Source organism: Myotis yumanensis, unplaced genomic scaffold (genome assembly GCF_028538775.1).
Source record: "Myotis yumanensis isolate MYYU_CA2020_CCGP unplaced genomic scaffold, mMyoYum1.0.hap1 SCAF_14, whole genome shotgun sequence".
Taxonomy (NCBI): domain Eukaryota; kingdom Metazoa; phylum Chordata; class Mammalia; order Chiroptera; family Vespertilionidae; genus Myotis; species Myotis yumanensis.
Genome location: NW_027223765.1, coordinates 5,422,403 through 5,544,298, shown reverse-complemented (window position 1 = coordinate 5,544,298; position 121,896 = coordinate 5,422,403). Strand labels below are relative to the sequence as shown.

Sequence of the window (121,896 nt, the reverse complement as noted above, 5' to 3'; positions counted from 1 at the left end):
CGGAATCAAACCTGGGAGCTTTCAGTCCACAGGCCGACGCTCTATCCACTGAGCCAAACCTGTTTCGGCAGTTATTGTATTCTTTATTTCTAACAGGTTCTTTTTATATTTTCTACCTCCATTTTTATGTTTCCTGCCCTGTTGAAGTTCTCACTAAGTTTACCTATTCTTCCCCTAAGTTCATTGCAACCTTATGACCAGTCTTTTGAACTCTATCTCTAGCAGATTGCTTGCCATGACTATAGCAGATGAGCTGTTGTGTGTGGGCTGACCCCATGGAGTGGGATTCACTATTGCAGGGCTCTGGTGCCTGCTGAGTTCACCCTTTTGCTGTGTTGTTTGTGGAGCTAATCAGGTGGTACTCTGGTGTGGTCTGAAGCTGGTCACTAGGTGTGTTGGGTCTGGGCCTTTTGGGAGGTCTCCAGTGCATGCCCAGGGCACCTACTGCCTGTACCCAGTCCAAAGCCACCTGGTAAGACCTACAAACTGATCTGTGGCTGGTAGTTGCCTGTGCTGGGCTTGGAGATGCCTAGGAGAGGCTCAGCTGCGAACCAAGGCCAGCTGCCACTAAGCAAAGGGTTGGGGGCTGCTTAGCAAGATGCACAGGGCATACTGAAAGGTTTGTGTACCTTTCAGAGATTTTAGGGAAGGCCACAGTGTGGGCTGAAGCCTGAGAGAGGTTAGGGCCTGTGCACAAGTTGGGTGGGACAGGTTCTCAGGGAATCAACAGAGTTGGATGAGTTTGCTGGAGACACAGATTTGGTACCTGCATATCCTGGAGACTCTGTGGGAGGGGATGGCTCAACAAAGTTATAAATTGGCAGAGAGCGCTTCCCCTCCAGTCCTCGCCTTAAAGACAGACAGTTCAGTTCCTCCCTGCATGTCCCTGGTGCCTTCGGGGCTGCTGCCCAGCGCTGGAGCTCAGATTGAATGAATTCCTCAGGAAGTAAGTCCATGGGAGGGCCCTTTAAGAGGATGCCTGGGGCCCCAGCAGCCCTCCGTCTCACATGGATGGATTCCCTGCTGGTTTTACAGCCAGATGTGGGGACTTCTCTTCCCAGCACTGGTGGTCCAGGCTGGGGAGCCCGGTGTGGAGCTGGGACTGCTCACTCCTCAGGGGCGACCTCTGCAGCCCAGATACCCCTCCTGATTCTTAATTGACACTCCTGGGTGTGGAACCAGTTCATCTCATCTCCACCCTCCTACCAGTGTCATGGGGCTTCTTCTTTATATCCGTAGTTAGAAGAGTTCTCTTTTCAGCTACTCTTCAGGTGACTCTCAAGGGTGGTTATTCTATAATTTAGTTGTAATGTTGATGTGGTCATGGGAGGAGGTGAGCACAGTGTAGACAGCAAAGAAGACAAGTCCCCCTCCTGCATGACCAGCTTCTCTTGCTGCTGTGCACTGGGCTATCTCTGCTTTTTAAAAACTCCTCACCAAGGATATGTTTATTAAAAGAAATTACCTGTATTTTTAAAAATGTATTTTTATTGATTTCAGAGAAGAAGGGAGAGGGAGAGAGAGATAGAAACATCAATGATGAGAATCCTTGATCGACTGCCTCCCCCCACGGCCCACACTAGGGATCGTGCCCGAAACCCCGGGCATATGCCCTGACTGGGAATTGAACCGTGACCTCCTGGTTCTTAGGTTGAAGTTCAACCACTGAGCCACACTGGCTGGACATGTTTATTAATTTTAGAGAGAGAGGTGTTTGATGAGCCCTGGCTGCAAATTCAGCTTGAGAGGGGGAGAAAGGGGTAAGGGGAGAAAGAAACATTGATGTGAGAAAGAGAGATCAATGGGTTGCCTCCCAACACGGCCCAACCAGGGATCGAATCCTCAACCTAGGTATGTGCCCCGGCCTGATAACGAATCTGCAACCTTTTGATGTACGGAACGTTGCTCCATCCAAGCTACCTGGCCAGGGCTCTGCTTTCTTACAGTAAAATTCCAACTAGTGTGTTGGGGTCCAGCCCCAGCAGGTCCAGGGTTTCCCAAAGGTGTGGATGGAGTTGGTGAAGAAGGAATGACATGGAGGCTCTGTTCAGTGGATCAGCATAGCAAGGTTCTTTTTTTATTGTCCTGTTACATCTGTATTTATACTATTTGATCCTATAAGCATGTCTCTATAATTAAATCATGGTATGTTTTGGGTAACATTCTACAGTTCCTTGTTTCTTATCTGTCCTTTGCCAAAATTCCTGTCTCTATCTAGTTCTATTGATTTTAATGTTGTCTAGGTTAATCTCTGTGTTCCATTACAAGGGCTATTTCAAGGTTACTGCTCTACTGATAGGCTACAATGAAGTGACTGAAGGAGATTATCCTACCCAGTAAAGGTTATGTCCTCCCACCCTCCCTGCTTGCCTTCCCTGGGACTGCCCTGTGTCGGTGGATCTCCAGGGGTATAGGCTTTGGTGCTTTCCCTGGTGGGCAGACCCCTGGGGATGTGGGCCCAACAAGTCCCAAATTTATTGCCAACAGTCTTAGTCTAAGTTCTTCATAAGTAGTACATGGTATTTCTGTAACACTAGGGGGATTTACTGATTTATTCTCTTCCTTAGTCCTGTTAATCCCTAACCTGGGGACACAACCTTTCTCGGGGAGGTGGTCCTGTTTAAAACACATAGCGCTAAGAAGGGGAGCAAACATATGTCATAAACGCCAGGTCCCTTGAAACATAAGCTATGCAGATGTTTCTTCCCTGCAACGACTGTGTCAAGCAGCAAGGATGGACCAGCTTCTGGCAAATTCCCCCATTTTTATTTTTTAAATGACAGCGCGTGTAAATCAGCGGCCACCTCTCGGATTGGGTTGTTTAAGACTCAGAAGAAGACTTGTTTGTGATTTTGCTAACAGGTCAGTCCAAGTCTTAACCCTATATCGGCTCCCCACACTAGTGAGTATAGAAAGAATGATGGAAATAGATAATCACCATTTGGCAAACACCACAGTACTTACTGTCAGAAAGTGTCATTGACAGATGCTGCCCTTGGAACTGACAGAGAGCAGCTGGCACTGCCCCTGGGTGGAGCTCACTTCCTCTGCATGAAAGAATTTGCACATGTGCTGCCCAGCTGTCTGCCACTTGGGCTCCTAGGCAGTTATCTCTGCAGCAGGGCAGAGAAGGGGAGTCGTGAAGGAAAATCTCGGGGTGTACGGTTGGCCAGTGCTGCTACTGGGCTGGTCAGGATTGGGGTGGATCTGTGGAGGGCAGGATGACTGACTGGAGAGCAGTGGGGTGACCTGGGCCTACCTGTCAGGCTCAGCCCTTCCTGGAACTCCCTGCCCCTAATACTAACCCTGAAACCTTGACTGACTTCCCCTGACTGGATCCTGCCCAGTTATAGGAAAAAGGCCCAGCCCTTGCTGGGAAGATGCCTCAGTGAGTTCTAGGAAATGTGGTTGCAAAGGCTCTGAGCTCCCCACAACAACCTGCCCTGTATATCGAGGAGTAGGTGTGTTTGATGAGCCCTGGCTGGGAATTCAGGTCCACAGGAAACAGATGGGTTGACATTTCCAAAGAGGATGAGACCAGTTGGACAGAAAAATAAATAATGACATTCATGGAATAAAATTGATACCCATGAGTCCATACTGATAGAAATGAATAAAGAAATAAATAGGGAGAAAGGTCACCCTTTTCTTAGAGTAAAATTATCCTATATAATAAAAGGATAATATGCAAATTGACCCTAACAGCAGAATGACTGGGAATGACTGGTCACTATAACACACACTGACCACCAGGGGGCAGATGCTCAATGCAGGCGATGCCCCCTGGTGGTCAGTACGTTCCCACAGCGGGAGCTCTGCTCAGCCACAAGCCAGGCTGACAGCTGCCAACACAGTGGTGGTGGTGGGAGACTCTCCCGCCTCCTCAGTAGCGCTAAGGATGTCCGACTGCAGCTTAGGCCTGCTCCCCATTGGCAAGTGAACATCCCCCGAGGGCTCCCAGGCTGCCAGAGGGATGTCTGACTGCCAGCTTAGGCCTGATCTCCCGGGGAGCAGGCCTAAGCCAGCAGGTGGATATCCCCCGAGGGGTCCCAGACTGCAAGAGGGCACAGACCGGGCTGAGGGACACCCCCCAAGTGCACAAATTTTTGGTCACTGGGCCTCTAGTAATTAATAATTGTAGGAAGAATGAAGGAAATAGAGAATCACCATTTGGCAAATACTGCAGTACTAATTGTCAGAAAGTGTCATCGACAGATGCTAAAGTTAGTGGGCGAAAGTATGTTAAGGAGCAGGATATTTGTGTAGTTTCCAATTACCTCCCCACAAGATGCTTAGTAATTACAAATGAATAAATAGTAATTTCACTGTGGAAAATCCTGGCGTGCACCACTTTGCCAAGTGGTCAAAGTTAACCTCATCACTCCTGAGACATTGAAATTGTGTACCTCCATATGACCCCCTGAGAAGGACACAATGTCACTTCCATGGTGGGCCTGCCTGAGTGCATGTCCTCCATCTAATTATGAAGAGGCATCAGACCAAAATTCAGGGTCACTCTACAGCTCTCTTCAAAACTGTCTGGGTGATGAGAGATGAAGCAAGACTGAGGAACTGTCATGGAATGGAGAGATTAAGAAGATGTAGCCACCAAATGCAGTGTGAGATTCTGCTTTAGATCCTGGACCAAAGAAAGAACATAAGTAGGACAGTTAAAAATTTCAAGCCCCAGTTAAATATTTTACCCTTTGTTCTCTCTGCATGATCTACAATAATAATCTGCTTCATGTTGATATTTACTGCTGTGTTGCTAACAATTATCTGAAAGAGAAGTTGGGGTGCTTCACTGGATTGGAAAAGTTTAGCTAAATCAGAAAGCAGGTCTAATTAAGCAAGTTTATCTATACATATAAAGCTCTCACTGGTGCCAATCACAGGCGTGTTTTGAGCTGTCATTGTCAATTGTGAATTTGGTTGACACTTCTATTATAAAGAAAGGGCAAAAAGCAATATTAAAATATTTCTTCTAATTAATTTCCTTTCCATGTGCATGAATTCATGCACCGGGCCACTAGTTTTGAAATAAAAAAGTTAAAAAGGGGGGTAAGGATATGAGGAAAGAGCCCAGGTTCTAGAACTTGGCCGTTCCCCATGGTGGAACCAAGACTCTGTGACTTTTGTTGGGCAGCTCCCTGGACCTTATTCTTCCTATTGGTATCTGGCGTTTGGACTAGAGACTGAGAGGCCCACCCATTTGGAAGGTCCCTCCTCGCCATCCCAGGTTTGGCCTCCACTCTATGTGGCCTGTGGGTCTTCTAGGTCCTTGTGCAACCTCTCTGGGAACAGGCACTTTCATCATGCCAGTCTGAGGAAGGCAGAGAAAGGGAGTCAAGAAGGAAAAACTCAGTGTGTGAGGGTGGCTGGTGTGCAGCAGGGCCGGTCAGGATTGGGGTGGATCTGTGAAGGGCAGGATGACTGACTGGAGAGCAGTGGGGTGCCCTGGGCCTACCTGGCCAGGCTCATTCCTGGAACTCCCTGCTTTTGGAATGCCCTAATCCTAACTCTAACTCTAACCCTAACCCTAACCCTAACCCTAACCCTGGAGCCTTGACTGACTTCCTCTGACTGGAACCTGCCACTCAAATTCAAACTCTGGTGGGGAGTCTCATGAGCAAGATGGACCAGAGTGTCAGCTTCCCTAAAGACAAAGATGCCAGCAAGGGAGAGACGGGGAAGGTGCTGCCATATTTGAATCTTCTTCCCATATGATACAGGACACCAAGCCATGGTTTGTTTGTTTTTTTAATATATTTTATTGATTTTTCTACAGAGAGGAAGGGAGAGGGATAGAGAGTTAGAAACATCGATCAGCTGCCTCCTGCACACTCCCTTACTGGGGATGTGCCCGCAACCAAGGTACATGCCCTTGACTGGAATTGAACCTGGGACCTTTGAGTCCGCAGGCTGACACTCTATCCACTGAGCCAAACCGGTTAGGCCCCAAGCCATGGTTTTTATTCAGGAATCGCTTATCGAGCTGCTAGTTCTATCCAGTCCTATCTGAAGGACAGATAGGATCTGGGCAGGATGTAACTCTGCAGAAACGGCGAGCCCAGTGGATAAAACAGCAATCCCGGAGGGGGAAGGATGCCAGCTATGACAGTTCTACACAATATCCAGTCAGTGTCCACGGTTTCTCAAGCATAGTGACGCTTGCCATGTGGCTGAGGGAAGAGCTATACCTTGTAGGGCATCCTGGCCTGGGAGAAAGGATAGTTCTGGAGGAAGGCCTGACAGGACCCTCTGCATCCGTTCTTTTGTGACAATGCACCACAAACAAGCCTCCTGTGGTGGCAGGAGGCACTCCCAGGAATACAAACTGTGTGTGTGTGTGTGTGTGTGTGTGTGTGTGTGTGTACGTGCCCACACACACGAGGAGGGTAAGGACAAACACATGAGGTCACACTGGTCAGGCCCACACAGCACCCGGGCCTCTAGGATCAGACATCCTGTTAGACATCATCTAGTAGCCAGCTGCACAGTTGCAGCTGAGACCAAAGCCCTGAAGATCAGCATACAGGGAGAAAGCACCACTCACTCCAGCCTCTTTGTCCCCCAAACCCACTGCTAAGCAGGCACTGGGATGAGCCTTGAGTTGAGCAGATAGGTCACTCGGGGCCTGTATAATCCAGAGATCCCTCTTTCACAGGCCATGGCTCCTCCATCCCTTGTCCCCAGTTTGGAAACTGCTGGGGATCTTCCAAAAAGGTGTGGTTGAAGTCAGTCACATTTTTTCCCAAAATAATTAGACTGTTTTTGCAGCGGGGGGGGGGGGGGGGGGGGGGGGGTGCGGGGGCGGGCAGCAAGGGTGGATACTCCTTCCTGGGGGAGGGTGGTGGCCCGTCATCTCAGCTTGACTTGTTTTCAGTGAGAACAGTTCGTGGCTGTGTGGTGAGGTGGGGCTCAGGATGTGTAAAGGAGGATGTATAAAGGATGTTGCCCAGAGAGGGGAAGAGCTTGGGAAGAGGAACACTCCCTCTGCGCTTCCCTGAGGAAGGACCCGGTGCTGCTGCTCTCCTCCTGTGCACTGGGTGTACATCCCCAGGCAGGTGGGTCTGGCTCTGGTATGCTATGGCCCCTTTCAGAGCGGGGTGGGCCCTGCCCAGGCATTAGAGAGAGACTGGATCCAGTGGCCTGGTGCTTGGGGGACTGTGTGGGGAGAGGGAGGTGCTGATGGGTCACTGTGGAGCTTTCTCTTTAGGGCAGCTGTTGGGGCAATTGCCCCCACAGCTGGGGAGTGTAGTCTGCTGGCCCCTTCCTTGGTTGACTCCAGTTCTGAGAATCTGCTTTGTGGATTCTGAAAATCCCTGATAGTTGGCTAGGGGACTTCAGGCACTTCCCTTCCTCTCTGGGCCTCAGTTTCCCCAGCTGTACTATGAGGGGGGCAGATGAGATGGTCTTTAAGGGTCCCTCCCTCCCAGGGCGGAGGTTCCCCAGCTCTGTTTTCTTTTACACACGTCCACACTCGCTCCTTGTGCTCCCCATCCTTTCATGACCTTCCCCTCCAAGTTCTCAGCCCCTCCTTCGGCCCCAAACAGTCCCAGGATTCCCCCATATCCATCCCGTACAGAGCCAAGTGTCATTTTAGGGCCTGGAAGGAAACCAATAGTTATGGGCCATGCACTCATTTAATTATTATAAAAATTCACCAAAGGAGGCATTTTATAGGTGAGAAAACTAAGGCTCAGAGAGGCTAAGTAATTTTCCCAGGGTTACTCAACCATTAAGACGTGGACCAGTCTGTCCTTCCCTGCTGTCCCATGCTGAGTGTACCACCCTCCCTGGGGGTGTTGGTTGTGTTTCATTTTGAACCAGCATAATGCTGAAATACACATCCAAGGAGCTCTAGTGGTAGAATTTCAGGCAATAGTGACAGCAAAAAAAAAAAAAAAAAATAAGAAAGAAAGAAAAGAAAAAAAAGCAAGAACAGTTGGGGAAAGATAAGAAAATGTTTCTTTTACTGCAGCAGCTCCCTGAACAGTCGGGCTCTGAAACTGCTTAGGTTTCATTAACTGAAATAAGCTTTGGGAGGAGGGGTTGCCTGTGATTTATCAACATCACAAACATTTCCTGATAGGAACCAGGAAAACAGGGAGCAATGTGGGGTCCCAGGGAGCACGGGGAACAGGCGGGGCTCACATCTCGCAGGGAGCGGGAGACGCCATGTCAATCAGGAGGAGTTGGGGCAGGGCCACCCTGCTGGAGACCGGACAAGGCCACTGTCTTCCAGACTCTGTGATTCTACAAAGCTGGGGAGATTGGTGCAGCAGAAAACCGATGAGATATACCGGGACGTTCCCAAGGTTATTCCGGAATGGGGGGAGAGGGAGTGTAAGATTATGGGGCATATTTTTTCTTGTATTTGCATATTTTATAATGAGCCTATATTACTATTGTAATCAGGAAAGATACATGGTAAAAAGGAAAGAGAGAAAGAGAGTGTGGGGTCAGTGGTTCAGGACTCGGTCAGTGGTCAGGGTTAGAGTCAGCTCTGCTAGCTTGCGGCGTAGCTCCCCCCAGCCCCGGCTTCTTGTGAAACCAGGGAGTTGACACTGTGCAGCCTCTTCACAAAGGAGCCAAGAAGACTTTCAAAGATTGGAATATAAGAGCCTCAGGAAGTACTGAGCCCCAGGTAAATGCCAGGACTGGGTACTGCTGTTTTCATTGTGTTTTTTACATCGTATTGAATCCAAATGCAGCAATTCCCATGGTGGACCATGCAGAGGGCAGCCAGCCTCCTGAGAGTCTGACGAGAGAGTTCAGCTCCCAGGGTGCGTGGTCAGGACTCCGACTCTGGAGCCGATGGCAGGGACTTGCTAGCTAGTCTTGACGTCCACTTGCTGTGTGTCTTGGGCAAATTACTCCCCGTCTCTGAGCCTCGTTTCTTCATTTGCAAAATAGGAATAATAATAACCATGCTTGTCCCATAAGGTTGTTGGGAGCAGTAAGTGCATTACTATAGAGAGAGCCTGGCTGAGGGGACCACAGCTGGCCTGCTGTCTTCTTTGCGAGGTAATGTAACTTGAGTGTTTAAGAGCATGGACTCTGCCTTTCAGTTCCTGGCTCTACTGCTCACTTGCTCTGTGACTTTGGGCCAGTTCCCTACCCTCTCTGTGCCTGTGTCCTCAGCTGTAACACTGAGCTAATAATAGTACTTAACTTCCATAAGGTAAGTAAGAGGCTAGGTGAGTCAATATCCAGCGTCCCACCCAGGATTCCATGGTGTTAGCTGTTATAATAATTGTATCAGACTTAATCCTCATGAACCCCCCAGCCGTGTTTATTTTATGGGTGAGAAAACGGGCTCCTGGAAGTCAAGGGCTCCAGGGTGGAAGTCTGACTTTGTCTCAGGGCTGGCAGGGTTAACGGAGTTGGGGGACGGGGGGAGGGGTGGGGAGACCCAGCTCTGCCCCCAGGCGGCCATTCATGAGCTCTCTCCCTGCGGGTCATTCCCGGGCTCTGGACTCCTTCCTTCATATCTTCCTCCTGCGGCTGTCGCATCCTCTTTCCTGTTTTTCTATTCCCACACCATCAGCCTGAGCGATAGCAGCCTGGTCTCCGATCACTTCTCCATCTCTAGTCCCCCATCCTTCACCCCTATTTTTGAATGAGCATCCCAGACTCCGGGCCTGGTTTCAAATCCCAGCTCTGCTACTTACTAGCTGTTCGGCCTCGGGGGAGTTCCTTAGCCTCTCTGCAACTCAGGTTCCTCCCATGTAAAGTAGAGGTGATAATAGTACCTGCCTCAAAGTGGTTTTGCCATGGTGAAATGAAGTGGTGCATGTTGTCAGGTTCTGAGAACACAGCCTGGCCCACAGGAAGTGCCGTGAAAGTGGTGGGTATTACCGTTGTTGTTTGTTGTTGTTGCTGTGGACACAGTAGAATTTAATAGCTGCTGTTGCCGAAACCGGTTTGGCTCAGTGGATAGAGCGTCGGCCTGCGGACTGAAGGGTCCTGGGGTTCGATTCCGGTCAAGGGCATGTACCTGGGTTGCGGGCACATCCCCAGTAGGAGATGTGCAGGAGGCAGCTGATTGATGTTTCTCTCCCATCGATGTTTCTAACTCTCTATCTCTCTCCCTTCCTCTCTGTAAAAACTCAATAAAATATATTTTTTAAAAAAAATAGCTGCTGTTTTCCCAATCTCAGAAGGAGATCCCAGTTCCCCCAGAGGCAGGTGTCCTGCCACGTGCCTCAACACCAGAGCCCTTTCCGCAGCCAGAACCGGGGGTCAGGGTGTGAGTTACTTCTCAACTCCTGACTCACCTTGGTTAGCCGCAGCTGGGCGGGGCATGCAGGGTGGCAATGCCAGCGTTACGGGCAGGGGGGTGCCCATGCCAAGCTTAGCCAGGCGGTGTCTAGTTGGACCTCCATTCTACCCCAGTCATTCTGAAGCAGCGAGGGGAGCCTCAGGGGTGTTGGGGTGGCCACCAGGCACATTCCGTGACACTGGTCCAGGCAGGCGGCTGAACATGACTCAAGTGGAAATAGTGGGGCCTGTGGGCGGGTCACGCTGCATGGTCACGGGCTCCCAAGCTGCGAGGGCAGAGTTGGCTCAGGCCGAGAGAACAGCTTTCAGAAGGTTTTTGGCTCAGCTGTGTCCAGGGTGTGAGTGGGGGAGGCAGAGAGCCAGGTAAGGGAAAATGAGGCAAGAGAAGGGTGGGAGTCAGGTGACGGTGCTCATTAATGCCAGCCCCTGGGCAAATGCCAGTCTGTCACAGGAGGCAGGAGGCGAGGGAATCCTGGGCAGGGGGGAGTGGGGAGGAGGGGCTGGTGGGGACAGGGGGGGCAGGGAGCGGGGGGAGGAGGCTGGGGCAGGGGTTGTACCGGGTCAGTGGCCCCCACAGGCTTCTGGGAAGGGAGGGTTTAAGTTACATTTGAAAGGATAAGAGTTTTAAATTGTAAGGAAGCCAGCAAAAATGACTGTCCACTGAAGTGATCTCCAGTGTTTTTCTTGGTTTTATATTTTGAAAGCTGGCATGGCCTCTTGGGGTCACGTCCAATGCTGTTTATTTGTTCACTGGTCTCATGCAGTGTGGCCAGCACGCTCAGCGTGGGTGTCTGTGACGGAGAGGAGACCTACACGTGACCCCCGTCCTCAAGAGCTCTTGACTCAGGCGGTGGGCAGCTGTGGCACAGATGTGGAAGGTGGAAGAGGGAAGGTGGTGGGAGACACAGGCAGGGAGGCAGACAGCGAGACAGTCAGGGTTCGGCCAGGCTCCACGGGGTCCTGAGAAGGGTTGTGCCAGTAAAGGTTTAACGATCAGCTCCCTTATGGTGGTGGGGTAGGGGGCACACGCAGGAGAGGGGGGAGCTCCCATCTGTAGCACTTGCCATGGTGTAGACCAGGGGTCCTCAAACTTTTTAAACAGGGGGCCAGTTCACTGTCCCTCAGACCGTTGGAGGGCCGGACTATAGTTTAAAAAAAAAACTATGAACAAATTCCTATGCACACTGCACATATCTTATTTTGAAGTAAAAAAACATAACGGGAACAAATACAATATTTGTATTTGCATGTGGCCCGCGGGCCGTAGTTTGAGGACCCCTGGTGTAGACATTCCCACCAGGACCAATTTCCAGCTACCAGCTTCACTGAGTGCAGATTGGTTAACTCCGTGACTGTGTGTGGAATGCCTCCCGGATGCCACAGAGCTGGCTCCGGGTCGCGACTGACTTTGAATCTTCTCTGCCACTCATTGCTGAGGCCAGAAGTCCCACGGCCAGAGGCTCATCCTTCAAATCCAAGTTTGGTCCGTGTGGATAGGGGAGCTGGGGAGAAAGAGCCACCAGATCTACTTGTGTCCTTCGGGTCATCCAGTCCTGGCTTCATCATCTACTGATGCAAAGCCGTGGACAACTGGGCTTCACCTCTCAAGTTTCCTCATCTGGAAAATGGGGGGCATAATAGTACCGCTTCCCAGAACTATGGTGAGGATACCCTGAGGAGCTGCATAGAAGGAACTCAGCTAGCATGGCTGCCTTCTTGTCCAGGTGGATGGAGCACTGTCCTCTCGCTCATTGCCTCACCTGAGACTCCTCTGAGAGGCCTGAGGTCCTCAGGAGACCTGCTCTCCAGCCAGGAATTCTTGCTATGTCAGAGCTGGAGCCAGCCCAGCAGCAACCTCAGGAAGTCACCAAGAGGATGACATCATTGCCCCAGAGATAAGCTATGGTTTGCCTCTGTGCCCTTGGCTTCACTGCAGGGGAAGCTCAGCTGACCTTGTCCCTGCTATCCTCTTTTTTTTTTTTTTTAAATATATTTCATTGATTTTTTACAGAGAGGAAGGGAGAGGCAGAGAGGCGGAAACATCGATAAGAAACATCAATCAGTCACCTCCTGCACACCCCTACTGGGGATGTGCCCGCAACCGAGGCACATGCCCTTGACTGGAATCGAACCTGGGACCTTTCAGTCCGCAGGCCGACGCTCTATGCACTGAGCCAAACCAGTCAGGGCGCTATCCTCTTTTTGAAAGGCTCCCTCTCTCGCCTGTGTAGAGTTCTCTGGATTCCCCTCAAGTCCCACTACAGAGCTTCATTCGGGATTGCCTTCCTACCCGCTAATTCATACGAGGATGTGAATAACTGACGCCCCCCATTCGTTCCTCTTAAGGTGCTGCTGGATAAACGGAATGAATTCAGGCAATAAGGAAATGTGAAAGCAAAAGGGGGAGAACCAGAACGGGGCTAGAGGGACAGTTAGGGGTGGGGTAACAGGGACCCGAAGGGCAGCCAGGAGCCTGGGGTTCATGGCTCAGTCCAGCCACTAGCTGCTCATTGTATGCTTTGCACAAGTCGCTCCCTTCCTTTGAGCCTCAGTTTCCCCACCTGTAAGTTGAAGGAGGTGGACAGGGTGCACTCTTACTCCCTCAGTCTGAGATTCTGAGGGCACCAAAGGTCTTAGGAAGTATATCACCTACTGCCACTGCACCAAAACCCACAAAATCAGTGGCTTGAAACAACACAAAATTATCATTCCCATGTTCTGGAGGTCAGAAGTCTAAAATGGGGCAACAGCCCTAACTGGTTTGGCTCAGTGGATAGAGCGTTGGCCTGTGGACTGAATGAAGGGTTCCAGGTTCAATTCCGGTCAAGGGCATGTACCTTGGTTGCGGGCATATCCCCAGTAGAGGGTGTGTAGGAGGCAGCTGATTGATGTCTCTCTCACGGATGTTTCTAACTCTCTATCCCTCTCCCTTCCTCTCTGTAAAAAAATCAATAAAATATATTAAAAATAAAATAAAATGGGGCAACAAAGAGAAAGAAAAAAGAAAAAATAATAATAAAATGGTCAACAGGGCCGTGTTCCTCGGAGGCCCCGGGGACAATCCATGCACTGCCTCTTCCAGCTTCCAGGGAACGCCTGCCTTCATTCTAACTGCATCCCTCTCGTTTCCCTCTGTTTCCCTTGTCACCTCTTCTCTGACTCAGCGCTCCTGCCTCCTGATGCGGACCCTGTGATTACCCTGGATAACCTAGGACCCTCTCCCCATCTCAAGGTCCTTAACTTAATCACTTCTGGGAAACCCCTTTTGCTGTAGAAGGTAACATAGTCACAGGTTGCCGGGGTCAGGAGGTGGGTATCGTTGGGAGGCCGTTACCTGCTGACCATAGGGAGGCTGTGTTTTGCAAGGCGGCTCAGTGAAGCCTTGGGGACAGGAATGGTGGAGTCTACAGGGGCCAGACCAGCCAATAAAGGGCAATGTTCTAGGCAACCAAGCCCTCCTGAGCCCAGACCCCACCTCTCTCAGGTGGCTCCTTTTGGTAAGCTGGGCAGGTCAGGTGATCAGGACCAGAACAGTGGGACCAGGGATGCAGCTCAGCCAGGGCCTTCCTCCAAGGTTGTGAGAAGGTTGCTTTGCTTCTGGGTTAAATGGTGCTACAGTTCCTTCTTGGAGTGCCTTACAGGACTGCCGCAGTGGGTGTGAAGGTGCCTGGCCATTTCCCATGAGCACCTGGGGCAGGTGGTTGCTGCTGTTGATGAAAGTGGTGGGAGGGGCTGGCTGGTGGCCTCAGGGATCAAAAGGACCTGGAAAGACTCCCAGAGTGAGCCATGAGGAGGCCGAGAGGAAAGGGAACAGAGTGTTCCAAGTGGTGTGGACCAACCGAGGGCCTGCTCACCCTGACATCTGGCTTTGATCAAAGCCATCGTCAGATTTGGTTGTTTGTTAGAGCAAAAGTCAAGGATCCAGAGAAACCATGACGGGCTCAAGTCCAGTGGTGATAGAGCAGAACTGCTGGTGTTTAGTTAGTGACAACTCCTGACTAATGAATTCCAATGAGGCCTCAGTGCAGAAGAGCACCTCCTCCTCCCAATCGCACAGCTCACAGACTCCCAATGCCAGCCAGTGCTGGGGGGGTGCTTGCTGCTGCTGCCCAGGAAAGGGAGGGAAACATCTGTTTCAAGATTTTTCCTGGAAAAATACAATAGACAAAACTTATATTAGAAAGGACTGGGGGAAATGTTTACAACATCTGTATAAAAAGCTAAAATTCTTACAACATAAAACCTTTTATAAATGAGAACCCCACCCATTAAAAGAATAACTCATTCACCGAAGAAGTAAAGCTGGCATTGAACATATGAAACATTCAATCTCCTTTGAATCAAAGAATAAACACTAATATGCAGAGAAACAGGTAGGCGTGGCTGGTGTTCCTCTCTTTGTGGCCCGTGATCATGGGCAGCCTCCAGGCCCCACTCTGGTGGCTGTGCAGGGTTGCCTGTTTGGGCCACACCCCCCTCCTTAACTCCTTCCTCTCTCCCTCCCAAACCCTCTCCCCACGGTGAACAACCTAGCCGCATTGGACATGATGTTTCTGTTCTGGAACACACAACAAGATGGAACCTAGTCTTACTTCCTGACAGACTCGCATCACTGCTTCCTGTGAGTCTCTCTTTTAATAACACCATTAAACTTGGGGAACCACCGTCCCAGAGAGAACTTGACCATGCCTCTGGCTTCCTCTGCCCAGGCAGCTGCCAGTCATTCTCTGACTTTCCCTTTCATCTCTTTGAACTCATATGTATATAGTGCATTTGTATTAATTTTATTAAGAGACTATCACACATATATTTGTATGGGACGTGGAGGTAGAGGACATATTCCAAGGGTAGCAGAGTGGTGGTGAGGGGGTGAGGAAGGAATCTGGATAGCTCCCACGTTTCAGTCTTAGGGGGCTCAGTGGTTGGTGGTGCCATTCAGTTAGGTAGACACAGGAGAGAAGAAGCTGGTGGGAAGGTGATGGACTCAGTTCTGGGCGAAGCAATGATTTAAACTGATATTTGCTGAGCGCCTACTATGTTCTTGGCACTCTTCGTAGGGCTTGAAGTGCTTCACACGAATTATCATATTTAAGCCTCAAAAGAACCCTATGAGTAGGCACTATTCATTATCATGATCATTTTAAAGACGAGGAGATTGAGGGATGGAAAAGTTTAGTAGTTTCTATCAACATGATGGATCACTCCTTTCTGCTACCAACCTGAAAACACTGGATAAAATATATTGAAATATTAAATATAAAAGAAAATATTGATATAAAGCTATACTTATAAATAAAATGCTGTAAATAAAAGCAAAGGGACACTCTCAGGCAATGGAAGTAAAGAAGGCTCAAAGCCAGAGTGGGCACATTAGACTTTTATAGATAAAACAAGCCCACTGAAGAGAAGCTCTCATTCAAAAAATATATATAAGCCCCACGAAGAAGAATAATGATAAGCCACACACGAGGAAGAGTATGGAGACAGAATCAGTAGATGAATTGGTAACCCCTAAATAAGAAAGAAAAATCAGAAAGACAGTACCAGTCTTTTTAAAGGACAAGGGAGAAAATAAAGAAGAGAACCATAAGAAGTGAATACCTACGCAAGGTGACATCACTATTCAGTGTAGACTCGGGCTCCCACACTTAGGCTCGTACTTGTTTGGCTGCAGGCACTGATGTAGACGTGAAGGGTCCATTGGACATCCCGGAGCAGTAGAAACTGGGTTTGAAGCGAGGGAGGGATTGCCTAGCTTCATCTTATTTCTCCCGCACTCCTCTCTGGTCTGCAGCGCTCCAGGACGGGATGTATCCTCTCGACATGGCCACCTCCCCTCAGCCACTCACCACCAAGGTCGCCAGTTCCGAGAACAGCAGCGCCTTCTATGACTACGAGTACTACTTGGACCAAGCGGCCTTCATGCCCTGCATGAAGGACGAGGTGCTGGCCTTTGGCAAAGTCTTCTTGCCGGTCTTCTACAGCCTGGTCTTTGTGCTGGGCCTGAGCGGGAACCTCCTGCTCCTAGTGGTCTTGCTCCGGTACGTGCCTCGCAGGAGGATGACTGAGGTCTACCTGCTGAACCTGGCCACCTCCAACCTCCTGTTTGTGGTGACCCTGCCCTTCTGGATCACCACTGTGGCCTGGCATTGGGTCTTTGGGAATTTCTTGTGCAAGATGGTGAGCACTCTCTATACCATCAACCTCTACAGTGGCATCTTCTTCATTAGCCTCATGAGCCTGGACAAGTACCTGCAGATCGTCCACGCTCAGCCCCACCACAGGCTGAGGCCCCGGGCCAGGCGCTGGCTCCTGGCTGTCATCGTGTGGGCGGTGGCTCTGGCTGTCTCCATCCCTGACATGGTCTTTGTGCGGATCCATGAAAACCACCAGGGTGTGTGGAACTGCCATGCGGATTTCGGGGGGCATGGGACCGTCTGGAAGCTCATACTCCGCTTCCAGCAGAACATCCTGGGGTTTATCCTCCCACTCTTCGCCATGATCTTCTTCTACTCCCGCATCGGCTCTGCCCTGGTCAGGCTGAGGCCACCGGGCCAGGGCCGGGCTCTAAAGGTAGCCGTCTCCCTCGTGGTGGCCTTCTTCGTGCTCTGGTTCCCGTACAACCTCATCTTGTTTCTGCACTCGCTCATGGACCTGAAAGTCTTTGGGGACTGCGAGACCAGCAATTACCTGGATTATGCGCTGCAGGTCACAGAGAGCATCGCCTTCCTTCACTGCTGCTCCACACCCATCCTCTACGCCTTCTCCATCCGCTGCTTCTGCCAGTACCTAAAGGCTTTCTTGGCCGAGTTGTTTGGACGGCGCCAGGGACCATGCCCTGCCCAGGCCCCACTGTCCAGCTGTTGTGAGAGTAGCAGCCTCACTGTCCAAGAAGAAATGACCAGCATGAATGACCTTGAGGAGGGGCAGGCTGAGGACTCCCCCAACAAGGGGGCTGTCGGGGGAAATAAAGCCTCAGCGGCCATGCCACAGTCCGGTGAGAGCGGAGGTGACCCAGCTCAGCTGGGCATCCACCCAGCGTCTTCTCTCCAAGGGCCCCCGTGACCACGTTGCTCAGCCCAGAGCTCAGTTCTCAACCCTCAGCAGCACCCGCTCACTCCTTCCAGGACATCATACTCCCTGATCTGCTGCAGCGGTTGCCCAACTGACCTGTGTCCTATTGCCACCGTCTCCTATCATCTCATCTGCACCCGCAGCCAGAGTGATTGCAACACCTTCGGCCTTCACTGCCATCTCCCTCCCAGAAGCCTGCGGCCTCCCACCCACCAGGCCGCTCCTGGCCCTCTTGTTCAGCTGGGGAAATCCTGGTGTTGTTTTGTTTAATGCTGCAACCTTGGTGGTGGCTCCGGAGCCTGGCAGTCCGGAGGCTCTGGAGATGCAGCACCTGGGGACCTGCTGAGGGGGAAAGGCAGGCGCTGCTCAGTCCAGGAGCAGGGCTGCCCCCTCCACCCTGGGAAGTGTGGCGAGGGCATTCACAGCAGTTACTACCTAGGAAAACATCGCTTTTCTTCCCAGGGAGCCTGGAATTCCAAGAGTGGCACGTCATTCCCAACTGGCTTTGTTATAAGCTTTCCTCACAGAATACACACAGTGGGCTTTTCTCTGAGGGAGAGAAAACCTGGTGCAGAAATGAGAGCTGCTGGGTCAGGACAGGTCTCAGTCTTCTGAGCCTCTGCAAGGAAAGTGGGGGAGGGGGGGGCCTTGGAGAGGGTGTCTCCAGCAGTCCCCATGGGGGGGGGGGCGGGGGCGGGCAGCCAGCAGTGGGCATTGGCCTGTAAGTGCACTCTCTAATTCTGGGAACTCACGGCTTCCTGGGAGCCCTGTTGTTACATGGACATCCTTTGCTGTGGGATGGGAGTCTTGTATTTACTTCATACCTGACCATCGAGGCTTCCCTCGGTTCCAGCCTACCCTCAGACAGGTCACAGGATCCATGAAGTTCATTCTCAATTGAGAATCTTGGCCCTGACTCAGTGGACTGGAGCCCTCAGCCCTTCCCCGGCCTGTCCACAGGCCAGGCTCCTGGCCCGTGGTTCTTTGGGTCGGGGGACGGGGGACGTGGGGGGGGGGGTGGGGGAGGGGAGATGGGATGCAGCACCCAGGTCTGGGCAGGGACAAGGAGGTATGTGAAGGCCCTGCCACTTTGCTCCATTCCACACCTGCTCCGGCACCAGGCCTGGCTATGTGGGCAGATTGTTGGGGAGCTCCCTCCCCATGGTCAGCCCCCAGCCTCCCAGCCCCGTCCTCCCTCTCCTGTGCTCCCTACTAACTCTGTATACTGCTGGCCCCTCATGGAACAGGATGGAACCAGTCAAAGCTCTGTCAGGCTCCAGGTAGGTCAGCATTTGGGGGCAGCTAGACCCAGAGAAAGCCAGCCCTGACCCAGACTCACATAGCTGGTGGGGACAGACTCCTGTTAATCTAGTATCTGGGCAAAACTCAGGGCAGAACAGGCCACCTCAACAGGAAGGAAGATGCCAGTCAGGGGGGAGGGGGAGGAGTAGCAGAGAGAAGCCCCACTGGGCAGTCCTTGCAGGGGGTCCATGCTGCTGGGGCCTCCCTCCTCCAGGACCCTACACCAGTTCCCACAATCACAGCCCCAGCCAGGCCGTGCCATCAGCCAGCTGCAGCTCTGGCAGTATCCCCTCCCCGTCTCCCAGCCCTGGTAAGCATGGCAACAGGAACTGTCTCTAGTTCATATGCCAGAAAGCTGAGTGAGGGCACAGAGGGAAGGAAGTGATTTGAGGAAGTGAAATAAATTAGCCGAGACTGGAAGTCAGGTGTCTATAATTTAATCCACAGCTGGGGAATTGGGTGTCAGAGATGAGGAACATGATACCAAGCCCCATGGGCTCCAGTGTGGGGAGCAGACAAGAGGAGGAATCCCGGACAGACAGCAAGGACACATAACAGATGTGCTGTGATGCAAACAGTACTCGGGGAGCCCCAGTAGCTGGAGGCTTGAGGATGGGATGGGGCCAGACCTAAGAAGACTTCCAGGAGTAGCCGGCACTGGGGTTGCCAGGACAAGCAAGCAGCTGTGCTTTCTAGACCTAGAGAGTTCCACCAGGGAAAGCTGGCGAAGTTGAATTGCACTGGATGGACAATTTGGGGACCAACTGGGGCAAAACTTAAATATCAGGTCTGTGAAGGGAAAGGAGAACCAGAAAATAAAATAGTGACAATTAGAGATGCTTTTAGAAAAAGGTCTCTGGCAGCAGAGTGAGCAGAGGGCCCGGCAGGCCGGGCGTGGAGAGAAATGCTTGAATCACTCCTACACGGAGGCAGCATTTCTCTACCGGCTGTGCCCTGTCTGGTGGCCATTACCCACACGTGCTGTGGAGCACTTGGAATGGGGCCGGCTTGAACTGAGACGCGCTGGAAGGGTAAAAAGTGCACACCAGATTTTTGAACATACAATATACAGATGATGTTTTATAGCATTGTACCCCTGAAGCCTATATATTTTATTAACCAATGTCACCCCAATAAATTCATTTTTTTAAAAAGTACATACCAGATATGGAAGACAATACCAAAAAAGAAATCTAAAAATATTCTTTATATTGATTACATGTTGAAATGCTAATATTTTGGATATATGGGGGTAAGTTCAATATGTTATAAAAACAAATTTTACTTGCCTTTATTTTTTATTTATTTAAATTCTTTATTGTTTAAAGTATTACATGCGTCTCCTTTTCCCCCCATTGACCTCTTCCCGGCCGCTCCCACACCCAGCACATGCCCTCACCCCCCTACTGTCTGTGTCCATTGGTTATGCTCAGATGCATACATACAAGTCCATTGGTTGATCTCTCACCCCCTCACCCCCTGCTTCTTTTCTTTTTAAAATATATATGTCAACTAGGAAATTAAAAATTACACATGTGGCTTGCCTTGTATTGGTATCGGACAACACGGTTCTAGAATGCGAATTCCAGAAGACATGGAATAGTATTGAGGGGGAAAATTAAGGGGAGGGGGTGGGGGTCATATTGGCAAGATGGTGAGCTCCTCGTGGGGACCAGCTTCTATCCCGCAGGACTGGTGGAGGCCTGTGTTATCTCCCAATCCCTTCCTCTGGACTTCCTGTGACAGGGGGGCCTGCAGAACCCACGGTGAGGGGGCTTTAGAGAGAGAGTGGTAAGCCTGTGAGGTGACTAGAAGGAGACAAGAGAGCAAGGAGGACCACCAGGACAGAGGTAGGGGTGCCACAGAGCCGCAGGGAGCAGTAGTCGGTGGGGGTCTTGGCTGCAGAGGGGCGAGAGGAGACGAAGACCCCCAGGGAACCCCTCTGGCCAGGCTTACGGCCCCCTTGGCAGAGCTCACTCAGGGGACCGCAGGCGGTACCGGAAGCGCACGTCATGGCTGGGCTGCGTGGTGCCGAAGCCCCAGCGCTGGGGGTCCACGGGCGGCACAGGCGCGTCGGGGTCCACCAGCTCCAGGTCGAAGTGTGTGATCATGAGCAGGACAAAGAGCTTCATCTCGCTCAGGGCCAAGAACCTGCCGGGACACATGGAGACGCCCGAGCCCCAGGGCATGGTGTAGTGGTGGATCTTCTTGCCCGCCTTGTAGAAGTCCACCTTGCGGCTGCCGTCGGGGTTGAGGAAGCGGTCGTACTTGAAGGCGGTGGGCTCGGGGTGGATGTCAGGGTCCATGTGCACCGAGAGGTAAGGGAAGAGGGCCACGATGTCTCCGCTGCGGAGCCGGTACTCCTCCCCGCTGGCCATCTTCAGGACGTGGTCATCGTGCACCACCCTGAGCAGGGTGGGCGCTGCCCCCAGCCGCAGGGTCTCCTCCATCACGCTGTCCAGCACTGGGGTGCGTTGCAGGGCACTGACGTCGAAGGTGAAAGACTGCCCGGCCTCCCCCAGGACCTGGGCAGCCTCCTTTCTCAAAGCCTGCATGGCTTCCGGGTGCTTCAGGAGGAACAAGAGGGCCCAGAAAGAGGTGGGCCCCGTGTTCCCCTGGGAGGCCCACAGCATCATGAAGTTGAACTTGTCCTGCATGGCCGGGGCTACCCCCTGCTCCCTCAGGAACTGCAGCATGTAGGCTATCCAGTTGCTGACGCCATCCTTCTCCAGGTTTTCTTTCACAGAGAGGGTCTTGTGGAAGAGGCGCTGGAGCCGGCCCACTTCCAGCCACTCCCGGGGCCCCAGCAAGGAGTAAACAAACCTGGGGAACAGGCGATCGAACTTACGGAACTGCGTGAACAACTCCTCCGCCTGGAGCAGGTCCTGCTCCGTGTCCTTCGTGTAGCCAAACAAGCTCAGGTAGCCGGCCTTGAACAAGATGTTGTAGCAGAAGTGAAAGAGGCCATCCTCACGCCAGCTGCTGGCATCCGGGCTCGGGCCCGCGGGGCCCAGGATCACCAAGGACAGGCTGTCCCGCATGGTCTTGTTGAGATCCTCCAAGCCGTTGCCCATGAGGTGCTTGGTGCTGGCTGAGTGGATCATCCGGTGGTCGCCCGGTACGGACTGGTATCCAAACACCTTTAGCACCAGCTTTTCCGCATACTCCACGAAGTCTAGTTTTCTCTTCACATCCTTGAGGATGGGGCCGAAGGAGAGGGGGTCCATGACAAAGGTGAAGTACTGGCCCCCTAGCTGCACGGTGAACACATCCCCGTGCTTGGCCCGCATCTGCTTCAGGAATTCAGGCATATTCTTCCGGAAAGCCATGGCGTGGCCCAGCCAGGGCACAGGGCCCTTGTCCAGTGGGGGCTCCTGGGGCCTGCGCTGCCGGAGAAGCCCCAGCAGGCACAGGTACCCGACGATGACCACCAACAGGGCTCCCAGCACCGGACCCCAGGGCACCATGGCTGTGCTCTTGCAGGTTAAACTCTGGACAGACTGTCCAGAGAGCTTCTGGGAGACCTTGACAAGCTGGGGGTGAAAAGGTCTGCCCACACGGACCTTGCCCTACCAGCTGCAAGTTATAATAAATAACCCTGGTGAGACAGTATGTGGAAGTGAAATTAGCACTTGCTAGGGCCTGGTCATGTGGGGGGAGGAGGAGGAGGGACCAGGAGGAAGCCTGTAACTTAGGGTCAGCCCCTTACCAGCTCCAACATCTTCTCTACAAAGCCTTCCTTGCCTCTGCTCTCACCTCCATGATCTACTGACCACTCACCCCTTTATTTACTCATGTGCAATAATTCATTCATTTGCTATCTCATTCATCAGAAACGTACCAAGCAATAACTAAGTTTCACATCCACCCCTTCCTTATTTGTCTTCAGTCTCTGAGCCTCTGGCTGGGGGCCTGGCCCTGGCCCAACTGGTTTGCATACCTGTCTAGCAAGGATACACTGGAAATCTTGAGAAATTATGAAATGTCAGAGATGATAGGGGCCTCTGGGAGGTGTCAGTTCAGGTCCCTGCCAGCAGGCCCCAGAAGGTAAAGGCTGTGCCATTCATCTGGTGGTCGCCTGGTATAGACTGGTGTCCATACCAGTCAAAGAGCCCAGTCCATTGTTGCGAAAGGTAAAGTTCAGATTCAATCCAACCACTTCTGATCACCCCTGAATGACTCTAATTTCCTAATGACCTGCAAACAGGGACTCTGTCTCCTCAGATAACCACAGGATTTCCACATGCCCTCAGGAGCTGGAAACATCCCCACTCTTCCTCCATGAAGTCCTCTTTGACTGCCTAAGGCACAGCAGGAACTCAGCACCATTAACTCTCTCCAGCCTTAGAATCCAGTTGGCAAATTGTGGGCCAACTCCAATTAGCTGAACTTAGTCCCACAGTTTTTAATGGGTGGCAGTACCACCCTACATTCATTCTCACCTTCATTCATTCATTCACTCACACCCACTCATCCATTCATTCCCCCCTTCCTTGGAACAGCCCCATCTATCCTTTCAACAGATATTTACTGGTCATTTACTGCCAGAAATGTTGCCACAACCTGAATGAGACAGACATAGTCCCTCCCCTCATGGAGTTTATGTTCTAAGGCAGTGATGGCGAACCTTTTGAGCTTGGCGTGTCATCATTTTGAAAAACCCTAACTTTGGTGCTGTGTCACATATAGAAATTTTTTGATATTTGCAACCATAGTAAAACAAAGACTTATATTTTTGATATTTATTTTATATATTTAAATGCCATTTAACTGGCCGAAACTGGTTTGGCTCAGTGGATAGAGCGTCTGCCTGCGGACTGAAAGGTCCCAGGTTCGATTCCGGTCAAGGGCATGTACCTGGGTTGCGGGCACATCCCCGGTAGGAGATGTGCAGGAGGCAGCTGATCGATGTTTCTCTCTCATCGATGTTTCTAACTCTCTATCTCTCTCCCTTCCTCTCTGTAAAATCAATAAAATATATTTAAAAAAAATAAAAATAAAAATAAATGCCATTTAACAAAGAAAAATCAACCAAAAAAATGAGTTCGCGTGTCAGAGGTGTCATAGGTTCGCCATCACTGGTCTAAGGGAAAATATATTCAGTCATTGCCCACAGAAGTATATCGTTACAATTGTGTTACGTGCTGCACCAGAGAAGAGCCGAGTGGGAAGGGGAGTGGGGAGTCGGGAAGGCTAATCAGGTGGCAATTAAATGAAGGCCTGGAGGATGCCAAGGCCAGGTGTGTTGGGTGGTGGTGGTGCTAGAGATGGAGATAAAGGTGTGTGGGGTGTGCTGCTCAAAGCATATGGCAGGGTTGTCCTAAGGTACAGGGTGCACACCCACTCTGGGCCAGTGTGGCTGCAGAGCTGAGGGGAAGAGCCTCCAGCAGGGCGTGGCTCCCCAGGCTGTTTGGATTTGTGCTTTGACCCACTGCATTGAACCCTTTCTCCCCAGCCACGGGGTGTCTGGATCTGTGGTAGGCAGTTAGACAGACATGAGCAGAGCAAGGACCATGGGCCAAGAAGGTCACCAGGTGCCTAGCAACAGACAGTGGTAGGTTGGGACCTCATCCCCAGGGTGACCTCCCTTTCCCTAGCATATCACTGGCTGGTCTTGTGGTTCGGACCTCCCTGGCCTTTCCTCTCTACAGATAACATCTAGGCCTCAGTTGTATTTCAGCTCCAGGCTCAGAAAAGCAGCAAAACCAGACACCAAGACTGACCTCAGGACCAGCCTCCTTGAATAATGACCCCCTGCCCTGGTGCCGGCCAATCAATCAGTGGAGACCACAGCCCTGAAAGGACAGGCCTGGAACGCTGCTGAATTATCTATTGAGATCTTGCCCTGGGACCTCCCCTAAAATCTCCACCCCTAAAACCCTTAGGAGGGAGGATCCAATCCCTCCCACCTAGGAGCATGCCAGCACCGCCCACCCCCTCTTCCCTCCAGGCCTGTCACCGTTACCTCCCTCACTTCTAAGCTCCAAGAGCCCTTCCTTTGCCTCTATAACTTGTTTCATACGCCCATTTCTTCTACCAATTACTTCTTCTAACTCTGTGATCTTATAAATAAATGTTCTCTTATAGTTCGAGTCTTGGCTCTGAACTCAAGTACTGAGATTGCAGAACCCGGGTTCCAGTCTGGCCCCACAGGTGCCCTTCCCGCTGCCGCCAACAGATCCAGACTTCGGGGCGGCCAGAGGGACCAGCAGGGACTCCTGGCTCTTCCGCCGGCGGAGGCCTCCCAGCTCCTCTGAATGGACCGGGGCCAGCGATCTAGACGGAGCAGGGCGACCCCGAGACGGGTCTCCGCCTCCCTCCCACTCTCAGCGGCAGCGCCGCAGATCGCAGGGGCGGCGTGACCGCGGCGGGCGGGACGGCCTGAAAGGACCAACGACACGCAGCGGCGGCCTCCGGGCGTGCTAGAGCGGCTGCGGCACGGGAGAGGGGTGGGGCCACGGCCGGAAAAGCGGTGACGCACTTCCGGCTCTGGAGCCTGCGCTCTGGTTTAGGGGTCCCTCGTGGAGCGTTTGCGCCAAGGCGCTGTGTGCCTATCAGTTCGTCTGCAGAGCGGTCAGTAAGGCAGTGGGGCTGGTGATGTCAAAATTTCTGTTCGGGTCCGAGTTCGTTGTCTTGCAAACTTGAAGAATGAGTTCCCGGACAAAGACGGTAAGCGGTCATTGAGACATAGACAGACTCCCTGCCATAGGGAGCAGCAGGGAGCGGGCCCAACCGCGTGGCCAGTTAAGTTTCCTAGTCTAGGGGTAGACATATGCTCTGCTGGCTTCTGCTTGGTTCGTTCGAAGAATTCTGCCGTAGTACCTCTTAAAGCTCACGTCTCCCCGCACCCTTCTTCCCCGCCCCGTTGGGTTGTCCGTTCTGTCGGGACCGGGCGCGGTCAGCAAGCTGCACTCCGCCCAGGTCTGCAGTGTTCCACCCTCCACACCCGCCTGGGATCCCGTCCCTGCCTGCCTAGCCCTCTTCTATCTCTTCTCTGGGTTTGGAGAAGGATTAGCAGAGAGGGGCCTCCTTCCCTCCCATCACCGCTGATTCTAACTTGCACGTTGAGCGAAGCCATCACTTGGCCCGGATTCGCGGGGGTTCTCAGAAGCCCCCCGAGAGCATTGTTTAGGTGTCCTTCCGCCTTTATCCATACTTGGCCCAGGATGTTGAACAACTGGGCACCGACCAGAAGGTTCCATTTATCTGTTGGGGTTACTATATTGGGGTTCTCTGTGCGGTCTCTAGTCCGTTTGCACCGCCAACCTCCCAGTCTTTTTGCCCTTTGTTCCTCTTCTAGACGGTACTGACTGCTCCCCCCAATGCCTACCACTTCCTGCCCACAGCCTCACCCCAGACATGCTGTGTGATGCTCGGTAATGCAACAGCAGTCCCGTTGGATTGGAGGCGCAGGGGAGAAATGATTTCACTCTGCCTTTAGATTGGGTAATAGTTTCACTTAAGTTAGGGATGGGCTTACTTATGGTTCCTTTGCCTTCCTAGCATTCAAGATTCCTTCTTTTTTCCAAGAATTGAAGGGAACTCCTTTATGGCCGCTGGGCTCTTGACAACCTGGCCCACGCATATATCGGTGTTAACCTAAAAATAAAAAGCCGAAGTGCCAGGCAGCCTGTCTTTACTTAAGATCAAAGAATTGCTATTCAGGAAGCACTGATTCCGGCAGAAACCCAAAGAGTGTTCTGATTATGGGGGAAGGGAAGGGGAATAATTATGTGCATAGAAGAGACTGAATATACATATGGATAATGGCCAGACCATATAGAAAAATAGAACTCTGACCTGCAACCTCAAGCAATCAGCCCGGGACGGTAATGCATTATCTGCACTAACCAGTCCAAGTCAGACTGCTATCTGTGTCAACGAGTCCAGGAAGCCATAATAACCCTTGTATCCCCAAACAGCCAGAGTTTGATTAATATGCCCCCCTGGCCAATTACATACAATGTTTTGCTCCTAGCCAACCCTCATGGCAACAAATCTCCTCTCAGAGCACACCCGAAGCCTCCTTTTTTCCCACTATAAAGCTTTCCCACTTCTCTGCGTACTTTGAGTTTCTGCCAAATGCAAGTGACTATGGCCAGCTCCCTTGCTGTTATAAACTCTGAATAAATATCGTTTGCTTGTTCCCGTTTGGGTGGTCTTCATTTATTTCCACAACTCCGTTTGAGTTTAACTTCCTCACATGCTGTGTGATGCTCGGTAAGCCATTTCCTCTCTTTGGACCCTCTTTTCTTCAACTGAACATTTGAAGAAATGTTCAACATTTATTTTATTCAACAAATACTCCTTGGCACTTTAAGATTCTGGGCCCTAAGAGGTGCTGGACACTGGGTGGAGGTTAGAGGCACAAAGATGAACATATCCAGGAAGTCATCTGTTCTCTAGGAATGTAAAACAGTAAAGGAAGGCAGATCTAAGGCACATAGTCAAGTGAAGTCTATAGTAGCTTATGTCAGCATCCACCCTACAAGGGTGCAGAGAAATGGAGACGTGTGGTCCGTGGGGAGAGGGCCTGGAAAGGGTTCCCAGAGGAAGCCTGCGGTGCCCCTGGCAGTGGATGTTTCAGGGAGATCTTTGGAGGGAAGAAAGAAGGACCACAGAGATAAGGTGCCCTCCATCTTCCTGGAGAAGCCAGAGTGGCACGAATCTTGCAGCCTTCACCTCTCCCTTGCGGAGCCCTGGCCCGTGCAGAGCGTGGGCTGCTGGGTGTGGGGCTAGCATGGCTGGCAGGACCCCTGGACACGGGACCACTATGCCAGGCCCTCGCCTGTCTGGAGCGTCCCTTCCCCACACCGGGTGGGCCCAGGGCACACTCACTTCCCCGTGGGCGGCCCAGGTCATGGCCAGGCCACTCGAGCTGCTGCTGGGACAGCGGGTGCTGGCCCTGGATGCACCTGGTGCGTGCGGCACTGGCACCACAAAGCTGACTCAGTTGTGCCCTGGCTCTAGGCCCAGATAAAGGGCAGAAAGGGGGTAGTGAGGCCCCCGGGAAATTGGGGTACATCCCAGAATGGAGGACCTGGAGGAAGAGGCTGGGAGCAGAGTGGCTTTGACACTTAGAGTGACACCATCAGGAGAAGCACACTGCGTGTGGCTAGCTGCACACACGAGCCGGGTGCTGGGCAGAGCTGTTCACAGCGCTGTGCGCAGTGACAGTTGCCCAGAATTTCCATGACGCCTGTTGTACAGAACTGGTTATATTTAAGCCAGGTCTTGAGATGAACATGAGTTTGCAGGCTTAGGAGGGAGGGCCTGGATCTTCAGGCAGGGGGAGCTGCAGGTGCCAGGGCTCAGATCTGGGCAAAGAAAGGGTTTGAGTTCATAACAGGATGGTGACAAGATAAAAGATAATTAAGGGGGGTGGCTCGGGATGATCCTTGGCAGGTAAATTGGGCCCCTGAATGGGGTTGTTTACGGTGCCGCGGATTTGGACTTCTTTAGGTAGGCGTAGGTGAGCCAGCCTTTGAGCCTGGGAGTGCAGGGTAAGTCGCTATGGGGACTTTATTGGGCAAGAATTGGCAGGAAATGGACCAGACTGGTGCCCCCATAGAATGAAGATTTCCATCCTGATTGAGGCAATGGTTGGGAATTAGAAGTCTTTTTTTTAAAATATATTTTATTGATTTTTTTATAGAGAGGAAGGGAGAGGGATAGAGAGTTAGAAACATTGATGAGAAACATCGATCCGCTGCCTCCTGCACACCCCCCACTGGGGATGTGCCCGCAACCGAGGTACATGCCCTTGACCGGAATCAAACCTGGGACCTTTCAGTCCGCAGGCCGAGGCTCTATCCACTGAGCCAAACCGGTTTTGGCAGGAATTAGAAGTCTTGATGGCGCTAAGAGCTCTTTGTTTCTTAAGAGGGTGAGAGAGAAAGGAAAGAAAAGGTGCAGGAGCTCTGGCTCCCAGAGATACTGGAAAAAGGGGACATTGAGACTGGGGCCTGGGCAAGAAAAAGCAGGGTGGGGTGTGTTAGTATTTTGGGGTGGGGGAGCGCAGAGAGTAAAGTCAGAGTTTTGAGTCTGTCCTGTTGAGTACAGTTTCCAGAGCAGCTTGGGTGTTCTGGGAGCCCTTAGCTGCCTCTTCGGCTGGTGGCAGTGACATGGAGGGAGAGAAGAGAAAGGGTCCTACATAGGGCAGGGGTGGTGGTGGGGGGTGAAGACAAGGCAGTGTGGCACAGCAGGTAAGAGCCAGAGAGTCAGGCGGGCGGGTGGTGTGTCTCAGTCTGTATCCTTGGGGGAAGGTGATCTCTGGTCCTCAGTTTCCTTTTCCATAAAACGGATCGAACACCCTCATAGGTCATGAGACCTACACAAAGTGATATATGTGAAGTGTTCGGCGCAGGCTCACTGAATGGTGGTTGTTTTTGTTCTCGCCATTGGTGACCTCTGAAGGAGGACTCACGGGAGAGGATCACACCTAGAGCACAGACAGTTGTTTCTGGCATAAGGGATGGGAAGAGGAAACCTGCACAGACTCATGAAGAAGATGAGAGGAGGTTTGCGGAAGTAAAGATGAAGAGACATGAGACTACTGACGGCCGATCGCTTTCATCTTTGTAAGTGGCGGGGCGGCAAGATCTGCTGACAGTTCCTTTAGACATTCAGAATCCAGAAACTCAACCAGCATCCCCTCCAGTGCCTCTTCGTGCCTGGTGTACCCCTTACTCCAAGCCTCGGTCCTGGGATAGGGCATTTAAACACGTGTTGTTTCAGGGCTCAGTGACCTTCGAAGACGTGGCTGTCTACTTCTCTGAGAACGAATGGACTTGCCTGACCTGCCCTCAGAGGGCCCTGTACAGGGATGTGATGCTGGAGAATTACGGGGCCGTGGCTTCCCTGGGTAAGGGTCTTTCCCCTAGGACTCCCTCTCTGTCCTTCAGAGTTTCCTGGTTCCTTCTTCCTCAGAGGCTCAGGAATCTTCCAGAGCCCTCGGCCGGCCGAGCAGCACCTTCAGGCTCATGGATTCTTAATGACCCAACCTCAGTGGATCCTGGGCAGTAGGAAGTCCTGTTAGCATTTCGGGCCTCACATAGGACCTCCTTGCCCCAGGGTCAGAGCTGCCCGCCTCCCAACCCCTGTGCTGTGGGTACAGTGGGAAGGGAGCAGATTCCTGCTGCCCCACAAAGCCCTCATTCCCCTAAATTTGGGAGACGCAGCCTAATACCACATGGCCATGCAGCTGTCTGAACCTGAGAGCTCTAAGAGGGAGAGAACCAGAAAGCTCCATTCCTCCGTGAGGGAAATCGCCTGTTTGCTCACTCAAACTGTTATGAGCATCTCCTGCTCTACGTGCTGACCTTTGGAAGCCGCTGGCCCCTCTTCCCTGGGTCTCATCCCCTTTCCCTGGATGTCCTTTTCTTGTTCTCCCTGGTGATTTCCCTTCTTTCCCCTTCTTCCCCTGGAGACGCAGGCCAGAGGGAGGACCCTGGGATTACTCTTTGTGGCCCCACTCACCTGTCTGTCCCATTTCTTTCCCCTCAAGCAGCGTTTCTATTTCCCAAACCGGCTCTGATTTCCCGGCTGGAGCGAGGGGAAGCCCCCTGGTGCTCGGCTCCTCAGGGAGCTCTGGACGGAGAGGGCTGGAAGGGCGTGTCCTCAGGTGAGTGGAGACACACGCGTCAGTCATCTGACCGGTCCCCTTGTCTCGATCTTTACCTTGTAAGAGTTGTGTGTTCTCTTAGCCTCGTGTTGTGAACAGCAGGGGGATTCCTTTTTGTTCTCTGTGTCCCCATCTTGTTTTATTCATCCTGGCTCCTCTGGGTGCCGTCTTCATTCACACATTTTTTCTCTTCCCCATCTTTGATGTTCTTACATGGCCGCCACTTACTTTTACTCCCTGACTTTTCTGTTCACTCTCTGATCAAGGTGGCTTGTAATCTCCAGCAGAAGATTCTGGCTGCCCTTTGGGGCATCACGGCCATCTTTGTCACGATAAATCAAGACGTTTCAGTAACCCTGAACCAAACTGTTTCTATTCCTCAGGGATTTCTAGTGGGGAAAGCCATGGCATTCCTTTAGGCCCAACACAGGGCTTTCCTGCTCCTAACTTCTCAGTGAGAACTCTGTCCCCTTATTGCCTCGTTGGCTCCATTCTATCTTCTCCCCACAGGGGCATTTTTGTGGGCACAGTGGGACTCAAACTCTACCCTCAGTTTCTCCGTTCTCACAGTTCCTTGCTGCATCTATCAGTCTTTCCATGCTTAGAAACTCCTGATTACAAGTAACAACCCAGTTCAAATTGGCTTAAACAGTAAAGAGGAATTTATTATTTCATGTAACTGGGAAGTGCATAGATAGAGTAGGCTGCAAGTAATTTGATCAGAATTTCAGTCTCTGCTCGTTTCCATCTCCTTGTATGTTGGCCTTGTCTACAGTCTGGCTCCTCTCAGGATTGTAAAGGTGATTGGTAGTTGTGAAGCAGGCCTTCTGCAGACTTGAACCATTGCTAATCAGAGTCTGAGTATTGTTCCAATGCACCAGCTTAAGACTCATGCCAGCTCTAAATCAATGACTGTGTCCAGGGAAGTACTGTGCACCAATGGACTTGGCTTGGACTGTGGACCCTGAATTGATCTCTCATGTAGTTAGTCAGGTGGGACAACCTGCTTAGCTTAGACCAGAGAGAGGCCTACACTAGGAGCTGGAGCTGGGATCACTTCCACCCAAAGGGCATGGCTACTCCGTAATGGGGGAGAGAGAGAATGATGTAGGGAGATAACTACAGGGTCCTCTATATTCCCAGGATCTCGATGCTTACTTCCGCTGCCACCCAAGGGAATTTAGGCAGAAAGCCAACAGCTAAGTTATTCCTTAAGCCATTCCCTAGCTCCCTGAACTGCAGCAGATCTCCCTGGAGCTCATGCTCCTACTCACACTCCACTTTTGTCTCAGAGAAGAGGACAGACTGCTCAGGGAACACACAGTCCCTGGCTTTAGCAGTAAAAGGTTGTCATTTGGAAGGTGTAGAGGTGATTTGTTTCTTTGGAGGCTTCAGATGGGCATTCCAAAGGGACAGATCTTAGCTAAGCCCAAAGAATTGTGTATTAGAGTGGACTTTTGTGTAGAGGTGTCTATCTTTAGAGTAAAAAGTGACTCTGGAAATAGCTGAGTGAGGCTGAGAGGCCAGTTCTTGTGGATGCTATAGAACAGCGGTTCTCAACCTGTGGGTCGTGACCCCTTTGGGGGTCAAACAACCCTTTCACAGGAGTCACCTATATACATCCTGCATATCAGATATTTACATTACGATTCATAACAGTAGCAAAATTACAGTTATGAAGTAGCAACGAAAATAATGTTATGGTTGGGGGTCACCACAACATGGGGAACTGTATTAAAGGGTAGCGACATTAGGAAGGTTGAGAACCACTGCTATAGAGAGACCCATTGTCGATTCTTTGTGGAAAAGATGGCAATAGAAAGATGGATAGGAAGGAAGGAAACTCAGAGATCATGGTTTCCTGACATAGCCTCTGGTATAGCTCCTTGCAAGTCCATCCTATCCTGATTTTTTCTTAAGTGAAAGACAGAAGAAACCTTAGCCTTTCCTATTTCTTCTTGACATTTTAAAGTGAGTGATATGTTTTCATATTTTGGGGAACTGATGGAATAACAATTTCCCGTACCTCTATTTTCTATCCTTTATATATATTATTTTAGACAGAGAAGGGAGAGAGAGAGAGAGGAAGAAAGAAAGAGAGAGAGAGAGAGAGAGAGAGAGAGAGAGAGAAAGAAAGAAAGAAAGAAAAAAAGATCAATTTGTTGTTCCACTTATTTATGCATTCATTGGTTGATTCTTGAATTTGCCCTGACTGGGGATTGAGCCAGCAACTTTGGCATATCAGAATGATGCTCTAACCAACTGGCTATCCAGCCAGGGCTTATTATTTATATTCTTATGCCCCTTAAATTTCAAGTCATATGTGTTGCCAGTCTTTCCACCCACCTTCATTCTCTTCTTACACGTTTCATCTCTGCTTCTTTCCTAATGGGCTCCACTCCTCCCACGGAGCCAGCCTTCTATATATATATCTTAGCAGGCTATCCATTACTTTTCCTTTTTTTGTTATATACTACCCTTCCCTGCACCAAAAGGTTCAGCTGGGGCATAGTGTTTCCCTACCGCAGTGGGGCCTGGCACAGAGTCAGAAGGCTCACACTGTACACAGTGCTCCCTCCTGCCATGGTGTCCCTTCCTGCTTGGATATCCCATCTTGAGCAGGAGGAAGAGCCATTGAACCTGAACCCCCTTACTGGTGAGAAGGAAATGAGCACTTTTCTCCTAGTCACATATTTTCCTTTGTATTTCCCATTGTAAAATGTTAAAAGTCCATTTTACTATTTATGTTCTAAAAAAAAGATCCTCTAAAAATCTCCAAATCAATCAAGAGAAAAACTCCAAGTTTCCAACTTCAATTGAACAGGCACAATTAATTAAATTGGGTGCATTTTGGGTCATAGACTCAAACTGAATAGATGGCCTATAGTCAACCAACATTTTAAAAGTAAACACTTATATTTTACTCATTGTGTTAGTTGCCAAGGATTAAAAAACAAGTAATATTTGGTGCCTATTCCAGAAGGGCTCACAATCTAATAATAGGACATTATATGGAAATGTATAATTATAGCAAAATATGATACTGTGAAAGAGGTGTGAATAACACCCTATGAGAAAAAAGAGGAGACAGTCTTTTCTCAGCTCTGCCTCAAGTAGTTTGGAGAAGTACTTTTCATGGCAGCCCTGGTGATTGGATTGAATGAGAAGACTACACTTCCTTTTTATGTTAACAAGTATGAGGGAGATTCTTCTTGCTGCTCCCCTCTATGTGTGATGAGCTCAGGTTCCGCAGGTATACCACAATGATTCTTGATTTCTGACCAGGTCTTTTGCCCAGAATCCTGGCTTGTTCTTATGTTATAAACTAGACCACCTGTAAGTAATTCTGACTTGTCCCCCTTAGATTCAATTGGACTATTTCCCAAGAGCACCACTGACCCCATGCTTGGGTCTGGTGCTGAGATTCACAGCCCTTAGGAATTCTCTGTCTAGTTGTTGCCTTTTGCTTTTGGTGGCTTTCTATGTGTTAGTTCTGTTTTGCGATTTCAGCTAGGTCAGGCCTCTGGCACTTGGAGAGAAATGGATATATTGGTGACTGTAGTCACTCTGTCATGGGTAATCATGACATTTGCAGCTCTGATTTCTTTTTCCAGAGGGTGTGTTGAAGAGTGATGAGAAAGAAGATTTTATTCTGAAGGAGGAAATTTTTGAGGAGCCGCAGGACCACATGGTACCATCAAGAGGACCCCCGTGGTGTGGGTCTGGGAGATTCTGGTTTGGAAAAACCCATGAAGAGGAGAAATGCAGGTTAGGAAGATGGTGTGACTACCCCAATGGGAGAAGTGTGGAGAACACTACAAATGATATTATGGAAGTGATTGCCAAAGGTGAAATGATCTCAGTAGAAGAGAGGTCAGAAAATACTGATGTTAACACCCACCTGGCTATACACCGGAAAATTCTAAGTGAGCGGGTATTCTGTGTCTGTGAAGAATGTGGCAAGTGTTTTGATCAAACTGAAGACTTGTATCAACATCAGAGAATTCATAATGGAGAGGTTAAGGAATGTGGGAAGACTTTCAGTTTTAGATCACATTGCATTGCACATCAGATAAGTCATACAGGTGTAAAACCCTATGTATGTCAAGAATGTGCTAAAACCTTCATTTGGAAGTCAAAACTGATTCGGCATCAGTTAATACACACAGGAGAGAAACCCTTTGAATGTAAGGAATGTGGGAAGGGTTTTAATCAGAATGCAAACCTTTTACAGCATCGGCGAATCCACACCAGGGAGAAACCATATTCATGTAAGGAGTGTGGGAAAAGCTTTATTCGGAACCCAGCCCTTCTTCAACATCAGCGAATCCACACTGGGGAGAAGCCTTATGAATGTAAGGACTGTGGGAAAGGCTTCACGTGGAACTCAGATCGTTTTCTGCACCAGAAGATCCACACTGGAGAGAAGCCTCATGAATGTACTGATTGTGGGAAAAGCTTCATTTGCAAGGGAAACCTTATCCAACATCAGAGAATCCATACTGGGGAAAGACCCTATAAATGTAATGACTGTGGGAAGGCCTTCAGTCGGAAATGTGTTTTGATTAAGCACCAGAGGTGCCATGCTAGAGAAAAAAACCTATAACTGTCAGATCTCCCACCTGCTGGAACATTAGAGAATACATAGAGGTGATACTTGTTTATGATATTCATGATACAGAATTCCAGAGACAAAATGAGATGACCATCCACATTTTCTATGGCTCTAATCTGTTTCTCCTCCTGAACAGATACCCTGTACTCTAGCAAGATTGGTCCCCCTGTTCAACCATGTTCATATTAGGCAACATTTAGTTGAGCACTTACCCTGTGCTAACCACCATACAAACATCCTCTAATTTTTCTCAATCTGATTAAGGTAGATATTCATCCCCATTTTATAAGTGAGAAATCTGAGGTTGAAAGGTTATAAAACTCATTTAAGGTTGCTTAGCCTGTGAGGGCAAGAAGAGAGCAGTCAAGAAAACTGGAGAGAAATGAAGCTGTATCACTAATGACAGTATTAAAATTGTATTATTTTATGTTAAGGACAGTGATTCCCCCACCCCCCCCACCCCCGAAACTACATTGTTCTAAAATGAATATTATGCAAACCACTCTGGTATAGCTTCTTTTGATTTTGCCTTAGCATACCTACCCCACCAACAATGTATCTTATGATGATGCAGTTTCTCGCCAGTAAAATGAGGTCCTAACTCCTCTTCCATGTTTAAGTCTTTGGGGAGTGATCAGAGGAGCTCCTATAAAGGCCCCAGGTTATGCATACCACTCAGAACTTGAGATAAAATAACCTTGAAAAGATGTGACCTAAGTTCCACACGGGGGACCTTGTGGATCCCGGGGAAGTGTCGGTCTCCATAGGATATTGCCGAGGTCAGGATGCTTCCCCTGGGCCCAGCCTTCTTGGTAGAGTGGTGGTTTTGTGGGAAACAATGGTTGAGCATGAATGTGAGGTAAAAAGAGCTGTAACTCTGAGCTCCATGTGGGGCATCACCGTAGCCTGGTAGGAACTAAACAAATGACATCAACAGTGGCGGACAAGTGAAGTTCGCGGACCGGTCAGGACAGTCTAGGAGAGATGCGCAGGGCAGCGTGGTGGGCTTCTGGCTGGGGCCTGGGCTCCCTTCTCCCTGCTCCCGACCTCCCCTCGTTCGTGGTGGCTCTCTCTACGGAGGACAAAAAGCACTGCCTTTTTGACATCCTGCGGGCTGGGGGTCTTCTGGATATAGAATAAGATCGCCACTCCGTTCCTCGACTTCCATTTATTCAGCAAACATTTCGGAGGTTCCTCTGTGCTGCGGCCTCCACCCCGTCCAGGGTCGCCCCGCAGCCCCGTTCGAGCCCCCTCCAGGCTCCAGATTGCTCTTCCAGGCCCTGAAGGGAAGGGCCCACCCGCGGGAGGAAAACACGTCCAGCAGGGGCTGGGCCAGTCTGTTTCCAGAAGTGGCTTCCGCCTCCAAGGGGCGGGACTACTTAGGCGGGCTCCGCAGCTCCGGAACCAAAGCTCGGCTTCCGGCTCCCGCCCAGACTCCGCCTCCTTCCGGAGGAGGTGGGTGGTGCGGGTGCAGGACCCGGGCTCGGGCCGGAGGCTGGGAAGAAGACGGTATTCATCTTGTCCGCCCTCCCGTCTCCTAGGCTCGTCTCGCGGGAACCAGGAGGAACCACCGAGATGCGGGGTCCTCCAGTTACTAGAGGGACTCTCAGGGACGGTTTGGTCGGCGGGTCAGTGTGAGGAAGTACTTCCGGGGCGCCGCCATTGTTCGCGCAGAGAGTTTGGTTTGCGACCACCCGCGGGCCGCGTGCAAAACCTTTGATCGTTGGGAGGCTGCGTAGGCCGCTCAGAGCCCAGGGTGAGCCGGTCTGACTCGGCCCGAGCAGGAAGGGGAGGCCCTGCGGGGAGACGAGAGCGGCGGCTGCTGCCACCGGGTCCTCACCCCACCCCCGGGTCCATCCTGTCGAGAGGGGGCGCCAGCCTTCGGCTCCGACCCCTTGGTTTCTCGTCCCCAGCACAGCCAGCGGCCTGTTTATTCTTTTTGGGAACTGATAGAATTTGAGGGGCGTTGACACTGAGGTTCGTAAAAAAGTCTTGATTGAGCTCCAGGACACGCTATCCACCGAGACTAGGTCCCTCGGCCGTTTCAGCCCCTCTCGTCCCGGCTGCGGAGACCCAGCCGCACCCCCAGCCCTTGTCCACCTTAACGTCTCTTCTCCCGCTCCAGGTGGTCCCAGGAGGCCGGTCTGTGATCACTTTTATCTACTCACCTGGCCTGGTGTCAACCCCATCAGGAAGCTTATTAGTGTCCCTAGAGCAGGCAAAGTCTTGGCAGTGCTGAAATGGTCCCTCCTCCCTCCCCCCTCCCCTCCCTCTCCCCTCCCCCTCCCCCCTCCCCTCCCTCTCCCCTCCCCCTCCCTCTCCCCTCCCTCTCCCCCTCCCCCTCCCCCCTCCCCCTCCCCCCCTCCCCCCTCCGGAATGAGGCTACTTAGTTCACAAATTGGAGAATGTGGAGTCCTGGATTTGGATTGGCTCATTTGAATGTTTAATCCCCCCCCCCCCCTCAAAAAAAAACACCCAAAAATCTCATGACGAGTCATATCCATCAAGCACCTAATGTCCAGTGTGTCCAGTGTTTGGCATGGAATTACCTATGTACAGTATTGGAGATAGGGAAAGATTTCTGGACCAAGAAATAACATCCGTTATTTCTCTTGTCATTACATCCAGCTAACGTTTCCTCATTGTCTTAACCTAACTGTTGAGGTTGGTGATCAATGGGATTAAGCCGTTGGTCCTGTTAGTGCAGTGTATTGATTGGGTTGTGATTCGCTCCCCATTGGATTTTTGTTTGTGCTTCAGCTCCCTAGCTGTGCTCTTCCCCATAGGAAGAAGTGGAAGGGAATGTTCTGTAGCAGTGGTTCTCAACCTTCCTAATGCCACGACCCTTTAATACAGTTCCTCATGTTGTGGTGACCCCCAACCATCAAATTATTTTCGTTGCTACTTCATAACTGTAATTTTGCTAGTGTTATGAATCGTAATGGAAATATCTGATATGCTATATGTGTTTTCCGATGGCTGCGACCCACAGGTTGAGAACCGCTGTAGGGTGGCCAATGCTGCCATTCTACTTTTAGGTCAACAATATGGATCAGACCTTTTTGCTTAAGTTCTTTTGTTTAATATGTCAATATTATTAAGTATCCACTGCAAGGGACATTTATTACAAAGATATGAAGACAATATCATTTAAGAGAATTGGAGGACACAGCTACTACAAGAGGTACCCATTTACTCAATCTGAATCACTGCTTTGGTTACCCTTGGACTTAAACCCTCCATGAGCTTAGCAGCATGTCTGCTGTCTGGTCACTGTGAGATGTGTATTGTCACTGACACAAGGCAATAACTGATGAGTAACAGTTGATTGAGCCTCAAAACAGGGTGGATCAGATGGGTGCAGGAGTTATGGTCAGTAGAGTTACTGTTACTAATGCTTGTTTCTTTACCTTCAGCTCCTGAGGCTTAACCGTTCCTCAAGACCCGAATAAAAGAGGTCAGATAATGACAGCAATGTCCTTAACAGCTGGGCCCCAGGTGAGCTGGGTTTCCTCTGTTTCTATATGAATACATATATGTATACACACATATATTTATATATGCATGTATGCTTATATATATATGCACATAGACATTCATATAACTTGTATATACATAAGTATACATGCATGTATATACACATGTAACATTTATATATATAAAATATGTAAATTTCTCAGTGAGGTATTATTTATCTACAATATAAATTTGAACTGTATAGCTCACTTTTTAAAAATATACACACCTGCCCTGGCCAGTGTGACTCGGTTGAGTGTCGTCCATGCACCAAAATATCGCCAGTTTGATTCCCTGTCAGGGTGGGTTGCAGACTCCATCCCTAGTAGGGAGTGTGCAGGAGGCAGCCAATCGATATTTCTTTCTTTCTCCCCCTTTCCCTTCCTCCTTCTCTAAAATCAGTGAAAAGAAAACATATTTAAAAATATATATACACACTTGTATGACCATCCCTCATATTATTAAGACATAGAACATTATCACTACCACAAGTTCTATCATTTGCCTTCCCAAGCAGTCCACCCCAAAGTTGACTGTTATTCTGACCTCTGTCACCGTAGTTTAATTTTATTTGTTCCTGAACTTAATGTAAATGAAATCATTCAACATGTATTCTTTTGTATCTGCCTCATTTTGTTCACCAATGTGTTTATGAACTTTACACATAACAGTCCTTTTTAATTGCTGAATAGTTTTCCATTATATGATTATATTACATTTTATTTATTCATTCTTCTTCTTCTGTGGATGGATATTTTTATTGTTTTCAGAATGCAGTGAATAGAATGCAGTGAAAATTCTTGTATATGCCCGTTGGTGGACACGGCGCTCATTTCTCTTGGGTGTGTCTTTAGAAGTCAAATTACTAGGGTATGCATTTGATTAGTTTTAGTAGATGCTGCCCAACAATTTTCTGAAATGGTTGTTCCAATTTATATTTTTACCAGCAGTACATGAGAGTTCCAGTTGTTTCACATTCTTAGCAACACTTGTCATTTGTTATTGCTAACTCGTTTTTAGATTTCCTTTTCCGCACAACCAGTGATATGGAGCACTATTTCATATGTTTATTGGCTACATGGATCTCCTCTTATGTGAAGTCCCTGTTCAGTTATTTTCCCCATTTTTTAATACATCGTATGTCATTTTTTTTCTCCTAGTTGTAGTTCTGTATTATGGATATGAGTTCTTTGTCAGCTATATGTGTTATGAAATATCTTCTCCCAGCCTTTGGCTTGCTTTTTCACTCCCTTAGTGGTGTCCTTTGATAAGCAGATTTTTCTCTAGCCTGTTCCAAGTAAGCAGTGTTTTCCTATTGGATCTCCAACCTCACTACCTTTGCATGGGGGTGGGGAGTCATTGACAAATCGGAGAGCTCTGTGCCTGGGGTAGTGGACAAGGAGACAAGAATGAGGGAAGAACTGGGATGAAAGCAGAATTGGGAAGTGACAGTAAAATGAGCACCCCAAATAATCAGCAACTATTACAAAGTGGGGAGGGGCTGAGAGCTAAGGTGTCAGCCATATCCAGTTCCATATTAGTTCTCTGCCAGAAGCCGTTCCATCCTTGTTGCTTGACACAGTTGCTGCAGGGAAGAAACATCTGCACAGCATATGTTCCAAGGGACCTGGCGTATATGGCATACTGTTCTTAATATGTTTGCTCCCCTTCTTAGTGCTATGTGTTCTAACCAGGGCTACCTCCTCGAGAAAGGTTGTTTCCCCAGGTGGGAATGTTTCCCTGGAGTTAGGGATTAATGGGACTAGGGAAGGGAATAAATCAGTAAAACCCCCTAGTGTTACAGAAATACCGTGTACTACTTATGAGGAACTTAGACTAAGACTGTTAGCAATAAATTTAGGACTTGCTAGGCCCACATTCCCAGGGGTGTACCCACCAGAGAAGTACCAAAGCCTATACCCCTAAAAACCCGCCGACGCAGGGCAGTCCCAAGGAAGACCACCAGCAAGGCTAAAAGAACATAACCTTTACTTAGGCCATAGAATAGGAAAATCTCCTTCAGTTATTTCCTTATAGCTTAACAGTAGAGCAGTAGAATAGTGACCTTGGAATAGAAATAACAAACTAGCCCTTATAATGAAACACAGAGACTAACCTTTAGAATAGAATGTAGAAACATAGACAATAGATAAGATTAAAATCAACAGAGCTAGATAGAGATAAGATTTTTAGCAAAGGTCAGATAAGAAAACAAGGAACTGTAAAAGGTCAAAGGAGGACCCAAAACATACCATGATGTAACTATACAGGCATGCTTACAGAATCAGATAGTATATATGCAGCTGTAACAGGACAATGAAGAAGAACCTGACTATGCTGATCATCTGAACACTGTCTCTGTGTCCTTCATTCTTCGCCAACGCCGTCCACACCTTTGGGAACCCCTGGACCACTGGGGCTGGACCCCAGCAGTTCTGCTTTTATTATATATGTAATTTCACGCTCAGGCTCAAGCCCAGCTCCTATATAGTAGTCTATTTGGAGGTCACTTATATGGGAAGCTCATGTATTTGATTCTAACTGGGAAAGTATGGTGAACTCTGGCTGCCTTTAATTTGCATCCGCTTTCCCCACACCTTCCAAATTTTACACAAAAACTCACCAGGCAATACTAAATACATACCATTGTAGGTGCCCTTCCCAGGCCTTTCATTGACAGTGTTGACCATCACCAAAGTCCTGAGGCCTGGAAGAGCAGCAACTTGTTGTTTCAGGAACTGGTGTCTTTTGAGGATGTGGCCGTGTACTTCACTGCGGAGGAATGGGCCAGCCTGGGACCTGCTCAGAGGGCCCTGTACAGGGATGTGATGCTAGAGAACTATGCGGCTGTGGCCTCCCTAGGTAAGGCCTCTGCCGTGGGTCTCTGCCTGGGCCCTCAGAAGTTAAAGGGCTCTCTTACACTTAGTAGCTGACCCCAAATGCCAATGTCAAGAGTTGCCAGGTACAGACAGCCCCGGTGTCTGATGTACAGGAAGGCTTTCCTTCTTCTTCCACCATAAAAGCTACCCTCCCTCCCCGCCTTAGAGGGGTACCCTCACCCTAGCATTGAGCCCTCAGATTATCTTGAGAGAACTCGGCCCCCCATTCTCCCTGTGGGAGTTGCTCCTAGGAGCCATGTGTCTGTTTTCCCCCAGTGAGAATTTTCCATCCCCTAGCAAAGAAGGTAAGACATTTTGTTTCCCTTAAATAGAAATTTGCCTCCCAGGGTATTACAGGCTTCCTTGGGAGCATGATCCTGAGGCTTCTTCCCAGGACCTCTATTTAGGGTACCTCTAGCTCAGTCCACCCAGGAATTGCTCTCCTCACCTCTGAGTTGTAGCCATAGGCTGAGGTTGACCTCTTGACCTCTAACCTTTGTGTGTGTCTTCTTTCCTTCAAGCAGCATCACCCAGTTTCAAACCAGCTCTGATCTCTCAGCTGGAACAAGAGAAAGAGCCATGTTTCATCAATCCACAAGGTCAGAGTTGGAAAGCAGACCTTGCAGGTGAGTTGAGCAAGGGGTGCCCTTGCCAGCGGTGTCTCTTCCTTTGCTTTTATTTCATCAACATGAGAGATGTGTGTTTTTTGTGAAAAGCATCATGGAGTACATTGGGATCCTTGCTCACACTCTAGTTGGTATGTGATTCATTGCTTCCTATCCGTTTACACCAAGCATGTCAAACTCATTTAACGAGGCATGCGGCCCAGCGGCTGAGAGTTTGACATGCTTGCTTTACACTGTAGTAAACACCCTGCTTGAGCGTTTCACACACTGGGATGCTTTTATCCCTGGGGATGTGTGGAAACGTTTTTCAAAACACTTGTCTGCTTGTATGCATATATGCATAACGCATGGATACAGACAATAGGGTGGTGAAGGCTTGGGGCAGGCGCAGGCTGTGGGCGCAATGGCGGGAAAAAGGGACATATGTCATACTTTCAACAATAAAAAATTTTAAAAAATCGCCGAAACCGGTTTGGCTCAGTGGATAGAGCGTCGGCCTGTGGACTGAAGGGTCCCAGGTTCGATTCCGGTCAAGGGCATGTACCTGGGTTGCGGGCACATCCCTGGTGGGAGGTGTGCAGGAGGCAGCTGATCGATGTTTCTCATCGATGTTTCTAACTCTCTATCTCTCTCCTTTCCTCTCTGTAAAAAATCAATAAAATATATTAAAAAAAATTTTTTTAAAATAATAAATACTTGTCTGGTTATGTGTGATCACTTTTTTCCAGTTTCCCTCAGTTTTACAAAATTGGTAAACTCAGTGTAGTATTATTATCTTGTCCACTAACCAACAGAACAGTTAGAAAAATTTATTTTTGCTTTTCATGATAATTAATATATTAAAATTCTATTTTTTATATTGAAATACTTTAAGGTAGCTTACAGATACTTTGATTTTTCCTTCCCTTTAGGATACAGCGCAAAATTAAGAAGATGTATCCACTTAGCTAAAATGATGTCGCATGCCATAAAATTAAAACTTCTTCGGAATCAACTCTTCTGGGAAGACAGGACAAAGGCTTAATTCCTTACATTTAAATACCACTTTTCAGAGTAAGGAGTTGATTTAAGAGCCATCTTAAATGATGTCAAGTATGCATTTTCTTCTGCTGCTGACACATGCATTTCCTAGATTTAATGTTTTTCATTCATTAAAATTGTTCATATTGATATACAAAGCTTGCTTTCATGTCCTTTTTAAAACAGCTTTATTGAGGTATAACTCACAAACTCTGCAGTTCATCCATTTAAGATGTACAGCTCAGTGGTATTTAGTATATTCAGATTCGTGTAAGCTTACTATAGTCTACTTTTAGAACATTTTTGTTATCAAAAAAGAAACCCTGTATCCATTAGCAGTCACTGACCATTTCTCTTTCCCCCCACGTTCATTTTAGGCAGCCACTTATTTATGTTTCTACAGATTTGCCTGTTGTGGATATTTGATATTAATAGAATCATACTCAGCTGGTCATGTTCAGCTGGCTTTCACTTTCAAGTTTCTTTCATTTTGTAACATGCTAGTGCTCCATTCCTTTTATGTGTGAACTAGAGGCCCAGCACATGAAATTCGTGCACAGGTATGGTCCCTAGGCCTGGCCTGCGGTCAGGGCCATCTTCGCTGGCTGCTCACAGCCACCCCACCCCCCCGCTGCCACCCACCCCTCGTTCCCCTTTTGCCATCTGGTGATCGGTGCCTGACAGCTGGGGAAAGGGGCTGAGAGGTCAGCTATTCCCACCTGCTTGCTGGCCCTGCCCCTGCCGCGGGTTGCCCTCTGTGTGTGGGGTGCCGTCCGCATCTCCCACCACCCACCCCCAGTTCCCCGTTCGCCATCAGGTGATCGGAGCCTGCTGGCTGGGGAAAGGGACCGAGAGGTGGTCAGTGCACCTCATAGTGACTGGTCCAGTGGTTGTTCTGGTCGTTCCACCTTTAGGGTCAATTTGTATATTACCCTTTTATTATATAGGAATAGAGACCTGGTGCATGTGTGGGGACCGGCTGGCCTGCCCTGATGGGGGCCCCGGATCTGGGTGGGGAGTCCCCACTAGGTGGCAGGACCGGCCGAGGCGAGGGGCCGAGGGTGGTTTGCAGGCTGGCCTCGCCCCAATTGAGGTTGGGGGGGTCTCAGCTGGGGGGCGGGGCCGGCCTGGGGAGGGGCCACCGGGGGTTTGTAGGCCGTCCATGCCCCAAGTGGGGTGGGGTCCTCACAGGGGGGGCAGGGCCAGCCTGGGTGAGGGGCTGTGGGTGGTTTGCAGGCCGGCCATGTCACCAATCAGGGTGGGGGTCCCTGCTGGGGGGGGCTGGCCTGGGCGAAGGACCGAGGTGTTCTGGTCTCTGGTCGTTCCAGCTGTGATTGTGTTATGGCCGCTAGCTTTTTATATATATAGACTAGAGGCCCGGTGCACGAAATTCGTGCACTGGGGATGGGTGGGGGGTCCCTTAGCCCAGCATGTGCCCTCTTGCAGTCCGGGACCCCTCCCTTGTTACTGCCCAGCTGCTTGCTGCTTCCTACCGCTTGGCTTGCTGCTCCTTAGTGCTGCCACGAAGGCCTTGGGTCTGCTGGGTGCCGGGCCTGCGGGTCTGTGTCTCTGATACCCCCAGCAGCCCCAGCACCAAGGTGGCGGGCCTTGGGGCTGCTGGGTACAGGCCCCCCATTGCGTGTTTGTGTCTTCTGTCAGGCCCCCAGCAGCCCCAGCAGCCCCAGCACCACCTAAATAACTTAAGGGAAACTTTATTTAGTCTTCTTTTAAAAGCAATCTAGTTTTAAAATGAGTTGCAGTTAAGACAGAACAAAGAACATGGTACCTAAGAGTGAGATAGACTGACAGAGGAGAGGCTGGGCACTGGTCAGGGGCTTACATGCCAACTGTTCACCACCTGGGAAATGATGTAAAATCAGTTTCTTTAGTTTTCTGCTTAATGGTCTTCTCCAGCACTGAGGTCAGAGGAGCCGCCTTCCAGCCCCCAGGCTGCTTCACAGAGTCAAAATTTTCGCCATAGGCCTCTGCCTAGGACAGGACCTCTGCACCCCCAGGGTGCATAAACACACAGGGCTTCCATCAGGCTCTGCTGATCCCGGGGCAGGAAGCCTCTCGGCTCCGATGATCCCGGGGCGGGAGGCCTCTCGGCTCCGCTAATCCTGGGGCCGGGAGGCCTCTCGGCAACGCTAATCCCGGGGCCGGGAGGCCTCTCGGCTCCGCTGGTCTCTAGGCAGGAGGCCTCTCGGCTCCGCTAATCCTGGGGCCGGGAGGCCTCTTGGCTCCGCTGATCCCGGGGCGGGAGGCCTCTCGGCTCCGCTGATCCAGGGGCCGGGAGGCCTCTCGGCTCCGCTGATCCCGGGGCCGGGAGGCCTCTCAGCTCTGCTGATCCCGGGACCTGGAGGCCTCTCGGCTCCGCTGATCCCGGGACCTGGAGGCCTCTCCGCTCCGCTGATCCCGGGGCGGAGGCCGCTTGGCTCCACTGATCCTGGGGCCGGGAGGCCTCACGGCTCCGCTGATCCCGAGGCGGGAGGCCTCTCGACTCCGCTGATCCCGGGGGGAGGCCTCTCGGCTCCGCTGATCCCGAGGCGGGAGGCCTCTCGGCTCCGCTGATCCCGGCCTGGCTGCCGCCGCCATCTTGGCTGACAGTTAATTTGCATATACTCACTGATTAGCCAATGAAAAGGGTAGCGGTCGTACGCCAATTACCATGTTTCTCTTTTATTAGTGTAGATAATACCCATTAGATGGATAATATCACATTTTGCTTATCCATTCATTAGTTGATGCACATTTGGGTTGTTTCCACAGTTTGGGCATCTATAATAATAATAGCATAATATGCTAATTAGACAGATATCTTTACGGATGTCATTCTGAGATGAAGCCAGGGTTGCAGACGCCACGGCTGTGAGGGCGGGATCTAGGCAGCCACTATAGCTATGAGGGAGGGATTGAGGCAGCCACGGCCGCAAGGATTGCACAAATTTTGTGCATTGGGCCTCTAGTTATGAATAATGCTGCTATGATCATTAGTGTACAGGTTTTAATGCAGACGTATGTTTTCACTTCTTGTGGGTACATACTCTAGATATATACAGGGTGGGACAAAAGTAGGTTTGTAGTTGTGAATACGCCAAACAGTTTATTTTTTGTGTTAGTAGTTATTAATTACTGTATTATTTTCCATATGAACAACTGTAAACCTACTTTGTCCCCACCCTGTACTCGCTGGGTCATAGGATAATTCTGAGTTCTGTCTCCACCCTTGTGAAGCCGGGTTATTAGTAAGTAGGAAGAACTCAAGACCGAATCAAGGCCTAGAACAGCTTCCACATGGAATGTTGACCACACGGTGGTGCTGTTTACTTCTTCAAATCCACATTATTTAAAACATTTCTCTCGTAAACCCTTGATTCTGGGACCAGCCTGGATGGGGCAGATCCTGCGTGCCAGCCTTGAAGCTCAGTGCATTTCCTCCAAGGAGATCGCTGTCCGTGACTGAGAGCCATTTAAGATACGCATCACCCGAGTGCTCAGAATTCATCTTCAGGTCTTAAATGATGTCGTCAGCTGAAGAGTGTCGGCCGACCTGGAGAAGAAGTGATTGGCATTGGGAAGCATGTGGCATTGATGCAGCCCTTCAATCATCCTCTAGACTGCTGCTTGGGGACAGGAACAAGGTAAGGGATCATCATAGCTTTTTCTTTCCCCCCCTTTTTTTCATTATTATTTTTTAATTGAAATTCTTTATTGTTTAAAATATTACATATGTCTCCTTTTTCCCTCATTGACCTCTCCCCAGCCGCTCCCACCCCCAGCATAGAGCTTCTTCGAGGGCTCTGTGAGCAAGCCCTTGGTGAGGGTGGAAGAGAAGAGCTGCCATCTGATGAGCACCTGTGAGGTGTTAAGCTCCTTACATTCACTGTCTGTTTAAAAATCTCTAACACATTTCACGAGGTAGGCATTCCCATTTTGTCGACGAGGAAACAGGCTGGATGGGTACATCTTTTGGTCCCAGGTTATACAGCCCAAACAGGCGAAATTCTGTTTTAAACCCAGGTTTGACTATTTCCACGGGTCCCCAGTTCTCTTTCTCCATGTGCTCTGTAAGGTGGAGCCGCGCCCTTGCAGCATTTATAACTAACTTAGGGAGACAAGATTCCTACAAGTATGTTTAATAAAATAAGGCAACAGCAACTTAAAATTCATGAAAGAGAGTTTCTTCTGTTGACATGGAAATGGTCGCCATATATTGCTAAGGGAGAATAAGCAAGCTTGTGAATAGCAAGTTAGTCTTCAGTGGAGGCCAACAGTGGGAGGTATTGTGCCGGGATCTAGACAGCACCCGGAGGCTTCCCACTGCTTCCTACCAGCCAACCTCTTCTCAGGGTTAACCATTTCTACTCCATACTATAGGTTAGGGTTATCTGTTCTGCATAGCAAGGAAATAATCTAGTATCTATACATTTTCTTGTTGTTAATCCTCTAACCCAAGGATATTTCCCCTTGATTTTTAGAGAGAGTGGAAGGGAAGGAGGGAGAGAGAGAGAAACATCATGTGAGAGAGATACATCAATTGGTTGCCTCCTGGACATGCCCAGACCAGGGGTGGGGATCGAATCTGCAACCCAGGTATGTGTCCTTGACTGGGAATCAAACCTGCAACACTCTAACCACCGAGCCACGTCAGCCAGGGTAGTATGTATACTTTTTAAAAAATATATATTTTATTGATTTTTTACGTAGAAAAAGGGAGAGGAATAGAGAGTTAGAAACATTGATGAGAGAGAAACATCGATCAGCTGCCTCCTGCACACCTCCTAATGGGGATGTGCCCGCAACCCAGGTACATGCCCTTGACTGAAATCGAACCTGGGACCTTTCAGTCCACAGGCCGACGCTCTATCCATGGAGCCAAACTGGTTAGGGCAATGTGTATACTTTTATGTTTAGCTGCATTCAGCACATTTTGTCTGTGAGATTTATTCATGTTGTTGCATGTAGCAGTGACCTTTTCACATTGCTGATTGCTGTTCCATTGGCTGGATACACTACTGGCTGATGGGCGTTTGGGTGATTTCAGATTTGGGGCTATTGTGAAAACAGTTGCTATGAATACCCGTTTACGTGTCTTTTGGTTGATGTATTCACTCATATCTCTTCAATATTGGGATTGTTTCCAGTTGGGGATCACTGAGAATAACGCTGCTATGAGCATTCTCGTTACCTGGCTTTTGGTGCACATCTGTAGGCAATCCTGTTGGGGACAGGTCTGGTTTGCTGGGTCACAGCACGTGGATATTTAACTTGAGTAGATAGCCAGAGTGTTTTCAACACGGTGGTACCTCTTGCTTGCTATTGACATTCAAATAACATTATTGGCAGATGTTCCCTGGATTGCATGCATGGAGAGAAGGAAGCAGGGGGACAGGGAATGAGAAAGTGCACAACAGAGGTCCGCGCGTAGACATGTTGATTCAGAGTCTCAGGGTCCACAGGGGAGAGGAAAACCATGGTTTTGGCGACTCCTAGCAGGTCCCTCCAGATTGCCGGCTTGCAGCGCATCTGCACACCTGGGAGGCGGGATCTGGGGATGCGCTCAGGCCCTGAGCTGTGCCCCCTGCCTCCTGCCCTGTTTTATCAGCCCTGGAGGGCAGGACAGTGCCTTCCTAGCACCTGGGCCCCGCTTTAGGCGGCTGCAGCTGCCCCAGGCAGGGCTTTTATTGTGAAAGGAGCTCCCCCTTCCGCGCTTTCGGGGAAGTGGAGAGGCTGGGCCAGGACTTGCCGCAGGGACTTTGCAAACTCTGCAAACGTTCCTAGCTGATCTCGGAGGCTCCAGGCTACCGGAGGGCTCCCTCGGATCCCACGTGCATTTGCCCAGACCTCCTCTATCAACTCCACCCGCAAGCATCCCAGCGCACATCGCACACCCAGGAGTTGTCCAGGGGCCACTTGGCTGCTGGGAAGCTGTGGACCTTTGGTCCTGGAAACCCACATCCAGGGAAGCCTGGCAAGCCACTGCCGGGGCAGCCGGCCGGCCGGGGTGGCAGGATGAGCTGGTGAGCCGACTGAGCACCGACGAGTGGGTCCAGCCATCGTGGGGGACATGGTAGGAATCGCAGGAGGGGAAGCGCGGTGGAAGGGTGGGGCGGACTCCCACACAGGTGGCCACTTGCAGCATGCACCCCTGTGGGCATGGGGAACCTGCGCAGCCTGCGACCTCGGGCCTTGAATTGTTCCCCGAAGGTTCCGTGGGGGCAGTGGCGCCTTTCATGTCTGCACCGAGGACGGGGGCACTCAGCTTTGCTGCTTCCCTTGGTGGGGAGGACCCTAATTCCGGGCTTTCATTGTGGACCCGCACATTCCCTAACCTCCTCTCATCTCTGCACAAACTCCATCCGATCCACAGGCTGGGAGAGGAGAGGATTCTGGCAGGCACCCAAGGCAGCCTCAGATGTGTGAGACCTCCTAACGTCGCTTTATTCCCCTGGCAAATGCATGTGAATTTTATATTCTACAGCTTAGCCACGTTTGAATATTCAAAAGTGCTGCCTTACGTTTATTACCATAGAATCACATTGGCCCTGGTAAGGTTCCAATGCCTGGCTCCCACCCCTCTCCACCTCCCAGGACCACAGAACAGGTGTGGGAGCGCTGGCCAGTCTGGGCTGTCATTCATGAGGCTGGGGACTGTGTGAAAGCCCCTCTTCCACTGACAGAGCTCACAGACACCAGCAAGCAGAAAAGGTGGTCAGACCCTCTGAGAACAGGACCGAGGCAGCTTAGCTGCAGCCCCCCTGCAGCTTTGGGAAAGGGGCTTCCCCTGGGGGGGGTGCTGATTAGCTCTGTTCCAGGTAGAAGCTACCTGCAGGCCCCACCCCACCCGCTCCCACAGCCCACCACCCTGCCCTGTGGGGTTTCAGTTCCTGGGATGGCCTCCCCACGCCCATGCTCAGAGGGCAAACTGGAGCTCGGGAGATGCTTCTCAGGGAGTGTCGCTGTGGGCCTGGGTTTTAGAAGGGCTTTAGGGATTCCACGTGGGATGGAGGGTCTCTGGGAGAACAGCTCCCTGTGCAAGGGTGTCCTGGCAGTGTTGGCACCGGAGGCCCAGAGCTGGTCAACAGGAGCTGGGGGCTCAGGAAGGGTGCTTATGAGGCCGCGCGCGCGTGTGTGTGTGTGTGTGTGTGTGTGTGTGTGTATGTGTGTGTGTGTGTGTGTTCTATCTCCCCCTTGCCCACCCCTGAGGATCACCTTGTCCCCAATCCTCCTAAGTTTTCTTCTCAAAGCAGATAAAGAGAAATTAAGGTTGAAAAGAGGGAGCGATTGAAGAAACAGAATGTGACACAAATGTAGAGATTTTTTCTACAATATTCTCTGTTCAGGGGCAAGAGAGTTGCCAGAAGAGAGTGGAGGCCAAGGCCATCACTCAGAGGGCCATTGCTGGTATGCAGGAGCCTCTGAGCTTCTAAGGTGTCTATGGCGGAGCCTGTCAGGTGCCCTGTGGTGGAGGTAGAGTGCAGGGAGGGGAGAAGGTGCCTGCCTTCTGCTCTGGCAGCCGAAGGGGCATGGATTTGCTCCGCTGCCAGTGTGGCTTCCTGTTCCCCTGAGCCAGCCACTCCTGGCTTCTCAGCCTCAGTTCTGGGGTTGTGTTAGGAGGAGGACTTGTCAGGATGTCACTGCGTCAGGGTCCACTTGCCAGAGATAGGGGCCCAATGAGCAACCTCTGGCAGCAAAATGGCCTTGAGGTCTGAAAGCTTCCTTTGCTTCTTCCTCTGCAGGAAGGGAGGGTCCTGTGGTCCAGAAGGCTGTGGCCCCAGGGGCAGCCAGGCACTGGCTGGACCCAGCAAAGGAAGAGGCGGGGGGCTGGGAATCCTCCTCTGTAACATGAGAGATTGGACCAGATGTTCATGGAGACTCCATTGCACTCCAAAAATGGATGATGTGTGAATAATGTGGAAGTCGAACGCCAACCCTGGTGGTGGCTCTCCTTAGCATGGACAGCTTATGGTGTGGGGAAGAGGGGGTTCCAGCCCTGATTCTGTCTGTTCCCCAGACCAAATCCAGGGGGGGCCCGGATCATGGTATTTTTCTAAGGCTCCCAGGTGATCCCAGGATGCAGCCAGGACTGAGAGCCACAGGGCTGGAAGGCTGGGGTTCAAAACGCACCTCCCTGGTAATCCCTGCACCAGTAGAGGTGCCGCTCTGTGATCGCAAGTTCTGAAATGGAAGGTTTGGGGGGAAATTCATCTGGGAAATAATGTATACTACATCCCCTCTTGGGGAGTCCTTCCATAGAGAAAACTCCTTAAGCTCATTAAAACGTCCCCAACTTGTTTGAATATGGAAGCCTTTATCCAGTAATTCCTTCACACCATCATTTTATGGATCCAAGGTACATTAGATGGGAAAGCCTCAGTTAGAAATGTAAAGTTAAAAGTCTGGAATCCTCAAATGTCTTTTTGCAAAGGTGAACACTGAGCTGCAAGACCTGAGGGCATTTTAAAAAATGTTTTTGCTGATTTTAGAGAGAGTAATGGGAGAGAGAGAGAGAGAGAGAGAGAGAGAGGCACCTTGATCCGCTGCCTCCTGCATGCCTCCTACTGGGAATCAAACCCACAACCTGGGCATGTGCCCTGACAGGGAATTGAATTGGTGACCTCTCGGTGCATGGGATGACACTGAACCAACTGAGCCACGCCGGTTAGGCCTGAGAGCATTTTTTCTTCTGCTGAAGGGGTTATGCGTCTGTGCCAAGGCTTGGTGTGTATATTTCTAGAGCTAAGATAGGGGCACTCACCATCTCTCCTTACAGTAATGGAGGGAGACTTGATGTGTTCCAAAGACTCTGAGCTTGGATTAAAAATATTGGTAAATTAAAACTTTTACTGACAAATTAAAAAAAAAAAGTTTTCTTCCTGATTGTTGAGGGATGTATAAATGACAGCCTTGCAGCCAACTTCTTTCTCCAGGTAACCATGGTTATCGCTGTGATGTATTTCCTACTCTTTGAGTAGTATTTTAACGAATTGAAATCATACCGAACATGCAGTTTCACAACCTGATTTGTCCTACTTCACCTTTTATCAAAGCGAGTTTCCACGCCCACATTTCTAATAACCATACTTCTAATCAGTACCAGGATTTTTATAATCGTCTCCCTGCTGTGGACTCCCCACTTGGGGCTGTTTTCATTGGCACATGGTCAGCTTCTGACTCTCCGTGGAAGTGGGCTTCTGAGCGCCGGCTAAGTGGAAGTCAGACAAGTTCACGGGAACTAATTGCTTCAGCCTCTTCATCAAAGATTTTCCCGCAGCTAGCCACCCGCAAGGGCCGGAGCATGGGTGTGGGAGGCACGTCCCCGGTCTGCCTGCGTTCTGTGCTGTCAGCCTGTCATCAGGCAGGCACCATGAGGGGAAAAGGGGGTCCCAGGAGAGCCCACACATGGGTCAGTTCTCCTCGAAAGAACCAAGAGCTAAAATCGCTGGAGGTTAAGCTCAGAGGGAGTCAGTCTCCAGGCGAAGAGTCCAGGTGAAAGAAGGTGACCTGAAGGTCACTCTGGCCTGGGGCCTGGGTCTCTCAGTTCTTCCTCTCCCCGCTCCGTCCGTGTGCAGGTCCCCTCACAGACACAGTGGCCTCTTCACATGCCTGAGGCATTGGGTGCGGCATGGAGTGATGGGGAAAAGGCAGGGGGCCTGAGTCCGAATGAGGTTTGTGCCGGACTAGGCTGTGTGTGACTCGGAGCAAGCCCTCTACTGTTCTGAATCTCAGACTTCTCGTCTATAAAATGGGTTGTTTCAGGGAGCAAATGGAATCACAGAGGTGAAAACACTCGGTACCCCCAAAGGTGCTAGAAGAAGAATGCGGGTTTTACCGAGGTCCCACAAAAATAGGTTTTCCTTTGGTCAAGACCAAAAGCAAATAGTCAAGCAGACCCTACGGGAGTCACCACGCATTCCATTCAGTACCGGCCGAGGGGGTGCTCTGGGGCTCTCTGTATGTGCGGATCCGGTGCAGACAGTTCCTCTTCTAGAACAGTGTTCTTGCTCCTTTAAACCTCTCTCTTCACCAGGCAGGAAATGCCCAGAGTCCGGAGAGGTTGGCCCAGGCTTTGTTCCTGGGCCTCCGTGCTGGGTGGGAAGGCAGCCCCCTCTCAGCGGCAGCCCCTGGGGTCTAACGTTGGCATTTGAGTCCCTCATGAAGTTAAACCGGTTTTGGAATCAGAACTGGCAATCTAGGCTGAGCCTGAAGGAATCGGATACCCTCTCTGTGTGGTCACCCGCTTCACCTGCAGCTCCTGCTGCATACACGAGCCAGGTGAGCACAGGGCTGGCTGGGAGCAGAGGGTTTTAAACAATCCGCTGGCCCAACCATACCAAGCAGGAGTTGGTCCTAAAACAGTGTATTTTAGGACTGGGGGTAGAGGGTGGATTGGCCTCACAAAGAAATGAGGGCCCTGGCTGTTTCAGGGGCCAGGGGGAGAACCGTGCTTCAGGCGGGCCGCAGAGATGCTGACAACCCCCTCGGAGGAGGCCGGAAGCTCCAGCCCTCCCTCTCCATGCACAGTACCAATGTGGAAACAGGTCTCCTGGAGGCCCCGGTGCTACGCCACCTGAGCTGCCTTTGCCTGGACGGTTTGTGATGTGACTGCTAATGTGTTTCCATCTGGGGCATGTGGGGCACAATCCCTGTATTGTTGGAGGTGTCTACACTGGCCTGCATCTACAGGCCTGAGAACGAGGATGCAGCGGTGCTTTGTGGGTGACTCCGGGCTGCCTTTCTCTGTGTGGACCTCTATGTCCTGCGCACAGCACAGACACCTGGTCCTGGGAGTGGCCTGGGTCTGGCCATATTCCCGAGGGCCTGGCCTGATGGCTCCAGAAGTGCTGACTGAGAGGAAGCTAGGAGGTGCTTTAAGTAGCAGCTGGTGACTTCAGGGTGAAGGGGTGAGAATGGAAGGAAGGGCGAGGGGATGTGGGGTGCAGGGAGGTGAGGAAACAGTGGGGGCCTCGTGCTGGTCTCCAAGCCTTGCCTGGTTTTGATGAACACGTGTCTCTTTTGCGCAGGGCATGAGTCTTACTGCCCGTGGCTTTGGAATTCTTGAGTGGCCACATCTAGAAGGCCATGAAAGGGGAATGCACAATCTATGATGAGTGCATATTGGTGCTCCCTCTCGCTCCCTGCTGCCTTCCCATCCATCCATCCATCCATCCATCCACCCATCCATCAGAAAATGCCTGCTTTAAGCCAGACACTGTGCTCGGGCAGAAGGCACAACCAAAAATAACACAGACTCTGCCCCCCGGGGAGTATGCAGCCTAGTGATACTGCTTGTGTGTGCCTGTGTGTGTGCACCTGTGTGTGCGCGCCTGTGTGTGCGCGCGCCTGTGTGGGTGCGCCTGTGTGGGTGCGTATGTGGAGTGGAGCAGGTAGTAGGTTCAGGGGAGAGGAAAGCACAAAGAAGTGTTTCTTTCCCGTGAGCTGCGTGCTCTGATGAGAAGGGGGAGCCTCATGCTTGATGCCCCCAGCCTGAGGAGTGAGGGGGCCCGGGAGGCTCCAGGACCAGGGGCAGGGATTCTGTCAAGTGAAGAAAAGAACAGCCATGACATACGCACTGGAATAGCTATAAACACAGAACACCCCGAGAGTATCAAGTGCTGCCCGGGATGCAGAGCGACAGGAATGCTCGGTGGCAACACACAGCCACGCAGCCACAGGGAAAGCAGTCTGTCGGTTTCTTCTGACGGTGAACACACACTTACTGTGTACCCAGCAATCCCATGCACTTACCCAGGAAGAATGAAAACATGCCTACACAAGAACCTGGATCCAGATGTTTGTCGTCGCTTTATTTATAGTTCCCCAAGCTGGAAACAACCCAGATGTCCCTCAGCCGTGGACTGGATAAACACCCTGTGACCCATCTCTACCACGGCTCAGCAGTAAAGAGAAAAGGTGCTACGCGTGCCACAGCGTGGGTGACTCTCAGAGCATCATGCTGAGGGGAAGATCTCAATCTCAGGGGCTCCGCACAGTGTGATTCTGTTTATGTGACATCTGGAAAAGGGAAGTGTAGGGATGGAGAACAGGCAGTCATCGCCAGGGGCCAGGGAAGGAGAGGCTGGGACTACACAGGGGCTATACAAGGGAGCCTTTTGGGGTGGTGGAACTGTTACATGCTGATTTGTGGCAGCAGTCAATCTATACATGTGTTAAAACTCATAGAACTGCACATTAAAATTTTTACTTTTACTGTATGTAAGTTAAAAAATAATAAAACAAGAAAAAGAGAGAAAGGCAACCTAGCAGAAGGAGCAGCATGTGCAAAGCTCTAGAGGCAAAAGTGAGCTGTCAAAAGTTGGCTGGGAGGGAGTTGGGGGGAACCTCCTAGAAATGGGGCTGGAGGCAGAGCCTGGCTCTTGGGCACTAGTAGTCTCCCGACCCAGCCAGGAATTTGTGCTATTACAGAGAGAGAGAGAGAGAGAGAGAGAGAGAGAGAGAGAGAGAGAGAACACACTAGGGAAGGGCTTTTGAGCCTGGAGAGGTGGAGTTGTGTTTGCTTTTTAGACAGCAGGTGGGGGTGGTGCAGGGAGTGGAGTGGAGGGGGATGTCTGGGGAACGATCAATCAGTTGTGATCCTGGTGGACAGGATGGAGGAACGGGCCCTGCATCTCGAGAGGGAGCAGCTGGGAGGGCTCTGTGGGCACAACTTCTAGCCCTTGGCGACCTCAGATGGGGGCCTGAGGGCAGCTCAGGAGTGACTTCAGTTTCTTGTTCAGGCATCTGGGTATGCGGGCCTCTCCTTGTGTACCTGTCTTCCTCCTCTCTCTTCATCTTCACTTTCATTTATCCTGTGTCCTTTAGTCACACTTAGAAGTAATCATGATATAGAAGCAACTTATTTAAAAAGGATACCAATCATTTTAATTCTATAAAACAGATAAATATGTGATATTCTTAAGAGCAGTGGTGACGTTTTGACATTTCTCCCTTCATCCTCTGAATTGGTTCTGCCTTTATAATTGTAAGATGGATAGATGTCGCTGCAATACTAAATGACCACCGTGTTACGTTGCCCTAGCACCTTGCCCGCGGTCCCTGGTGCCCTCTGCCAGCCAGCGCAGCCACACCGGTTCCGTCCTCCTGGCCACAGGCCCAGCTGCCCGCCCCTGCGGGAGGGTGGTTAGGGGCTGTAGCGGCCCCACCTCACCTAGCCCAGCTTCCCCAGTGGCCGTGGGCTTGGGTTTCTGCTAAGTGGCGGTGGGAAGGGGCTGTGTCACATGCTGTTTACTTGTGGGCAGTTTTTGTTTGGCTTTCGAGGGTGTTTGCTTGCAATGAGCAAACAGTCTCTTCAGAACCATCTGGAGAATTCAGATCCTTCCATCTTGGCTGCGCAGCAGGTTCTCGGCTCCATGTTTAGGAGCCAAGTCGGGTAGGGATTTTTCCAGAAACACCATCAGCCAAAAAACTGGTCAAAGACAGCAGCGGGATCGGCTAAAAGAGAGGATGGGAGAGAAAAAAGTGACAAGTCAGAGCCGGAGCTGTGTGGATGGGAAGTGAGGAGAGTGAGGCTTAGGCAGAAAGGACCGGCCCCGCCTGTGTGCACCTGCGCTGGGGCAGACAGGTGTCCCCCCAGCCTGAGAGGGGGCCACTGCAGGGCCGGAGCCCGGGCTGCACTGGGCAGGGGCTCTGAGCGGGGGCTCCGCAGAGCAGGGACGTTTTCCGCTGGCCTGGCTGGTGGAGGCCAACGGTGGGCCCTGCGCTCCTGCCAGGGGAGCACATCAGCAGGGCAGACTGGGCTTGTCCGGCGCTGGCCTTGCCCCTGTCCAGGCTGGCTTTGCACCAGTGCTGCGAGGTGACTTCAGGGCACCTGGAACTGGGGACTTCTCAAGACATTCTGTCAAGGACTTAAAAAGCGGCTTTCGTGCTTTTAAATGCTTGGTGACATGTTTGAGTGGAAAGGGAAGAGCCAAACCTGTAACTTGATCAAAGGGTCACGATTTCAAAAAGTGCAGCATCCACAGCTGCCTTCATCCGTTTCATCCATTTCCCCAAAGGAGATGAATGAAGTCCAGCCTCAGGGGTAATCGGATGACCCACAGCGCAGCTGCGTGGTGGGGGGTCCCAGCACCCTGCCCCGAAGCAGGAGTGTTTGGTGGGTGGGAGGACGGAAGCCAGGCCGGGTGGGACTCTGGGTCGCACTGTCGGGACGCCTGGGTCCAGTAGAGGGGAAAACTACAGCTGGTTGGAGGACTGGAGGCTGGGATGGCCCGTGAATGGGCCATTTGGATGTCCATCCCTGTGCTGGAGGTGGGTGGGCGGGACACACAGGCCTCTTTCTCCTGGACAGAGTGGCTCTGTTGTCTGTCTACACAGACGCTCAGTGTGCACCTCCTGGGGGACCTGGACCCTGGCTCAGGAACTGGCCGTTGGCAGTGGGTGGCCTCCTGGACAGCACTCGCATCCCCCCCACATTCTCCCCCTCACTCCCAACCCCTGCCGCCCCGCATACCCAGCCACTGTCTGCAGGTTCTGGTCTGAGTTAGCTCACCCAGCAAGTTCTCTCTATCCCAGACCCGACCACCCCCCCTTCTCCTGGTGCCCTAGAGATCCCATGGCAATGACAAAGGTGCTATTGTATTTCTTCTTTTCAGAACATTTTCTCTTGCAACTTGAGTTAAAATCTTCTCGTTTGGGGGGGTGGGAAGGGGGTGCAGATGGCTGACTGGGCAATGCCACCCTGTTCAGTCACTTCGATGGCTGTCAGGAAAGGTTCCTGGCTCCTCGTTCACACTCACGCATCTCCCTGGGGGTGGCCCAGGGTGACTGGGTTTAAACTGCAATTGTCACAGCACCTGACTCGGGACAGTTTTAAAGCATGAAGACTTCAGAGGGTGAGTAGTAATCAGAACTGGATTCAAACTGCTTCCTACCTCGGGCAAGTCAGTGAGCCTTTAACCTGGCAGCCGCAGGTCCCCCATGAAGATAACACTGCTCCCTTGTGGGCTTGTGAGTTCCGTGCTGCAGTGAGCATATGTACAATAGTCATCGGCGCATAGTAAGTGTTCAATTAATGGGAGCTGGGATTACATGGTCCCTGGACAACAGACAGGGCCGGAGATGCAGCAACGGGGCCTCTAGGACAGTTAGTAGGATCCTGCAGGGGAGCATGAGGAGGAGCATGAGTTGGGGGGTAGCTCCCAGGAAAAGGGGTTCTGGATTGGGGGATGTGTGCTATAAATGGACTGCCTTTATATCCGCCACGCGGACCATCCCTATAATGGTAAGCTAGAGAAAGATGTAATCGAATGATAGATGTAAACGTGTGCCAAGTTCAAAGGTTCCTTCTTAAAAAAATTTATTTATTTTCCAGTTGAGATACAACATGATAGTAGTTTCAGGTGTACAACAGGGCGCTTAGACACTTACATACCTTACAGAGCGGTCACCCCATATGTCTGGTACTTAAGGGCTCTTGATCTTAAGATGTGGGGGAGCCCTAAACGTGGTTGAGGAAGAGTCCTACCTTGTGGGCACGGATCTCTGCCGGAAACGCGGCATTTCCTCGATGACGACTGTAGGCACGAGCCACAGGAGTGTTAGCAGGACCTGACTGGCCAGAGGGTAGAAAGCTCTGGAACAGCCCAGAGAGAACGTGCTTAACTTTTTTTCTGCAGCAGTTTCCACTCCCTCCCTCCCCAAGCCCAAAACCAAAATGTAAGGCTGTTAATAAAAGGCAACCAGAGAAAATTTCCAACAAATGACAGGGTCTCCAGAATGCCTTCTCTTTGCGGTGTTCCCACACTGGTGCTCTGTGCACTGGAACAAGATGGTGATTCAGTCATGGGTACGCAGAGGGCTCTTGGGGCCAGCAGGGCTGCCCCAACGTATAATCAGCGTGGAGACTGGAGCCCCAGAACCAGTAAATGCGGGGGGGAGGGGGGCGACGACAAAGAACCCACGGTTAACTCCCTCCCGTCTAGGGAGCAGAGGATTCCCAGGCCCATCTCTAGGGTCCCAGGAGCCCTACGAGGGGACGGAGGTAACCCCGTGGGCATTGTCAGAAAATTACCACCATAGTAGTAGTAACAGCAACACTAATGGAACCCAACTCTATGCCAGGCTCTCTCTGTTTTGAATGTTTTACCTACAACAGCTCATAAAACTCCCTTAGTGGAGTGATTTGTTTTTATGAGTGACTTTTCCCACCAGACTGTCACCTTCAATAAGGGGAGTGACTTTTGTCTCTTTTGTGTTTGACTTACCTCTTCCGCCTGGAGCAGTGCTTGGCTCAGGAATAGCTGCTCCATGCACTAATGAATGGACCCTCCTGGGAGGGAGGTACTGTTCTTATCACCATTGTACAGATGAGGAAACCGAGGCCCAAGGTCACACAGCAAGGACGCTGTGGAGCTGGAATCAGCATTCAGACAGCCTGGCTGGGAGCTCAGCGCTTTTGGGCTGGTGGTAGTAGGAAAGCCTGCTGAGCAGCAGCCTCCTCTGGCCCCGCCTCCGCTGGCCCCGCCCCTGCCTCCGCTGGCAGCAGCTCAGGGTCTGGAGAAAGGTTGTGGTGAGCAGATTTGTGCCGGGGTTCATCTTTCCATTGGGGTCTGGGTGGGGCCCTCTGGGACTGTTTGGATGTGGGGTGCCCAGTCCCTTGCTGAGCCTGTGTCTGTGGGTTGTGGGCCATCCACACTGAGCCTGAGGACTTGCGGCCTCGCCGGAGAATGTGCACAAACCCCAAGAGGCTGTTTGTCTTTCTGATGACAAGTAGGTGACTCTGTCCCTGGAGCAGAGACCTGGCCGCTGCACGCGCCCAAGACCTTGCGCAGAAGTGCACGCTCCACACTCCCTTCGTGTGCCGAGCAGTGAGTCGGCGCTGAGGCTGGACGTGGGCTGGACACTGTCCAGTCCGTGGTGGGGCTGGCGGCCCTGTGATGGGCAGCCCCACCAGCCACGGCGCTTTGCTGGGTGTTGGTGATGCAGAAGTTTTTCTTCCTGCCCACTCTCTACCCTCTGAGGCCCACACCTTGGGTGACCCCCTGCCACTCCCTTTAGCAGAGTCACAGGAAGATAGTTTTGTGTGACGGTGTCTGGGGATGGGCGAAGGGGTCTGGGATCAAATTGCAGGGTCTGAGGGTGGGAAGGCCCTCAGCAGATCCTCTTGGTCCCCCTGCTGGCCCCTGCTCCCTGCTCAGCAGGGCTCCCTCCTGGCCTGACTATTCTTTTTTTTCAAGCGGTAGGTATTGCACATGCAGGCTGCTGTTTGCTTGAGAGAGTGGGGGAGAGCGGGAGAGCTAGATCTGGGGTTCGCAGAGATGGGGAGAGTCTTCAGATGGGAAACAGCACATTCTTTTCCAAAAATGCACGTCCCGGGGTTCTCTGCCAGGGGCAGCTCTGAGCCTCACGATGCAGATCCATCTCCCAGCTGTCCCCTCCTCCCCGCCACCTCCTTCTAAATGCCGTTAATTGAGCATCTGCTCTGAGTCTGGAATAACTGTCAGACTAGACATGTTATCTCATTTCGTTCGCATAACTGCCCTGTACGGTGGGATCTTAGGCTGGCTTCCCCTGAAGCCGCCCTTCAGACGAGGATCCCTGTGCAGGGGGTTTACTTGGAAGATGTCACCGAAGGGTGAGCGAGGGAGGGCGGGGGCGGTGAGGGTGTAGGGGGCGAGGCTGGTTTGGAAGGCAGTGTGCCTGTTGCTGCATTTTTTTAAAGTATGTTCTTACTCATTTCAGAGAGGAAGGGAGAGAGAGAAAGAAACATCAATGATGAGAGAGAATCATGGATCGGCTGCCTCCTGCACACCCCACACTGGGGATCTATCCCGCAACCTGGGCATGTGCCCTTGGCCAGAATCGAACCTGGGACCTTCCGTCTGTAGGCTGACGCTCTATCCACAGAGCCAAACTGGCCAGGGCTGTTGCTGCATTTTGAGATCACCACACCTCCCTGCCAACATGCACTCTGTGTTCTGGACCAACCTGGGGCACACGGGTGCCTCCCCACAGGCCAGCACCCTCCCCTCCCGCAGGCCCCAGGCTGTCAGAAGGCAGACATTTCCTCGTTTCCTCGGTCTAAGGCTCCCTGTACCACGCCTGGGGAGCTGAGGACCTCAGGATGGTCCTTTAAATCCGTCCCTTCTTGCACTTGCGGGTTTAGAGTGCTGCGCCCCGGAAACCCACTGTCAGGTCACCCAGCGAGTGGCTGAAGTTCAGGACAATTCGGCTTTCGTTGTATGTGGGGGCAGGATGCGGTCTGGGAGACACTGGAGACTAATTGCTCCTCCTTGCTAGTTTTGCCTTTTAAAGTCTTGCCCTGGGCCCATTTCCTGAACTCAGATGAACATTTTCTTGAAGACTTAGAAGGAAAAGCTCATTCTTCTGGAGTGTGCCCTGACGAGGACCCAGGAGACGCCTGTCACAGGAGGGGGAGGGTCAAGTGCTGGACCAGCTTCGCTTCATGACACAAAGGAGCCGAGCGCCACCCTCCCAGCTCCTTTCCTCGGCGGAACGTGGTGATGTGCAGTCCAGGGTCAGGGACCATTCCTTCTAACACTGATGCAACTTCATCCGAACAGCGCGTGGCCACATCCAGCTGGACCAGGGCCGGAGGCCAGACAGAGGAGACGGAGCCAGAGCTATGAAATATTGGTCTGTCTCTGTGCTCACGCAGCCCTTGCCAAGTGTGTGGACGGGGAGACAGTCCTTGCTTATTTACTCAAGACACTGAGCGGAGACGGGAAACGTGATGGGCTGCCTTCACCCCGTTTGAAAGAGGAGAGCTGAGATTCGAGGTGTGTGATGGGGGCTGGGTGGGGGGGGAGAGAAGGGGGCTGCAGCTGCTGACTTCCAGGAATGCCTCATTTTGCCTGGAGCCTCACTGAGAAATTAGAGGAGGAGACAATAAGGGGACAGGTCACCACAGCCCCAGCGTCGGGTGACTCTGGGTCACCAATACTTTTTGTATTTATGTGGCCAGTAGTCTCCTATTGCTGATCTAACAAATGGCTACGAACTTGGTGGCTCAAAACAACAGGAATGTGTTCTCTTATAGTTCTGGGAGCCAGAAGTCCGAAATGAGTCTTACAGAGCTAGACTCGTGGGTTCTTCTGCCCAGTCCCTCCCTCAGCCCCTCCAGCCCTGGAAGGAGCCCTGTGTCCTCATCCCCAAGTGTGAAAGCACCTTGGAGCAGGTCATGTTCTAAGTAAAAGGCAGCAATGTGTGCTGAGAGAGTTAACATTTCCATTTCTATTGCTGTTTTTGAAAAAGTCATTTTTACTGTGGCCAAGCCTTTGCTGAAATAATTTCTCGAATTGCTTTTCTTATTCTCAGGAGGGTGTGGAGCATTCACTTTGGATCCGATTTCTGCTATCTCTAAATGTAACATTCTTCTCTTTATTGTTGTCATAGCTGTATTCCCTGGGGCTCTTCTCCCTGTTTCTTTTCTTCCTCGACCGAGAGCCCTCGCTTTCTAATATGACATGTGGTCTTCGTTAACATCCCCTACACCGGCTGTTGCCGTTTGTGCAACAAGGAAGTTTCCATCCTGTCACAAGGTGACCGCGTCCCTCAAGTGATGCTAGAACCCGGCCAGACAGCCAGGGTCGAATTGCTTGGGGAGAAGATGGGGAGCTGAACCTAGCGGAACTGCCGGTTACCCCTGCCCTGGCCTTCAGCCCCGCCTCTGCCATAAGCCCCCAAGGCCAAATATCTGTGGTGTCTCTGCCTGTTCAAAATGCTTTTCCTCAGCTGTGCCAAGGATAGCATTGGCAGGGGCAGCTCAGGAAGGGTGAGGAGAAGATGAGAAGAGATTTTCACTTTTAAGAAGGACGATTGCTGTCCTTAAGAACCCTCTTCGCTGCCCAGCATGCTATCCCGTCCTTCCTGGCCGATTAGTGGAGGCCCAGGTTTTGTCATCTTTCTTGACATCTGGGAGTTGAGAAAAGCCGCTGTGCCCCTGTCCCTGCCGCCGGTTCCTCTGCAGCAGCCGGTGGTGCCAGGGTTTAGAGCAGGGCGTTCTGGGATGTGTCCCGGGGAAGGACGGCCAGTGCCCCAAAGGGAGGCACGGTCCTGGCTGGGATCTTCCCTGTGACCCTCCAGAAGTGAGACAAAGTCTCCTGCTGGCAGGTCCAGAGTAAGCGGTACTGGAGTCCCTTCCTTCACGTGTCCTCGTCTCTCAAACGGTCCCTGTGCATAGGCCACCAGCGCGTGTTGGGATTTTTCAAGTCCTTCCCGGAAGACCTCTCTCGCATCCTCTCCACGTGCCATCTGCCCATCTTATGGGGACCCTGGATCATGGGTTTATCTGTGACCAGGTTGCCCCATCCTTGTCCCCACCGCCCGAGCCCCATCTGTAGCGACGGACTCACACCCTTGTTAGCCAGGGGAGGACGCTGCTCTCGATTACTACGTTGCCTTATTGTTATGTATTTTTTCAGGTGCCATTGTAATTCAGTACTTGTCTACACTGTCTAGTGTTCATGACTCTAAATCCAGTTACCATCCCTCCCGAACCATTAAACTGCCCTATTGTTTGACCAGGGCACGCACTGAGGCGGGCGGGTCCCGCTGGGTCCCACTCCCAAACTGTCTAGTCTAGTGTGCGTCATCTCCTTTCTCCTTCCCCTCATGTCCTCTTTATTATTCAGCTGAATAGTTCTCTTCAGAGGACCTCCCCCCACCCCCCCCACCCCCCAGTTTGATCAAAGCTGCCTTTCTTTCCCCAAAGCTTTACTTGGGTGGCCCTGCGGGGACAGCTGCTTAGGGCCGTTTGAACCTCTCTCTCGGCACAACTGCGTACCTGCTAACTCCCCCAGGTTGTCTGAAGCCAAGGAAGGCCTAGGGAGGGATCCAAACATTCTGTCTCCTTGGGACATTTTTAAAAGATGATTTCTTTGCCCCCAGTGGTATCCAAAACTTTGAGAATACAGCTGACGAATCCCACTTGAAAACATATTTTCCTTTTGAGAAGGAAGAAAACAACACCCAGAGTCTTTGTCAGTGGCCATTTCTCCTTTTAGTTTTAATGTACAGCATTGGCATTCTTGCCAGCTGGGTGAGCCCGGGCAAATCTTAGCGCTCTGGACTTGGAGTTTTCTCATCTGTAAGGGGAATGCTGTGAGCCCACTTCCTTATGTTCTTGTGGGGGTGAAAGGAGACGCTCACCGACACGCCGTGAAAAGTTAACGTCAATGAGGAGTGGGGCCCGACACTTCACCCTTCGGGGTCTCCTCTACAGAAACCCTCACCTTTCCCCCCAGAGCTGCGTGGACAGGACCTTCAGTGCTGAGTTCTTGGCTGTAATAAAAATGGGAAACAAGCCTTAACTGGTATGGCTCAGTGGATAGAGCGTCGGCCTGTGGACTGAAGGGTCCCAGGTTCGATTCCTGTCCAGGGCATGTACCTTGGCTGCGGGCACATCCCCAGTGGGGAGTGTGCAGGAGGCAGCTGGTCGATGTTTCTCTCTCATTGTTGTTTCTAACTTTCTATCTCCCTTCCTCTCTGTAAAAAATCAATAAAATATATTTTTAAAAATCTTTAAAAAAAAAAAAGGAAACGATCTAAAGACCCTTCCTGTAGACCAGCGGTTCTCAACCTGTGGGTCGTGACCTCTTTGGGGGTCGAACTACCCTTTCACAGGGGACCATCGGAAAACATATAATTACATGTTGTTTTTGTGATTAATCACTATGCTTTAATTATGTTCAATTTGTAACAATGAAAATACAATCCTGCATATCAGATATTTACATTACGATTCATAACGTAGCAATGTTACAGTTATGTAGTAGCAACGAAAATAATTTATGGTTGGGGGTCACCACAACATGAGGAGCTGTATTAAAGGGTCGCGGCATTAGGAAGGTTGAGAACCGCTGCTGTAGAGGAATGGGTAAAGGACTGTGGCACAGTCCCCCCTGGGAACCATTGTGTAGCAGTTAAGTAACTTTACATTGAAAAAGGTAGAGATGGAAACCGCCTCAGGGCATGTTGCCATGTCAACCAAAGCAAGTTGTGGAGTAACCACCTCCTTTATTTATTTATTTTTAATTGATTTCAGAGAGGCTGGGAGAGGGAGAGAGACAGAAACACCAATGATAAGAGAGAATCATTGATTGGCTGCCTCCTGCACACTCCCTACTAGGGATCGAACCTGCAACCAGGGCATGTCCTCTGACTGGGAATCCTGGCTCCTAGGTTGACACTCAACTGCTGAGCCACACCAACTGGGGTAGTCACCCCCTTTATGCTTAAAAGGGCGAGGGCTACACCCTCCATCTTGCCCCAAATCCTCCATTTTGGGGCAGCAGCCATGTGCTCAGCAAGTAGCTTCTTCCCGGAAGTATAATCAAGGGAAGTGCTCGCCATAGATACAACCACATCCTGTGTAACGAGACACCGACTTGCGCCTGGCCAATCGGCAGGGCCCACAGTCTTCTCTCCTCCCCTTACTATAAAATCCCTCTCCCCACAGGGGGGGCTCTCTCTGCCACTTGCTGCTTTGTCAGTAAAAGGAGGGTAGGGGAGCCAAGCCGGGTTTGAATAAAAGACTCTTTGCTTTTGCATTGGACACGGCTGGCTCCCTGGTGTGGTCTCTTGGGGATCCTGAAATCTGGGCATAACAATGCTAAAAGTAATTACCACCTGTAGTAGACTGAGAAATTGGTACAGCCACTATGGGAGACATTATGGAGGTTTCTCAACGTATTTAAAATAGAACTGCCTTCTGTCTTAAGTTGAATAGCTAATAAGATGAATAAATTCTTCAGCACAGTGGCTCAAACTGCTCTTGGCAGCCCTGCTCCCATGGGTCCTGCAGGCTCCCCAGCTCCTTCCTTCTGGTGATTCCACAGTGCCCAAGCATTAGAGTCAACTGGAGAGCTTATAAAAACGCAGATTTCTGGGCCCCAGCTTTGATTGAGTAGTTCTGGGTTGGGGCCTGCGAATTTGCCCTTCTGACAAGTTCCCAGGTGATGCTGATGGTGATGGTCCCGAGACCACGTGTTGAAAATCACTGCCCCAGGGTGTGTCCTTGCCAACAGGTGCAGAGCTGGTGGCTGGCAGCCAACGTCCTTTTGAGCAAGAGGGGCAGGCAAGGACTCCTGCCATGGGCAAGGACTTAGTCACATGGCCACTCCTGGCTGCAGGGAGACTGGGCAGAGTCACCCGTAGCTGAGCAGATCTGTGCCCCTGGGAGAGGGAAGAGTGTGTTTGTGGGAACCAGAGGTCTGCAGAGTGGCCCTGGGACTCCCATGGAGATCAAAAGAGGGCCGTACTCAGCGGTGGGGACAGATGTGGAAGAGACCCTTATGGTGCCTGGTGACCAGTGTCATATGGCGGAAGGGGGAAGCCCATGTCTGCCTGCAGGCATTGCCAAGGCTGCCCTGGACACAGGCAAGCCAAGCTTTGAAGCAGGAGTGCTGGCCAAGGTGCCCACCTCTCTGGAAGGCGGTTGGGTGCCACTCGCCTGGGCTCCGTGCCTTTCCCTCTCAGGGATCCAGGATGGGCCTCCCTTCCGCAGCCCCATTGCATTGTGGGTTGGGCTGATGTTATCCCAGGTCTCAAACTTTCTTTTTCTACCCCGCCCCCCAGGTACCTTGGGTCCGGAGGAAGCTGCGGGGCAAGAGGCGGCTGGTCATGGCCTCCTGCCTCCTGATGATGCTGTCTGTGATGGCTGTCACCCGTTTCCCCGCTCAGCCTCAGGCCGCCATGGAGCCCCAGGGCAACACCGGCACCCCTGCCCCCCACGCCCCGCAGGCCCTGAGCTCTCGCTGGAGCCTGCGTTTCTGGAGGGCCTGGGCCCTGCCCACAAGTCCCGTCCTGGTGTGCGCTGAGGGGCGAGGCCACCGAGGGCGAGTGGACAGCAGCAGGTCCCCGGGAGGGGACAGCGGGCCTGTCCGGAGGGTCAAGAGAAATATTGCTTTGGCATCTCTAGGAGATTTGAGACTCAGGACCCCGAGTCTTGTGCCCCGGAGGGAGGATGAGGTCAGGAGTCCAGGAGCCAAAGACCTGCAACCCCCTTGGGAGGATGGTCCCATCCAGGAGGCACAGAGTGACACAGGCGCCCTGGTCAGCCCCGTCACAGGGCACCAGAGAGCGGCTGCTGGACCGACCCTGCGGCTCCATCCAGGGAGAGGCAGGGATCTGCCAGAAGCTGGGAGCAGAGCCTTGACTGGTGGGCAGCAAGCAGGGGGTCCCAGCCCGGTCACAGGGACTCGTCGGTGGCCTGGCTCTGTCGGGGAGCTGCAGGGATCCATGTGGTGTGCGCCCGAGACCCCTGGGCTGTTGATCGGCTCGGGGACCGACGGCCTGGTGCCCCCGTGGTTCACAGAACATGATGTGCAGATCCTCCGGCTGTTGGCCCAGGGGGAGGTGGTGGGCAAAGCCAGGGTCCCCGGCCACGGGCAGGTGCTGCAGGTCGGCTTCTCTGCTGAGGGTGCCCTTCTGGACGCGTCTCCTGGGCTCAGCGGACTCTGCTCCCAGGGACTCTGCGGCCTGATCAAGAGGCCCGGGGACCTGTCCGAGGTCCTGTCCTTCCACGTGGACCGCGTGCTGGGGCTGCGCCGGAGCCTGCCGGCTGTGGCCCGGCGCTTCCGCAGCCCCCTGCTGCCCTACCGCTACACGGACGGTGGCGCCAGGCCCGTCATCTGGTGGGCGCCTGACGTGCAGCACCTGGGTGACCCTGACAATGACCAGAACTCTCTGGCCCTGGGCTGGCTGCAGTACCAGGCCCTGCTGGCACGTGGCTGCAGCGAGCCAGGCCAGGCGCCCTGCCTGGGCATCCACCATGCTGAGTGGGCACGCCTGGCTATCTTCGACTTCCTGCTCCAGGTATGGGGGGCCGGGCTGAGTCCCGGAGGGCAGCAGAAGTGGGGATGGATGGGGACTCTCTCCCCGGTCTTGTCTTTTGAGCACCAGGCACCTGTTCTTGTTATTTTCCAGCCTCTGGGCTTATTCATCCAGTTCCAAGTGCTGGAATAGCCAGTGCCAGCTCAGGAGAGCTGATGGTTCACGTTTTTAGGAGTTTTGTGAGCTGGTTGTGAAACACAGGCATTTAAAAATTTTAATTATAAACAAGAAAACAAAACAAAAAAGGAAAAAAATTAAATTATATAAAAATTATATAAACTAACAATCAGCAACCCATTACTTCCTAATTCTTTCACCACATTTTCCCTGTTATCTGTGCTCTTGAGGCTGTTTGCGTCTGTCTGGGAAATACTGTGTAGCGGTGGCTCATCTCCTGTCAGCTCCCCTGTCAGTCGTGTTGGCAGCTCGGATTGGCCAGGGTGGGACTGTTGTCACCATGAGAGTCAGCACGTGCTGCATATGGGCCCCCTCCTCCCAGGGAGTTAAACATTTACCAGCACACGACTGTTTATAGCGTTATATCCTTGACTCGGCAAGGATCAACATGGTTGTGTAATTTAAAAAATGAGAGAGAGAGTGAGAGAAAGGTAGGAGAGAGAGAGAGAGAGAGAGAGAGAGAGAGAGTTTCTGGGGAACAGGCTGGAGTTTCTGGGGACCCCCAGTCAGAGCACAGTGGTAACTGAGGGACTGCAGGCATCAGCTATTTCCTGTCTGGTCTGGGGTCGCTCTGTGATGCATATTCCGTGCATTTCTCAGGGTTGCCTACCGGGATTGCGCCCCGGGTACCCACAGTGGTCCTTGCTGTGTCTCGTCCCCTGCTTGGGTTTTGGGATTGGCTCACAGATAAACTGCTTTCACTTGAATCCCTGTCTCGGTCTATCCCAGATGACAACACTGACCTGTGAGGTTTCCGCACAGGAGATCCTTTGTGAAATGTACTTAAGACGGTGCCTGGTGGACGCACAGGCTCAAGAATGAGCAGGCACTGCCCCTGACACTTGTCAGGAATTAATTCATCTACTCTTTATGACAAACTTATGAGTGAGATTCTACTCTGTTAAAGTGGAGAAACCGAGGCCCGGAGCAGTGAAGTTACTTGCCCAAGGTCACGGCTGGAGGAGCAGAGACGCAGCCTGGATGGTCTGACTCCAGAGCTCACCTCTCAATCAGCATCACTAGTCACCTGGCCGTGACTGAGGGCAGGAAGAGGGGACCTTTGCAGGGATGCCCTGGAGCTCGGGGCACCTCTGCGCAAAGCCCCGGTCCAGCTGATGTGCACACGGCAGCGTTCTGCTCCACACAGAGGCCCTCTGTCTGTGCCCTGGGGTTGCGGTGTGGGACCTCCCTCAGCTGCCAAGGCCTGCTGTGGGGATGCAAGTCTCAGCCGCCAAAGCACACACAGGTTGGGTGTGTGGTCAGAAGCGACTTGGCTGGCCTCATGCCACCTTTTCCCTGGTCTGCTGAAGACTGGTCCAGTCCAATCCTCCTCTCTGGCTGATGCCACCTTCCTAGAAACCACTGGCACGTGGAGAGAGGCGGGGCTGTGGGTTTCCCAGCACAGGAACTGGAAGCACCTTCTGACCGGGAGTTGGGAACGGACTCCACATACAGCCCATTTTGTGGTGTGCTTGCTCCTTTGTTTTGTTTGATCCAGTATAAACCCTTATTTTTCTGTGTGTATCGTAGCATACCGTTTACCTGGACACAATACACAAGAACTGCACACATACACATTCCTTATACCCCCACAAGCCCTATGCTTTTCACATCCCACATAGCACTCTGAATTAGTGACTGTAGAGATAATGCTGCGTAACAAAACTCGCCCAAACTCAACAGCTTAACACACCAGCTCTCCGTGTCTTGCTCCAGGGTCTGTGGGTCAGTGGGGCTCAGTTGAACTTGGCTCCAACTGTGGGTGGGCTCAGGACTGCTCTTCACTTCTCATTCTGGAGCCCAGGCTGCAGGAGCGGTTCCACCTGGGCAACCCTCTCACGGGGAAGGGAACAAGCCCAAGAGCTCAACCAAACTGCAGGAGCACTTTAAGGCCTCTACTCATACTTCTTTGGCCAAAGCAAGTGAATGGCCAAGCCCATTGTCAGGGAAGGGAAGCACACTCTGCCTAGAGCTGAAGGTGGAGAGGAAAAAATATTTGTTGGACAATCACCAAATCAGTCACAACATCTCAAACAAATGCATACTTATCCATGCACCTTATAAGCTCACATGTGCTATAGCCACACACCCACACATACAATCCATAGGATGCCAGACGCTGCTGTGCAGAAATTTTTAAAAGTTGTATATTATTGAGCTGTTCTTTTATGACTTCTAGGTTCATATATTATATTTCAAACTAGAGGCCCGATGCACGAAATTCATGCAAGGGCCTTGGCCCCGGCCCCCGCCAGCCATCGCTGCAGCTGGGGGCCTCTGCTGCCTCTGCTTCAGCCCCCGCCTGCTGTGGCTTTGTCCAGTAGGAAGGACGTCTGGAAGGACATCCAGTCTAATTAGCATATTACGCTTTTATTATTATAGACTAGAGGCCTGGTGCACAAAATTCATGTATTGGGGGTGGTCCCTCAGCCAAGCCTGCAACATCTCTAATCCAGGACCCCTCAGGGGATGTCTGACTGCCATCCCTGCGGGATTGGGCCTAAACTGGCAGTCAGACATCCCTCTCGCAATCCGGGACCGCTGGCTCCTAACCGCTCACCTGCCTGCCAGCCTGATACCCCTAACTGCTCTCCCCTGCCAGTCTGATTGTCCTAACTGTTCTCTTCTGCAAGCCTGATCACCCCTAACTGCCTCTGCCTTGGCCCCCACCACCATGACTTTGTCCGGAAGGATGTCTGGTCTAATTAGCATATTACCCTTTTATTAGTATAGATAGAGGCCTGGGGCATGGGTAGGGGCCGGCTGGTCTGCCCTGAAGGGGGTCCCAGATCAGGGTTGGGGTCCCCTTGGGGGGCAAGGCTGGACTGGGCGAGGGACCACTGGAGATTTGCAGGCTGGCCATGGCCCCATTGGGGTGAGGGTCCCCTCTGGGGGCAGGGTGGGCCTGGGCAAGGGGCTGATGACCGTTTGTAGGCTGGCCACACCCTCATCAGGGTGAGGGCCCCCGCTGGGGGACATGGCTGGCCTGGGTGAGGGGCTGAGGGCCATTTGGGGGCGGTTTGCAGGCTGGCCAAGCCCCCAGCTTTGTCTGGAAGGACATCCAGAAGGTCTCCCCATCTAATTAGCATATTACTCTTTTATTAGTATAGATGACCGTCCTCACTTCCAGGCTGTTTTGAAAGTTCTCCCATGTGTTTTCATATATCTTTGATCCATCTGGAAGATAAGGTACAAAACAGTGATTTTTCCCCCCCTCAAATGGCACCCCAAATGTCCCAGCACCATTCGCTGAATAATCCATCTTCCCCCCCGTCTGCAATGTTGCCAGTTTCCATATGTATGTAGGTCTATTTCTGGACTCTTCTGTTCCAGTAAAGGGTCTATTTATATGCCAGAATCACACTGTTTTAATTATTGTGCTTCGTAATTTATGTTGCTAACTAGCAGGGTGTGGTCTTCCTCATTGCTCTTTCTTAGAATTCCCCCATATTCTTGCATACTAGTCTCATGAAACTTAAGAGTCAGCTTGTTACTTCTCCTTCCCAAGTCCTTTTGGGATTTTATTGGAATCAAATTAAGTTTGTGTGAACTAAGACAGAAATAATTTACACCCTAAAATGTAGAGTCTTCTAGCCTAGAGTAGGATATGTCTCTCCCTTTCTTCACGCTCCCGAAAGCATCCGTTTCCTTCAGCTGGGTCCTTGCTTTCATGTTCAGTTATTCCTGGGTATTTCATCCTCTGTGGCCATTGAAAATGGGACCTTTCTCCTCCTTTAGAGGATCTTGCCCGTAGCTCTTGGTCTGTGTGGAGGCTGTTACTTCTGTGTATTAGTTTGGTTACTAACAGTTGTTTGCTTTGTCCTGGGCTTTCCAAGTTCACCATCATTTCATCTGTAATGAATATCTTCTAATCACTTCTTCTTTCTTTCTCCTACCTCATGCCGTTGCTGGTGCCTCCAGAGCGATGGCAAATATTAATGGCATGATGACTGTTTCTGCAGACTTGGGACAAGTTCTACAGTTTCTGCTGTGGCGGATTCATCTTATAATGGATGCGGGTTGGGGATCGGGGGGCGGGGATGGGCCACCAGGGACAGCCAGCGGTTCTTCTGGGATCCATCAGACCCAGGTCAGGCCCTGGCTGAGGAACCAGTCCCAGCCTAGGAGCCTGGTGGGTCAGTTAGAGGACGTAGCCACCCCTCGTGCCCTGTGCTGGGCTCCCTCCAGACCGCGCCTCCTCCACAGCTGGGCCTGCTATCCCTCCTGGAAGACTGCAGTGTGTTGTCCTGTCCAGATGTCCTGTTTGGAGACCACAGAGCCAGGCCTCCCCCTGAAGCCTTCTGGTGATGGCACCCTGGGCAGGGTGGTGGCGTGATGGGCAGGCTTTCTGTGATCACAGTCCTCATGTGAAGCCCCCTCTAGATCTTTCCTGCTGCCAGCCAGCCATGTACTTCATCCGTTCATTCTTTCACCCCCAGACTTCAGCTAAGTCCCTGGCTGGGCTGCATGAGTACTGGGTGCTGGGATCAGCTTGAACCACACCTACACTTTTGCTATCAACTGATGCCAGAAAACAGGTGCCTGCCACATTCTAACTTAGCCATCAGAGCCTGGTCTAGACTCCACCACTTGCACACTGTGAGACCATCGCACATTACCCAACCTCCGTGACTCAGTTTCCCCATCCTTGAAATGGGGATAATAACAGATCGACCTCCTGGCTGCTGGGAGGGGTTAATGGTGTGCAAAGCACTCAGAGTGGACGTGGCACAGAGTGAGGGCTTTACAACAGCTTAAGTTCAATTAAACAAAAATTTTAGTTCACATCATGATTATGCAACATTGGTAGGTTGGTCAGAAAATCAGAACAGCAAAGACTTTTTTTTGCGGGGGGAGCACCTCATTTTTTAAAAAGGGGGGGAAAGAATCAAATCCTGAAGGGCTGTGGAAATGAAATTTGAACTTGGTTTTGTTGGCTGCTAGTCTGCTGTTGTTTAACGGAATTTCTCTTAAGTGGAAAAAAATAACCAGATGGTGTGGCTCAATAATCAAACTGGTGACTGGGCCCCACCAGACCCTTCCTGTTAGACGCTAAATGGGCAAAGAGTTGGGGAAGCCAGCCATACACGTGTCATACAGGCCAGTATTCCTTGTAGCTTTCTCGGGAAATAAACACTGCAGCAAGTTGAAATCTGCACAGAATGGCCTGGAGCCATGTGTGGCCTCCTAAGTGGATGCGTTCAGCATCAGACCCTGAGGCCTCAGGCCCGAGTGCAGGAGCAGCTGTAGATGAAGTGGTGGGTGTGGCTGGAATCCCCACTGGCCTGAGCTTCGTGTGCAGGGCAGGCCACCGGCCAGAGGGGCAGAGCAGAAGCCCCGTTAGGAGCCGGAGGCCAGCTACAGAGCCACTGAGGACTGCCCCCAGCGTGTGGCTCGGGGACCAGGCCTGGGTGCTGTGCCACCCGCCCTCAGGATGGGTGTCCCCACAGGTCCATGACCGCCTGGATCGCTACTGCTGTGGCTTTGAACCTGAGCCCTCGGAGCCCTGTGTGGAAGAGGGGCTCCGGGAGAAATGCACAAACCAGGGCGAGCTGCGACTGGTCCACATCCTGGTAAGTCCCTCATCACCCGGACTCCTGTCTTCCTGTCTCCTTCCGAAGATGCTGTTAGTGAGGTTCTGGGATCGTGTGGTCCAGGGGTTCCCAATCCTGTTCCTTTTAGTAGCAGAACCCTTTGAATAATACGTAAAACTGGGCACAGGTGTTGGGGGGGTGGTGAGCTGTGTGTGTGAGCCTATATCTGTGCCATACAACCTGCAGTCCTGCCGGGCAGCTTACCTCTGCACCTGCCCCATTCTCCCCGATGCTCCTCACCCCTCTGGCCACCAGAGCAGGACTGAGTCCCTCTGCCTTGCAGCTCCAGAGGATGGCGCTGTGGCCTGGCCCAGGTTTGACCCAGCCAGCTGTTTATTAGCAGTGGGACCTCGTGCAAATTACAACTTCTCTGTGCCTGGTTCTCACACTAGTGGCCCCCTTCTCAGGTTGCTGGGAGGCTCACTGAGATGATGCCTGGAAGCACCGAGCAGTGTCAGCACGGTCAGCTGACTGCTCAGCACCTGGGGACCACCTGGCAAGTAGCAGGTGGATGGTGGGACTGACAGCTCAGGGCCCCCAAGCCGCTTCACCCTGACACAGTCCCTGGGCGCCAGCGAGGCTGCACCCTCCCCCACCTCTGTCTCTGCCCACCTTCTCCCCTGAGGTCCGGAGCAGCGATCCATCTCGTCTGGTCTACATCGATAACGCCGGGCACCTCCAGCACCCTGAGGACAGGCTGAACTTTCGGCTGCTGGAGGGCATAGATGGGTGAGGGTCAAAGGGGTTGGGTGGAGGTTCAGGGACTGAGGCTTGATGGCCCTGCTGGAGACCATGGGACCTTCAGTCGGGGCTCTGGAGAAGCCCACAGTCTGCCATCAGACAAAAGCTGTTAGATCTGAGCCTTGGGAGGGGTGTGGGGACCTGGGAAAGCTGAGAGGTATACAGCCAGCAGGCCCTTCCACTCCTGGATGGAGTGCCCGCCCCCAGGATCCAGAGAGCCTCCTGCCCACAGGACATCAGCTGCCCTGCTGGGGTAGAGGCAGGCTAGCCCTTCCCTTGCCCTAGATGGGAGGGGGTAGCCTGGTAGCCTGGCAGCCTGTCTCCCTGCTCAGTCATGGCAGGCAGCTCAGCCTTCCTAGGGCTCTGGCATTTGCCAAGCAGAGCAGCAGGCATGGTCCACGGAAGGACAGTGATGACGGGCCTGGCTCCTCTGAAAGCTTCATCCCTGCCTGTCGCACAGCTCAGCGGTGGAAGAGTCCCTGGGAACAAGCATCCAGGGGCGGCCCTTGGGACCAGCGTTCCGGGTGGTGCAAGTTCTGGCCTTTGGGCTTCACCTTGCTGGAAACTCCGAGATCACGTTTGCTTTTCCTTTCTCTTCTGACCTTCGGGCACTTTCGTCCAGGTTCCCTGAGTCCGTCGTGAAGGTTCTTCAGTCAGGGTGTCTACGGAATATGCTGCTCAAGTCGCTGCAGGTGGACCCAGTGTTCTGGGAAAGCCATGGCGGGCGACAGGGCCTGAGGCAGGTTCTCCAGACCCTGGAGCAGCGAGGACAGGTCCTTCTGGGACACATCCGGGAGCACAACCTGACAGTCTTCAGGGACGAGGACCCATGAGCCCCACACTGCCCAGGGGGGCTCTCGCCTCGCTGGTGGGGGGCTCACAGCACGACCTGATTGGACGCGCACCCGTGCTGATGGCCACACGTTCTTGGGCCCGCCCATCTTGAAGACAAATGGAAGGAGCCAGAGCCAGAAGGGCAGCACGGATGCCACGGGCCATGCCACCTGCTTGGAAGTGGTAGGGGTGTTGGGTTTTCAATCTCACTGCATTCTCTTCTGCCTGCTCAGCAATGGTTATGTACTTCCTTGCACCAATAAAGACATTCAAGAATGTTCTATGAACTGTTCCATATACTGTCAAATGATGCATCCCACATGCATATGCAGAGCTGGACAAGTGTGTGTCTGTATGAATGTATGAGTGTGTGTAGATGTGTGTAAGTGTATGTGGCATGTGTACATGCCTGCACACATATATGAGATAAAGGGTCTTCATGGAATTATACTCATTGCTTGGAACTGCTTGGGCTGAAAGTCAACTCAGGTCTAAGAAATGAAACACTAAGCCCTGGCTGGTTTGGCTCAGTGGATAGAGTGTCGGCCTGTGGACTGAAGGGTCTTGGATTCGATTCCAGCCAGGGGGGCATGTCCCGGTTGCGGGCTCCATCCCCCAGGGGTGCATGCCCAGTGGTGTGTGCTGGAGGCAGCCAATCAATGATTCTCTCTCATCATTGATGTTTCTATCTCTCTCTCCCTCTCCCTTCTTCTCTGAAATCAATAAAAGTGTATTAAAAAAAAGATAGTTACTCCTGTAAAAAAATAAATAAAAACATTAAAAAAATAAGAAATGAAACACTAAGCATTTTGTCTTTATAGGCATTAGATGTTCAATTCTTATTCAGTTATGTTTTTGGCTTAAGGATTATAAAAGTAATACATGCTCACCAAAACCAAATTCATAACTAATAGAAGCACATAAGATAAAACATGAAATTCCCTTGAGATGTGTATGTTTGCATTTTTATTTACACTCACACTGCATACAAATCTCTATTATAAAAACCCCTTGGCCCTAATGCCGTCATGCTGTAATGACCAGATGTGGTCAGTGTGCGTCATAGCGACCGGTTGTTCTACCGTCGGGCCAAAACTGGCTCTCTGACACCCCCTGAGGGGTCCCGGATTGCGAGAGGGCGCAGGCCAGGCCGAGGGACCCCACCGGTGCATGATTGGAGTCGGGGAGGGACACAGGAGGTTGGTCAGCCAGGGAGGGACCACGGAGGGCTCCAGGGAGTGTCTGGCCCATCTCGCTCAGTCCTGATTGGCCAGACCCCAGCAGCAAGCTAACCTACTTGTCCTAGCATCTGCCCCCTGGTGGTCAGTGCATGTCATAGTGACTGGTCGACTGGTCAACTGTCTGTCCCCTGGTGGTCAGTGCACGTTATAGTGAACAGTTGAGTGGCGTTAGCATATCATTAGCATATTACACTTTGATTGGTTGAATGGCCAACCGGACAACCGGACACTTAGCATATTAGGCTTTTATTATATAGGATAGGATCATCTATGTTTGTCAGCTCACTGCTTTTACTTGACTCTGTTTTCTACATTCCGTACTAGCCACCTGGGTTGACCCAGGTCTTACTGATGACTGTATGGAATTCCAAGGCAGGGATGTGCCATGTTTTACTTAGCTGTTCTCATTAGGATGAACACTAGGCGGCTCCAACTTTTCACCAATTATAAATAGTGCTGTCATGAACATCTTTGCATGGTGTGCAATTATTTCTGCCAGCTATATTTGCGTAAGTGGATTTCTGCATCAAAGGGCATGTATGAGCATTTATTATTTTGAGGGAAATTGCCAAATTTCCCTCCAAAATGGGGGTGTCAAGTTATACTCCAACCAGGGGGAGGCGGGGAGGGAGACTGAATGTCTTCCCACCACCTCACCAACACTTGCTATGCTTAAATTTTGTTTTTATTCAACTGATAGGGAAACCTACTTTTATCTTTATAATTAAAAAAAGTATATGTATTTTTATTGATTTCAGAGAGGAAGGGAAAGGGAGAGAGAGATAGAAACATCAATAAGAGAATCATTGATTGGCTGTCTCCTGCATGCCCACACTGGGGATCGAGCCCACAATCTGAGCATGTGCCCTGGCTAGGACTCAAACCGTGGTTCATAGAGCAATGCTCAACCACTGAGCCACACTAGCCAGGCAGGGAAACCTACTTTTAAAACTGCTTTCCTTAATCACTGATGAGGTTATCTTTCCAATTATTTAGTAGTTATTTGTATTTGATTTTATGTGAGCTGCCTTTTTCTCTTGAGATGTTTGTTCTTTCCTTGTTAATTTGTTAGATATTTGAATCCAACTAGCATAATCAATCTTTTCCCCTTTAGTTATGTTGTAAATATTTTGTTCTAGCTTGTCACTTGTCTCTTGACTTTGTTTATGGTGTCTTTTGCCAAGTAGAAAATTTTAATTTCCATGGAGTCAAATCTATTTTCCTTTCGCTTGGAGTACTCTTGAGTTTCATGCCTTCTGAGAAAGGCTGTCACCATTGCAAGATTATTGAAGTAATCTATGCTTTATTTTAGTATTTACATTCACTCTCAAACCACTAAGATCCTTGAAAGTCTCACTAAGTCCCTTGAAGCTCTCATGAAGAAGCTTGAGTAAGCTTATAACTGTGGTTTTGAATTCTGTACCCAGTAGTTTGTTTGCTTCCATTTCTTTCATTTGTGACATGTTTCCTTGTCTTGGCATTTTGGCGGCTTCCCTGTGTTTGTTTCTATGTATTAGGTAGAGCAGCTACGTCTCCTGGAATTGGTAGAGTGGCCTTGTGCAGTAGGTGTCCTGCAGGGCCCAGTGGCTCAGCCTCCCCAGTCACCTGAACTGGGCCCTCTAGGTGTGCCCCTCTGGTGGGCTGTGTGCACAGTCTTGTAGCTGATCCTTGATTGCTGTTGGCGTCTCTGATCCCAGGCCAATTGGCTGTGAGGACCAGCTGTGAAGCAAGGCCAGCTGGTGCTAGAGCCGGGTCTCCGGCCTTTTGTTGATCGGTTTGGGGCACGTTGTCACCAGCTGCAGCTTGTTAGAGAGATTTTGGCCAAGGTTGAAGCCTGATCCAGGACAGGCCATTCCTATGGAAAAGCTGCTGCAAATTGGATGGGGCGGGGTCTCACCAGGGCGGAGCAAACAGCCCTACGACAGGGGAGGTCCCAGCACCAGAACAACGACCCCCTGCGAGCACCCCTGTCTGGGAGAAAGCCACCCCTGAGTTCCTGCCTCGATGCCGGGCGATCCAGTCCCTGCCTGTATGTGTCTCCCCCAGCGCTGGAGCTCAGAAGACGCGGGACCGTGTAAGTTTGTGCGTGGGCCCTGGGATTCCAGCGGCCTCTTTGTCACTCAGCCACAACCCCCGATGGTTTTTATGGCCCGAAGTTACGGGGACTTCTCTTCCCAGCTCTGGGACCCTGGGCTGGGGGTCTGGTGCGGGGCTGGGACCCCCTGCTCCTCACGGCGGCCTCTGCAGAGACCATCTCCCTCCTGGTTACACACACAGCACGTGGGTGTCGGACCCGCCGCTCCGGGCCTCCGGGCCTCCGCTCCTCGCACCATCGCCATGTGCTTCTTTTCTTTACCTCTCTAGTAGGACTTCCATTCAGCCAGCTTTCAGGCCGTTTGGGTGCTGACTGTCCTGTATTTTAGTTGTAGGTTTGATGTGGTTGTGGGAGGCGGTGAGTCCGGTGTTCACCTGCGTCGCCATCTTGGTTCTCTCTCTCTGAACCACAGTCAGGTTTCCAGAATAAACCCCTTTGGCTGCAGCATGTTAGTCTTTCAGGAACTACAGGATTTAATTTGCTAACATTTTATTTAGAATCGCTGCAGATACAGTCACATGTGGCCTAAGGTTTCCCTTCTCTGTGCACTCCCTGGCCGTCTTATTTTTTAAATTCAGCAGATCTCACGGAATGGCTCCAGACGGTTTCATCTTTTTAGTGTCCTGGAACACTTTAAGAAGGAATCATGTATTTCTTGAAGGTTGGCTAGCACTCCCCAAAAACCATCTGGGGGGCCCTGTGCCTTTCTCTAGCTCTTTTACCACCGTCTCAAGGAGCTTCCGATGGGGGAGAGGGGCCTGGGGGGGGGGGGGGTGGTGGCGCTTGAACAACTATGAACACGATTCACGCCCTTGGAAGGGGAGTTTGGCTTCTGAAGGTTCAGGTGTTTCTCTTACGATCACCAATACGTTTGTCTGCTGTTGACGCCTTGCATTTTCTCCTCTCCTTTCCTTCTCAGTTCTTCCCTAGGACGCCCTTGTCCAGGCGTATGCCCCTCATGGACTGCACCGTGTCCATTTAACTGCCCTCGTTCCGCCTTCTATCTGGAGTCCGCCTTCCCTCCCTCCTGCCCGGCCGACCTACGTTCAGCCAGAGGTGGGAGCAAGGCTCCTGTCACCCTAGAAAGTGTTAAGGACAGAGGGATGTGGAGGAACATTTCACTGCCAAAGCAGAGTCAGGGCACTCATTTCTATTTGGGCGGTCTTTCTTTTCACAGCACTTGACCAAGAGGCTTAAGGTTAGAGGGTCATCCAGGGGAAGGCAGCTGGTCAGCGCCCTTCAGGGAGGCAGGCTGAGCCCCATCCGGGAGCAGGTTTCCTTTGCATGGAACTAGGTCTGGGTGGCTGCCTGGGGAAGGAGGGGAAATCCACCCAGCAGGTGGGTGGGCTGGCTGGTCTGTGGGGGGTGTGTGTGTGTGTGTGTGTGTGAGGTGTGTAGAGTTTCCGTCTGAAGATACCGAGCCAGAATCTTCCTGTCAGTGAGCAAGGCCCCAGGCTTCCAGCAAGCACGTTTGTGTCCTGATGGGAGCATGTCTGCTCAGCTCAGAAAGAGGGGCCATGGGCAGATACTCTACGGCCCCACCCTGCCTGCCCAGTGCATGCCAGCTGCCTGTGGCACTGCGGGGCAGGGCCCAGCGCTCCTGGCTTAGCCCACCCAGCAAAGACACCACCTCCGGGCACGCCCCTCAACACTGGCCTCCTCCCCTGGGAGAGGGGTGGAGAGAGGGGGCAGGGGGCCCTGCCCAAGTCCACAGAACCCAGGGTTGAGCTCAGCCCCTACCTTGGCTGCTCCTCAGCTGACCATGGCTCGGATTTGGGGCACAGGCTTCTCATGTGCTGCTCCTCAGCAGGTGTCCCGTCAGTCCCCACCTGCTTCAGAAAGTCTTTAAATATATGTCTCTATATCTATATATGTCTATCATCTATCATCTCTATATCATCTATATTTGTATCTATATTTACCCTTTAAACTGTTTTTAGTTTTGCCTGTCAGAGGACTGGACTTGAATGCAGGAGCTGTGGGTTCAGATCTGAGGTCAGCACCTGACAAGTGTTTACCGAGCACCCGCTATGAGAACCACTGACATTTAACGAGTGGTGGCCATGTACCCGCACTGGGACAGCGGTTTACATGGTGTAAAGCCTTTAACCTTCCCACAGCCTGATGGGTAGCTGTGATTATGATTAGCTCCATCCTACAGATGAGGCAGAGAGGGGTTAAGGAACTTGTTCAAGGTCACCCGGCTGGTAGACGGAAGGGCCAGAATTCAAACCCGGGCAGGTGCTGTGCTGACTAGTCTTGAGCCCAGGACCACCCCTAACAGATGCGCCCACCACCCTCTCCGGCCGCCCTGGCAGCTCCTCTTCCTCTAACCCCTTTGGATTCAGAGCTGATGACGAGGCAGGGCCCGGATCCTGGAATGTGGAGCTGCAAACTGAGACGCTGGCCGAGCACATTCACAGGCAGTTGGCTCCCCGCCATTGCTCTTTGCTTGTTAACGTCTGCTCTGTCTATGATCTGCGTCTTTCCTGCAAACTTGAAACTTCATCCACTTTCTATCCTTTTCAAAAAGCCCTCTCTGCCTCGGGGCGTGCGGCTGGCCCTGTGCCTCCCCAGCCACTCCCTCTGGAATGAGAATGATGTGCCAAGAGAAGCCAACTGCCAGGGAGGGCGAATCAGGACATCCCCATCAACCTAGAGGCTTCGAGAACAGGAGCTGCCCCGGGGCCGCAGTGCAGGGGGTCAGGGTGAGGGCGGGAAGGATGTCTGCTCAGTCACAGGCTGATGGGCCTTCAGAAAGAGGCCACCAAAGGTCTCCGGTGGGTGAGGCATTGAAATCACTGGCCGCTGTGCTGCCGGCTGGCCTCACGGCAGGCCTGACCCCGTTCCTTGGCACCTCACCCCAAAAAGGCGATTCCAGGGAAAAGGGTGGCGTTTCCCAGCGGGAGAGGCTGATGATTGCAACGGGCTCACCCGTCTCTAGGTGCAACTCCAACAGTCCCCGAGCTCTGCACATCGAAACCTTTCCACGCGGCCGGTGCCGCTCATGTCCCACGCTGCGTGGGTGTTCGGTTTCACTCAGAGACTTCAGTCACCGGGTGTAGCCTCGGGCCCTGCTGCGGGGGTCGCATACCACATGGTGCCTTTCTACCTGGAAAACTCAGGCTTCTGGATCACAGCTGCCCCCGGGGTTCTGGTATGGAATTCCGGAGCCATAACAACTAATTTACCACCAGCCGGGTGCGGTGCTGAGAGCTTGACTCAGGTGGCTTCCTGAACACCTGCAGCAACCCCAGCTGTGCAGCCTCCCGCTGCAGATGACGTTCCGCTGGGCGGGGAGTGAGTCCCCGAGGCTGCAGAGATGGAGCTGGCAGAGTCTGCCCGTGAACCTGGGGAGCACCGCCTGGCATGAACGGAGCATGGACAGTGGCCTCCACTGTGCCAAGAGCTCTACCCATGCTCCTTATCGCAAACTTCCAGCACAGCTCCAAGAAGCAGGCTTTACTGCTCTCATTTGACAGTAAAGGAAACAGGCTCAGACAGGGTGTCACTTGCTCAAGGTCACAGAGCAGGTAACTGGTGGGCCTTTCCTTCCTTCCTTCCTTCCTTCCTTCCTTCCTTCCTTCCTTCCTTCCTTCCTTCCTTCCTTTCCTTCCTTCCTCCCTCCCTCCCTCCCTCCCTCCCTCCCTCCCTCCCTCCTTCTCTCCTTCTCATTCATTCAATATATCTTTTTGAGCAAATTTCCCCAGAGAATGCACAATTTGGAAGGAATTAGAGGCCGTGTGCTGTGGTGGCCACATGTTCCAGATGTTTGGAGACAGGCCGGATTTTCCATACGCCGTCTGGTTGTCAGAGCACGTGTCTTGGCATTTGATTTGGAAAGCGAGGTCCCTGTAACCGAGGCTACAGCTGTGGACCAGAGGTCAGAGGAAGAGCTCTGCCGGTGGAGGCACAGGGAGTGTGGGAGCAGAGACCTCCGTGCACATCCTGAGATATTTCCCCTTGGCCTGGGCTTTCGGACAGCCCCCCCACCCCCCACCCCCCAATCCCTGAGGTTTGCCTGCCAGCCCAGCTAAGGCACTTCCTGCAGGCCCACTGCTGGACAACCTGCAGGCAAGGGCTGTCTCTCTGGTTCTGGGCGTTTCCATGGACGCTGGCCTTTCTGCCTCTGAAACTTCCCCTACTCTGGCCCCCGGCTTCTTCCATGGGGAGGAGGCATTTGGGGTCTGGGGGCTGGAAGCTTTCCGGGGGTGATGGGGTAACCTCTGAGACCTCTGCTTTCATGCAGCCGACAAGGGAAGTCACTGAGTCTCAGGAAGGTAACCAGAGAGGAAGGCCTCTCCCGGCAGAAACTCAGGTTCCACACAGGAGCTGAGACAGTGCAGTGTGTGCAATAAACAGCATGAGGGTCGTGGGTCTGGGCACGTGGGAGGTGACGGGCCGGGAAAGCGCTGACTGTTCAGCCGGGCGGCCTCAGGGAGGAGACGGCAGAGTCAGCGGGGAGACAGAGGGCAGATGGAGGCCAGGAACCCTGAGAGGTGGTGGGATATGATTGCAGGGGTGCTGTGCTGGGGACGGAACACAAGCAAGGCTCCCTCATAGGTGGAGAAGCAGCCTACGGGAGGCGTGATCCGGGGTGCTTCCTGCGCAGCCCAGCTTCCAGCTCTCATGCTCCTGCCCCAACCTGCACCTGAATCTTTGATGGGTTGACTTGTTAAGACGCAGATTTATTAATTTATTTTTTTAATATATGTTTTGTTGTTGATAGTATTACAGATATCTCCCACTTTCTCCCCCCGTCCCCCTCTGTCCCAGCCCCTACCTACTCTCCCCGCCCCTCCCCAGGTCTTTAGGACCCTATTGCCCCTGCCCATGGGCATATAAGTATATAAGGTCTTTGGTTTATCTCTTCTCATCCCTCCAACTCCACATCAAGGGATGCCAGTCTGTTCCATGCCTCCACGATTTGGGTTTTATTTTGTTGGTCAATTCATTTGGTTCAATAGATTCCACAAATAAGTGAGATCATGTGATATTTGTCTTTCTCGGTTTGGCTTATTTCACTTAGCATAATATTTTCCAGGTCCCTCCATGCTGGCTGTTTTTTACAACTGCATAGTATCCTATAGTGTAAATGTCCCACAGCTTTTTTATCCACTCATCTACTGATGGGCACTTGGGCTATTTCCTTAGCTACTGTAAATAACGCTGCTATGAACATAGGGGTGCATATATTCTTTCTGATTTGTGTTTTGGAGTTTTTAGGCTATATTCCCAGAAGTATATCTGGGAATACTGGGTCAAACAGAAGTTCCATTTTTAATTTTTTGAGGAAACTCCATACTGTTTTCCATAGTGGCTGCACCAGTCTGCATTCCCACCAGCAGTGAACTAGTGTTCCCTTTTTTACACATCCTTGTCAGCACTTGTTTGTTGATTTTTTGATGACAGCCATTCTGACAGTTATGAGGTGATATTTCATTGTGGTTTTAATTTGCATTTCTCTGGTGATTAGTGACTTTGAGCATTTTTTCATATGTCTCTTGGCCATTTTATGTCCTCTTTGGAGCAATGTCTATTCAGGTCTTCTGCCCATTTTTTAATTGTATTGTTTGTCTTCCTTTTGTTGGGTTGTATGAGTACTTTATGTATTTTGGATATTAACCTTTTATCAGATGTATCATTGGCAAATATGTTTTCCCAAACAGTGGGTTCCTTTTTCATTTTGATGTAACCCCATTTGTTTATTTTGTCCTTAGTTTCCTTTTCCCTAGGAGATGTATTTGTGAACAGATTGCTACGTGAAATTTTACTATGTTCTCCTCTGAGATGTTTATGGTCTCATGCTTTACATTTAAGTCTTTTATCCATGTTTATTCTTGTGTGGGGTGTAAGTTGGTGATCTAGTTTCATCTTTTTGCATGTGTCTGTCCAGTTTTCCCAGTACCATTTGTTGAAGAGACTGTCTTTACATTGTATGTTCTTGCTTCCTTTGTCAAATAATTGACGGTAATGGTGTGGGTCAGTTTCTGCGGTCTCTGTTCTGATCCATTGGTCTATATGCTGGTTCTTGTGTCACTACCAGGCTGTTTTGGTTATAATGGCTTTGTAGTATAGTTTGATATCCGGTTATCACAATACTCCTACTTTATTCTTCTTTCTCAAGATTGCTGCAACTATTCATGGTCTTTTATAGTTCCATATACATTTTTAAAGTATTTGTTCTAGCTCTGTGAAGTATGCCATTGATATTTTAATAGGGATTGTGTTGAATCTGTAGATTGCTTTGGGTAGTATAGACATTTTAATGATGTTAATTCTTCAATCCATGAATATGGTATATGCTTCCATTTGTTTGTATCTTCCTCTATTTCTTTTTTCAATGTCCTATAGTTTTCCAAGTACGGGTCTTTTACCTCCTTGGTTAAGTTTATTACTAGGTATCTTATTTTTTTTCATTGTTGTAATGGTAAATGGGATTGCTTTTTTAGTTTATCTTTTTGAGAGTTTCTTATTGCTGTATAAAAATGCCATCAATTTGTGGATGTTGATTTTGTATCCTGCTACCTTGCCAAATTCATTTATTGCATCTAGTAGTTTCCTGGTGGAGTCTAGGGTTTTCTATGTACAATATCATGTCATCTGCAAATAATGACAGTTTTACTTTATCCTTCCATTTTGGATTCCTTTTATCTCTTCTTTTTGTCTGATTGCTATGGTTAGGACTTCCAGTACAATCCTATATAATAAAAGCCTAATGTGCAAATCGACAGAATGGTGGAATGACCGGTTGCTATGACATGCACAGACCACCAGGGGGCAGACGCTCAACGCAGGAGCTGCCTCCAGCACGCAGGCCCCAGGCCAGCCAAGGCGGGTGCCAGAGGAGGGCCCACCAATCGCCCTGCTGGTTACCCTGTAGATCGGCCCTGATTGCCAGCCAGGCCTAGGGACCTTACCCATGCACAAATTTCATGCACTGGGCCCCTAGTGTTGAATAAGAGGGGTGAAAGCAGACATCTTTGTCTTGTTCCTGTTCTTAAGGGAAACGCTTTAAGTTTTTGTCCATTGAGTATTATGTTTGTTGTAGGTTTGCCATATATGGCTTTTATTATGTTGAGGTATGATCCCTCTATTCCCACTTTACTGAGAGTTTTTTAATTAAAAAAAAAAAAGTGCTGGATTTTCTCTCATGCTTTTTCTGCATCTATTGATATGATCACGTGGTTTTTATCTTTCAATTTGTTTATATGATGTATCACATTTATTGATTTGTGAATATTGTACCAGCCTTGCATCCCCAGTATAAATCTCACTTGATGATGGTATATGATCTTTTTAATATATTGCTGGATCCAACTTGCTAATATTTTGTTGAGGATTTTAGCATCTGTGTCCATCAGGAATATTGGCCTATAATTTTCTTTCTTTGTAGTGTCTTTATCTGGTTTTGGAATTAGGATAATGCCGGCTTTATAAAAAGAACTTGGAAGTGTTCCTTCCTCTTGAATTTTTTGGAATAGTTTGAGGAAGATGGATGTTAGTTCTCCTTTGAATGTTTGGTAAGATTCACCTGTAAAACCATCCAGCCCAGGACTTTTGTTTGCTGGAAGATTTTTGATTGCTGCTTCAATTTCATCAGTTGTTATTGGCCTACTCAGGTTCTCTGATTCTTCCTGATTGAATTTTGGAAGATTGTATGTTTGTAGGAATTTGTCCATTGCACCCAGGTTGCCCAATTTGATGGCATGTAGTTGTTTATAGCATTTGCTTACAATCCTTTGTATTTTCTGTGGTGTCTGTTGTTATATCGCCTCTTTCATTTCTGATTTTATGTATTTGGTCCCTCTCTCTTTATATCTTGATGGCCACTGGGTTGTTTAGTTTTTGTCTGGTCAGAGCTGGGAATATTTGATACATGTCTTCTTGCTGAGGCTGGCATTCATTTATGGGTATACTAGTACATCTAGCAGTGGGATTGCTGAGATATGCGGTAGCTGAGATATGTGTTCATCTTTAGTAGGAACTGCCAAATGGTTTGCCATGTGGTTGCACCATTTTTACCCCCCACCCCCGCCCCGCCCCCCGCAGTAGTGTCTGAGACTTCTGATTGAACTGAATTTTTTCATGTGGATCCATGTGGCAGTCAGATGGTGGCAGGTGGAGGGTACAGTTAGGGAGAAAGATACTCTGGGTAGAAGGAATATCATGGAGGCACATGCTGACCACGAAAATGTGCCTCTCAGATCTCCTCCCATCAATCCAGTTGCCGAACTGGCACTGAGACCACTCTTCCCACAGTGGCTCAGCCAGTGACCAGGAGACTCGTCTGACAGACAACTCCAGCTCCAAAAACTCCTGATTGTCCTGGTGCAAATCTCTCAGAATGAGCTATAGCCTGAGACCCTAAGGCTTTTGACCTCTCTTTCCCTCTCTCCTTCGCAGCAGTCAGACCTGTATCAGAGTCGCCCTTTGAAGAAAAGCTAAAACTCTTTCTCCTTCTCTAGGGACAAATTTGATCTGGGGTTAACTTCCTAGCTGTTTCCATGGAAGCCAGATAAAGGCGGAATGTCAGGTGTTTTATTCTGCAAAACTGCTGATGGTAGAATTGACCTCTGCTAAACAAACCACATCTGGATGGAGGGGCTGTGAATGAACTACAGCACCTGGCAGGACACCACAGCACAGCTTCCCTGAGGGCGACAACTCTTATAACTGCACAAGTCCTTTGAGCGGCCCTGGAAACTGTGGCTGTGGCTTTTTAAAAGATAAGGGCTTCTGTGGGGTTTCTAAGCCAAAGTGCCCCCCACAACTACCAGTGTGGGTCTCATCTCACCCTTGAGCAGTCACTGGGGGATGAGGGCAAGGGAATGGCCCCTGGACTGGGGTGAGGGCGCCTCCTGTGGAAGAGCAGAGCCTGGCGCTGCCCAGCCACCCTGCCTTGTCCTGTCCTACATCCTTCGGAGTGGACCCTGTGCCAGGTGTGGCCTCTCGTGGTCCTGAGTCTGAGTGTCCAGTGGAACCTAAGACCCCGGTGAACACTGCTCTTCCTCACCACAGCCCTCCCCCTCCCACTCCTAGCTTTATCCCACCGAGACGGAAATGTGGCCTTTATCCAGCAGTCAGTGGCCTCACTTCCCAGGCCTCGATGCTTCCCTCTGCCACATCCCCTTGGATTAAAGGGCATCTCCCAGCCAAGCCGGGGTGGCTCAGTGGTGGGTGTCAACCTATGAACCAGGTCGTGGTTCGATTCCCAGTCAGGGCACATGCCCGGGTTGCAGGCTTTATTCCATTATGCAGAGGAGGCAACCGATCAAGGATTCTCTCTCATCATTGATGTTTTTATCTCTCTCCCTCTCCTTTCCTCTGAAATCAATAATATATATATATATATATATGTATATATATATATATATATATATATATATATATATATATATATATATACTAGAGGCCCAGTGCATGAAATTCATGCACTGGGGAGGGGGGGGGTCCCTCAGCCTGGTTTATGCCCTCTCGCAGTCTGGAAGCCCTCAGGGGATGTCTGCCAGCTTAGTGGGCCTAAGCTGGCAGTCGGACATCCTTAGCACTGTCACGGAGGCACCACTGTCGCTGCACTCGCCAGCTGTGAGCCCAGCTTCTAGCTGAGCAGACCTGCCCCTATGGGAGTGCACTGACCACCAGGAGGCAGCTTCTGCATTGAGCGTCTGCCCCCTGGTGGTCAGTGTGCATCATAGCGACCAGTCGTTCCGCCGTTTTGGTCGGTTTGCATATTAGCCTTTTATTATATAGGATATTAAAAAGGGCATCTCTCTTCAGAGGAGAACGCCCGAGCTCCAGTTCCACCAGAGATGACAGTGCATCTCTGAGCACGCACTGCAGCAGACTGCTGGCCAGCCAGTGAGGCCAGGAGGCAGTCAGGTGCCTCCCACAGTGTAAGGGTCCAAATCTCCTCTGTTGATTAAACCGTTTTGCTGGAACAATAAGGATCAGAACTGCCCTGGCCAGGTGGCTCAGTTGGTTGGAGCATCATCCCATTCACCAAAAGGTTGTGGGTTCTTCCCGATTAGGGCACATAGCTAGGTCGTGGGTTCAACCCCCAGTTGGGGCACAAAGAGGAGGCAGCTGATACATGTTTCTTTCACATTGATGTCTCTCTCTCTTCCTCAATGAAAGCATATCCTTGGGTGAGGATTAAAAAAAAAAAGGAGGGCATCTCCCAGCCCCACTTCCTACTGTCTAATAAAGAGGCTTGGCCAAGATGTTTATAATCATTTAATGACTGTCCCAAACACACTTTTATTGGGCTGCAGGTGAATTTTACGGTGATGGAAGCTGATGAGCCACTTGCCCAAACCACCGTGATTACTTGCCGTTTCCAGAAACCTGGGCACCAACCAGAAGGACTCGGTAAGGAACAGCATGATCACTCGGCCAAGGAGGTTCTCGGGATCCTTACGTCCTTCTCCTCCTCCCCGAAGGACCTTCTCCAGGGGTATGGATGCTCAGGAGGGAGAAGGGTGGGGGAGGGGGTGTCCCACCATAACAGGGCACAGAGTGCTACGAACCCCACGCCCCAGATGCAGTCAGAAGACACGGGGGCACAGGCCCAGGGCAGGCCTGCTCAATAAATAAACACAGGATTCCCAGAAGCCACCACGGGGGTTAGCGGGCCCAGGGACACTGAGCTGGAGGGGCCACCCTCCGAGGCCCGGCCTCGGCACACTCGCTACGTGTTGCACACCAGCACATCTGCAAAGGGTCCCAGGAGGAGCTTGTTGAAGATGCAGCGGACCCACACCAGGTAGGTAGTGAAGGGCTTGATGTTTTCAGTGAAGGTGTGGTTCTGCAGGGCCAGGATGTAAGGCACATAGGTGTTCTCCCCCTGCTCCTGGAGCCACACCTCGTACCTCACCTCCCGCACCTTCAGGTACTTGAGGTTCCATGGGATCTGCCAGGAGACAGTGAGGCGGGCCTCGGAGGCGCCCTGCACGGACGCCTGGCACCGCGCCTCCCGCACCTTGCCCGGGTAGAGGCCGACTGTCCACTTCTGCTTCCGCGGCCCTGGCCGGCCCTTCACCACGCGCCGTATGGTTTGAATGAGGGATGGGATGTCCACCGTGGTGTCCTGGTAGATTCGGAACAGCCACTCAGGGTTCCGGCAGCAGAGATGCCGTGGGACCTCCTGGCTCTGCCGGATCCGGGCCTGCTCTGCCTGGTCCAGGTGGGCGATGCCCCCCTCGTCCCAGGGCCGCTCAGGGTGCGTGACCGTGTTCTCTGGCACCATGTTCCGCCAGGCGACATAGTGGAGGTCCATGCCAGGCAGTGTGGCCAGCGTTTTGTAGGGGGTGTAGTGGTCAGGATTGACGGCGTAGGGGAAGAGCTCGACCACGGTGGCCCCCCGGGGCAGGAAGAGGGCCGTGACCAGCTGGGCCCCGTGCATGCTGACCAGCATGGAGGCGTTACTGACCAGCCCCACGACGTCTGCAAAGGCGTGGTCCTCCAGGGACACCGTCACCGTCTTCATCTGGAACTCCTGGGCCAGCGCCAGCAGCAGCTCTGCCTCGTTCAGGATGAGTCTGTTCTGGGTGCGACTGAAGACCAGGATGTACTCCTCCCTGAGCGGGCCCCCCGCGTGGCTCACGTTCAGCTTTTCCATCACGAACCGTGCAAACTGCCGGATCTCGTGGCCCGAGACCAGGATGTTGGCTTTGGGGCCCTGGGGCTGGACAAAGCCATACTGGTACCAGGTGGTGATCTTGGAGAGGCCCACGAACGCCTGGGAGAAGCACAGCAGCCGGCCCAGGGTCTTCAGCTGGGCCCGCAGGAGCGGCTGCTTGGGGCTGAGGAGCTTGTAGAGGTCGAAGTGCGCGCCCTCGCCCCAGCCCTCCATGAAGAAGAGGCGGGCGTCGCGGGCCAGGCCGGGGAACTGGCGCAGGGTGTAGAAGAGGGGCAGCAGGTCGTCGTGGAAGACGTGCATGAGGTTGTCGGGGTTGAAGCGGTTGGCGATGAGGGCCACGTCCGGCACGAACACGGGCTTGGGCAGGAAGCGCAGGGCGGCGGCCGGCAGCTCCAGGAAGTTGAAGTACTGGGTGTTGTGGTCGTCCACGGTGGACAGGTCGAGCAGGGCGGGCTGGAAGCGCCGGGAGCCCAGGTTGGGCAGCATGACGGACGTGTTGCCGTGGAAGAAGATGAACTCCTCGGCCTCGTTGGAGTAGCAGAGCCACTTGAAGCGGCAGATGCGGTCGGTGTGCGTGCGCCCTGTGCACACCATGTGCGTGCCGCCCTCCATCAGGCTCTGCAGGGCCTTCGGGTAGTCGATCCTCAGGGCCGAGGCCGCCTCGGGGGCTTGGCGGCCGAGGGCCAGCTCCTCCTCCAAAGCCGCCGCATGTTCCCGCAGACGCACGTGCTTCCACAGCACCGCCGCCAGCACGGACACCAGCAGGGCGTTGAGCACGGCCGAGAGCTGCATCCTCTCGCTGCCACCTGGGGCCCTAGTGAGAGGATGGCCCCTGGTAAGTGCCACAGGCCTGACGGGTTTACCCCATCCCTGCGGGCACCCTGAGCACCGGCTGGCAATGGCCTGCAGGAAGAAGGAAAAGAAACAGCTGTTGGCACAGTCTGTCTGCTGTCGCCTCAAGCTCCTGCCGTGTGCCGGGCACTGGGCTCGGCTCTGTGTCCCCACTACTGTCCCCGCCACGGCAGGAGATCCGTGCACCATTAGGCACAATGGCAGTACGGTAGGTCAGACTGTTATTCAAAAGTACTTACTCCTGCCCGGCCAGCGTGGCTCAGTGGCTGGTGTGCAGGAGGAAGCCAATCAATGATTTTCTCTCTCTCCCTCTCTCGTCCTCTCTGAAAAAATAATAAAAAAAATACTTACTCCTCCCCACGCTCATTGCTTCCAGGGTGCAGTACACATATCTATACCTTGACTTTGGGCTTGGCCACATAACTTGCTTTGCCAAAAAGGAAACAACAAAGAATCAAATAAATCATTACTACAAATGACAGAATTCGGGAGAGTGGCTGAGTCATAAATTGATATTCAGAAAAAATAACATAAAGAAAGCCCTCCCTGAGGAGAGGCAGACGTGCGCGCATAAGCCGATGCATGTTTTGTTCTGGTCACAGACAAGAACGGCTTCCAGCAGAAACTAAAGCTAAAACGAGCTCACCCAGGGAATGTCAGAGAGCGAGACGCCCAGGAAATGAGGAGGTGGAGAGGAAGACCCACCTCCAACCTGATGGGCATCTCAGCCCTGGTACTCACATCCCTCGTGAGCATTCTGCTACCTGCCCTCTCCCAGGTGTCCCTGTGGCGAAGGCAAGCTTGGCCAGTGGGGATGTGGGAGCGGTGGCGGTTTTCTCTTAGGCCTGGGGGCCGTGTGAGCAGTAGCCAATCCACTGAGCTCAGGCCCTGGGGCAAAGCTTATAGGAACCAGGCAACAGGGGGGTGGAGGCCTTGTGGGGCAAAGAGGCAACTAGACAGGAACTAGTCTTGCAGACGTGCTGGGGTGGGAGTGGGGGTGGGGGGAGGAGAGGACCGTTTATAATTAGATGCTAAGTCCTCCTCCACCCACCCCTAAGCCATGCTGGAATGGTGTTGACAGAGGCAGGATGAATACAGAGTGGCCCACTGCGACCTTGACCTTCCCCGGCACTTCAGGTTCTGTTACCCTTTGAAGGGGGAGCGTGGAAAGGAAGGTTTGCTGGGGATGGGCAGCACATTATGCTAGAAACTGCGGTGTTAAAGTGCCTGGGTTTCTAACTTGACCACTAAGCCAGGCCGCCTGCACCAATGTCAATGGGAACAAATGCAGACACCATCCTCCCGGGTGGCAAAGCTTGGACCCCAGAGTCCTCTCAGGACTAAGCAGCTGCCCACAGTGGTAACAGGCCTGGTGCACACCCCTGTCCCCGTCCCTGTCTCACTCCTTCACTCCCCCGTTCATGTTTATTGGAAACCAGTGCAAATTTCACACCTGAATCCTTTCAGGACAAAGCATGACAGAGTAAGACTATTTTTCAAAGGAAAAGGGAAAAAAAATAAGGGACTAAAAATATGCCCGAGAAAGCTCTGCCAGGCAGACAGCAGGAAGCTGCCAATTCATTCCCCCAAACTGCTCACTCAGCTCCTGGAGCAGCTAAATACCACCGACTGCCACGGATTTGGGGGATCCCCCTTCTAGGGTCCCACCTGTTCCAAGAGGCACTGGAGGCAGGTGTCCATGATGCTGCCACACCTGCAGACACAGTAAGAGCTGGGCAACTGGGGTGGGGATGCCACCTGACAGGGGGGCTCACCATCTGAGGCTGGGCATCTGGCACGGGGTACAGGCCCCACACCGGGGGTGGGGTGTGTGCTGGCAGCTCCAGGCACAGGCTCAGGTCATTCACAGGGGCCTTGGGGTCTGATAAGGAGTAAAAGCTGCAAGAAGTCTAGGCCGAGAGCAGAAGGTACAAACTCACGTGTTTACTGGAACCAAGAGCCAAAGGGGAGAGTGAAGCCAGGGGTGGGCTGTGTGACCGGGGGCTGGACTCTCAGGTTAGAGCTCAAGAGCATGAGGGCCTGGCATTAGTCTGCTCGGGCGGCCGTAGCAAAGTGCCCCTGCCTGGGTGGCTTGACCCACAGTTCCAGAGGCTGCAAGTCTAAGATCAAGGTGCTATCAGGTTTGGTTTCTCCTGAGGTGTCTGTCCTTGGCTTGAGATGGACACCTTCTCTACGTGCTCACATACACCTTCTCTGCGTGCTCAGAGGATGAAAGCTCTGGTATCTCTCCCTCTTCTCATGAGGACACTGGCCCCATCATTTCAGGGCCCACCCTTATGACCTCATTTAACCTTCATGACCTTCTTAAAGGCCCTATCTCCAAATACAGTCACTTTGGGGGTTTGGGGTTCATCATATGAATCTGTGGGAACACAATTCAGTCCATAACACTACTCTGCTGGTCTTTCTAGGAAGCCAGAAATCCACTTACTAGTAAAATGTCAAATGTGCCCAGCCGGTGTGGCTCAGTGGTTGAGTGTCAACCTGTGATCCAGGAGGTCACGGTTTGATTCCTGGTCAGGGCACATGCCTGGATTGCAGGCTTGATCTCCAGTAGGGGGCATGCAGGAGGCAGCCGGTCGATGATTCTCTCTCATTGTTGATGTTTCTATCTCCTTCTCCCTTCCTCCCTAAAATCAATAAAAATATATTTTTTAAAAAATGTCAAATGTGCTCACTTATAACTTATGGCAATTATTAAAGTTGAATGAAGATGATATGTAGGCCCGAGGGCTGGGGCTGCTGGCCTCACCTGAGTCCCCACCTGCAGGACAGCCAGACCAGTGGCGGGCCACTGGTCACCCCTCCAGGAGCGGGTTTGGAGGCACCCGCCAGCCCCAGGCTGCAGAAGACCCAGCAGGGCCCAGGCCAAGATGGTGCCCACACGAGGTCTTACATAATTTTCTAATCATTTTACTTCCAAGGGCTGTGCCTAATTCTCATCGAAAAGTACAGCCTTCTTTTGCCATTGAAAAGTCTTTTTACCGTAGATACAGCCTGAATTGCTAGTGCTGAATCACGGAGGCTTTCCACCTGCACTGGTGTGTCTCACACACTGTTAGTAAAGAGCAAACAAGTTCTGATAACTCAACCATCCTCAGAATGCTCTCTCCCCAACCCTCTTTTGTTGCTGGAGGCAGCATATAAAACGGAGACTGGTACCATATTGCTTAAATGTGCCCCCAAGTTAGACAAACATTTACAGGGCACCAGGTGTTTCGAGCGGAGTATTTACCCTTTGCCAAGACGTCGGCAGCCTCTGAGTGCTCCTTGTAAAACTTCACATTTCATCGGGCAGGCGATGTTAACACTCAGCTAAGAGTTCACCCGAGTGAATCCTCCTAGCTTCAGGATAAAGGGCAAAGCTGGAGACAGTCATCCGACATTAACAGCCGGTGACTGTGACTCCACTTCCTTACCAATACCCGGGTATGCAACACCTTCAAAGAGGGGGGCCCCAAGAGAACTCGTTTGTGTGGCTCTGGCGAGATAGGTGCTATTAGGCTTGGCGGAGGACAGCCAAGACTCCGAGGTTCTCAGCACAGGCGAGACTGTGGAGCAGGCAGAGGGGGGCCCAGCCTCGCCCTGGCTCGTCTGCATCCCTCTCACCAGCCCCCCAGTGCAGAAACCTTCGATCACACAGCCTGCTCCACCATCATCTGGCTTTTGCTTGGCACCGTGATCACTTGCAAATTAGGTCGGCCTCTGTGGTCCTCTCTGGCATCAGCGAGCAGGATGACTGCGCACCCGTGTGGCCATGAACGGGGTTGCAAGCAGGGAACAGACTCCTGTGAGCCTCTGCTGAGATGCTCCAACAGGTGACAGAACATGCCTACATCCGTTTTTCTAGGTGAAACTGCAAATTCAAATAAAAGCAATTCTTACAGGGAATGCTCAGATCCCAATGTGGACACACATCCAAAGGGCCCCTGGGTCCGGTTTGAGAGGGCTGGAGCATCAAGGGGATCAGAAGACAACTCGTCATTGTAGGAAGCATAAAACATTCACAAAGAAGTAGGAAGTGCGTGCAGCAGCACACAGGCGCATCCTGGGAAACTGTACTGGCTGGGGCTGTGGCCAGCCAGAGAGGTGACCTGGAGGGTGGGGGTGGGGGGGTTTGAGCAGGGTTTCGGAGGCATTTTGGTGGCCCTGGGGGATAAGATGAACAGCTCTGTTATGTGCTCACATGTCCCCGTTTGTAGCAATGACCACTACAAATCTGTCCACCGCAGGCATCACTGTGCCCAGTTATCACATCTGCCCACCGAGCAAGTCCTGAAACCACTAAGCCGTAGGCTCTGCACCCATCCTAGGGCAGTGACAGCCAGGCCCAAAGCCATGTGCAGCGGAGTAGGCCCTGCATTACAAGACAGGCAGAGCCCGCGAGTCAGGCTGCAGGGCAGGCGCGAACCACACCAGAAGGAAGCAGGGGAAGCTGCCAGGGGCCTGGGTTTCACCAGGGGCGGCCCATGAGCGCAGGTAACCACGTGTAAAGGCCTCTGCGGGTTAAGGTGGGGGGTCCCTGCCGGATCCCTGGGTGTCCAGCCCGTGAGCCCTCAGCCCTTTCCCGTCCCTTTTCATTTAAGCCTCACAAAGGCTCCCCTTGCAGGTACTACTATCATCTCCATTTCCTTTTCTTTAATCTTCACCCGAGGAAGATTTTATTCATTTTAGAGAGACAGGAAGGGAGAGAGAGAAAAACATCAATGTGAGAGAGAAACACCCATCGGTTGCCTCCCGTACGCGCCCCAACAGGGGATCACACCCTGCAACCTGGATGTGTGCCCTGACCAGGAATCAAAGCTGCCACTTTTCGGTGTACGGGGCGATGCTCCAACCAACTGAGCCACCTGGGCAGGGCCAGGGCCAGGGCCAGGGCCAGGGCCAGGGCTCTTGTTCCCAAGCACTGTGTTCATCCACCATCAGACTCAGAGGTACAATCAGTGACAGAGAAGCAGGGTAGCCCTCAGAGCAACGAGTCTTTATCACTCAAGGCAGAGGAGTTGTGGAGAGCTCTGCAAACGCCGACCCACGGGCCCTCAACGGTAACTTAGCAACCCGAGGCTGCCTTTGTGTAAGTCACCCCACCTGGCCGGGCACAGAGATACCCCCGGGGCAGGAGGCTCCGGTGCATTCTCTCCCCCGAGGGAAGTCTGGGTACACACCCCTGTGTCCATTACCCCACCCGCCCTAGGCTGTGCTGAGGGGGGTAAGCCACCAATTTACAAAACCCCCCTCTTTAGAGCGAAAACAACCCTTTGAAATGATTTGCTCCAACTCTTTACATAAAAGAGGTCTTGAGAGGCACAGGCAGCCGAGATGAGAACAGCAGCGTGCTGAGTCCGGGGCTCCTCCTCACATCCGCGGCGCACGAGTGCCCCGCCCCGTCCCCCCCCCAAGCATGGAGCTGCCCAGAGAATGCAGTTCGAGACCCTTCCCAGCCCTGAACGAAGACCATTACTTCTCTTAACCAAGCTCTCCAGGTCTCCCCCGGCTTGCACTTTGCTTCAGCTGCCTCTTCCTCACACGGCACCTGCCAGCCTCACAGCACCTCCCACCGGGACAGGAAACACCAGCAGCCAGGGCTGCAGGGTCCCGCCTCTTCCCCAAGTGGTACGAGAACACCCCGGGTCCTAACACGGAAGGCTGCCCAGGCACATCTGTGCTTCAACAGCTGCAAAGACCGGGAGCCGGAGAGTTCAGGGCACCTGTTCTGGAGCTGAGATGCCAGGATGTGAGCTCCCGGCCTGTTGCTTAGCAGCGGCATGACCCTAGAGTGGTCGGCAAACTCATTAGTCAACAGAGCCAAATATCAACAGTACAACGATTGAAATTTACTTTGAGAGCCAAATTTTTTAAACTTAAACTATATAGGTAGGTACATTGTTATTAACTTAATTAGGGTACTCCTAAGGCTTAGGAAGAGCCACATTCAAGGGGCCAAAGAGCCGCATGTGGCTCGTGAGCCACAATTTGCTGACCACGGCCCTAGACCATTTCCTCTTCTTCCTTCTGATATACAGAGGGCTGTACATAATTAATATCTACAGGCGGAGGAGTTTGAGGAGAAGTGCACACCCATGAAGCCATCAGCATAATCGATATGCCAGAAACCTATCTATCCATCACCTCCAAAAGCTTCCTCCTGCCCTCTTATTACGGTTACTTTTTGTGATAAAACACTTATGATCTATCCTCTTAGAAAACGTTAAGCACATGATAATCTATAAGCATTGCTACCTACCGGCCCCATGCTGCACAGCAGACCTCTAGGATGCAGTCATTTGTAGCTGAGACTCCACAGCCTTTGACTAATGCCTTCCCGTTTCCCCTCCTCCAACCCCTGGCAACCACCATCCCATTCTCTGCTTCTGAGTCTGACTGTTTGAGATTCATCATCTAAGTGGTGTCAGGTAGTACTTGTTCCTCCACGCAGAACAGACTGTGCCTTGGCCAGTTCTTGACCCCTGCAGGCCGCCATTCCCTGGTCTGAAAAAGACACAATTACACCTACTTCTCAGGGTGGTTTCCTGAATTCAAAGAGGCAACACAGGCAAAGCACACTGCCTGACCAGTGTCCTCATACTATTATCCTTGGCCACAGCAACGCTATCACAGCTCCCATTCACTGGCTCTCACGCTTCGCACGTATAACAGGCACAAGGTTTAGTCCTTTACGTGAATCATCTCATTTATTCTTTCCTACAAACCTAAAACAGGCGTGAGCAATGTCATTTCACATCTGAGGAAGCACGCGCAGTCGTTAAGGGAACGTCCCACGGTCGCACAGCTATGAAGTGGTGGGGCTGGCGTCTGAGCCCAGGTCTGACTCCAAAGCTATGATGTCATTTGTAGATTCCCCCTTTCACATTCATCACTTCACCCCGTGGCCGCACCCCATAACAAAGAAACAGAATTTCCGGAGGATGAGGCCCAGAGATCAGGATTTTAAACAGATTCCCAGGTGATTCTAACGTGCAGCCAAGGCTGAGAACCACTGGCTTAGAGCAGGAGCTTGCCAACCAGAAGGCCGGCTGGACAAAGGTGCAGCTGCTCGGACAGGACAGCCCACCACACCGAGGCCAGCAGGGTGCCCACGTGGCCACAGTGTGCAGGACTTTTATTCCCATGTGACAGAGGCAGAGACAGGCTCAGAGAGGGTAAGTGACTTGCTGACGGGCACACAGCTCATCGCAATCAGGATCTGAACGGCCCGCACGTGTAACAGTAAACATTTGGTGCCGGAAGCCTGTTCCGTGTTCTTAGCCACTCAGTCCTGCCAAGCTCACCGGGTAACCCTCCCCAGGCCCGGCTTGCTTCCCCCAGGAGGAGGCTTGGGAGTCGGTTGGCATAAACAGACCCTGGGTGCCCACCACCAAGTGCAGCGCTCTGGCCTGAGGACCTGGGCCCCTGGCAAAGCACTCCCATCCCAGGAGGCTACCCGGGCGCGGACAGGCGGGCTGATGGGCTCCTATCACCGACACACAGCAGGGGCCCTGCTGAACCCCGGGTAGCACAGGGACGGGCTGCAGGCCTTCAAAGGGAGCTCGGGAGGCCAGGCCTCTTCGCACACCTCACCTGGCTCCCTGCCACACGCGCCCCATCGCGCCATCATCTCCCAGGCCTGGGGACCCAACGCCAGGTCCCGCCCGAGCGAACGGCTGCAGCGGGCACGCGCGGGCGGGCGGCGGCACTGGGACGCTGCAGGTCCAAGTCCACGTCCCCCGACCCTGCCCGCCTCCCGCGCCCCCTTCAGCCTGCATCACACGTTCCTCCTCCGTTCTGCAAACTCCCTGGGCTCCCCTCACCCCAGGACCCGGCGGCCCCGTGGTGCACTCTCGGGGGAGGTCCGGGACGCATCCTTCCACTCCAAACCCAGGCGGGTCACGGAGCCCTCGCCAGCCCCGCGCGCGCGGCTCACCTGCGGCGGGGGCTCCGCGGGGCTGAACCACTTCCGCCCTCGCGTCCAGGAGGCTTTCTGCGGCGACAGCTTTGGCTGAATCCGGTGCCAGCTCCGAGCCGGCGAGGCCTAGGCAGGGAGCGCAGCAGCGCCGCGCCCGCCGCCCGCCACCCGCCACCCGCCGCCGGGCTCGCGGGTGCCCGACGCGCGTCAGCAGCACTGACCGAGCCCGGACAGAACCACCCCGCGGAATTCTGGGAATTGTAGTTTGAATCCGAGAACACACCACCTCTTCAACCCGCGGGATCCTGGGAGTTGTAGTTCGCTCCCGGAGAGGTTGTTTTACCTGGTGTTAAGTTTGGGCAATTATGGGAGTCCTGATAATAAATTTAAATGCGAGTTAAACCAGCAACCAGATGCTACTTATAAAGTCGAAGTGAGTAATACGTTCACGTGCTTTACACAATGTACGATGACGGGGTACTTAAATACAAAGGCACCATTCCTCTTCTGCATCACTCCAATGTTGCCAGCCTCACCCTAACCCACCAGATCTGTCCAACTCCTCAAGGGTGACCAATCCCAACTCTCCTGGCTGCTGCACCTGGCATTTACTTCCAATGCTTGAAATATACATATGCCCCATCTCTTGATTTATGAATTTTAGGAACCTTGACCTTCTGCTAGGATAGATTTTAATTTCACTCGTTTAAATGTGCACTGGACATGACTACCTTCACCCACATTGAGCTATGAGAAAAAAATAACCGCAATAACAAATGCTGGTGAGTATGCAGAGAACCAGATCTCTCAAACAGTGCCCTTTATTGAGTTGGGGAAAACCTATCTTGGCTTTATAATCATCTTAAATGATAATACTCAGGTATTGAGGCAGTAAGTTGGGAAAAACATGCAGCCCTCTAGCCAAGAAAATTCTAACAGTCATGGATGAATGCAAGGGTTGGCCAATGTTTTTTTTATAATTATAATAAATTAAAAGGCTGGAGTGGCTTTATTAATTTCAGGCAAAGCAGAATCAAGACCTATTAAAATTAGCAGAGATAAAAAGGGATTGTCTGTAGTGGTTATAAAAAAAAAGTCAATACACCAAGAAGAATCCTAAATGTGAATGTACCTAACAATAGGACTCAAAATAAAACAATCAAATAGTGACAGAACTAAAAGCAGTAATGGACACATCTGCAGTTATAGTTGGAGACTTCAACTTCCTCCCCTCAACCATTGATAGGACAACTAGAGAGAAAGTCAGCAAGGATACAGAAAAGCTCAAAGCAACAGGATCTAATTGACATTTACAGAATAATCCATCAAATGACAATTGAACACACACTCTCTTAAGCACCCATAGTATATATATTAAAATAAATTTAAAAAATCAGCAAAACACATGGATACATATTTTACTGAAGAGCATAGATATATAGCAAACAAACACATGAAAAGATTTCCAACATCACTGGCCATTAGGGAAAAGCAAATTAAGACCACGTTGAGCGACTAGCTGGAGAGAACCCTGATAACCAAGGACGGAAAGTGGAGACCGAATAGAGACAGGTAGGAAGGACGGAGGCGAGAAAGGGCTGGCCGGGCTCCCACAGACAGCAGCTGAAGTTCTGGAGAGATATCTCAGCTGTGGGGGGTTGCCATTGAGAATTCTGGGGTTTAATCCCCAAGCTGAGCCCCCCCCAGCAGAGAGCACCAGAACTAAGAGAAGTGCCCACATAACATCTGGCTGTGAAAAGCAGCAGGGTTGCTGTCTGCCAGGGAGAGATGGCTAGAAATGCAGGAACCCTCTTAAAGGGCCAACACACAACATTTCTAGCTCAGCCACTCACCTTTGCTCTGGCAGAGGAAGGGCAGAGTGGACTGGAGCTGTGTGAGCAGAAGCCAGGGTTGGGGGCTCTGGGGTTGGAGCTCAGAAGGCAGACACCCTGGTTTCCTGTGCTGAGTCATTCCTCATGCTGGGAGGCCATCTTTCTCAGGCCGACCTTTGCTATCTAAACGGTTTTTGCCTGGGGGAAGACAGTTGACCAAACTTATTGGAAAAGCCCTTTTCTCCAGGTATGGAGTTTCTGAGGCCCATTGAGAGACTGAGAATAACAATTAGCCTCCAGGCAGAAGCAATTGCCCCACCCGGTTGGAAAACCTCTTGACACCCCTGTGGACGATTGCCTGAGAGCTAGACTGAATCCAATCCGTCTGCAGGCAGAGGCTCTCTGGAGGCTTTCCTTGCCTGATCTAATCAGGACAGTTTGACACTGTCCTGCACTAGAGATTGAGAGGTATAGCAGATCTACCTAATACATAGTCACAAACCCAAACAGGCAGCCAAAATGGGAAGACAAAAAAGATAACCCCCAAATGAAACAAGAGAATTCTCCAGAAGAAGAGATAAATGAAATGGAGATAAGAAATTTATCTGATATGGAGTTCAGAATAATGATGGTAAAGGTTTTCAATAGCATGAGAAAAGATGTAGCAACTGTGAAAAAAGAGCAGTCAGAAATAAAGAATGACATAGCATTAATAAAGAACACACTGGAAGGAATACACAGCAGATTAGGGGAAGCTGAAGATCGGACCAGTGGATTAGAAGACGGGGTAGGAAAAAATCCCTCAATCAAAGAACCAAAAGGAAAAAAAACAACAAAAACAAAACAAAACAGGAGGACAGCTTAAGGTAGCTGTGGGACAAGGTTTTTATTTTCAGACTTGCAGAATTCATTACTAGGGCGCTATTCTCATAATGTCCACAAGAGGGCAGTATTTCAACACGGCCCTGCAAGGGCGAGAGCCCTCTAGGACAGTGGTGGGCAAACCTCGACTCGAGAGCCACATGCGGCTCTTTGGCCCCTTGAGTGTGGCTCTTCCACAAAATACCACGTGCGGGCGCGCACGTACAGTGCAATTAAAACTTCGTGGCCCATGCACAGAAGTCGGTTTTCGGCCTGGGCGAGTCTATTTTGAAGAAGTGGCGTTAGAAGTGGGGGGTGTCGGTGGGTGGGGCGACGGGATACGCAGCGCGGGGGAGGTACATTGTTTTGAGGTAAGTTCGCTGAGGTCGACCCCTTCCAACTCCCCCATTCATACTCGTCTATCTGAAACCAGTGTACAAGACGAGTGTGGATGGGAGAGTTGGAAGGGGTCGCCCTCAGCGAACGTACCTCAATCAGATTGAGGACGTTTTTAGCAAAGGCCAGCTTAGGAGTACCCTAATTAAGTTAATAACAATGTACCTACCTATATAGTTTATGTTTAAAAAATTTGGCTCTCAAAAGAAATTTCAATCGTTGTGCTGTTGATATTTGGCTCTGCTGACTAATGAGTTTGCCGACCACCGCAGTCTAGGACTATCAATTGGATTCTCTTTTGCGACTCCCAGAACTACGAGGGTGCTGTTCTCAGAATGTCCACAAGAGGGGACTATTGCAACTCCTCTTGTTAATCTGCCTCATGTCTACGTAATGATCAGACCTGGCCGGGTAGGGGAAAGCTTTTTCTCTCCCGCACACACTGATTTAAAAGGATTTAGGGATGTCTTACGCATTCAAAGCTGGGAAAGCTCCCTGGCCTCGTCAAAGTTCCTACATATACGGAAGCCTGAAAACGTGCGGAAATGACCCCTGGTTCTCCCTGGGGACATGGCAGACACACGCTGTGGGTGGAGGGCTGGGCAGGCAATAATGGCGTGGACACAGGCCCCCAGGGAACCCACCTGCTCCTGCTGCTACAGTGACACCGCGGCACAGTCTCCGTCCCACGAGGCTTCTGCTGCTCAGGAGGTACACGTTTGGAAAGAAAAGGTCTTTTGAAAAAGCTTTTGTGCTTTCTCTACAGAAGCAGTAATAACATGTTCGCCGTGGGCAGAAGTAAAGGCTAGAAGAAGGCCGTTTAAAATCACCCGTAATTTCACCATCCAGAGAGCTCCATGGTGAGCGTTTGGCTGTATGTATTGCCTTCTGAGCTGCCTGCTCTGCGTGGTTACATCAAAGCAGTGGTTCTCAACCTTCTGGCCCTTTAAATACAGTCCCTCATGTGGTGACCCAACCATAAAGTTATTTTCGTTGCTACTTCATCACTGTAATGTTGCTACTGTTATGAATCGTCATGTAAATATCTGATATGCAGGATGGTCTTCGGCGACCCCTGTGAAAGGGTCGTTGGACCACCAAAGGGGTCGCGACCCACAGGTTGAGAACCGCTGCATCAAAGTGCGTGCACATTGTGTGTCACCTGCCCTTCTCACTTGCCAACAGGCTGTGAGTGTTTGGGGAAGAAGAGTATCCGGGAAATGACAGCCGTTCTCATGAGACTCACTAATAGATTGGAATAAGGCTGCTGACTCACCTGCTTTGGCCACAGCCACTTTCTTTAAGTGCCTTTGCGATGGACGCAGACAGTTTTAAAGGACAATTCTCTATTTTTAATAAGCCCATGGTTTTCCTTGTTGCCATGGGTGCCTGCGTTCACTCTATTCAGGATTAATCTATGTTACTCCACTGGGTGAGTCTAATCACACCAGGGATGCGAGCTAATTGCAGTCTCTCAGATAACAGTGAGATTATTTTATAGGTCGAAGAGGCTTTGGCAATGCTTTAGTCCAGTCCCCTTACTTCATGGGTCAGAAGTTTGAGGTCTAAGCTAGACGGAACTGGACTTGGGCCAGAAAGCTGGCAAATGGCATATCCGAAGTCCCCGGGAATGATTTGCTCATTTTCCAAATGACTTTGTCTTGTGGAAATAGCATAACCAGAGAGATCTGAGAGGTATGGCACTGAGACAAGGTAGGTCCCCCTAATGTGGACTTCGAATTAAAGGCACACCCCGCTGTATCCCCCATCCCTTCACAGGGACCCATACAACCCCAGTAGGAACTGGTCATGTGAGCTGATGACAGAATAGAATCTCTGAGCTGGGCTGGGCTAATAGAAAAGGGAGAAGGAGGACGAGGAGGGAGTGATGAGGGTGAAACTGGAGATGTCAAATGACTATTCAAGTCAGGATAGCCAATGATCAGGAGCTTGTAACCACGGAAACAGAGTGGACTATGAGGAGCAAGGCCAGGCCAGGCGAAAAGGTGAAGGAAGATATTATTTCCTACCTTTTATCTAAGGAATGGCTCAGGCTTCTCCATTTGGAGAGCTGCTCTCCTTTGCTCCCCGCGCATGGCAGATGGAGGCGTGGGAAGATTGTGCGGGATGTCCGGGGACACTACTCTGGTGGCTGGCGTGCATTTGAAGGGCCAGTGGCTTCCCCTTCCCTGGCCGACACCTGCCCACAGGCTCCACCTTGCTGGGCAATGCTATTAATTCTCATTACCTTTCTAGCCAGGACGAGAAGACAACTGGGGACATCTGTCTTTAAGGCGTGCAGGCCATGGAGCTCCGAGCCCAGGCTGCCACAGCTCATTTCCAGGTTCACCTGTAACCATGACAACTCCAGTGATGCAAGTTGCCATGGAACATAATTTAACCTGTACCAGATTGTAAAAAAAAAAAAAAAAGAAAAAGAAAGAAAGAAAGGAAGGAAGGGAGGGAGGGAGGGAGGGAGGAAGGGAGGGAGGGAGGAAGGAAGGAAGGAAGGAAGGAAGGAAGGAAGGAAGGAAGGAAGGAAAAACAGCTTCGTCTCAGCGGACTCTCGGACTCTTTGCTGTGACTTCCCTGGGAGAGGTGGTTCGACCAGGAGTGGTTTCCTGGGAAGGGTGGACCTGTGAGGTAGTCCGGTGAACAGGGGGTGTGGTCCCGGGAACAAGGGGGTGGGGCCAGGTCCACCCCAACCCCAGCATGAAGTCTGACACTAGCACTGACCTCAAGGGTGTCCCAGGCAAAGCCTGGACTGTCTTCCCGGGGCAGGGCCAGCTCTTCCTGCCCCGTTATATAGGCGTGTGTCTTCCTGCTCCCCCTCCGTCTCCCCCAAACCCAAGAACTGGCCCTCTCACTGAGACCCCATTGAGGTTCCCAGAGTGCCGGGGCCAGAAAGGTACAACTTCTGCTCACAGGCTGTCTCCACACCTCACACAGCCAGCAAAGGCCTGTGAGGATGCCTCCGGGGGGTGGGGGTGGGGGGGTGGGCACAGATATCTGGGCTAGACTTCCTGCAGAGTCCTGAGGGAACAGGGGCCCGGCCTGGGTGTTCAGTGAACACAGGGTTACCTGTGAGCGAGAGGTCAGGCTGACAAGGGGGTGTGCATGTGAAAACAGGGGGTGGAAACAGGTGAGCAGAGGGAAGAGGTCAAGTGAATAAGGGGGTGGTGGGGCCAGGTGAACAGCTGGAAGAGGTCAGGAGAACAAGGGGGTGGGGCCAGGTGAACAGCTGGAAGAGGTCAGGAGAACAAGGTGGTGGGGCCAGGTGAACAGCTGGAAGAGGTCAGGAGAACAAGGGGGTAAGGCCAGGTGAGCAGCAGGAAGTGGTCAGGAAAACAAGGGGGTGGGGCCAGGTGAACAGCTGGAAGAGGTCAGGAGAACAAGGGGGTGGGGCCAGGTGAACAGCTGGAAGAGGTCAGGAGAACAAGGGGGTAAGCCAGGTGAACAGCTGGAAGAGGTCAGGAGAACAAGGGGGTAAGGCCAGGTGAACAGCTGGAAGAGGTCAGGAGAACAAGGGGGTAAGGCCAGGTGAGCAGCGGGAAGTGGTCAGGAAAACAAGGGGGTGGGGCCAGGTGAACAGCTGGAAGAGGTCAGGAAAACAAGGGGGTAAGGCCAGGTGAACCGCTGGAAGAGGTCAGGAGAACAAGGGGTAAGGCCAGGTGAACCTCTGGAAGAGGTCAGGAGAACAAGGGGGTGGGGCCAGGTGAACAGCTGGAAGAGGTCAGGAGAACAAGGGGGTAAGGCCAGGTGAACAGCTGGAAGAGGTCAGGAGAACAAGGGGGTGGGGCCAGGTAAGCAGCAAGAAGGTGTCAATTGAACTAAGGGATGACGACAGGTAAATCTCAATGGAAGCATTAAGACTGACCCTAGCACTGACCACAAGGGTGTCGAGCATTGAGGTATCTCACCCTGGACTGTCCTGCAACCCTGACAGCCCTGCCTGTGGGCTTTGAATTTAGGGACAGAGCTGTGTTAAGCCCCTGAAACCCCATTCCATCCTGAAAGCACTGTCCTCTCCCCACCAGAGTCATGGACTGGTCTCCAGGTCCTGAGGGCCGGCTTTCTGCCTCATTCACAAGGAACAACCTTCCTTGAGAACAGGGACCTTCTTGCTGCCATCAGGGTCTGGACGACAGGGAGGTGGGGCGTTGGCGCCCTCTAGTGACCCTCCTCCGCATTCACGTGGCCCCACCAGCCTATCCACTGGACCCCTTCCAGCTGTTGACCTGGCCCCAAGCCCTTGCTCGCCTGACCCCTGACCCCTTCCGGGTGTTCACCTGGGCCCAGCCCACCCCCTGGGTCCCGGGCCACGTCACCACTGCGGGCTGTCCACCTGGCCCCGCCCCCTGGATGACATAACCACTCCCAGCTGGTCACCGGGCCCCACCCCCCTCGCTCACCTGCCCACTTCCGGTGTTCCCCAGGCCCTGGTTCACCCGACCAGTCAGGCTGTTGGTCTCTGAACCTGATCTGAGCGGGGGCCTGCCATTCCCAAGCCATGTTCTTGTGGACACGGAACAAGCCTCTGAGGGTCTTTTTAAATAACTACCCAATGTGTCATTTTTATAGCTTACTGCAGTCGTTGTTGCCAGACCTGGGCTGAGGACGCGGCTCTGCTCTTGGCCCGCGATGCTCAGGTCAACTGGGAACAGGACTGTGCGCTCCCCACCCTGGGTCCCGTCTAGAGGATGTGCTGGCGGAAAGGTGGTCCCTCCGGAATCGCTCACTTAAATGGGCACCTGCGACCTGTCCCCCAGAAACAGCCCAGGCACACTTTTCTGGTCCTTGCAGGTCAGGAGAACAAGGGGGTAAGGCCAGGTGAACAGCTGGAAGAGGTCAGGCCTGCCTCAGGTGTTATTCCCAAGATGCCCAGGAGATGGCAGCAGAGAGGGACTGCACCTGCCAAACCTTTGACGGTAGGAGGGGTTTCACCCAGACGGACTTGTGGGCCCGGTGACATCAGCTCTGGGACGTAGGAGTGTGTGAGGGGTCCCCGCAGAGAGGGTAAGGAGCCGTCTCACATCTCAGAGGAGAGGGAGTTTCCTGGGGGGGTGGGGGGGGTGGGGGGGTGGGGGGGTGGGTAGGGTGCCCTGTCACATCTGCATTGTGTCCTGTTGTGAGAAAATGCTCACCTGTCCGAGCTCAAAGGATTGACAGACTCAGAGACAGAAATATGGCGAAACGAGACTTTTTGAATAACAGGGTCTCGAGAGGGCAGTGTCCTGGGTGGCAGGCCCAGGGACCTGCTAGCCAGGCACTATTTACCCCATTGCACAAATCCCTCCTCCAGTCCTCACTGGCCGAGTGCTGTGGCGTTTACAGCCTGTCCCCAACGCCCCCTAGGTCCTGTTGTCTCCTATTGGGTTGTGTTAAAAATGCTGAGGCCTTCTCTAGTTGCCTCCATCTCCCTTTGTCAGGAATCTTCCTGGAACAGGTGCTCTCAGCCACGTGCACAGCTCTCATACCTCTCCCCACCCCGCCACCCCGTTTGCTCTGGGGAAATCAGGAACCGCCTGGCCGCAGGCCGTTTCTTTTCTAGAAGCTGAATCGTAGAGGTGTGTATTGTGCGCTGTGAATGCGTGGAGTGGAGGAAATGGGCGTCCGTGATCGTCCGGCACCATTGGCTTCCGATGGAAACGGTGGCTGAGTTTCCCCCGGGTAAACGGGGTGCAGGGAGGAGGGGAGAGGATGGAAGAGGAAGAGCAAGGGCCTGGGGCCTGGGCCCGCATCGCATGGAGGTGGAAACCCCCGAGGGGCCTGCCTCAGCTAGACAGGGGGCCAGGAGGCAACTAGAAGGGGCCTCAGCCCCATTTTTTTTGAATGGCCCAACGGGAGACAGCGAGACCTCAGTGACACGTACTCAGCCAGCGAGGAGCCGGAGGAGGGACTGAATGAACGGGCTGTGAGTGCTACTCCAGGTGTGCGGGAAGGACGCCTGCTCTCCAGAGCGCATTGAAAGTCTCGTTTTCACCATACTTCTGTCTCGAGTCCCTTATTTGAATTCGGACAGCTGAGCATTTCTGGGTCATGCCAGTTTGGGGAAAGTCCCACAAGAGGGAGCAGTGGGCCCCACCACTGTGGGAATAGAGTGCAGCCCTGGCCAGGGGCGATGTGCGTTTGTAGGATGGCTGGAGGATTCCTTGGGTCTTTGCAAAATGATGCCGGGCACAGGCTTAGTAAGTAGGTGCTATTCCCAAGATGTACACTAGATGGCAGAAGAGAAGAGCCTCTTCGGGCCGTGTGAGTCCTGCTGTGCGCAGAGCAGTCTCAGAGCCCACGGGGTCCTGCACATCGGCTCTCGCTTCTCTGCCTGCTGGGAGATGTCTTACCTGGGGTTGTATGGGTCCCGTCCTACCCGACCTGGGCCCTGTGGTTGTGAGGAGAGGTCCCGTCAGGGGGAGTAGAAGGCCCGGTCCTGTCGGCTCTGAGTCCTCTGAGTGTGGGATGGATTCCCTTCTGAAGGAGTTTGGGGCCCCTCCCACCAGCTCTGGGTCCATGCGTGTGAAACGTGGATCCACCTGAGAGAATATGGGGTCCTCTGACATCCTCTCCGGGTCCTGTGAGTGTGAGGGGAGGAGTCCGACCTGGGGGAGTGGAAGGTCCTGTGACTATAGCTCCGAGTCCTGTGCGTGTGGAGAAGGTGACACCTGAGAGGGTGGGTGCCCTGTCCCACAGCTCTTGGTGCTGGGAGTGCTGGGAAGGGGCTCACCATGTACAAGGGGGGTGTCCTGATATAGCGGCTGTATGTCCTGTGAGGGTGTGGGGAAGTCTCTCCCTGGGAGACCTGGGGGTCGTGTCATATCACCATGGACTCTGGCGAGTGAGGGTAGGGTAGGGAGTCCGGTCACACCAGGTCTGGGTCCTCACACTGGGATGTGGGGCTCCTCCTGACCTAGGGAAGAGAGAGGTGCTTTGGAGATTCACAGCGTCTTTGCAAAATGAGAAGAGCAGGTGCTCAGGCCCTGGCTGGTGTGCTCAGTGGTTAGAGTGTCAGCATGCATCCCAAAGGGTCCTGTCACTACAGCTCTTGGTCCTGTGAGGGCTGGGGTGAGTCTTGCCCTCTATAAACAGGGTGTCCTGTCGCGTCAGCTATGTGTCTCGTGAGTGTGAGACGCTGTCTCTCCCTGGGAGATCCATGTGTCGTGTCCTCTCACCTCTAACTTGTGAGCGAGGGAAGAGGTCTTTCCGAGAGAGAAGTGCACAGATGATCCCCCGTCCCCAACACCTTTCCTGCTGACAGGCACTGAGGTGTTATTCCCAAGATGCCCAGGAGATGGCAGCAGAGATACACACTTGGCACCTTTTAAAAAAAGTAACCATATTATACTGTTAGGCAAGTTTCAACCAACTTCAAAAAAAAAATTGAAATTGCATATATTGCTGGCACTCGATGCAGTTCATCTAGAAATCAGAAACCAAAAGGGAACTAAGAAGTCCTTCTGTGTAAAAGCTATGAAATATGCTCGTAAATAACACTGGATTCATTCGTAGGTGAATCAGTATACCCAACAAAGGTCCCTGCGGACCGGCTCTCAGCTGTTATTTTCAAGATGTACACTAGATGGCAGCAGAGAAAAACTTTCCCGGAAACCTTCACTCAGGTGTTATTCCCAAGACGCCCACGAGATGGCAGCAAACGCCATTTCCCTGGCCTCTCTGCATTAAAATGGGAATCGAGACCCCTGGTATAAGCTTACTTTGATGTAATTCCTATTCAGCCTCTCACACGCCTCGTCTTACCGACTTCTCCCACTTGGTAGCTGAGGCAGGGACGATTGTGAACTCCATTTGTCAGGTATGTAACCTGAAGACAGATTCTAACACAGTTCCAAGTCCAGAAGCGAGGCCTAACAGGGCCGAGCTGGGCCGGAAGAGCGAGCACACACAGTATCCGGGATTAATCCCACAGTCCTTGCAGCTGTGGGCTGAACGCTGCTCGTTCTGTTTCAGCAGCAGTCCTTGTGCATCCCTGTTCCATGCATAGGTGCCCTAACCGCCCCCCCTCCCCCCCTGCCTGGTGAGGAAACAGTAGATGCCTCTGCAGCCCGGAGGGCCCTCCCAGAGCCCGACCCCGCTGCATGCTGACCTCGGGCTTCCAGCTCTCAGAACCGTAAGAAATACGTCCCTACTGTTTCTGGGACCAGCCGCTAGAGAAGTCTGAGAGGCTGCGTATCTCTTGGAGGGAGAGAGAGATAGAAACATCAACGAAGAGAGGATCATTGATCAGCTGCCTTCTGCATGCCCCCTACTGGGGGTGGAGCCCACAACCTGGGCATGTGCCTTGGATTGTAATCGAACCCAGGACCCTTCAGTCCGCAGGCCGCCGCTCTATCCACTGAGCCAAGCCAGCTGGTGCCCAAAATGCACTTTAGGAAACTGTGAGCGATGCCAGGGTGTGAGTGACCAAGACATGCTGCCCGCAGGAGCGCCGTCCTGCGCAGGACGCCCTGCCGGGCTGGCCTCGGTGCCCTCCCGGGAAGATGGCGTCGGAGTCTCCGTGTCAACTCTCATCTCACCCACAGAGGCGCGAGGCCGCTCTCCGGAAGCACCTCTCGGCCATGTTCTGGGAACTCGTGTTGGCTTCAAGGAGAGCCACAGGCCCCTGACTACACAATCTCCTTCTCACCCCCATCCCACCCACGGGACACCCACCGTGACACAGCGCCCCGCCCCGTCATCGCACACCTTTGGGGTGTCTGGCTGTGTTTGCACTGGAGTAACTGGGCTGAATACGTGAGGTTCTCCCTGGGATAGAGGCTGACCAGGTTCTGCCTGTCCCCCAACCAGGGGCCTCATGGAAACGGGTGTCTCACCTAGGAAGGTCACGCCTGGGCGGGACAGCTGGGCCACGCCTTCCCTCGTGTCTGCCCACCTGCCCGCCCTCACCGTGCAAGTACCTGCAGAGCACCTACTACGCGCTGACACTGCGAGGCACCGGGGACAGTTTGTCAGCGTCACCTTCTCCCGGCAAGGTCCTACCTGGCAGAGTCTCTGGAGTCTGCAGAATGCGCCCCCCCCCTCCCACACCAGAGAGCTGAACTATCACTTACAGATACGTTAGGCAGTAAAAGCAAGTGATCATTAGACGCAGAGAACTCCAAAAGCCTCCAATGTGATTAGCTTTGCTGATAAGAGCAGACACCGTGGTGACATTACGTTTCTGTAACAGCCAAATGCGGGCCTATCGGCTGGTGTAATGGCATCAAGACGCAGACAGAACGGAAGTCTTTGTCATTAGCCCGTAAAGGTCCCTGCCAGCCCAGGGCACACAGATAACGGCCGCTCTGCCCGCAGGTCTCAACCAGATAGTCAAACAGGCTCATGGGGTCTGTAGGCCAAGCCGCCTTAGAATTACAGGGATGGAAGTGCCTCACTCCACCTTTCCTGCTTTAAAATGAAGAAACTTGGCTCAGTGGGGCTGAGTGGCGCCCAAGCTCAGCCAGGGGTTCGTGGAAAACCAGGAGCAGAAACGCCCAGCCTCTTGCTCTTGTCTCTGCACTGAGATCTGTACAAGTCAAGCAAAGTCGAGGAGAACCTGTCAGGTGCTGGGAGCAGGTGGGTGCAGAGGGAGCAGCAGGTGCAGAGGGAGCAGGCACAGCTTCTCCACATTCATTCAGCACCTCACGCCTGCCAGGTGTTGAACTGAGCGCCTAACTCTCAGCGGGCGTTTCGACAGCCTCTGCAGCACGTGCATCTGTGCAGGGGAGGATGCCGAGCTTCTGCCAAGTCAGACACGCAGTGACCCAGTGACCGGCAGGGCTGGGCGCACCCTCAGGGCCCCAAAGCCTACGGACCGAAGGGTCACGGGTTCGATTCCTAGTCAAGGGCATGTACCTTGGTTGCAGGCTCGATCCCCGACCCCATTGGGGTGTGAATGGGAGGCAACCAATCAATGTTTCTCTCTCTTACCCCCCATCCTCTGTCCCCTCCATCCTCTCTAAAAAAACAATGGAAAAAATGTCCTAGGGTGAGGATTAAAAGAAAAGAATAATGATGCAGATTCCTACTCTCTGACCTGGGACAATCTTTCTGAGGGAAAGAGGGCTCCAGATATCAGGATCCTGGGTTGAGCCTAAACAGACAAGTGTGTACAGCTCCTGGCAGGCGCAGTGCCCCTTTGAGTGTTTTCTTGTGCAGGAAGCTCTGGTGCTTGCTCCCACGCAGGCACGAGAAGGACTGCCTGGGGAGGGGCCAGTGGTCAGTCACTGAGACGTGAGGATGGAGGCCAAGGGACCTCAGTTTTATGACTGTCCTCCTATGAATGCTCACTTGTCCATTTATTTTTTAAAATATATTTATTGACTTCAGAGAGGAAGGGAGAGGGAGAGAGAGATAAAAACATCAATGATGAGACAGAATCATTGATTGGCTGCCTCTTGCAGGCCCCACACTGGGGATCGAGCCCACAACCCGGGCATGTGCCCTTGAACGGAATTGAACCCGGGACCCTCCAGTCCTCAGGCCGACGCTCTATCCACTGAGCCAAACCAGCTAGGGCTGCTCCAACCTATTTAAAACATTGCAACACGTAAGAACTCTTGCGCCTCATCATATTTACAATTCTTTTAGGTGACAATGAGTACTTGGCTGCTTTTGGAAAGTTTTGAAAACATACAATTGACATAAACGAAAGTTCTTAAAAAAGAAATGAAATATAGTCAACTAACACATTAAGTTCCATGTGTTTGAAAAGGCTTCATTTACTGAGTGTAATGAGCTCAAATGGGAACAAAGTCTCCTTTAATGAGATTGCCTACATGTGCGATTTATGAATCAAATAATAAGATTTTAAAGTTGAATGAAAGTTTGAGGAAAAACTAGAGGGTCATTTCAATAAATTGAGTGCTATTCGAAAAACGACTGTATATTTTTATGCCCTCCAGGGCGTGACAGACTCAGATTAACACAAAGAACCAAACTCCAAGTCAGGGGCAGGCGCTGGGCACCCAGGGCACACACCTCACTCTGCTAGTCAGCGCGTCCTCCTCATGCCTGGATGGCTGTGGTAGCGTGTGTGAGCGTGTGTGAGTGTGCGTATGGTAGTGTAAGGCTGTGTGAGTGTATGTGTATTAGTGTGTGCATGTGTGCATGTGTGCATGTGTGCATGCGTGTGTGAATCTGTGTAAGACTGTGTCTGTGTATTAGAGTGTGCACATGTGCACACACGTGTATGTGTGTGCGTGCGTGTGTGTGTTTTAACTTTCTGTTGCTATATGTCTGCAAAGCTGAGACATCTGCAGCCACAACCCCCAGGCTCCTGATCGGGGACCCGGGAGTCCCACCGCTGCCCTGGCTGGCACTGTGTCACCCAGACTTCCCGCCTTTCCGGCCTGGACGTGACCTTTGACCTGGCACCCTCACTCCGGCCCTGGGCCCAGGCGGGTTAGGTGGCCCTGCCAGCAGGTGGACCTGCACCTCCTCCCCAGCTCCCTGGAGTGGGATGTGCTCAGGCTGAGAGGCAGGAGCCAGTGCCTCTGCCCGGGAAGGGCTGGGAGCCATTTCCAGCCTCGGGTTTGCCCCCAGGAGGTCGGTTCACAGCCCGAGTTTTACACGTTTTACTGCTTCCAACATCCTAGCGACCAACCCGCCAGGGGACAGGTACAGGCTGGGTGACTTTCAGCCTTGAAACAAGGGATCCATCCACACCAAGGGGGCCAGGCTGTCGCAGGGACTGGCACGCGTTAATGGGGTGTCTGTCGGGGGTCGATGCGGCCTTTACGGCTCTGCCCGCAGGCTTGTGATCAGAGCTGCTGTCCGCGCTGAGCCTGAGCGAGGAGCAGTGAAATGGATGGAAAGTGTCTGTTTATGTCTTTCCCATTAAATCCAGAGCCATAAACACAGAGGCCCTAAAGCTGCGGAGGCCCCAAGATGCCTCCCCTGAGAGCCCCCCTGAGGGCCCCGCAGGTGAGAGCAAGGGCGGGGGAGGCGGCAGCTGGGCCCGGATTGCTCGCCCAGCCCTGCCCGCCCCGGCCCCTCCCTTCACCCGGCCTTCAGTTTAGTTTCAAAAATATGCTTTCTGGGTAAAGAGAATGCATCCAAGCGGGTTGCTTTTCTCTCTGGCCGGGAGTTACCGGCGGGTGACCGAGGAGCGGCCCTGCAGCCTCGCGGCCCCAACGGGCCACACACGGGGAACTGATGACCTTCCTGCGTCCTCCGGCCCCTGGGAGCTCTGAGTCCGCGGACGACTTAGACTTTCTCTGCGAACCTGAGAAGGAAAGCAGCCCAGGCAGGCTCGGGGGAGGCGGGTGAGGAGCACACCGGAGAGGGTGCCAGGAGGGTCAGGATTGAGGGTAAATGCTTTAAAAATATATTTATTGGTTTCAGAGAGGAAGGGGGAGAGAGAGAAACATCAACGATGAGAGAGAATCATTGATCGGCTGCCTCCTCACGCCCCGCGCTGGGGATCGAGCCCACATGTGCCCTTGACCACAGTCAAACCTGAGATCCTTCAGTCCGCCGGCCGGCGCTCTATCCACTGAGCCAAACCAGCTGGGGCAAGAATAAGTACTTAAATCCTGTTTGAACATCAGAGCAGCAACCCACGGCCCGTGTGCCGGCTGCTGTCAGAGTAAATGCAGTTGCCCTGGCCGACCAGGCCAGGGGGAGGGTAAGGCGAGCGAGGCCGGGGGACCGTGCACGGTGGCACCCTGGCTTTAGTCACATGTTTGGTGTTTTGTTCACCATGGACTTTGATGTTTTCGAAGCATTTATCTTGAACTTTGGGGTCCCCCTTAACTTCTGTTCCCCAGGGGAGCCCCCCTCCCCCGCTGGCGCCACCCTCTCCCCCACCCCGGACCTGGCCCTGGTGTTCTGTCTCCTCTTTCCCGGTTCTAAATGCCCGCCGCCCGCTCTCCGTCTATTCCCCAGCCTTTGTGCTGATGAGTGATTTCCACCGTCAGACACAGATGGCTTTGCAGCAGCCCAGCCAGCTGAGTGCACGACCCAAGGAGGCAATAAGCCGTGTTTTCCTAGCCGGTGAGATTGGTCTACGTGGCAAGATAAATATCGTGCTAAGAGCACGTCCCCGCGCACCAGGCGTAGAGTGGCTGCTGCCCTGGGCTGGCGGGGATCACAGAGACCCCGTCCCAGGACACGCGGACCAAGGACGCATGGCGCAGACACCTCTTCCCTGGGCCCCTCGGCCTGGGACAAGCCTGATGCTCTTGCTTTCCCTGCAGGCGCTGCCCAGGGCCCTGGGTGTCTGCTGGCCCCTGGAAGGTCACACGCCCACCAGCTACTCTTCCGATTCCTGCTCCTTTCTTGCGGGAGGCAGGTCGTGGGTGAAGGGCTCCGCACAGTCACTGTGAGTGGCGCCTCGGGAACAGTGACCGTAGCCCCCCTCCTCCCCACCTTCCCGGCGGCCCGGGTGGCAGAGCGGGCTCTCCCTGCCAAGTGCCCTGCGCCCGGGATGCCCTTTAACAGGCTCCCGGGACCGGACGGCGCTGCTCAGCGGCCAGACGGCCGTGCGAGGCTCTGCGGACGCAGGTGTGGTCGCTCAGACCCGGGGTGGGAGCCTGGGGACCTGCCTCTGTGACAAGCACCCCAAGTCTCCCGTGTCCGTGTCGGTGGGGAAGCCCGCCCCACGCCGTGGGAGAGACACAGAGAAGGAGGCTCGCTGTCTGATGTCATGCTGGGTGTGGAAGAGTCCCGGGCGGGGCTGTGTGGGGCCGCGAAGCTCACGTTCCCCGCCCTTCGCACGCACATTGAAGCTGGAGAAACCCGGGTTACGCACTGTCACTCCCACCGCGCTCTGCCTCAGCCTCCAAACCGGGCCACTCCGGGCGGCGGTTGGAGCCCAGAGAGAGCAGTCCTGCCCGCCTCAGCTGTGGCACCTCAGGAACCCACGGAGCCTGGCTGAGCCTGTTTTCTCATTGGAAAATGAGGAAGAAGAACCGCACCAGGAGCCGATGGCGGGACTGATAGGATGATGAACTCAAAGAGCTCACAAAGCGATGGAGGCCTGGCCCGTAGGGGTGTGCAGCCCCTGGTAAAGATTTCAGACCGATGAGACCGACAGCCACTTCGCCGTAGACTTTTTACAAGACGGCGAAGAACTCTTTTCTCGATTTCTTTACTCAGTGGGGTCAGTGCGGTCCCTGATGCCGCTGGAGGAGGTAGGGAAGGAACGCGTTCGCAGGAGGGGTGAGAGCTGAGAAGTGCCCGCGATCAAAGGAGAGAGACACCAACCACGGAGTGCGGTTCTGTGAGGCCCCTTTTCCTGTGCCTCAGGCCCCCGCGTGGCATGGCTGCAGACAAGCACCCACGGCTGCCGCACTGACGGGCGGTCAAGGGTGACCTTTCCCCTCAACTAATTCTCCACTGAAAATAGAATAAGATCTACATACAAACTTCTTCTTCTGCAAACACTGCTTCAAAGCAATCTTCCTTGTTGCTCCCAAATCCCTACTATGTGGCGAGGCTGGAGCCCCCATAGTATGTCCACTACCGCCTGTGTCAGGTCTCCTGGGGGTATGGAAACCAGCTGGTGAGGAGTCTCCAGATACTGGTTAAGTTTGCCCGCCCCCGGCTCCCCCAGTTACCCCGTCATCCGGCTCAAGTCCCCCTGATCCTTCTAGTGCAGGTTAAGCATCGCTTCCCCCCCAAAGACCCTCGGTTGGTGGGACCCTCGGCAACATCACGTTGGGGAAATTATGTGCTGGTCGGTGTGTCTCTCTTAACACAGGGTCCAAGGTGGCAGGGACCATCCTCAGCCTTGCTCCATCTGGACACCCCGGAGCCTGACGCCGTGCCTGGCACACAGACGTCCTCGTTAAAATCCGCTGAGTGGATTTTCTGAAGCCATTCAGCCAATGCCTATTATTTGTTGTGCTTTTGTTTGTTTGTTAACCATCACCCACGGATATTTTTTCCATTGAGTTTTAGAGAGAGTGGAAGGGAGAGGGAGAGACAGAGAGAAACGTCGATGAGAGACAGACACATCGATTGGCTGCCTCCCCCATGCACCCAGACGAGGGCCGGGGAACCCGCCACCAAGGTACCTGTGTGCCCTTGATCGGAATCGAACCCGGGACTCTTCAGTCCGTGGGCCGATGACGCTCTATCCACTGAGCCAAACCGGCTAAGACCAGAAGAGACTAGTTCTTGACCTCAATATCCTCTTTCCCCTTCTTTGTTAATATGAAGAATGACTTTCAGCAACAGTGTGGCTTCTCAGAGCCAAGACAGGATCCCCCAGTCTCCCTGGCACCGGAGTGCAGCCCAGGGACTGAGCTGGCCGTCTCACACAGCAGAAGTGCTCTGTGTGACTCCAGGAAGCCATCGTCACAGCCACGGTAGACCCCACCTCACCTTCTTCCCTGCGCACTGGCCCGCGGACCTGACGGCGGGCGTCCGTGGAGGACAAAAGGAAGCTGAGCCCCCAGACCTGGGGGGCCACACGAGCAGCCCGGGGTGCCCGCCTCAGGTCTCGGTTCACCCGGGAAAGGAATAAAGTCCCATCTAATGTAGGTCACTGTGATTTTTGGTCGTCCTTCCTTTGTAGCTGAACCGGAACTTAGGTCATAAAGTTGGTGAAGGGGCCCAGAATCCTAGGGGGTGTTTTGGAGGACAGGGCGTCCCGAGCGGTGAGACAGGCTGACAGGCGTCGGGGGCGAGGGCAGCTCCGGGAAGGGCTCAGCCTGGTGCCTGGAGCCCCTTCCAGAGCCCGGGAAACAGGGAACCACAGCCACGGTGGTCAAGCCTGGTCTTTCCTACGCTTCCCACGAAGAGAAGGCCTGACCCCTCTCTACTCTCTTCACTCAGGCCTCGCTGAGGGACATGCGGGGAAGCCCTTTGGGGACGGTAGCACCGAGGGCCACGGACAAGGGTGATGTCTGGCACTCGGTCATGGAGCATAAAGCTTGTCGCTGCATAATCTGCTGTGAACTCCAAGCAACCCACCACAGTTTGAGGCTCTTAGATCAATAGGTCTGTGATATTAATGATGCTTTAAATCTTTGCAGATGACTATACATACATGCAAAGGACTCTCAAGAGGAGTCCAAAAAATTGTAAATGAAATATATATATATATATATAATTAATTTGAATGCCTAACTAAAATAGAGGGGAAGTTTTTACATAAAAATGTTTTCAACTGGTAAGACACACATTTTCCAAATGACTCAATCTGCCCCATGTATCAACCCCCAGGGAAAATGAACTAGCCTGGCATCTTGGAGTGGATTTATGAAGGAAATTAATTTGTGGTCCACAGGGAATTCGCTTTTCATGGGCCCCAAACGTGTATGTCAAAAGAATCAATAAAGATGAATGATTTCAAGATGAACATCCCAACATAATCCATTAGGGTGCAGGGCCTTTTGCATTTTCTAGAGTGGAGAGTAATGGAATCAGGGTGAACAGTAACGCGAGACCACACCGCACCCTCCGGAGAGGCCGGGGCACAGGCAGCTTGAGAAAGCCTTGCTTATGATCAGAGCCAAACGTCGGCCCAACCATCTCACCTCACCGGGGACGCCAGGGAGCCAAATTCCAGGGGCAATTGAAAGTTATGGAATTAACTCCCCCCACTTCCACTCCTGGGCAGAAAATATGAGCAATTGTAAAGCAAAAAGACCCCCCCCCCCCCAAAAAAAATCACATTATTGAGAAGAGCAGAGAGAAAGCATTTGCTGTGAGCTGCCTTCCTATGTCCATGATCTTGATGCTTAGTGACTCGGGTTACCAGCAACTTCTGCACATTTAGGAGGGAACGCTGGCCCAGCTAAGGTGGAAACCAAGGTCTGTTGGGCTCCATAGCTTAGAGCAGTGCTGACCGATGAGTCTAACGTGACCCCTGTATGTAATTTTAAAAACTAGTATTGCCTGGCCGTGGTGGCTGATTCTCCACTGAGTGCCATTGACCTATGAACCAGGAGGTCATGGTTCAATTCCTGGTCAGGGCACATGCCTAGGTTGCAGGCTTGATCCCCAGTGTGGGGTGTGCAGGAGGCAGCCGATCCATGATTCTCTCTCATCATGGATGTTTCTATCTTTCTCTACCTCTCCCTTCATCTTTGAAATCAATAAAAACAAAACAAACAAAAAAACCCCCACAAAAAGCTCGTAGCCACATTAAAAACACAAGAGACAAAAGTAATGCTTCTAGCTTTGCGCTATTTCCTCACCCTGTGGTTCCCCAAACTTTGCATGTCTTTTAAAATCACACAATTCGCCCTAACCGGTTTGGCTCAGTGGATAGAGCGTTGGCCGGCAGACTAAAGGGTCCCAGGTTCGATTCCGGTCAAGGGCATGTACCTTGGTTGCGGGCACATCCCTAGTGGGGAGTGTGCAGGAGGCAGCTAAATCGATGTTTCTCTCTCATCGATGTTTCTAACTCTCTATCCCTTTCCCTTCCTCTCTGTAAAAAATCAATAAAATATATTTAAAAAAAAAATAAAATCGCACAATTCAATCTGCACCAAGACACACTGACTTCTCCAGCCGGTTTACCAGAGACTTGCACTGTCTGCTGTTTTATATGATTTTGTTTTATTTGATTTAATATATATATTTCTGAACTACTTTGGCCATAGGAAATAAAATAATCATAGACATAAATACTTCGCTTCGTTTTCAGGGGCGGGGTGGCTTTCCCTCCTCTGGGCCACAGGTGCTGAGAAAACCTCGCTCGTGTCTCGTTAGCTTTTGTTTTAGGATGAGGTTTGGGACTTGGGGGATTGGACAGGTTTACATTCCACAGAGGAGCCACGCCGACCCAGAGGAATCATTCCAGGGCCCCGCCCCCCTGGGGAGCAGCACAAATATTTGCCACAAACAGAGCCCCCAGCAGAGCTCACAGCTTCTCCCAGACAGGAAATTACAGAGCCTCAGACGCCAGGTCACCTGCAATAAAGCGCTGAGATCCCCAGGCCTTTTCTCTCTCAAAGGGAAAGAACGCCACGTCCAACCCACAGTCACAGCACCTCGTCCGGCCCCGGGGAGGTGGCGGGACCCGAATTCATCTTCAGATTAATATCTGGTCACCTTGTAAGAAAGCGGCTGCCGGGGTCTCTCCAGCGGACTTATTAGACCTGGACAGAAAAAACACTCTGAGTAATAAATAAATATCTAAGCCAATAAACGCCCCGGGCCCGAAGCCCCACGTGTCACGGGAGAATTGTCTTGTCCTTTTCATTGCTCTGATGTCGGGGAACTTCACACCAGCACGAGAGACGAAAACGGGAGAGAGAGAGTTTCTTGTGAGAAACAGTGGCTCGCCCCTCAGCACAGGGACCGTCTCCCTTCCTCCGTGCCACCAGGTAAGGGGGGCAGAACACCCCGCCCTCACCCTGGGGCCCAGCGCACGGAAATGCGCGGAGGGGGGCCGGCAGAGCAGGAGGGGCGGGCAGGGGTGCTGGTGAACGGGACGGACGAGCCCTGGCCATCGGAGTGTGAATTCAGAAATCAAAGCGCCAAAGGAGAGAGGAAAGCCGGACAGAGACCTAAGACCCCCGCGCCCCCGACGCCTCCTCCCCCCCGGGTTGGACCTTGAGGGAGGAGGTGGCAGAAAGGTGGGGCTGGCACCTGTGTCCCCTAGAAGACCTGGGAGCCCTCACCCCCCAGACAGAGTCTAGGGGGGAAAAGACAAGGAGGAGGATGCGCCAGAGGTCCCGCCCCTGGCTGCCCTCTGCCTGCCCTCAGGTGAGAAGTCCCCGGGCCCCAGGAGTGGAAGTTCTGAGCGAACAGGTGGGTCAGGAGAGGCCTGGGGGACGCCTGACCAGTAGGTGGCAGCCAGCCTGCTGTCTGCAGCAGCAGCAGCAGCAGCGGTGCAACCCCAAGACGGAACCACCAGCACAGGCAGCGTCTCAGCCTGATGTGGGGCCACCAGGGCCCGTGCAGGGGGTCAGCGCACAGAGAGAGCCCCCCCGCCCCCCAGCTGTCCCGTGAAGTGCTAACCTTCTCCTTAACCAGACGCACAGGGAGAGGAGGAGGAGGGAGAGAGGAGAGAGGCAGCCTTGGCTCAGAAGATGGTTGACCTGGAAGTCGCTGTTTTAAACAGGAAGAGCCCGGTTTCCTCTCCCTGGCAGGCCCCCCTCTCTCCCCTCATCTCCTCGTAAAATGAGGGTGTGGCCGTGTTGTCCGACTTTGGCAGAATCCTGATTTTTAGCTGCGCCCACTGCTGACCAACTCAGAGATTACATCTGCCCCCACCCCGTGCCGGGAGATGTGACGACGTAGTTAAGTTTTGGCTGATAAGACATAAACAGAAATGCGTGACATTACTACCAAGTGTCCTTAAAGGAGTGTGAAGAGAGGTACACACACGGCAATCACTGCAAGTGGCATGACATGGCATACCCAGGACTCTTTAAAACTTCTCTCCTTCCTCTGTCCTGCTGCCTGGAACCAGGCTGTGATGCCAGGCACCCTGGCAACTGTTTTGGCCCATGAGTCAGGGGCCCATTCTAAGGAACGAGGAGAAATGGCTGGGAGCAATCAGGGTCCCTGAGGACTTCCTGGAACCTGATGAGTTTCTGGGAAAGAGAAGTTAACGTAATCGTGCTTAAATTGTGCTTAAATTTTCCTTTTACCTGTTGTATAGTATACAGCTGAACAGCCCCGGGAAAGTGGCTTGTGAGCCATGGGCAATAAATAGCAGCAAATGAAGAAAGATATAATTGTTACATACCTAAGATATAACATATCTCCTGATACGCATGCCTTTATTTTGCTATATTTTATAGCATGTTTGTAACAGTTAGGGGCTGAAATCTATTTTGAAAAATAACTACTAAAAACTATAAAAATGGGTTAATTTAAGCATTTTGGGGAAAAATGGATTTTGCTCTTATTAACTAGAGGCCTGGTGCACGAAAATTCGTGCACTGGTGGGGGTGGGGGGTCCCTCAGCCCGGTCTGTGCCCTCTCGCAGTCTGGGAGCCGTCGGGAATGTCAGGCTGATGGCGTAGGCCCGATCCTCATGAGGCAGCTCCTGTG

At 52.1% G+C, this 121,896-nt stretch overlaps 6 protein-coding genes across 14 annotated transcripts; 4 read left to right on the top strand and 2 right to left on the bottom strand.

Annotated features, from left to right (window-relative positions):
• Positions 1–6,912: 6,912 nt before the first annotated feature.
• On the top strand, positions 6,913–17,989 carry ACKR2 (atypical chemokine receptor 2). Of its 5 annotated transcripts, none has more exons than XM_070391041.1 (2): positions 6,913–7,067; positions 16,082–17,989. In XM_070391041.1, exons 1-2 carry the CDS (start codon positions 6,941–6,943, stop codon positions 17,350–17,352), a joined length of 1,398 nt encoding a protein of 465 aa, XP_070247142.1. In that variant the 5' UTR covers positions 6,913–6,940; the 3' UTR covers positions 17,353–17,989. The 5 variants fall into 5 exon arrangements, with proteins under 5 accessions (XP_070247142.1, XP_070247145.1, XP_070247143.1 ...); XM_070391044.1 differs by lacking the exon at positions 6,913–7,067 and adding an exon at positions 7,076–8,321; XM_070391042.1 differs by lacking the exon at positions 6,913–7,067 and adding an exon at positions 7,076–8,650.
• A 1,095-nt stretch (positions 17,990–19,084) lies between these two features.
• On the bottom strand, positions 19,085–22,263 carry CYP8B1 (cytochrome P450 family 8 subfamily B member 1). The gene has a single exon (XM_070391478.1). The coding sequence runs from the start codon at positions 22,128–22,130 to the stop codon at positions 20,637–20,639; it is 1,494 nt and encodes a 497-aa protein (XP_070247579.1). The 5' UTR covers positions 22,131–22,263; the 3' UTR covers positions 19,085–20,636.
• A 2,902-nt stretch (positions 22,264–25,165) lies between these two features.
• Positions 25,166–35,490, top strand: ZNF662 (zinc finger protein 662). Its single transcript, XM_070391471.1, is given in 5 exon segments — positions 25,166–25,332; positions 29,401–29,527; positions 30,173–30,286; positions 33,901–34,880; positions 34,882–35,490. Coding segments are annotated over 5 exon segments (1,284 nt in total). The 5' UTR covers positions 25,166–25,311; the 3' UTR covers positions 34,924–35,490.
• An 891-nt stretch (positions 35,491–36,381) lies between these two features.
• Positions 36,382–43,076, top strand: KRBOX1 (KRAB box domain containing 1). 5 transcript variants are annotated; one of them, XM_070391474.1, is made up of 5 exons: positions 36,382–36,529; positions 38,318–38,399; positions 41,153–41,279; positions 41,818–41,922; positions 42,834–43,076. In XM_070391474.1, exons 2-5 carry the CDS (start codon positions 38,367–38,369, stop codon positions 42,944–42,946), a joined length of 378 nt encoding a protein of 125 aa, XP_070247575.1. In that variant the 5' UTR covers positions 36,382–36,529; positions 38,318–38,366; the 3' UTR covers positions 42,947–43,076. The 5 variants fall into 5 exon arrangements, with proteins under 5 accessions (XP_070247575.1, XP_070247577.1, XP_070247573.1 ...); XM_070391476.1 differs by lacking the exon at positions 36,382–36,529 and adding an exon at positions 36,536–36,657 and having other exon boundaries at positions 41,821–41,922; XM_070391472.1 differs by lacking the exon at positions 36,382–36,529 and adding an exon at positions 36,536–36,657.
• Positions 43,077–48,783: 5,707 nt separating this feature from the next.
• GASK1A (golgi associated kinase 1A) lies at positions 48,784–75,352 on the top strand. The gene is made up of 5 exons (XM_070391040.1): positions 48,784–49,012; positions 66,499–67,737; positions 73,383–73,505; positions 74,152–74,255; positions 74,890–75,352. The coding sequence occupies exons 1-5, from the start codon at positions 49,010–49,012 to the stop codon at positions 75,098–75,100; spliced, it is 1,680 nt and encodes a 559-aa protein (XP_070247141.1). The 5' UTR covers positions 48,784–49,009; the 3' UTR covers positions 75,101–75,352.
• Positions 75,353–88,658: 13,306 nt separating this feature from the next.
• On the bottom strand, positions 88,659–99,014 carry POMGNT2 (protein O-linked mannose N-acetylglucosaminyltransferase 2 (beta 1,4-)). The gene is made up of 2 exons (XM_070391039.1): positions 98,873–99,014; positions 88,659–90,981 (listed from the first exon to the last, which is right to left on the bottom strand). The coding sequence occupies exon 2, from the start codon at positions 90,868–90,870 to the stop codon at positions 89,128–89,130; it is 1,743 nt and encodes a 580-aa protein (XP_070247140.1). The 5' UTR covers positions 90,871–90,981; positions 98,873–99,014; the 3' UTR covers positions 88,659–89,127.
• Positions 99,015–121,896: the final 22,882 nt, after the last annotated feature.

Excerpts from the sequence above, each read along its gene's own strand:
- ACKR2 (XM_070391041.1), top strand. The coding sequence starts at position 6,941 with ATGTATAAAGGATGTTGCCCAGAGAGGGGAAGAGCTTGGGAAGAGGAA. Across the intron at positions 7,068-16,081 it reads GGGTGTACATCCCCAGGCAG|CGCTCCAGGACGGGATGTAT; the intron begins GTGGGTCTGGCT and ends TCTGGTCTGCAG.
- CYP8B1 (XM_070391478.1), bottom strand. The coding sequence starts at position 22,130 with ATGGTGCCCTGGGGTCCGGTGCTGGGAGCCCTGTTGGTGGTCATCGTC.
- KRBOX1 (XM_070391474.1), top strand. The coding sequence starts at position 38,367 with ATGACAGCAATGTCCTTAACAGCTGGGCCCCAG. Across the intron at positions 38,400-41,152 it reads CCTTAACAGCTGGGCCCCAG|GAACTGGTGTCTTTTGAGGA; the intron begins GTGAGCTGGGTT and ends TTGTTGTTTCAG. Across the intron at positions 41,280-41,817 it reads TGCGGCTGTGGCCTCCCTAG|CAGCATCACCCAGTTTCAAA; the intron begins GTAAGGCCTCTG and ends CTTTCCTTCAAG.
- GASK1A (XM_070391040.1), top strand. Across the intron at positions 67,738-73,382 it reads TCTTCGACTTCCTGCTCCAG|GTCCATGACCGCCTGGATCG; the intron begins GTATGGGGGGCC and ends GTGTCCCCACAG. Across the intron at positions 74,256-74,889 it reads CTGCTGGAGGGCATAGATGG|GTTCCCTGAGTCCGTCGTGA; the intron begins GTGAGGGTCAAA and ends ACTTTCGTCCAG.
- POMGNT2 (XM_070391039.1), bottom strand. The coding sequence starts at position 90,870 with ATGCAGCTCTCGGCCGTGCTCAACGCCCTGCTGGTGTCCGTGCTGGCG.